The sequence below is a fragment of the Tenebrio molitor genome, chromosome 3 (assembly GCF_963966145.1).
Source record: "Tenebrio molitor chromosome 3, icTenMoli1.1, whole genome shotgun sequence".
Taxonomy (NCBI): Eukaryota; Metazoa; Arthropoda; class Insecta; order Coleoptera; family Tenebrionidae; genus Tenebrio; species Tenebrio molitor.
In genome coordinates, this window is record NC_091048.1 from 3,238,019 (window position 1) to 3,348,939 (window position 110,921).

The following is a 110,921-nucleotide window of genomic DNA, read 5'->3' on the forward strand; positions in this document are numbered from 1 at the left end:
TTTTGTTTAATAAAAAACAAAACATTCCTTTATACGGTGTGTTAAAGGATAAAAGAATTAAACTCTTCACTTTTCCCTAGATTAAAATTCCACAGCGTTGCCACGTGTATTTTCAAAATGGCGGTACTGCTGAATCTTTGATAATTACATAATTACAAGACCCTTGCTGATAATACCCTAGTTTCGATGCTGTTGGTATCCTTTGCTTTTAATTTGGCCTTGACATTATCGTTGGAATAGTTTTGTCTTTATTTTCTTGTTATAGTATTTGGAATTTCCTTGTTTCATTTACGAAACGTGTATTATTTTTCTGTGGGTTATCTCTGCTGTGAGTGAAAACCATGTCAAAATTATGTGACGCATACCCTCAGAGTAAAATAATGACGGTTTCACATGTTTGCTAAATTTTTTGATATAACATAAAGCTCACTTTAGATAATATAATTAATCAACGCCAACCGCGATGCCATCAAAATTATAGTGGTATCGTAGTAGGTTTTGATAATTTGAATATCTTGAATTTTGAAAAGTGATATCTACCAACTATCAGGAACCGTCAAAATGACTGGTATAAGAGGGGTTGGGTTTATCAATCAAACAATATTAACTAAATCAGTTTATAATGGTTTTAAACCAATCACAATTCCAGGCATCAATTCATTTCCTTGGGAATTTTTGAATATTGACAACAGGCAATGAATGAGAGAAACGATATTTGACACTTGACAGCGACTTGGATGTCATGTTTAGTGTAGTGTAGAGCGGGATCTTATTGTCGAAAGGTGGCACATTATTTTTTCCGATCGAAGCATCCTTTACCACTACAATCATTTTGCAACACTGTGTATCAGAGAAAATAGCAAATTACTTGAAGAAAATTAGATGCCAGGAAATACTACTTTAAAGTTGTTTTTAGATTATTTGGGAACGTAACAAATATGACGATGCAGTCAAGATTTTTATATTCTTCTGGTAATTTGTAATTTTCACTTTGTCAGTTTATGACACAGTGGAAGGTGTTCTAGTGTGAAACGGACTTAACCTATAACATGTTCTACAACAATAATTGTCATTATGTTCTCTTTGTCAAATTTTACTGATCAAATGAAACGTAATGTATGCAAAACAAAACTACTTACTGCCAGGTTGATGAAAGTCATTTGTAATTTAAATTGAGCTAAAGATTGAGAGTCTTCTCAAAGTGATTTAATTTTGAATTAAATTAATTAAAAGGTCTACTATGATTATTTTTAAACCAATTTTTTTGCATAAAATTCAGTAGCTTCCAAACTTTTACCCCTTTTTTCTCGAATAATATCAACATTTGTATAATGCAGTATTGGCTGAATCGTTACCTATTGGGGAGTTCTACCATTGCTTACAATATCTGCACAATTTTCAAAATCACCCTGTACAGCCGAAAAAAAATTAGTTATAGTCCGGTTTTTTTTATAATCAATTGTCAGTGTCAAAATACAGAAAAAAAAGGTAAAGGATGCTTCGATCGGAAAAAATAATGTGCCACCTTTCGACAATAAGATCCCGCTCTACACTACACTAAACATGACATCCAAGTCGCTGTCAAGTGTCAAATATCGTTTCTCTCATTCATTGCCTGTTGTCAAAATACAGAAAAAAGACCAAACTGTATATTAAAAATCATTGACATTTGGTTCAGTTCTATCTCAATTTCACCCTAGATTTCCCCTAGATCATTATTGAGGTTATGTTGCATATATTATTTAATTTAAATTTAAATTGTCAAATGTGACAATCGGTGACAATTTCAAAAGTCAATGTTTCAAACGTGATTTATAAAATTCACTGTTTCGAATTGTCTGCCAACCTGACAACACTTTGCTAATTGATTATAAAAAAACAGACTTTACATTGACTATCAAAATTTATTGCTCGCCACTGTACTTTACTTCGTTGCTTTGGAGAGCTTTTAATAATGTCAATGTGATATATCCTAGATAAAAAACGTTGCATATAATGGAATTAATAATATTTGCAATCTACAAAGTGTAAACATTTCGGTTTTCAAAGAAATATTTTAATGCGTTAATTATTATTATTGAAAATATGAATATTTTAATTTTGTGCCGTTTTTTGAGCCCACAGTGTATATTGTTGAATCCTACATTAAGCTATAGTCCATTCAAAAATCAAAAAACCACCAACGCCGCATTTTCCTCGATAATTGTTATCGGCAACGCTGTCTAGTGTAAAATTTGGTGAGTGTTCACTTGTGTCGAAGGACCAAAATTGATAGTCATATGTTGGATAACACTAACAATTTATTGAATAATGTACAGTACAAAGAAATAAGTATAGAGACGAGTCTTGTCTCGAGAGTTAAGTTGATCTTGAGTCGTTCTTGAGTTGTTCTGTCGTCCAGGGTTGATATCCCCACCCCTTCGACAGAGGGGGTGTTGCAAAGGTGGTTGGACGAAGTTCCAACAGTGAGAATTGCAATTTTGAGGTTATTAAGTACTTATCTTGTTTTTCTGGGCATGTTTAAGTTAAGACAATAATAAGAATTAATAAATAAATGAAACTTGCTGAGCAATAATAAAACAATTTGAACGAAATTCAAAGCAATTGAATTTTATTTTGAATCAAATAAATGTCATAATTTATAGTTACCGACGGTGTGAAAAAATAACTACCTAGGGTTTTCTAAATTTTACCAACCTAAAGCAACAAGTGGTAGTTTTTTGATTGTTGAACAGCGTTTATGTGACTTTGTTTTCTCTCTATTACAGGTGGGTATTCCTTTATTGTTTGCTTCAGTCTCGCTTAAAATCAGCAATAAACTCTATAATATAGACATTCCGGACAGATCTTAGAGGGAAGGCATTCTTTCATTTTGTTCTATTAATAATGTGAAATGCATACTGCTCGTTTTGATGTTTTTAACCGTTAATTTGTACGGTATCCACGATACGTGTACACCGGCCAATTGCATGAAAATAATCCGTCCAACAACAGCTTGACGTAATCAATTAAATGGTTTACACGTATACAGAGGATACTGTCATGAGAAAAATGTTTCGCTATCTCCATATCTAAACTCGAAACAATACTTTCTTTGGCGTTATTATAATTTTATTGTGTGGTGCGGTTTTTGTGAGAACCTGCCGAAGAAACGACAATGATACACTCTTTTAAGCTGCCACTAATTAGGTACTCATAATAATAGATTTATTTAACAGGATGGACATTACACATACAGTTATTTTATGTGGCACTAAATTAATTAATTGTTTTCAACTGTCATAAATTCTCATTTTTCTCCTTTGTAAACTGCCTCTTAACTGCCCTAAAGCAAAATGAGACAACACGTCCAACGTTACATCTCTGATAGGTCTTGAAAAATTTGTCAAAACTGTCAAAAGCAATGCGCAACTATTTTAAAAAGATTTGGAAGCTTCATGGACATCGTTTCAAACAATAAAATTTTGTATGCAACTCGTTTCTGGGTAAATTGGGCTTTTCTAATTGCCCTCGAGGCCTTGAAACCCTCGCTACGCTCGTGTTTTAATCTTGTCCCTCGGGTAATTAGAAAAGCCCAATTTACACAGAAACTCGTTGCATAAATAACTAGATATTAATTTATTGTTAGCAGGATGTAAAATGTTACTTCTGGACCAGGATATTTGGCGCCTTAAAAAGAGAACTGAATCCTGATAATTTAGCTGTTTTCTCGAAAGTAAACAACCGAAAAAGACCTAAAATCCTTCAAAAAGCACTAATTTCTATGCACCCCAAAAGTCCACCAAAAATTGGGCACACGAAAAAACCGTTGTAAATCTCCCAAAATACTTAATGCAAAATTACCTCAAGAGCGCCTTAAAAAAATTACAAAATACCTATGTTTTTAAACACCTCAAAATGGCTTTTTATTTCTGGACCAAGCCATTTGGCACATGGAAAAAAAGGAAAAACAACACCAAATCGAGGAGGGATGGTACCAGGGTATTTGAGGTCTTAAAAACAAGGCTGATACCTAAAAATTTAGCTATTTTTCCGAAAGTAAACAACCGAAAATCCTTCAAAAAGCACTAATTTCTATGCACACCAAAAGTATCCAAATATCTATAGACCACCAAAAATTGGACACACCAAAAATGGTTAAAAACCACCCAAAATCAAGCATAGTTAGACCTCTTCTTTTTTAGACACCCTAAAATAGATCAATACGAGCTCTGATACGAGGTTGAGGGTCAGTGAATGTGGCCATGTTTTCTACTCTCTGTCTTCCTGGTCCATTTTTGGTGGTTAAACTTGGGTGTTTTTAGTGAATTTTGGATCAGTCTGTAGCCTGATTTGTGCTCTCCAATTCAATGGTACTCCTGTTATGGTTTGATCCCTCTAAGGTGAACTAATTTGATTCTGGGCGGAGTAGATTTCTTTTGTACTCTTTTTTTGACCGAATTGTTTTTCTTGCATTGAGATAGCGGAGAGATTAGCGAGGTGAATTGCCGCGGTGTTCTTGGAGCGATCGCCTCTTTTGTTTCTTTACTGGAAGGTGATTGACTTTGGATTTTCATTATTTTGAATTTTTCATTATCTATTATCAATCGGGTTGTCTACTGAACTTAAGTTTTACCAACTTGCAAGCTCTTCCAAAGGGAGCAGCGTGTTCCTTTCAGCACTGTCTTTAGAGGTGAGTCGATGTTTCAATTGCAACGATTTCAACCACTCTGCGAAGCTGCTCTAACGTTAGCTCTTGTCCCAGGTGCTCTTTGGATCACGATGTGAGATCCTGCAAGTCCGAGACCTTGAAATGCGTCAACTGCGTACGTTTAAATAAATCTAAATACTGGGTGTCCCGCTAACAGAGCTTCCATAGACAAGCTAAAGCAAGACATCTTCGCGGTCCCGGGTGCTTCTGAATTCTCGTGGAAATCGTGTGTCATGTCTAAACAACTGCAGTTGTTATTATTCAAACTTAAATAGTTTGCTGGCTAAATTTGATGAGCTCTTAACTAGTGTACTTTCTGGTAAAGCCACATTTAGTCCAGTCAGATTAAGTTTTTCTTGGAGGTGAGAAAACGAATTGGGACTTGTTTTCTAAAGTTATAACATCAGAGGGGCTAAGCGGGGTTGCTGAGCAGACAATTTGGAGAAACACGAGATCACAATGACTTAGTTCCGATTTTATCAAATATACTTTTTTCATTCCTTCTTCGAAATAATTGTAGATTCCCTAACTGACGATACCGTAGATGCGAGTAGCAATCTCGGGAACAGGAGTCTTAATTACACTTTGCTTGGAGCATTCTTTTCTGAAAATCTTTTCCCGCATATTCAACTAAGAATAATCTCCACTTTTCTTGTGGACTGAGATTTTTATTTTTGTTCTTGAAAACATGACGTTTTTCAAAGAGTTCGAAAGCTCCTCGGGCTAAGAGTTTTTTCAGTTTTTTGGTTGCGTGGAGGTATTCCACTTCTGTCCTCTCCTAAAATATATATTTACCAAGAAATTAGCAAATTAGTTTTAAAACAGATAGTGTTAACAAAATGTATAAATAACTTTTTTCTATTATTGATTCAAAAAATTGAAATTCACGCATAGTTATCGGTGCCTGAAGTGGGTCATTTTCTAACGTGTATTTCTTTTTGCATTGTTAGTAAGATCGAAACCATAGAAACCATACAAAACAGTGTGTGAAATGCGATTTCACGCACACGACTATTTCTGTGTTTCACTTCACGCACTGTATTTTATTAGTTACCTAGCAACATGGTCACTGCATTGAAACTTCAGAGTTCCTTCAAAAATTTGAATTTTTAATTTCAATTTTTTGAATCAATTATAGAAAAAATATTGTTTATATTTCGTGCGTGAAGATGTTTTTGTGCATTCAAAGGCTTATACTGCCTCGACCTTCGTCTCGGCGTAAAAGACCTTTTCATGCACAAAAAACATTCTCTTCACGCACTTAATATAAAAATAACTATTTTACTATATTATTTTAGCATCTTTTTGTTGAATTAATGTATCCTTCTGTTTCTCGTGTTTCTCAATTAATGTATCCTTCTGTTTCTCGTGTTTCTCAATCTCCAAAATTAAAGCACCTTTCTATTGAATACGTACCTACCTATAAACGGTATAAACTGTTGTGAAAGAGGAGATGCTGTAACAATAGATCGTATTGTAGTCGGAACGAAAACGGAGAATGTTTTGCACTTTTTTTTTATTAACTCTGTAAACATTGGGATGTCGAACACCGGGAGATTTGGATAAGATTTTTGGCTCTTTTTCGGTCGTTTTTCAATGATTTTTGCATGCGCCAATTGGCTTGGTCAAGAAATTAAAAGCATATTGCGGTGTTTAAAAACAAGAAATTTTATAAAGCTTTTTGTTGTTTTTAAGGTAACTTTGCTTGATTTTTTGATATATTTTTAAAAAAATACTTTTTAATGTTTTTTTCGTGTGCTCAATTTCTGGTGGTATATACAATGCGTTCGTAAAGTTCGGAATAAATTCGATAAAACTGTAAGTATTAATTTCTGAGAAAAATCCTCGAAGAGGTCAACTTTGTTTTTAGAAAGTACTTATTCTTCAATACTTTACTTGTGTTGACAGTTTTTCATGTCCTAGTTATGACGTCATCAATAATTTTTTTAAATGACAACCTCCACTTTTTTCTTTTTCTGATAGGCCTTCCCACTACCTAAACCAGAATGAAAAAAATTCATACCTTACATAACAATTTTTTTGAGAAAATGACAAATTTTACTCCAAAATTATTATTATAAAATTTAAAAAAAAAAAATAATAAAAAAATTAAATTAATTTTTTGAATTATCAATTGTCATTTTCTCAAAAAAATTGTTATGTAAGGTACCAATTTTTTTTTTGTTCATCATTTAGGTAGTGCGAAGGTCTATCAGAAAAAGAAGAAAAAAATGGGGGTTGTGATTTAAAAAATTTATTGATGACGTCATACTTAAGAGATGAAAAGTTGTTAACAACTGTTGTTAGTACTGAAGAATATGCGTTTTTTAAAAACAAAGTTGACCCCTTTCTCAGAAATTAATACTTACAGTTTTATCGAATTTATTCCGAACTTTACGATATTTGGATAATTTTGGGATGCATAAAAATTAATGATTTCTGAAGGATTTTGGGCTTTTTTCGGTAGTTTCATATCCTTTTCTTTGGTCGTTTTCCGATGATGTTTGCATGTGCCAATTGATTTGGTTTAGAATTAAAAATCAATTTTGGGGTGTCTAAAAACGAAGAGGTTTCGTCAAGTCTTTGGATGTTCTTTTTAAGTTAACTATGCTTGATTTTGGGTGATTTTTAACCATTTTTGGTGTGTCCAATTTTTGGTGGCCTATAGATATTTGGATACTTTTGGGGTGCATAGAAATTAGTGCTTTTTGAAGGATTTTAGGTCTTTTTTGGTTGTTTACTTTCCAGAAAACAGCTAAATTTTTAGGTATCAGCCTTGTTTTTAAGACGCCAAATACGCTGGTATCATGCGTCCTTCATTTGGTATTGTTTATCCTTTTTTTTTGAATGCGCCAAATGGCTTGGTCCAGAAATAAAAAGTCATTTTGGTTTGTTCAAAAACAAGGTATTTTGTAAGATTTTTCGGGCGCTCTTGAGGTAATTTTGCATTATTTTGAAAGATTTTCAAGGTTTTTTTTATGTGCCCAATTTTTGGTGGTCTACAGATATTTGGGTACTGTGGAGTGTATAACAGTTGGCGCTTTTTTAAGGATTTTAGGACTTTTTCGGTTGTTTACTTTCGGGAAAACAGCTAAATTTTTAGAATTCAGTCCTGTTCTTAAGGCGCCAAATATCCTGGTCCAGAAGTAACATTTTACATTCTACTATTATTTGTACGTACACACTCGTTTATTTAATGGAGTCTGTCGAAGCAGCATGTAATTTTAATTTATCGATTGCGTAACACGGTGCGTTGTTCTCACTCACAGTTTAGAGTTGTTCTTTGTGTTCCGCAAAAGAAGAAACATATTTCTACTACTTCATGAGAAAGTAGACGTTTCCTCCTTTCTTTTAAGGTTGAAGAACATCATTTTGACATTTGTTAGAAATAATGTTTTGAGAAATTTGTAATAACTTTACCGAGTAAAACATCTGTTTATGGTACTGGTAGGAAATAAAAAATAAAGAACATAAAAACTACCACAGAGTCTCATTGTTTCAGTCTTGTCGATAGTCGATACTGTAAATAAGATTTTATAGAAGAATCGTGAAATAGTTATGCGAAAACTCGGTTTCAGGCTCGAGGCGAAGCCGAGTACCTTATTAGTGTATTTTATGCACTCATGGAATTGCCGCACTTGAATGTGCCTAGTGAAAAAAGTACAGCATTTTCCACTAGTTGCATAAATTACTATTTTGTAACTAACGGCAAGAGTTAATATTTTTACCATTGCATTTCAATTAAATTAAAATTTGTAACATTTAAAATGTCTAGTTTAATGAACTAATGAACCAGAAGATATCCGAAACGATTTTATTAGTTGACCTCTTTACAACATACGGGTACTTATTTTTATCATCTGTTAGGATATCAAGGTGGACGGGTACACCCCCATTTTCTACAGTTCTAGGATATCTAAAAGGTATTCGTATAATAATGAGTCGTTGACGCTAAAGTTCTGTGAAATTCAGGAAACTTGTTCCAACAACTAACCTAGCTGATGTTACTGACGACACTACTCTTTTATGGTGTCCACAATGATTGTAATTACGTGTCTGACCAGAATCACCCCAATGTATCTTGTGAAAAATTTACCTACTCAATTTTTTTAACCAACCCACATTAAAAATAAAAGGAAAAAATTGCTGAAATACTTCCGAGTGTCCTACCTATCTAATAGAGACATTTAGTTTGTTATGAAGAAATAATTAAAATCAGCTGAAGGCGATAATTTTTTTTTAATAAAAAGTTTAATATTTCGCTTGAATTCTATAAAATTTTCTGTGAAATTAATAATAGAGGTGCTGCAACTCGATATACTCATTGGTGTGACTGAAAGTATCGTTGTACAAAAAAATTGGTCAAGTGTGGTAATATTTACCTTTGCAACAGTACTTAGTTCTTCATTAGTTAAAAATCTTATAGATTTGTACGAGAGTTGTTTTTCATTTATTTTAAAAAACTAAGCGAAATTAAAACAATTTTGGTCTCAGCACAGACCCCAATGGGAACAGAACGTCATTTCTCAACATGGTCTCAGAGACCCCAGTCGGTACATTTGGTATTACGATAGTGAAGTGCTTTGGTGTTCTAAGAAAAACATCTTTTAATTGCACCTTAGCTTCCATCACCACTGTTCCCTTATTCGGAAAAATCCATGAAAGCGTTGGTAAACAAAATTTTACATTTGAGCAGTGCATTTTTTTTGTTCATGAGTTAATATAATAATTGAAAAATAAATAGACAGATTCACATGACTTTCCAACCCTAACGAAATTTAAATGCAGCCAGTAATACGTTATTCAATTATAACTTGATACATACCTACGTTTTTTGTATAATTCTGAAATATTTTTTGTTAATTAAAATGTACTCCAGAGACGAAAGGGTCGATATGATATTGATACATGATGAATCAGTTTCTTAAATAAAAAAAATACTGTCGATTACTGCCATTTTTAAATTTTTATAGTTGAGACTTTTGTGAGGAATGTCCAAACCATACAAAAATTTAAAATTATTCATGTTTTTGGATCAAGATATGAATGAAAAACGTATCACTGGCTGCATTTAAATTTCGTTAGGGTCGGAAAGTTATGCGAATCAGTCTGATAATAATCGATTTCTATTAAATTCAATACATTTTTAACAATTCCAAGAATTTAGACAGTTTTATTATGTGGTTTTCGTCATCAGATATTTATAATTGTTTGAATCTTTCAATTTTGACTAGAAGTAAGTCTATTGTCTACCATATAAACTTTGAATGTTTGAATCTGTTGAGAATTTCAGTAAGAAGTCGATCAACGTGTAGGCTGTGACAAAGTAAATTCGAGAATTTCTTGTTTCCGTGGGCGGAGTAAGAGTGAAACTGGTTGCGATTACGGAACATTGATACAATGCATTGAAAAGATATCTTACGCGTCTTCCTCAACAAAGGAAATATAGTACTTACCTATTCCAGAAATTAGTATTTCAAAAAATCAATTAATGAACCCGAGATGTGTGGAATAATATAAGTAGAATAGTTATTTACGAACCGAATGCTTTTTGGATGATTTTGAAGCACTAGGGCGCGAAATCGACGTTCGCGGTTGACTGTTGCGGTCGCGAAATGTTATTTTGAAGGTAGTGAGTTCAGAAAATATATTTTAGATAGAAGAATAAAAGAAAACTATGCGATTTACCTTCATAACAAAATACAGACAGAGCAGAGAGCTCAGTCTAAGTGGGAAAGTTTTTATTCGTTGAAATAGCCAAAATGTTATGGCAATCGTTGTTGCATATTTAAGGACAGACAAAAGTTATCACGTACTTACCTAAACAGCATTCAAGTTGTTTTGGCATAATGGGAGGCCATGGAAATTTTGGATTTAATTTGGTAGTAAAGCTGTCTGTTAATTAAGTTATGTTTTTCTCAGTTTGAGGTTATAAATAGCGTCAATGTCTAGTGCATTGTTGTCAGTTTTACTAATTTGCAATAGAAGAATACTTAGGCATCGTAGGAAATTCAGCAACACGTTATGTACATTTTTATAGGTCCACTTTGCACCATAAAAAATCAACTTTTTTCTATAACGTTTTTAAATACCGCGTGAGTAACAATTACTGTTTGAGTTGGCAATAAAACTGGTGACTTTTATGTTATGTTCTATTGGGGACAAAATACTCTGGTCCTCATTCTTCTGTCACTTCAAAACAAATTAATGTAAACCAAGCATTAACGTCAAGTCAATAGTGATGACAATTTCAAATTATTGACTTTTCTCTTGTCAAAAATATGGCACCTTCCACCATTCAAAAATTTAGAATCGTCTCCTTTGTTTCTGGGGGATTGTCCATGGGCCAAATTGTCTTGTGGAAACCTTTTCAATTTTTCCTCCTCGGAATATCTCCTTCAGTTGTCCATTTTTCGGTATTTAACATTTTGCAATGATGAGTTTGACAGTGACAGTGGTTGACAGTAAAAAATAAGGTTAACCGTCCTAATGCTTGCTTTACAACTTTATGTCAGTCAACTGACTTTGACGACCAAAGTAATTTGTCCCCAATAGTTCCAGCAAGAAAACTATTTTTCTCCCTACCGGTTAGAAATGTAGGCTGTGGATACCTCATTTGAGGTGAGAAAATTCAACTTTCTCGCTAAGGTAAGAAAGTTAATCATGAAATGTTTATGGTAAAACTGTACCAAAATACAAATGTCAAAAGTGTCAAAAGTGAAATAAGTTATTGATAAATGAAAGCCAATTCAATGAAGTAAGTTGGTAGGTCAATCATATAATCTGGAAAATAAACAGATAAGCTAGGTAGGTAGATTACTTTACCCTGTTTATATGAAATTTTCGAACAAACCTCAAATCTTCAAATGCGATGACAAGTTAATTAAACAAATAACACAGCCTACTATTCAATTCTCAAAATTTTCGTTTTAATCACGAATATAACCATCTTTTTTGACTTTTTTCAACAAAGTTGTGCCGGTAGGGAAAAAAATTGTATTCAAACCTTGTTAAGAAAGTGTCCTTGCAGACCTTAGGCACTTACAAACCTCGTCTACGACTCGGTTTATAATCTTTGCCTGCGGTCTGCCAGAAACCACTTTCTTACCTTGGTTTGAAATATACTATTATCAATAAACCAAGACGTTTAAATTTGAAATTTATGTCAGCTGTCAAGAATGACAATAAAACAAAACGGAAATAGGTACAATTCACAGTCTTTCCAATTTCAAGTAAACATTTTTATTGCCAAACGGTTATTGTTGCTCACGCGGTATACAAGGTGATTTACGAGGAATAATGAGCCCGACGGAATAGAAAATGCAACCCGCAATTCATCAGGAGAAAAACCCGGAGATTTACCGCTTCGATGTCCGGCTTTTTGTTGCAATGTATTGTGGGTTGCATTTTCTATTCCGTCGGGCTCATTATTCCTCGTAAATCACCCTGTATTTAGCACAAACCTCACTATCAGATTTTTTTAATGTCAAATTTGAGGTGTATCGAAAATCAGGTCTTGCCTTGCGTAAAAATTTTCCCATATGGTGTAAACTTCTTAGTAACACAGCGTTACATTAAGAAAAAGAAAAGAAGAGGGAGATTTAAGGACGAGAAATTAAAAACGTACTGTCGCGAGCAATAAGTTTTGATCGTCAATGTCATTACAAAATTTGGTTAGATTATCACACATTAAAAAATTTTCCCTACTTGATTATACCCACGTTTACAAAGTGTCAAAAAATGAGAAAAAAATGATACAACAGAATGATAGGTTATGATATTTACGACCGTTTTACAATGAAGCATTTTGCATTGCGTCAAAGAATGACATCGACCATTGACGACCAAAATTTATTGCTCGCCACTGTATGTAACGGATGGAAGTTGATGAGGATAGATTTATCACACAATATTTATTTAATGAAGAGGAAATGGTAAGCTCAGGATTGATTTTTTTCTTTCTGTTTAAAAATAAATTATTGCTGGAGAATTATTATTGCCAAAAAAGTTGTTTAAAAGGATATCATTCATGCCAGGTTCCAGTCTAAGCATACCTACAATAAAATTGGCGTCGAATTGATTCAAAAACTTGTTAAATTATGACTTAAGTTAAAAAATAATTTTGATCTCAGTTAAAAGAGAAATACTTCTGAAATATGACAGTATTGTTTAAGAACAGCATTTAAGAAACATACCCATTAGTTATTTTGTAAATTTCCAGGGAATGTATTATTTTCACGATTTTGAATATGTATACAGTTGGTTGCAAAAAAACGGGAACTGTCAGAATAAAATTGACACATTTTTACAATTTTTTTCCTAGTGTGACACCTTCTTACGAGAGATAGGTTATTAGAAATAACGTCAAAATTCAATGACATTTTTTTAAATTATTTGATAGGTATTGTCAAGTAGACAATTAATTGACAAATGGACAAAATCAAATTTACATTAGGAAAATTTTCGTTTCCCGTTTTTTTGCAACCAACTGTATAATGTTAAACATTTCACGAGTGAGCCCGACGGAATTTAAAATGCAACCCACAATACATTTGCAAAGCTAACGCGGATATTTGTTTTTTGATTTAAAAAACCTAAAACGGTTAACTATGTAATTTCGTAAATTTTGACACAAGTGACGGCCAAAATTCCGTGGCCGTCATTGTACTATATGCTACCTAAGAACAAACATTTTTTTCTTGCTGAGATACCTCCTAGTCCTGCAGTAAACTTAAAAATAATTATGTGTCTTCATGAATGAAAATCAAATGACTGTTAATTAGTGTACAAATAGTACAACATCGTGATTCTCTTTATTTCACGTCTCTGATGCATGTGAAACAATGACATTGTCCAAAAACTATCTCTAGTGGAGCGTCCAAAAATGGCAGTTTTCCTTCTCATTCATCCTTTGTGGACGACTGCACTTTAAATTTATTTCATTGTTTTTTTTTTGTTTTTTTTTTTCAGTAAAGAATAAAATATCATTACCTGTTGAGCAGTCTATGCAAAACCCTCATCGCTTATTTTTTACTGTCAAAGATGAACAAACGACATCATTTACAAGATAGAATTTTCGTTGTTATCATTATAGTATGTAAATTTAAATATAGATTGCAAAATGAAGTGCGTTCATCGTTTTGCTGTTTTTTAACGACAAAACAATATCCTGTTTATTTGTAGTCAAAGGATGCACCTAAATTGCAAATTACTCCTTGTTGGGTAAACGCAAAAAAGGAATAATGAAAGTTGCGATTTCATTTAGCGTCGTCCTGTTGTCCATCTTGACAAAATTTTCTTTCAAGAAGAGAAAGTAAACATCCCACTCATACGAATGCCCAGGCCAAGGATGTGTCGACTTTCACCAGCTAAGGTCGCCTGCATTATCCGGCTCGTCGCAATAAAAGCCAAATGTTTCGAATAAATTTTATTAAAAAAATATGTACAAGATCTTAAAACAGTACTGTACCTAATGTAGAGTTGGCACTTTATGCGGAAGAATATCAATGATTATTTTTACGACGTGAAAACAGAGACGTGCCCGTGCAAAATAAGAAGAGAAAGGTGAGTGCAACGAAGAGTACAGACTAGATAAAGACGAATCGTGCAGTAACGAAATGAATAAATAAAGTCGAAGAGGTCATCCGATTAGCTGCGACCCACTTGGTCGATTTGCTGTTGGAGGTTGTTCACGACTTCTGTGGGGAACTGGTCTCCCAAAATCTCGAACAAGTTGATCCTCTGGTTTCCGGGGATGCTCTCGTACGCCCCTATCTCGATCCCCTCCTGGACCTGCAAAACCGCCTTAATCCTCCACTCCCGACACGTCCGATACTCACCTTTTGAATCTGGGCGTCTTTGGGTATGAGGAAGGTGTTCTGTGCCTGCTTGATCGCCTCGTTCGTGTATGCACCCCCTTCTTTCTGCGGAAAAGCGGCGCAAACCGCCACCACTGCCAGCACCACGATAATTTTCATGTTTTCCTGCAAGGATTGCACAAGTGCGAGCAATTACAGAAGGAAAACGCCAGTTTCGTAACGGACGGACACCCGACACTCGACTACTTTCACTCACCTTCAGTTTGCTCGATGAACTGTGATAGATTCCACGCAGTTTCTCCGGCATTTCTCTTATATAAGAATCTCCATCTCTCCGCCGCCGCCCCCCCGGGTCTCTCACAAAATACGATGACCTGAATGTGAATCTTGGATTTTTTGTTGGCGAGCTTCTTCAAACAATTTTTCTATTTGCTAACAAATTTATGCAATCGACTTTAGTGCAATTACGGCCATTGTTTGGTGGTTGCGCTCGTCAAATACTCACTACGTCAGACGAGCGTCGCCAAATGGACCGCAAAGATGTCTCGGAGAAGATCTTCTTGTGAAATGGTGACATCAAATAATTGTGCAAACTGGCGAAATTGGGGTTGCCGACTATTTTTCGAAAGATTTTTTCCTAACGCTCGATGCGGAAACAATTAGTGGAGATGTAAGTTACAAGATTGCAATTTTGCGATTGTGTTTCATATTTTTTAACAACTAATGCTAACTGGTTTCTTAATCAAATACTCAAAGTTCATAGATTGCCACAGGTGGATCTTGATGACGCTGTTTTGGGAGAAGTTTGTACGAAGGGTTAGGATAGGCGGCAAGATGGTGTAGAAAATTTACGTGGATATTAATTTAAGTCACGAACAGCGAATGAAAGTGTTGGCCGGAAATTCTCACACGGACTTGCTTTTACCCGACGTAAGAATCCTGCGGAAGAATTCTGTGTAAACTTTGTTCGCTGCAAAAATGGGGATAAATTCTCGTATATTATAAAATGGGGGCACGGCATCGAGGCCGGATTTTATTCTGTCGTTACAGATATTTCAATCAAGTAATGATTATTATTATATTTATCCGAACCACTAGGTCAGGAAAATGGAAATACAAAGTGATCTGACTGTCAACAATATTTTTGTGTGGCAGTGACTATCAAAATGTTTCGTTCCTGTCCCAAAGTGAAATAAAAACAAAAATGTACTGTCGCGAGCAATAAATTTTGGTCGTCAATGTCATTTCAAAATTTGGTTAGATTGTCACAAATTTAAAAAATTTCCCTGCCTGATTATGCCCATGTCAACAAAGTGTCAAAAATAAGAACAAAATGACAATTAATGTCATACAACATGATGTTAGGTTATGACATTTACGACTGTTTTACAATGGAACATTTTAGATTGCGTCATAGAATGACCTTAACGACCAAAATTTATTGCTCGCGACTGTACATTAGAATAGAAACTTACATTGATTAATTTAAATTTAAGCAATAATTAAGACACTTTATCAGGTTTCAATATGGCTTCAGGACACAAATTTTGTAAATATTATGTCCAGCTTACTTGCTTATATTTTTTGCCTTTCAATTTGCATTTTATCGAAAACTATTGATTTGATACTGTTTTAATTAGAAACTTCAAATTTTTATTCTTCTCGGACGCTGTCCGCACTAAGATTTGCAAAACTGGGTGCTACTAAATGAGGATGTTATTCACCTTGTTGGTCATACATAAATGTTGAAGTCGAGATGTGACATCACTTTGCAACTAAAATATTGCTTATGTCTGTCGTCCATTTTGTTAATTTATTTGGTAACCAGATTCTTTGAATAGTTGACCATCACCTTAAAGAGAGACCGCCGGTGCAAAATATTTCGGAAGAGAGTAACAGCTTGAGGATCTGCTTGATCCGACTGTCATCTGCATCACAGAGTGAAAAATGTATGTGGCGAACCTTTAGTCTCGTCAAGTTGTTGGAAAGTCTTGTCAGGTCACAGATTTTTTTTGCATTAGAGGTTACTAGTATGTACTAATCACACGTATCAATACGAGGACAATAAATTTGATTTCCATGACAAGGAAAGTTGAAAAGGAAAAAAGAAATTTAAAACAATATTTTTGGATTGGACATTTTGAGGATATTTTTATAGTCTATTCACACATATGTTAAAGGTCCCCCATCTGTTGATTTATGTTTGGTAAACAATATATTATTATACATTTTACATAGTAAATAAAGATAATACAAATTGGCGCCACAGAAACGACGGTTTCATTTTGTCAATTTGATGCATGTTTTTTGAAATGGTAGTTTATTTAATGAGTTCGTGCGTAAATTGGGTCTTTTTTGGCACGAGTGGGCCATTTTAAAACGCGAGTGAAACGAGCGTTTTAAAGGCTCACGAGTTCCACAAAAGGCCCAATTTACACACGAACGAGTTGAATACAACGTTTTTTTGTTCGACGAGCCCCTTAAAGGCTCCAAATCGCTTAAAATCTTTAAAATTAGCTTGACGTTTCGTTTTGACAAGTTGTGACATTTATCAAAATCCGTTCACACAGGAGAAAATTCTCAAATTCTGACAGTGTCGAACAAAAAAATTAATTTCATGAAATGAAAAGAAAGAAATTTGCTTTACAAAAATGTTTAAATTGTCTTAACACGCTGTGTGGAAAAATAAAGAAAATTAGTCTTAGTTTCCTTTTTCTCCTAGCTTAAAATCCAACAGCATTGCCGCGTAGATTTTCGTCGTAAATTGCGGTGTTGTATCTATGTGAACAGACTATATTTCTTAATGTTATTGTTTCAAATATTCTAGCTTTGGTCGATTTAGTATTCTCATGTTCTTTTCACACTTGGTAATTCTTTTTCCTTTCATTTATGTGTAGTAAGCACAGTGGTAACATTATTCTAAAGTCAAGTTCATTACTGTCCGTCCACTTGATAAAAGCTAAGGTTCGCGAAGTTACTTTCTAGTACTTTTTGCTTTATATGGTTGGCAGCATGACGATTTAATCTTTGTCCAGAACACTGAAGCAATTTTATATGCTTGAGAGTTACTGCATTCATATTTACATGCTTTAGTAAGGTGTTGTTGCGTTTTATATAAAAATTGACGTGTTTAATATTTGATAATTTGACAGATTTGTCCCCAGGACACTACTTACCAGTACACTATTCGGTATTGTAAAATTTTCACCAGACATACATTAAAAACTTTTTTCTGAAACCTACAGTCGCGAGCAATAAATTTTGATCGTCAAGGTCATTCTTTGACGCAATCGAAAATGCTCCAGTGTAAAACAGTCGTAAATATCATAACCTATCATCATGTTATATGACATTAATTTTTTTGACACTTTGTTGACGTGGGCATAATCAGGCAGGGAAATTTTTTACATTTGTGACAATCTAACCAAATTTTGAAATGACATTGACGACCAAAATTTATTGCTCTCGACAGTACATGCCGTGTTTGGAATATAAATATTTTAATTATTAGTCAGAAAACAAGTCTAGGTTATTTATTATTGTCCAAGTTCCGGGTCTAAAATGCTTTGAAAAAGAAAACAGATAGAAAATAGAAGAATTTTTGTGTTTGTAGTTGGTAGGAAGTCAAAAATAACGTTGAAATAATGAAGCTGTCATTCAGTACTGCCAACTATACAAGTCTAAACAGTATTTCCACTATTGTTAATTTGCCAAGAAATTATTCGTCTCTTTAATAATAAAAAATAAATAATCATACTAAAAGTGACCTGACGTGACCTAACTTGACTAGACTAGATTCAGCTTGTGTTGGTTTTAAACTGCTAACTGAACATACTGCCAACTTTGTAAAATTCAAAAAATGTCGTTGGGTTGGCAGTAATAATTAAGTCACTAGCCACGCCACTGAGTGTTTTAATTTTTTTTTTATCTATGGAGACACTAAAACAAATTACGAGTAAAATCTCAAATTTTGACAAGTTTGTTACATCATTTTCAACGAATTATCTCACTCTTAATGAATTTCTCTTTTCGATTTTTATTTTTGTAATAGTTTTTGTAAATAAAAATTCCACACAATCCTCTTCCGTATCTAATAAATATCTAACTAATACCTTCGTGGGTTGATACTGTAAGATTCTAATTCAAATTGTGGCTCAAATGACACTTTTGTTACTACGGGGTGATCAAGAAGGACTGTGTAAGTTAGTAATGCTGAATTTTATTTTTAAATGGTACAACTGGAGTTACTTCCGGTTGTTGACGGCTTCACACTTCACACTGACAGCCGCATCAGTGACAAGTCAAATTTGACATTTCAAATTAAATTAAACATGCTGGTGAATCGTTCGAGAGAGAAGAGTTAATTTATGTTTAGAGCAAAATAGGGAGCACTTCGATAATTTCCTTTGGTTAATTTTTAGATTATTATTCCGAATTCCAACTTTAATTTCTTTTTGCCGTTAATTTTTACTCTCATAACCTACCATTTTGTCGTTATTAATGCTACTTCAGATATCTGTCAAATAAACCCACAAAACATATCCGGTTGCAGTGTTGTAAATAGCTGAATAAAAAAATGTTCTTCATTGTATTGCCAACTTCAACAGTCCTTCTTGATCACCCGGTAGATTGTGAGCACACAGTGTCAATTAAATTTTCGTCGATCTTGAATTTGACAATTCAGGTCTATAATGGATTGGCAGGAATTGAGGGGAAATTTAAAAAAAGTAGCAACATTTTAATTTTCAAATGAAAGCTTTAAAATAACTTCATTCAAGAGCTATCAAAACAATGTAGATAATAATTGGTAACACTTACGGACATGTTTGAACTTTTGTGGACATTCAATAAGATTATATTAAGCGTGAAGTAAAACTGTGACTGTCGTTAGATTATTGTCAACAATTTATTATCGTCAACAGATTTAAATTAATTTGGTAAATGAAACATGAAAAAATAATATACAGGGTGTAGGTATTAAAATGGTGCATAATATTTACATCACATGCTTCTATGTTGAAATACAAGCAAAAAACTCTAGTACCAATTTACGGTTAACACTTGGAAATTTGCTTCAATTGGAATGGAGAACTACATTTAATTAGTATCAACAACACATAATTCAACAAGTAAAATAAATATTCCAGCACTAATTTTACCATTTTGATTTTGGTTTATTTGTAATTTTATTTAAAAAAGTGCAGCCTCTTTGCTGTCCATAAATTTTGAAGCTACTGCAACATTGCGACTAAGCTAGAGTAATTTTTCGAACTTGAGTAAAGTCAGAAAGTCACAAGGATTGTCATTAATGTCATTTTAGATAATAATAATAATTTTAAAACTATTCCTCCAATAATAAGTCTAAATTCAAATTAGAATGGTTTGTTTGGTAGTTAAGGTAGATTCGCGTGACATAAATATTAAGCGCCAATTTTAATATACCCTAGTATATTTTAAACATTGAAAGTGATAAATTTGTCTCCGTTATTGAGGAAGTAAGGTTATGTTATGTAATAATATGTGTCCTACCCCAAGTTGTTGTCTCGTTTCGTGTTCATTGCACGAAAAAAAAAGGTACATTACGTGTATCTGGTAGAGTGTAGTTTCCGACAAAAAAATATATTACGTCACCGTGGGATACTGTTAATGTATGTGTCCACGAACGTGAACACATTGTCTTAATTTATGTAGGTACCTAAAATGCAGTTTTCGCATTGTTGTTTTGTTACCGACAAAACGTGTTACTTAATTCTATTAATTTGCTGCTCAGATCAGAAAACAAAAGTGCAACTTTCTTCAACGGTGCAGCATAGAGTACGTACATAAAAAAAACGAGAGTCGAGCGTATCTAATGTTTCTTTTTATGTTTTCAAAAACAGAACCTGTTTCACAAACATATAACATAACATAGTGGTAAAACAAGTGATTACATTTGCTAGTAAAATTCTGAAATGAAATTGGTAGGGATCTAGAATCTAGAACACTCTTTTAATTGTACGAAGCCGTATTGCACTAACTCTGTTGACAATAACTTTACAACTGTTGAGAGAAGAGAGTGTTTGCAAAAGCGGAGAGGTCGTCTAATCGACCACGGTAGGAACTCAATCGCATAAACGTATGTAATTGCTTTGCATCTATGGAACAAATCGACACCTGTCGTGTTGCATATTTTTATTTAGTGACACAAGTGACCAAAAGTGACGACGGAAGGTGAAGGTGAGAGTTCAGAATGACACGTAAGAGATCATAATTAATTTTTAAATACATATCAACATTAAAAAATAAATGGTTGATTTAGGAAAGCAAGGAAAAAAGTGTTGGGTAAAGACGTAAAGACACCTCACGAGCTGTTCCTAATGCCTTTCAATTAAATAAATGTCGCATTATTAATCATCTTTCATTTAGTAGCGTATAGAAAAACTTCCAACAATTTTTTATTTCGAAAACATAAAGACTTTTTTATACAACTGACATTAAAAGTGACGTTTTTAGTGGAAGCTAATTTGATTAAAAATTGCTCTTTATAATTTACCGTGTTAATAGTACAGGGTTATTCTAAATGGTTGTAGTCGAAGTAGGCCATGCCCATGTTATTACGTTTTTGCCGCTTTCATGTGAACTGTCAGTTGTGTCGCTGTCACTGTCATTTTTTAGGTGAAAAGTGCGGTGATGAGGATTTTATTTATTTTTGTAAATTAACGACTGAATCCAGAAATATTGAGTTGTTTTGCACCCAATTTAACACATCATTTTGATGATTTTTTTATGTGGAGCGGCAACCATAAATTTTACATTCAGTTTTCACGCCTACTTCGACTACAATCATTTAGAATAACCCTGTATATTATGCAACAAGATTTATAAACGGCACTTTAGACACGCGTTTTATGTTAGGCACGAGCGAAGCGTAGCGGAGCGAGTGTTTAATAAACAAGTGTCTAGAGAAGTTTATAAACGAGTTGCATACTATACTTTTTCTACGACCAAATTAACAAATGGAACACAAAAACGAAACAAGCAACTTTTTTATTAAACGTTAATTTAAACATACAAACTAAATGAACATACCAAATAGGAATATATATATTTCTCAGGATACAAACTGTTGGTGGCTTCAGGTCTATATTTGAAAAATACAACGAATTAGTCCACTGCAATGACGTTTTCTTTCACGCCGGATGCGAAACTGATAAACGTCAAAATAACAACTTGATCTAGAGATAAATATGTCCAAAAAATTCAAGCCGTGTTTAAAGAAACTTCGAGCGTGTTTAATATGCTGAAAACGCCCGAATGGACACCAAGTTGTGACTAATGAACAATCGTTTTTAAAGTGACGTTTTGTACACTATTTGTCAGTGCAAAATGTGACACTTTAGAGAAGAAAGTAGAAAAAAGTATTTTTGTAATTTGCCTCCATTTTGATTCTCTAATAGACATATTAACGAACGCGACGTCATCATTTGGGATGTCCTTATAGCCATTATTTCACGGAACATTTTACGAACATTTTTAGGTTGGCAAAACTTGATTCGTCATGCGTGTCAGTTTAAATTACAAAATGTGCAAAGAATTATTTATCAGGATTTAAAGCAACAAATTCGCGACCATATTTTTGGCAATTTCACGTATTTCAGCGGGCGTACATGAAAGATTATCTTCCATATTCGTCTTTTGTGACAGAATTTGGATAAAACAAAAGGCGACTTTGAAGACTTGATCAAATTTTCACTTTTATTATTAAGACGTTACCAACCGCCACGAAAATCCCTAAATCGAGGAAAGTAAACATGTTTGTTTAAAAACGGCTTAAAAAGGGCAAATTACAAAAAACAGTATAAAAAAACTCGTTTCATAAGACTTTGAAGCACTCATTCTTTAAAATAACTCCTGGCTACACCACTCGTTTTTTAATCTTGAATTCGTGCTTCAAGACTGGTCTTATGAAACTTGTCTTTTAATATACTATTTTAACACTAGTAAAAAAAAACTTTTAACACTAGTTATTTTTTATTTATGTATAAATGTTAAAGTGGCTCTATTTGCCGCTTTTTCAATATCTGCGGGAAATCTGTCGTCGATATCGGCATCGTTAACGTCGTTTTCTTTGCATTCCATGTTTACGAATGCAATATTGTGGAATTGAAAGTGTTTTACAAAACGTAATGAAAACTTTTTTGACGTTTCTAATAAACAAATGTTAATAGAAGACTAGCTACCTGATTTTTGCCGCAGAAATTAAAATAAACATCAAAAATACGACTGCGTTTTTTAATGCAATGCAAACCAGTTGTATAAAAAATAGATGTATGATGGACGTGTTAAAAGTGATTTTATTTTGTTCGTGGGGTTGGTCAACTCGCTGCGCTCGTTTCCCAATCTACCCCACTTACAAAATAAAATCTCACTTTTAACACTTACATCATAAATAACTATTATCATTAAAATCTATCTTTATAGAAACGATTGAAGTGGCCTTTTTTGTAACCGGACTTGAAACACTTCAAATCCTAGAAGTTAAATGTCCACACTTCACAGGCGGCACGACGACGGCATGTAAGGTCTTTTGAAGCATTTCTCACGATTTATTTATCAATAATTAAACGAAATATTTAATAAGTAATTATCCCTATTAAAATAACATATGTATAAAAATAACGAAATTATTATCCAATACCTACATATTTAACCAGTGGCACTGTGGTGTAACACGAATTGCCCGTGTGCACGGATGGCAGATGTCAAAATTAAAAATAACAAGTTGGCTGTCCAACGTTAAAAACTAAACTTTAGACTTTAGTTCTTTAATAGATTTTATTAATATTACTGAACCTTCAAGAACTGATAATATTGCATAAACAAAATTAGGAATTACTGGTGCCTTAAAATTTTACTGTAACTGCAGCTAAAGAAAATAAATGAGTTCATGTCAGATTTTGTTTGTGTGATCCCCTCGAAGATAAAATAGTACCTATGTATATAGTGAAATTTTTTTAATAAACAATTGTGAGTACAGTGTTTGCGCAATGGGATTTTCCCTTACATTATAAAAATAAACGTTATGTTCCTCCAATAAAATTTGTAGAAAATCAAAATAACCTAGGAAACACTAGTGTAACGCACGGTATGACTTTATACCGTAAGGGAAAATGCCTTGGCGCAAACTCACTATTGTCAAAATGAAGTAAAAAACCATACTGTACCACCCTAAAATTTGGACATATGGACCAGCTGTATAACAATTTGAAACCAAATCATGGTTAAGGTTATGTTCACTTCACTTCCCGTACCTTTCTTCCGTGAATTCATTGTCAAAACAAATTTAATGAGAAATCAGGAGAAACCTTTTCGAATTTGAAATAAACTCTCGCTCGTTAGGGTGCAGGCTCAGTTACATAAAAAAATGTTGACACTCAATGTGACCAATCGTATTATCATGAAAATCACAGTTTGGCTCATACCAACAAGACAACGTTTTGACAATTGTTTATTAAAAAAATTCAACTATAGGTACAGTCGTTGACCAAAATAAAATAGGACAAAGTGTTACCTTAGACAGTTTCACAATTCAAAGATTTGTGTAGTGTAACTGAGACGTATGTGTCTCAGATTACAACTTGATTTGACTTGACAATTGATTTACAAAAAGTTAGGTTGTGTTTTTTCACTTGTCATCTCGTCACTGTCACTATGTTCAATTGAATGATTGTGATTTTCTGAAATATTGTCGAATGATGACACTTATCAGAATTGTTTTTTTATTTTTGACACTTTTGTTTCCTAAGAGATGGATTTCGCAAAAATATCGAATTACACAATCGAAATTTACTTTGTCCTATTTTATTTTGGTCAACGACTGTACCTTTATCATTCAGAGTAGAAGGTCTTTTTGTGCTTCGCCTTCGACTTCGTCTCGCAAACTCACTTCTACTCTACTCTACCAACGACTGCTCGCTTTTATTTCTTAGGGCCGGTTTCACCAACGGCAGTTAAAGTTAACTGTAGGTTAAAATGCTTCGTTACCGTAGTTACCTATTGTTACAACAATGTTTCCGTATAATTTAACCTACAGTTAACTTTAACTGTCGTTGGTGAAACCGGCCCTTAATGTAACATTTTTTCATATCCACGAAGAAAAAATTATTACAAAGATGTTTTTCTTTCCTTACAAGTACTGAAGCGTCATACATTTTTCTGGGGGATCTTGGAAACTTCCGTTAGCTGTTCCTGCTAACTTAACAACTGGGTTTTTAAACATCAAGAACATTTGCTGTGAGCAGTGATTTAAAAAGCTACTCTGCTTCCACCCCACTGAAATGTACTTGATTGCAAAGATTTGTAACTCCTTTTACTCTATTATTCGACGATGTACTCATAAAAAACTAAAAGAGCTTCTTAAATTTGGTAATCATCCTACTTATAGGTAGGTAGGTAATTAAGAATATACTACAGTTTTTATAGATCTGTAGTAGTATAGTAAATGCTGTTTTGGTCTTGTTGGAAACTGAAATAGGGATGACCTAAAAAGATGTGTCGTTATAAAAAAGATGATATGTCCTTTAGCAGGATGACACTTATTCGTATAAACGGTACAAACAGTTTTCAAGAGCCGACGATGTGAAAAGTGATTTGAAGAGATCTTTTAATTCTAAGACGCTGGCTGGAGTTCTGTCGTTGCCGAATTAAACAATTGCTCGAAAAATTACAATAGTTATTTACGTAGAGAGGGCCGAAAGATTAACTTTACCCATGGCCAACTGTATCAAAACGCTAGGCGCTTATTATGGCCGTCCCACTTGGTTTGAAAAAGTGTTCCCGTCGAGTAGGCCCTGGAGCGTACGTACAGTGGCGCCCCCTAAATTAACATTAGGAATTGATTTGAAAACGAAATTCGTCACAATGACAGTATTGACAGTGGCTGCGTTCGTTTATATCATTTTTATGCTAATTTACGTCAAAATCGTTCGGTTATTGTAAAATGAGCAAATTGACGTAAATCTAAATCGTTCGGATATTAGACGTCAGAGTCATTAGAGGAAGCTCGATTTGCTAGGAGTATTTCGACCGAGGATGTTGAGATTTTGGCGCCTGTCACAATAGTAGGGTTATATCTGGTTATGTTTATGTGGTATGTGGAACAAGAGAGAAAAACGGGCATTTGCACAAGGTTTGAGTGGTGGGAAACGATGTAGGAGGACGCCCTAAGGATGTCTGGCCAGAAAAAACGCGAAAATTCGACCGGGAGCTAAAGTGAACAATTACCTACCTTATTTTCGTTCGTTTATTTCAGATTGATCTCCAATCAGCTGTTCAAGTCTATTAAATTTGTGCTTGCATCTCCGAGGTAGTATCCGAACGCACCTAGTACCTAATCAAAACTTAGAAATAGTGGAAAAAAAGGTCAATATGATTTTTTAAGGTTCCGCTGCAAAGATTTTTAAATTAAGCTACATTTGATGCAGATTGTCAGTAACAAGCTAAAGAACAATTAAACCATAATCTGTGAAAATTGTGCCGTTGTTAATGTTGAATGGAAAAAGTACCCTGCAGCAATTGTGTATCTAGTTAATAACCCGTGGATAACATAGCAGAGCATTTTGTTGCCTGTGCAAGGTCTTTCACTAATGGTTTCAGATTTGGTATTATCCAAACCATATACAGTATATATCGTTTATGACGACGTGGAAGGGACCGGCGAAATTCGGTCGTTATAACCGTAGGGCGCTATTTCCAAACACCATTTTAATACTGAAAAATCTTTTTATTTTCATAGAAAAGTGTACATTTAAAGGTAAATAAACGTGTCGATACATTTTTAAAGCTTTTATTACAAATTTAGGATCTCATCCTGTGTGTTCCTCCCGTATGCATTTTCCTTTAAACAGAATGTTTCCTTTTGGTAAACGACTTGTTGGCTCTTGGTAACTTATTTGCTAGCTGGGTCGGCCAATCTTTGTATTTATTAAGTCCATTTGGGTTATCCTCTGCAACCATGAAAATTTTGTTCCATTCTAGGAAATTTAGGTACCATTGTCTTGTTGAATTTTTTTCATAGGTGACAATCTTTTTGATGTGCTCACTTATTCTAATGCTGACACGAGTCACATTATCCAACAACACACAGAAAAATACTAAATTCGAATTAAAACAATTTGAGTTTATGTCTCATATTTTGAAGCAATTGGAGTTCGTTTTTTTATGGTTTTTAAGCTATTGACACAACACCTTACCTATTATATGTTTCTTATTTTACACTTTTACTATTTTTATTATTTTGTTACTGCATGCAATTAACACTTGCAGTTAATTTATTTACTTATAAATATTTAACATGGACATAACCAAGAATAGGACATAACCAATTACAGAAAAAAAAGACGTTTCTGTCATCCGTTGTCTTTTAATTAAAATAATCGTCACTTGAAGTCTCTACTGTACGTACGATTTTTTTAAATGTCAAGAACAATTTTTCTTACGGAGAAATCATCGAGTGGGACGGCCATAATAAGCGCTTAGCGTTTTGATACAGTTGGCCATGCTTTACCCCCGCGGACGAAGTTTTAGGCCCGACGAAGGAGGGCCTTTATTCGTCCTACTTAAAAGTAGGATGATTACCAAATTTAAGAAGCTGTTTTAGTTTTTTATGAGTACATCGTCGATAATAAATTAATAAGATAATTAATTATAATTTTAGTCGAATTAAAGAAACAAAATTAAATAAAGGTTGCCAATTTAGTTGCCAACGTAATACATAAGATTCAGTTTCCCCCAGACAATACAATATCTATAATCAACAAAAGAAAAAAGATAATGGGCGACTATGGAAAACGAAACTTCTGAACACGTAGCTACACGTTGCAGTACAAAAAAAAAAACGGGAATTGAAAATTTTCTTAATATAAATTTCGTTTTATCCATTTGTTATGTAATTGTTCGTTTGACAATCAAATTATGTGCCTTTAAATTTAGGTACAAAGCACTTGTGTGTTATTGCACTATTACTGAGTACCAATAAAATATTATTTCTTCAAACCTAATCTATTTATTTATAAAGTGAGATACCGTCAAAAAAAATTAATCTATTTCTAATACACCATTTTCATAATACCGGGTGATCAAGAAGGACTGTTTAAGTTGGTAGTACAATTAAGAAAATTTTTTAATTCGGTTATTTATAACTCTGCAACTGGATATGTTTTATTAGTTTATTTGACAAATATCTGATATAGGTAGGTATATCATTAATAACGACAAGCCACCAACAACCGGAAGTTACTCCTGTTATACGATTTAAAATACGATCCAGTGTTACCAACTTAAACAGTCCTTCTTGATCACCCCGTATAATTTTATTTTTAAATGTGACAATTTTTTTATAATCCAACCGTACACAATAAAAAAGGTTCTGAATGGTAAATTCGGTCATGATTTTATTCGCTCTCATTTCGAAAATGTGATTGTCATGAATGTCTTGTATTCTAGAGCGAAAAATATGTTTTAAATAAAATTCACGTAAATGTCCAAATTGACAAGTAACAGCTTATTAAGTTACGCTGCACGTTTTTTCTTCATAGCCACCTCTTACCTTTCTTTTTGTTGACCATATTGTATTATGCGGTGTGATCAAGAAAATGTATTACTGGGTGAGTATTATAGATGAAACGTATGTCTTCTCCCATTCATATGCTTATCAACATTTTAATTACAAATGAGCGAGGTCAATGACGAAATTTCCATTCGGTACTTTTTAACCAACATCTTTGTAATTTGGAAGGTTTGTATTTTGTATATTATATTGTATTGTATTTTAGTTGCTAAAAATGTGATATACTTAATGTTTTCAGTCAACAGGCTGTCAACGAGATCACTAGCATCCCCCTTTTACACTCCATTTTCAAGCTATCAAGACAGAACTCGGCACAGTTATTATACAGGGTGAGTCGGGAGGAACGGCCGAAATTCCATGAGTGTATTCACACGTGAAAATAATGTAAAATAAACTCATATGTTCTTATCCGATTTTCATTTGTTTTCAAGTAATTAAAAATTTTATCTAGCGTTTTACTTGTATCCAAATTTTCGCTTGTTTTCACATTGAAAACATTTTGTAATCAGAGTATGCTATTTTAAAGAATGAGTGCTTCAAGGTATTATGAAACGAGTTTTTTATACTATTTTTTGTAAGTTGCCCTTTTTAAGCCGTTTTTAATCAAAAATGTTTATTTTTCTCAATTTAGGGATTTTTGTGGCGGTTGGTAATGTCTTAATTTTAAAAGTGAAAATTTGATCAAGTCTTCAAAGTCGCGTTTTGTTTTATCCAAATTCTGTCACCAAACACGAATATGGAAGATAATCTTTCATGTACGCCCGCTGAAATACGTGAAATTGCCAAAAATGCGGTCGCGAATTTGTTGCCTGATAAATCCTGATAAATAATTCTTTGCACATTTTGTAATTTAAACTGAGACGGATGACGGATCAAGCTTTGCCAACCTAAAAATTTTCGGAAAATGTTCCGTGAAATAATGGCTATATATATAAGGACATCCCAGATGATGACGTCGCGTTCGTTAATATGTCTATTAGAGAATCAAAATGGAGGCAAATTACGAAAAAATAAATCTCGCAGAGAACAAAGCAAATTAATAAATAACAATGAACAAAACGTTTAATTTTCATTCTGGGATTTGGACTTTTCCGGCAGTAAATTTTCTAACGTCTTTGGTGTAATTTGCCTAATTTGCGGCGGCGTTAGTGATAAACTTTCTTCAGCAATCATTTTCAAACATCAAATGCGAAAATAAAAAAAATCTGACGTTTTAAATGAATTTTTTTTACAGCCGGCTAAAATTGTTATTTTTTTATTCATAAATAATAATAATAATAAAATGGTATAAAGCGACAAAATAGAAAAAATAGTATAAAAGATTCGTTGCAGAAGGTCCTTCAAGCACTCATTTGTTCCTCAACCCGCCGCTACGCGGCTCGTTTCGGAATTTCAAATTCGTGCTTGAATAGATGCCTTCTGCAACTTATATTCTAATAATGACGTGATACCTAAAGTCCATTCACAAATCAAAAAACCACCACCTGTTGTTTTAGGTTGGTAAAATTTAAAAAGCCCTAGGTAGATATTTTTTCATACTATAAATTATGACATTTATTTGATTCAAAATAAAATGCAATTGCTTTTAATTTCGTTCATATTGTTTTATTAGCAGCACGTTTCATTTATTTATTGATTCTTATTGTTTTTACTTAAACATGCCCAGAAAAACAAGATCTTTTATAACCAAATTTTACACTAAACAGCGTTGCCGATAGTAATTATAGAGGAAAATGCGGCGTTGGTGGTTTTTTTATTTTTGAATGATACTTACGAAGATCAGTCATTCAAAGACAACGTTTTCGTTTTTTTTTTTTTTTTTTAATTTGTAATACTCTGTAGGTTAGCCACTTATTTTATCTACCCATATTTCATATCAACTGAAACGTCAGTTTTATTGTGCAATCTCTTTACTTTTGTTGGGAGAAACTTTTGATATTTTACCAACATTTATTCTATTTACGAAGATGCAAACACGGAACTATGAATGGGAAAAGTTTCAGCCTGCGACCCAGTTTTAAAACGAACAATTTGTACCATCTCAATTGACCCTCCCTTCCTTTTCGTAACGTCTTTTTATATTTTTTGCATCATTTGCAACAACCGCGAAATCGATTAATTTTATGCAGCGACCACGCTCGTGATGCAAGATTATATTGTTAGTTTCATCACACATAATGCTTCTTAATTGCATCTTGATTCACCTTTCACCTATTATCGTAACAGTTTCTCGTTTTCTTTTACGAAAAAAAAAAAATCGCAAACAATATTTCTAATAAAACGTTTATTTTTATTATGATGTTTGTTACACGAATATACATACAATTAACGGCTAACATATAAATTGTATATGTTTCTAAAGATGGCGGTTACCACAGTTCGTTAACTAATTGGCTAATTGCAATAAATAATTTACAAACTCTAAAAAATCGCCACGACGAAATCGATCATGACACAGATAATGGACTAATGATTTGAATGGTGTTAACATGCATTTTTGAATTTGAAGTCTTGTAGGTAACACGTTTCTACGCCAGGTTGCTCGCTACTTCATCTTCGCATTTTATCACCTTTCAGTACTTTCCCTATTTAGGTTTCGCCATTAGCTTAGATCACTTAAGTCCCACGTAAACTGTACTACTAGTCACACTTATTTCTTCCCATTGTGTCTCTGCTGAGAACCGAAGAAGTTCGACAACAATCCTAAAATGCTGGGACCGTCCAAAGAATTCTTCTTCTCTCGCAAAGTCAACTTGGCTATGGCATCCGTCACCCTCTGAAGAGTCTCAGCGTTTTCGTCACCTTTCGCAGTCTTCGGAGTCTCTATTTCCTCCTCAAGTTCCTGAAAAATTGTATCCGACTCTTTCTTTTCTTCCTCCATCGTTTGGGCCCGTTCGGTGTTTGACGCGTTCAACTCGAACTCCAACTGTCTGAAGACTTCATCGTTCTCATCCAGTGACGAACTCTCTCTCTTATCTATAGACCTGGGGGGCAATTCAGTCTCGTTGCTTTGAAGCAACTTGCCATCATGAACATCTATCAGTTCTACGTCTTTGGACGCTGCATCTGTCTTGTTTTCTTCACTTCTGGTTTCTAGATCGTGCATAACGTCAATCTGGGTGTTGGGAGCGACTTCTTGTACCATGTCGACGGATTCGGCGCCTTCTGAAGATTCCACGCTCGCGTTTTCGATCGACATGGCCGAAACGTGACCTTTGGGTGTTGTGTTTTCGCCACTTTCTTCAGTTGTTTCTTCTAGACTCTCCTTTGAGTGTTCGACATTACTCAGAGGTGTCACGATTTCTTCTACAAAAGTATTTGTAGTAACTTCTTTGTCCACATTTGCTTCTGTTGTGGTAGACTCGCTCCCATCCGATTCTATTCTAACCTCATCTAAAGTCTCTTCCGTAGATGATTCTTTCCTAACCTCACCTGATGTCTCTTCCGTAGATGATTCTTTTCCAACCTCAACTAAAGTCTTTTCCGTAGATGATTCTCTCCTAACCTCACCTACAGTCTCTTCCGTAGGTGATTCTTTCTTAACCTCACCTAAAGTCTCTTCCGTAGATGATTCTTTCCTAACCTCACCTGATGTCTCTTCCGTAGATGATTCTTTCCTAACCTCACCTAAAGTGTCTTCCGTAGATGATTCTTCAGACGCACCCGGAGTTACAAATTGTTCACTGGTTTCGTTTTTCTGCATTTCAGCAAGATATGGAAGTTCAGTGATTTCACCTCTTGTGGAGTTGTCACCAACAACTGTGGTTCCGTTGTCGTCATCTGTCCACTCCATAGATGTAGATGTTTCAAGTGTTGGAGGTTCTGGGACTAAAATGGTTGTTGTTTCAACTGTAAAATTGAAACTGCTCGTCGAATTTTCTTCGTTTTCTTCAAACGTGGTCAATTCGGCAGATTGTGTAGTCGTCAAGAGCGTGGAAGTGTCTGGGATTGTAGTGGTGGTCGCTGGTCTCGCTTTATGCTTCACTAGAGACAAAATATGAGTAGATTCCGCCCCTTTCAACTCCAGATCGTTGGAGTTGTTCAACAAAGTCTCGGAATGATTTGTCACTTCGTGGAACTCCGCGCTGTCTTCGAACCCTCGCTGAAGACCTTCGGCTCCGATTATCGTGATGACGGACGTCGGCGTGCTCACATCCTTCTCGGGAACCAGTTCTCCTTGCTTCAAAAACAACAACTTGTCCCCGATGCGCAGCACAGGAGGAGGTTGCTGGAAAACTTCGGAGATTTCACTCGAATCAGGTTCGGAATCTGTCACGATCAAATCGTTGATGTCGCTATCGAGTAAATCTTTATTGTCTCCAATTTGAGATTCGTTCAGCTTGGAAGAATCGGTGGCAGGGATTTCCTTTATTTCCGGCACGATCTCTTGGATGGTGATTTTCTCTTTGAAACTGTCGTCGGTCAAAGCAGTCGTGCTGGTTTTCGGTTTGATTGGAATGTTTTTGGCATCTTCGAAGTTATAAGATTGTGTTGCGTTTGTGACTTCTTCGCTCGATTTGGGGACGAGCGTGTTGAGGGGCCAAAGCTCCAAAATCTCGGTGCTGGAGTTTGTCAAGGACTTGTCCGTCGTGGCAATGGGTCGGCCCGAAAAGGGCTCTAAAATCAAAATTGTACAACAATTTTAAGAGTTTGTCCAGAGGGTCTCACCTTTTGGAGGACAATGGTCGTACTTGGGACAACATTGTCCGGGTACCGTCTTTGGTTCGCAGTCCGTCCTGATGTAGCAGGATACTTCGGCACATTGAAGCTCTCCTCCTCGACAGTAACACACTTTGCATTCTCCACCAGGTGATGCGGGCAATTTTTCTCCATTTGCGTATATCCTGCCTTCGTGTTGACACTCTAAAACGTAGAAAAGACGTTAGTCATCATCTCTTGGGGTTTTGAAATGACTTTTAAATTTCACCTAGTTTTACTGTTATTATTTTATTCCACAGCGCCGTTTAAAAATTAAAAGACCGCAAGAAAATTCCTATTTTTAACACTGAAACGGAACGGAGCCTCGGCACAAATCAGAATTATTATTTTATCAGTTTGTCATGATGCATTTTCGTGCTTCGGCTATATGTTTCTAGTGTAATTGTTTACATTTTAAAACACACTTCATTATTATCAACATATTGGAACTTGTGTTTTCTTTAAAAATTTGTCCTCTTTTCCAAACTTAATTAAATAGAACAAAAAAGCGATGATCACTTCATCATGGCAAGAATTCATGGCAGTTCGGAAAAATGAATGTGCAAACAGCTCACAAACAGTTTTAAAAAACAAGAAAACGACTAGATATAAAGAGAAAAACACTTTCTTTCAAGTTGAGGTTTTTTTTATTTTTTTATTCAAAGGGCTTCGTGAATGTTCCATATTTTTTCCAATTGTCAATTGTTTTTTAAATATTTATTATTTAACACATTCTTCATGCGCTTTCTTCATCAAACTGTGTCTATCTCTGTTTGTTCATTTATTAATTTTCTTAGTTAAAGTTCATTTGTTTTAATAAACAATTGTCAATGTCAAAAAATCTTAAAAGACCGGCTGTACCACCCCAGATTCCCCAGAATATTGTATTTATGGACCAGATGTATAATGGTTTTTACACTAGATTTTTATTGAGGTTATGTATATGTTGCACTTGACGTTTTTCTATCGCAATTACACAAATCACATATGTCATATCCAGCGACCGGTACGAAAGTATCTACAGAAAAATGATAGCTGTTAAGACCTTGCACATCAAAAGCAATGTTTCGTGATGTTTAATGATTTTGAAAAGCGAGTTGCGTCTTCAAACTTAGCAAGAAGAAATGAAGGTTTGTACAGAATATTTACTTGAAATCCAATAAATCGGGAAATGTGAACGGTTAAATAAAATGTGGATTGAAAGATAAAAGACAACTAGTTTAATATGAGAAAAATGAAAAAACTAGGAAATAGGTTACATCAAAAATATGAGCAGCTTTCTCGCAAATTTCTTTCATCGACATTCATGGTTTTTCCGTGTCCAATTCTTTGCTGTATCGAACTACTGCCATCTTTTCACGTTGAAGAAGCGACTGACCTGTACCCCTTTTACGTGAAGCCATTCTTCAACTTTAAATTCTTCACCAATTTTGAATTTTATGCTTTTATATTTAAACAAGTCCTGCGCATGTCAAATAGATGAAATTTGGCTGACACTCTGAGATACCAAGATTGATTTATGAAATAACTAGGTTTGACATTTTGGCAAGTCTACCAACTTGACAACATTTTGACAATTGTTTATTAAAACGAATTTACTGTATTCACTTTGCTTTAAAATTGACGTTTGCTTGACATTTCACTGAAAAATCTGCTTACCAGTGGCGTCGCATTTGACAATAAAACTGGTAAATTATCCATTCTTAGGAATATAAAATGTTTCCCTTGTTTATTAAATTAGTGCACAATTATAATTCAAATGTCTAAAATTCATGAGCTATGATTTATTATAAAGTAGCGTTTGAGACCACAAATTGTCTACGCTCATGCATTGAACGCTTATTTGCATCGGATTTCGCTACGACATGACTGATAATTTGCAACGCTTGCTCTGATTTGTTTCTTTTTTGATCACTTTGTACACACTCTTCACTTTGTTCGTTTGTGTTGTTTCCACTTTTAAACTTTGTGACTAGATCTCTTTCTTATCATTTACTCAATATAAATAGATTTTTGGTTTATTTCTCTTTTTTCTTAAACCTTATACGGCATATTTATTTCCTTTTTGCTACTCATACTTTCTTTTGGATTTTCTTCTTTTTCTTTTCGCGTATGTTCCATCTGTTTGTAATATTGATCCACAACGTTGTCTTACCTCACCATTAGTGTCCTTTTTTTCGTTTAGATTTTACTATCTATTAATTTTTACTGTTTCACTTGCGACATTTTAAAACTTTCTCATATGTATCTTTTTTTCTTTTTATTTACTTATCTTATGATTGCTTTCTTTCATACATTGTCCGTTTGCAATACATACCTAGTTCTAACATCTTTTTTCTTCACTTCCATATTGTATGGCATTTTACCATATTGTATTTATTTTATATTTTTTTATTTTTGCTCAGCATATTTAGTAAAGTTTTCTTTACTCCTCGCGCCAACATTTAAAAAATATGTTGTTGCTTTTTAATGCTCTTTTCCCTTTTTATTTTTACATATTTCTATTCCCTTTTAAGACTCCATTTTTAACGTTTCTTTCTTTTTCATTCTTCGAAAATATCATAGCGACATACAATACTATACCAAAATAGTCAAAGTAGACAAGTTCGACAAAGTTCGCACGTCTTTTCTTAAATTTAATTTTGTTGCCGCCGAAGTGGTCGATCATTCTTATGACGACGTTCACCCAGTTGTAAGGAAAACTCCTGAATTATTTAGAGAAAACGGAAGTGTTGCAAGAAAAATCGGAGCGGAACATCAAATAAGAAAACAGTTGAGGTAAGCAATTCTATCCACATCGATTAGAAATCTAAATAGGGAAATAAGTTAGGACATACGTTTTTTGTTCATAGCTTACTTTGGCGAATTTTTTCATCATTTCTACGTATTCTATTACCTAATCTTTCCGTTTTTCGTTCCATTTCTCTTGTATTTTTCTTTTTTAATCAAGTATTTAATAACCTATCATATTTTTCTCTTGTTTTGAATATTGTTTTTTTATCTTAAGTTTTCCTTCGACGCATTTCCTTTTATTTTTTACATATTTCGATTCATCTTCAACATTTATAAGTCCTCTTCTCTTAATACTTTCATTCTGGCAGCTTCCTTTTTCCATTTTCAATCTTTCCATCTATTTCAAACGTTCTACTTTCGCCGTTTCTAAGCTTTGTTTCAAGAAAGTTGAAGTACTTTTTCAGCTAAACACAGTGATTCGTGAAAATTAGTTTTATGTTCAGCTTTCCACCTTTCATAAACCATAAACTTGGACTTAAGTATTGAGATTCAAGCCGCTCTAATTTTCACCTTGGCACATTCAATGAATTCAATGAATCATCCATCAGTGTATCAGAATATTCAAACATTCAAAAATAACGTTTGCAAATCACAAAATCTCTTAATTTGTAAATCTTCCACTCACTACTGTGAAGTGCAAAAAACTCTTTGGCTGAATATCACCACCTCTTCATTGTATTCACCCACATTACTTCTCTTTTCAAATGCTTTTACGCATTTTACTTTTAATATTCGTGCCATCTCTCGAGAAGAGCCATTTCAATGACATTTTCCCAATCACTTAATTCCGTTAAAAGATTCTTTTTTCACAAAAAGTCAGCCGAGCTGTGGCGAGTCGTCAAAAGTTATCGAAGGGATTTCAGCTTTGAATTCCACTCGTTTCTTTCATCCTCCTCGTTCGCTTATTTCTCCGTACTTAGGTGAAAAAACGCTCCGAACCTGTCCTTTTACGACGGCCAGTCTCGTTAAATCTTTCGAGTTTTCTTCGAATGGTCACGACGACCATCTTGAACTGAAGCAACGATGCGAGCGCATTCAGAGAACAATTTTTCAATTAGAAGCCCTAGTCCTAGGTGGTACAAAAAATGAAATTGGAGATGATTTTTTTGTAGTTTTTGTGCAGTAAGAAAGAAAGACATTACCACACTGATAGTCGGGGCAGCATTTGTTTGGTCGATGGATCGCCTTGCACCTAGACTTTTTGGCACATTTGATGGTCTCGCAATGCACACCTGGCGGTTGGCATTTGCACTTCAAGCATGGCTGTTCCGCAGGAACGAGTTCATCAACTGCATACACAACATCTCCCACGATGCACACTAAAAATTCATCAGTTCATAATGTTGCAAATAAGAAAAAACAAATCGAAATCGGTACGAGGAAAGTGTATATTTTAATTTTAAAATACGTTACCCGGAGCCTGATTTCGATCGCTGTCTGGTTCAATTTCCGGATAAATTTCCCTGGCCAATCTGCTCGATCGTATCGTTAAACCTGCAACGATTCCCAATATTCATAACCGCAATATTTACACATTCAAGCTGAACAAATGAGGGCGGATCGTCGACTGAAATAGAATATTTTATCCTTTTTGGGGATTAAAGAAAACGACAAAACTTTTTACTGTCGAGATTTTATGTTCAACGTTTTTGATGTTTATAATATTTTTCCGGAAATAGTCTTGGAAACAACATTTTCCTGCTTATTTACGCGCAGGAAAATTGAATTTTCCGGACTAGTACTGTAAAAACTTTACAAGACGCAAAATAAATTTTTTCGATGTTTTTTACTTTGTAACTATAGTTGCCAACAAAATTGACACACTGAATTTGTAAAAAAAAATTCTAAAATTTGTAAATTTCGTCTTTTTTACGATATCCGAAAAAATTTAATACAAAACACGTCAGTAAAATCTCTTTCTTGACTGGGAGCTTTCAATCGTATTTCAATTTAGCTTCTCTTCAGTAATGTGAGATTTTCCTGACTTTTATGTAAATAACTATTAACGTTTTGACAAGGAATTTTAAAAAATTGTACCTCAAAAATTAAATGTCATTTTATTTTTTGACAGAATTTTTTAAATATTTTTCCGAGTTCTACATGAAGCCAGTAGCTCGTGGTTAAAATTATGCTGGTTCATTCTGGGACAGCCTGTATAATTTATTGAAATTAGACAAGAACTAAAGTTGTTATAGCATTAAAGATCAACCTGTATAAAACAAATTGTTTTCCTGAGTAAATCAGATCAGGAAATAGATTTGGCATAAAAATTTCACAATGTATGTATCTTAAAATATAAAAAACTGTATCAGAATGTTGTGTACAATTTTTTTCGCTTCATTGTGTTAAAAACGCTTAGATAGAACTATCTCACGGTAAGATTTTTCAAGAATACCTAGTTAAATGATTCAATATGATTCTGTAATTATATTTTCCGTTGACGCTTGTTAATTTCAATATTAATGAATTATTTTGTCTAAAATGTAGTGTATTAATGGACCTCATTAATACACTATTTTTCATTAGTCAACGATTTTTGCGATTTTGACGTTTTGATGAAATTTTTAAGTATAAACAACCTCGAACATGCATTGTTTGCACTTATCAACACTGCAGCAGGTAGTGCAGTAGGGTTTTCTATATTTTTTATCGCTCCATAACTGCACAATTACGAATTCACTTTTCCAAAGGCCTAACTTTTTGGTTATTATAATTCGCACGTCATATTTTTCAAAGGTAACTAGGTTTTCTTAGCAACCGTGATTTTTACGTGAAATTGAATGTGAATGGAGTTGACGTCTTCTGACACTCTTTGTGGAAAAGTGAATAGAAAGTGTTGAAATATTTAAAAATGGCCTACCCTGAGGACAAAAAAAGGATGAAGGTACATATTTTATAAGGTCTCATCTTTATCGAAAAAGATGAAATTGGTTTTGATTTGGCTTTAATTTGAAATTTTGTCACAAAAAAAAAAAGTTTGCGGTCAACGAAAAAATTTTGTAATCAACTCGTTTGTTAATGGCCGATTAAATCTCAACTATTAAGGGCACTCACTCGCTTCACTCGTTCGTGCTTTAAACAGTTTCGATTATTAATCGCTTTCATTAACAAACTAGTTTTTTAAATAACTATTATTGAGCTTTTTAAATGTATTAATTATTATATTACTTCATTTAGAAGTGATTTCTGGAAATTACCCAAGTTAGCAGGTTTTCTGTTAAATAAACATTTGATTGGTGGATAAGTAAAAAGTGCTCAAGTGTGATCGGTCCAAATATATCTATGTACAGGTGTCCCAAAAGTACTGCCTTTCCTTGAAGGTGCGTCATCTAGAAGTGTTATGGAGTACTGAAAAATAGTTTAAAAAATTCAATATCTACTTCTACGGTGACTCCTGGAATGCTTGAGCACGTTCACGGCAACCTCGTTAAAAGACCCAACGCATGTTCCGATACAAATGGACAAAATTTTGAACATTTGTTTCAATAAAATAATTTTTGTTGAAGTGTTTGATTGTTGCGCTACCTCTCAAGTTCATCAAAATGGTTGCCTAGGTATTCAATAATACAATGCTATTACGTATTTTTAGGTAGAGGTAATTCTCAGGTTACAGCGTTGCCTTTTTTATATTTTAAAATTGCGTATATTTCCTAAATGGACGGTCAGGATTTTTTAAAAAATATTTTTCCAGTACTCTACCACATCCCTAAATGACGTACCTTCAAGGAAAGGCGGTACTTTTGGGACAGCCTGTATAAAATGCGATTTTCCGAGCTCACGAATGCCATTGTTGTTGTGGAAATAAGCACGAGTCGAAGACGAGTGCTTCATTTGCGAGCAACAACAAAAGTATAAAGTATGAGTAAAAAGCGAGGATAAATTTACCGAAACTAGTTCACGTCCACGTAAAAGAAAATCGCACGCCAACACCAAGTAATTTCTTGAGGAGACGTATTTATTTTAAATGTCAATGTTCGAGTTTTCATGGTAACAGCTATTAAAAAATGTTTTCGCCAATGACATGCACGAAAAAAAAATTCCAATTACTAATTTTTTTCATGACCGAGAATAGATCTTTAAGATACTAAAATCATGACAGAAATAACAAATTATTTCCTAGGTCTGTAGTTTTTATAAAAAATCTTCTAGGGCGTTTTCATTCTGACATTTTAAATTTACATTACAATTACCTATAATTTTAAAACTGTAACCACGGCTTTTGCTGCTTCAGTAATTTGTTCAGATTCTTCCGCAGCAAAATTATAATTAGGACATTTTAATTGGAATGTCAGTAATTTAAGTTTTAAAAAACTACATTTGCGATTTTAATCTTCCCCATTAGGATACTTATTTAAAAAAGGAATTTTTCATGTTCGTTTTCGAAGATACATAAACGGGAAAGTGGTATATAACTAAATACAGTAAAGTCCGGTTATAACGAACCCAGAAAATGTATAAAAATAAGTTCGCTATATCCGAGGTTCGCTATAATAGGTAAATTAAAGTAAAGTGTGTTTTTCATAGTTATTTTTTATTTTACATTTGAAATGAGATGAAGTAAATAAGTATTGAAAAATGACATGAATCCTTTGCAGAACGGTAATATACAGTGTGAACATAAAGTTTGGAACAAAATTCATAATAGCATTATGTGATGTTTTTAAGAAAATCGCTCGGACAGGTCGATTTTATTTCGAAAAACCTGTGACGCGCAACTTTTTTAAATAACGTTATTGGTTTTTGAGCAATAACGTCATCACCAATGTTTTTTAAATACAACCCCCTTTTTTTTGAAAAAATGACAAACCGGTAAAAAAATACATTGAGCTTATGGAAAAATTTTCTTTGCTTGAAATATAGTACGTTATAACCGAGAGTTCGTTACAAACGGGTTCGCTATAACCGGACTTTACTGTACGAGTATATAAATTTTCGCGGTTATATACCTAACTTGACATCTCTCAAAGATTCAAAGATAACCTCAAAATTTACAATAAGTTAGTGTTTTTTAAAACTTTGTCTGTCTGTCTGTCTGTTTTCAGGTATTCAGCCTGTTTTATCACTCGGCTGACGCCTCATGCTTCAAATTCGGCCTCATATTTGAAAAGTATCTGACAGTGCTACTCATATGAATAGTTACTATTGTATGGGAACAGGAATAAAATATTTATTTATTTATTATTATTTATTTAATAAAACAATAGTTTAACATCACTTGGTACTAACCAAGGAACTACCGCGTGAGCAACAATTACTGTTTGAGTTGGAAATGTCATGTTCCAACAATAAAACAAACGGAAATTGGTACAATTTTCAGTCATTCCAATTTCACATAGAATTTTTTTATTGCTAACTGAAACAGTTATTGTTGCTTACGCGGTATAAATGTTTGTTATTTTTTTTTTTGCTAGGTTGGTAACATATTTTAAGTTTTACATTGGCATACCCGATTTTCAAATGCAAATATGTCAAACCAAAAGTATAACAAAATTGTTACTATTACCCTTTATTTTTAAAAACAGCACAATCCTATAAATAATTTGCAACAACTGCAGCACGCAATTGAAGCGGTAATTGCAAACGTGGGACCTGAAATGTTAGTTGATGTTTTTAATAATTTTTTCTACTTCCTTCTCTAAAGTGTCACATTTTGCACTGACAAATAGTATATAAAACGTCACTTTAAAAACGATTGTTCATTAGTCACAACTTGGTGTCCATTCGGGCGTTTTCGGGATATTAAACACGCTCGAAGTTTCTTTAAACACGGCTTGAATTTTTTGGACATATTTAGCTCTAGATCAAGTTGGTATTTTGACGTTTATCAGTTTCGCATCCGGCGTGAAAGAAAACGTCATTGCAGTGGAATAATTCGTTGTATTTTTCAAATATGCACCTGAAGCCACCAACAGTTTGTATCCTGAGAAATATATATATTCCTATTTGGTATGTTCATTTAGTTTGTATGTTTAAATTAACGTTTAATAAAAAAGTTGCTTGTTTCGTTTGTGTGTTCCATTTGTTAATTTGGTCGTAGAAAAAGTATAGTATTCAACTCGTTTATAAACTTCTCTAGACACTTGTTTATTAAACACTCGCTTCGCTCGTGCCTAACATAAAACGCGTGTCTAAACTGCCGTTTATAAATCTTGTTGCATAATATACTATTATTTACAATGTTGATTATTCACATTAACATTCAAGTTTCAAAACCATAACCTAAAAAATGAATGAAGACATGACATGCTGACAATCTTCATCATCATTTATAATACAGAGTTATTATAAATGTTTCTAACATCGTAGTTGGCGCAGAAAACCACATAAATTTTGATATACGGACAGACTAGTAACGCAGATAGGTGGCGGTATTGGCCGGGTATCTGTCAACTGTCATGTAGGAATGTATGTATATAAAGCGGCACAGCCAAATGTAATTTGTTTGATTTTACATTTTTTTTAAAGATGTATGGATCTCATGTATGTCCGGGTTTGCTTCGTTTTTGTTGGACCACCCTCTATTTAATAACAACAGTTTTACTTGCAGGACCAACGAAGAAGGATAAACTGACATTTTTTTGACATTTTTTACCCTTTTCTACAATATCTAAATTTTTTTCCGCGCCATGATGGATTGATGGGTGCTTTTGTAATTTTGTCTTATAGGTACATTATACTAGTTATTTATGAACCCAGTGCGATAAGACATTTTTCGCGCATGAGCACATTATTTGAGGCACGAGCGACGAAAGAGCGAGTGCTTCATTTGCGCGAACGTCTTCTCGCATGGAAGTTTGTACAATATTTTTTAAAACGAACATTATGTCGATTTGTCGTGTACCCTTTGTGAGTAGATGGAGCTTGGAGCTTGTCCATGCACTTGCCAAAGTGTCAATCGAATTAATAGCGATTTTTCGAAATTTTCAACATCCAAATTGGAGCAATGGCGTTTTGTAAACTAGATTTAATTATTACCAAGTCAAATTATTTTGTCTAGTTCGCGAAATCTACGCTCGCGGTTGACTGTTGCGGTCGCGAAACTGTAATTACTGGACTAAGAGTAAAATACCCCCTTGATATTTTTGCAAATTTAGTAACGTCAACGACCCTGCAGTTTCCCAACTCCTCAGAAAACCTTACTCTAAATTGGTCCAAATGTTATCACGAACAGAAACAATCTCGCGCATTGTTTTTACTTGAAATTTCATTTTTTGCGTTTCATAATGTCTTAATGCCTGTTGTATTCATTCATTATTTGTCAGTAATCTCCATTGTTCGCTCGCATTTCACACCGTCCAAGGTGTAAGTAATACCGTCTTAGGCAATTAAATTATTTGGATGCGGCCATAAATCCACCGGTTAGTTGATTTATCTGATGCGAAATGCCTTAATGAACTTTAATTGTTCATAAATTAACTTGACCCCACAATAATCGCGATAAAACACCTATCCTGAATTCTGCATTATGCAACTGAAACATTATTCATCGTGCACCACCTACAGAGAAAGTAAACCCGATTGCGTAACTCGATGCAACCGGTAAGAGATGAACAATTTTTTGTATAATGTGAAAGCAATAATTGCAACGTCATTGAATCCGTCATCGTGATTCTTTGATTGTTTTCTCTTAGGAAAATCTGTTGTGTCACACTCGCGCCGCTAATTGGACTGAAACATTGATTTTTCAACTGAAATTGAGACGTATCGTTTGCCAAATGGAAATTCTCTTTTGTTGAAATTAATTTGACTTTTAAAGAATCCATTTCGGGCTGGTCGAATTGCGCTTCCGTTCGGACGGCCCAACTTTTCTATTAAAATTTTGTAACGTTTTAATTATTGTGGGAAATACTATGCGGGTAAGTCATACGAGTCAGGATTTGTACAAAATGAAACTCAATAAAGTCCATTTCTGAATTAGCAATAGGATACACGGTCTGCCGGTCATCCGGAACTGATCGGTGAGACTAGCGCCAGCAGTTTATGTAGCAATTCATCAACATAAAAACTGGATGGTTCTGATTATTACCACGGTAAATACCCAGTTTGGGTAATAATACTTCGCGACTGACAACAACAAAAAGAAAGTCATCTTTTCCAGTTTGATTTGTTTTAATAAACTAGATTAGTTGTTCACGCGGGTTGCATATTTTTCTGGGTACACCTCAGACGCTTCATTACCATAAATCACTTTTTACTGCTGGTGATACAAATGTTAACGTCAAAATAACATCTGATCGTGAGTCACATTAAATTGATACCACATTACCACACCACATCGCCACGCAAACGGTGATTGACACTTTATATTTTATGGATAATTTGAAGTTTACAATGAGCGTTTTTGTACAGACAAGTGTATCGTCATCAAATTAGCGATAAAGGTTTTTCAGGTGTGCTGCATCGATTTTTAATAAACTCCGTTGTGAAATAAAAATAAAAACGGGAGTTATTTTTATGTCGGCTAATAAATTGATTTGAAAAATTGGCCACAAAAGGAGGCGACATCACAATTTCATTTCCAAGCACAAATTTGTCATTTGTGCTTGGATGTATTTGTATACAGGGTGTTTCTGAAATACGTGTGTTAATTTTAACTGGTAATAGAGCTCGTCAAAAGGAACAACTTTTCTATTTACCATTTTGCCGAAAACCGATGTTTAATTCAAAAAAAAAATTGTAGAGATTTTTCACTAAAATAGCCCTACGCCACTAAATACTGCAATGGCTAACTGAGATCAGCGTTAATATGAAAAAAACATCCATTTTCATCCAGAAAACGTGTTTTAACGCCGAAATCGAAATTCAAATAAATCTACTCGTATAGTAAAAAATCCACTTCGTAAGAATCTGGTTGTTTCAGGTTTTTAGGTACATATATAGCTTAGTTATGGAGATATGAACGGTTTTACGAAAATCTTTCCTAGTTTTTTAAGCCATTACGCAACGTTTTTCGCCAAAATGGCAGAGAAAAAAGTTGTTCCTTTTGATGAGTTCTATTACCAGTTAAAATTAACGCACTTATTTCAGAAACACCCTGTATTTAATCAAATTGATTTTTAACTGCTCTGGTTAGTTCGTGAAGAGTAGTTAGTGTTTTGTGATGGTGTTTGGATTTATGGAAATATTTTACTGTACATTGTGTTTTGGGTCACAAAACCAGAACAATTTTTTTCGAAATCACTTCGACAGGCTTTACTTACACCACCACAAGTTTTTCTCATTCTCAACAAAAAAATTCTGTTTGACACAATAATCAACATCTGTACACCATTTGGTAGTCTTTTACGTTGCTGACTTTACCCTATATTAACCCAGTAAAAAGAAATATTTTTGGATCACTGAATAGTAATCAAATTATACAGGGTGACTTTGAAGGTTGTGCAGATATTTTAACCTGTGATAGAACCCCAAAAAAGGTAACGATTGAGCCAATAATGCCTTATACAAATGTTGATATTTTTCGAGAAAAAGGGGCTAAAAGTGTTTCAAAAAAAAAATTGGGAGTCACTGAATTTTATGAAAACATGGGTCCAAAAAAAATCAGTAGACTTTTTTGTTGTCATTTAATTCAAAATTATGTCACTGACAAGAACCTCAATCTTAACCTCAGTTTAAATCACAAATGGCTTTCACGAAACCGATATGGTTTTGATGGACATTCAGAGCTAGCACGGCAATCTACGGTTTTCTCCCAATGCACGAACCTTTCTAAACATTGTGCAGCATCTTCGCGATTTCGGGCGTTTCGAAATGAACAAGCGCGATCTTGGCCTTTCAACGAGAAGATCACATTTTAGTTGCAGAAGAAGAAATTCTTTGCGAAATTGAAAACCAACCACGAACAAGTACTCGGCGTCTTGTCTCTGTCAAAAAATATAATGTCAAAAAAAAATCATAGCATGTCGGGCTATAGTGTTTCTAAAACGATTTTGTTTGACGTATCATTTATTAAAATCGGATAAAAAATAAGGAAGTTATAGCACCAAAGATTTTTCATAATGCACCCGGTATAAAAAAAAGATAGATTTCTCTACTGTATGGACATAACCTCTCATTCTCATCGTGTAATGTTTACTGTAGATGCATTATTGTCTGCAATAGCAATAACTGACGGAAATAAACAAAGTGAAATTAATTTTTAATGGTTTTTCCACGTTAGTATCACTGTGAACAAAAGAAATATCAACTGAGGTATACACTAAAAAAAAATACCCAAAATTCAACTAGCAGCAATGTGATTTAAATATCGTGAAAACAGTATGCATTGTATACCTATAACGGGTGTTCAAATGAAAAGTTCATCAAGTTGGCTATGACTTTTTGATGAAAGAAGAGCGAAAAAGTGATGATGCCTTCTTTGACAGATGTCAGTTGTGTTTTGCGAGTGTAACGTCATTTTTTGAGTTGATTTTCAATGATGCGGCTGTCAGTGTCCAGCCGTCAACAACCGCAAATTACTCCAGTTGTATCATTTAAAAACAAAATTTAGTATCACCAACTCAAATAGTCCTTCTTGATCACCCCGTATTATTAACGCTGATATTGATATGTATTCACAGAAATGTTGTGACCACGTTATGTTGTTGTAAAGCCGCTACATTTTTCACTTTAACTGACTGTCTCTAAATGAGACGAACAAAAATAAAAAGAAGTCTTCCAATGTGATTCTACTGTAGAAAATGTCTGTTAAGAATCGTTTCACTTGTTCAGCTAATTCCAGCGTTGCCGCACTTGAGTTAATTAAAATGGTGTTGTGAAGACTAATTAGGTTTGCAAACTTTCTTTATACAAAAAGTAAACGTAAAAAAAAATAACAAGCTGGTACAGTTGTTGCAAAAAAACGGGAACTGTCAGAATAAAATTGACACATTTTTACAATTTTATCATAGTGTAAAATCTTCTCACGAGGTTAGAATTATGGTCAAAATTTAATGACATTTTTAAAAATTATTTGGTAGATATTGACAAGTATTGACAAATGACAAAACCAAATTTACATTAGAAATATTTTCTTTTCCCGTTTTTTTTGCAACCAATTGTACCATTTCTTTAATATGTTTTTTATATTCAACAAAATAATGTTTTCCATAAGAACACACGTAAAATTAAAATCGTAAAAACTCACTAACGTTTCAGTGAATACACTTGATTTTTTTTTGCAAATGAGAACGACAGCAATTTTTATTAATTTTGTTATTTTTATACATGTCCGGTACATCCTTAAATAGAAATAATAAATATTTTTCAAGTTGGTACCGCATCTACTAACACTTCCGAAGATCTAAAACAAGCAATTTTAAACAGTATGGAATGATTTTAACAACTAAGTATGCCCAATCTACCTTAAGCAGAACTAATCGAGTATTTTTGACAAGACAAGACAAGTTTTATTTAAGTAAGAATAAATCACTGTTGTCGCTATACCAACAAAATTTGTTGTTGCAAATTATTTAAATACCGATCTTGCCTCGAAAACTTTGACAATGGAATTTCCATTTAAAAAAAGACTATATAGGGTGAAATCTTAAAATTCTAGGATCTTCAGACAGATTGTGAAAATCAGTTTTGCGCAGCAAGGGTTGCACCCCTATCATGTTCAGCGGATGCAAGCATTACATTTGGTGGCAAGACCTTCGTGAGTGGACGATTCAAAAGTGCGTCGATCAACCTGTCTTGTTTACTTTGTCTTGTTTACCTATGAAGCAAATTTTTCACGGAGTTTTTAATAGCCCATATTCAGCAGCACAAATCCGGGACGATACAAGTTTGCAAGGGTTCGGAACGACCGTTTAGTTATGGTTTTTGCTTTGATTTTTCCTTTCACTTGGTTTTCATTCTTACGTTTTTCCGGCTATGTATTTGAAATGTTTTTCGGCTATTTCATTCATAGTAAGGTTTTGCCACTCTCTGTTTTTAAAGCGTTTTTGCGGCTATTCATGTTTCGATTTATTAGAGCTTCAAGAAGCGTCTCGTCGGGATGGAATTACGTTGAATTATTGTATCGGGCGTTCAAATGAAATCCTGGGCTGAGTAGGCGTTGGAAAAATTAAACCGTTTAGAACAGTGTAAAGTTTGAATTTCCCGCCGTTTGACACGGATGATATTTGTTTATGTTTAATCGAGACATAATTGAACATGTTTGTTTTCAGCACAGAGTGCCCTTAGATATTTGCTTTGAGAAGAGGAATCGTTACGTTATTCTATTTTTGATGCAAAACATTGCAAAGAAAGAAAAAAAAGAAAAATGTTTTGGCTCTAAATTTTAGGTTAGCTGTCAGCATGCTCCAATTGATCTACGCTTTAAAAAAGCACAACAATTGACGGTTTCCAACACCCTCCCAGCCCAGGATTTCATTTGAACGCGCGATACTTTATGAATTTAAAATGTTTTAACCACATTTTCGGTTTATTCACTTATTGAAGATACTATGGTTTACATATTGTGATGAATTTCAATTTCACCCTGCAGGGGCAGCTCTGATAAGACTTTTCAAGTGATGACAACAATAATTCTTCGACAATTTAAATTTAAAATATTTCAATACAAGTCATGCAGATAAACGTTAATATTTTATTTTTTGTTCGACACTGTCAGAATTTGAGAATTTTCTCCTGTGTGGACGGATTTTGATAAATTTGACAACTTGTCAAAACGAAACGTCAAGCTAATTTTAAAGATTTTCAGCGATTTGGAGCCTTTGGAGGGCTCGTCGAACAAAAAAACGTTGTATTCAACTCGTTCTTGTGTAATTTGGCCTTTTTTTGGCACTCGTGAACCTTTAAAACTCTCGTTTCACTCGAGTTTTAAACTGGCCCACTCATGCCAAAAAAAGCCCAAATTACACACGAACCCGTTAAATAAACTACTATTTTCTCCAGTTGGTAGTAATTATTATTCCGTGATTATCATTATGTATTTCAAAAATTTTGTTCAAAGTGTAATGAAACTATATTGGGTGATTCAAAATGATTGTGGCCAAGTATGGCAACTATGTACGAAAATTTATGTGGCAACTGTGTGGATAAGGTAGAGTTGTCATTTGTATGACATTTCATAAGCGTGCATTTGATTTTTTTGATATCATTACACATTGATTTGACAGTTTTCACAATTGCGCGACTATGAACTGTCACAGAAATATCAACTCTACCCCACCCACACAGTTGCCACATAAATTTTTGTACATAGTTGTCATATTTGGCCACAATCATTTTGAATCACCCAATAGGTTTCGTTGGTTAATTTATATTGCATCGATTTCCTTTAATTATTTGGGAGAACGTATTTTACCATTGTACCATATGCTGAGGTGTTACTGATTATGAGCAAATGAGGTTAGGTCTTTATACATAATTCATCAATTGATTTTTATTCTTTGATAAAATAAATTCACGTAAAACAACTCCACGTGCAGTTAGATTTAAAATTGGGAGCCTAAAAAAAAAAATTCAATCTTTCCTGACTCATGATTAGGATCTATTAAAACCCATTGTATTGTGCACATTATGGAAGTCAATTTAACTATACTTAAAGTCTAGTCTGATTGTTCTTGTTTGTCATAATTATTTAATTGATTAATTAAAAGTTTATACATTATGGATTTCCAGGAACTTTGTTATTTGTGTGTGATCTGGCGCTGTCTCATTTGCAGCTTTGTCACTGTCAAATATACGGAAAGCCACCGTTTCCAGGATGTTGTTGACAGAGCATTGTCCTGTCAACGTGATCCTAGCCGAAACATCGCTTTTCTTTCCGGTCCATTTGCCGCCACTTTGTCCCAAAACAACAATGAATAACAGACAACAAAAATTTTATTTCTCTTCCGATTTCGTTTTGCCAAATAAATACAACAGATGTAATTGAGGCTGCGCTCCGAAAAGGATAAAAAAAATTGCTATTTCTTTTTTACACCCAAACTTGTAAAGATCATTGTAAATGAATTGTTCTTTGTGCTTTGACAGAAAATATTTTGTTACGTAGTACGATTGTTACAAAAATAACACTTACCTCCTCCTATATTTTTAACTTGTAAAATAAGTAACAGGACAATGCAGGACAAGTTCCATGAATAAATTACTCCCCGTGAGCCCATATTATATTCTGAAAACAATAAATAGCGGTTAGTACAAATAGAAATTCACTTTCTACACTTTTAAAAAATACCTCGGATCTAATTTGTTCTGACAAATTTTCAACGTTCTTTTCTAATAAGTAATGTTTGTTTTTAATTCTCTGGAACAAGGTTCACATATTACACGCGTTATGTATATTAATTTAAATAATTTTTGTCTCTTTATTTTTTAGTTACTGTAAAAGAATAAAAGTCAGAATTGTTTTCCCTCGATGTGGCAAATGCTGTTAGGTTCTCGATAAAATGCCAGACTACAGAGAAAATTGCTTTAGTTCCAGACGAAGATCGACTTTTTTCTAACCTATTATACCAGTTTTTGATGCTTCGTGAAGTTGTAACTTTGAACTTGTCCATCTGCAGGAATATACGACCTTCGTCACTACAGCAACAATGATATTGAATTTTTCACACGTATTGGTTGTCTAACGCAGCCTAGAAGCGGAGGTCGTGCATTGATTTCTAAAGATATTTTTAGTTTTTCACACACTTCTCTTTTAAAATATGTTATTATTAATAATTTCGTAATTAATTCAAATACTCAGAAGAGGTTGTTCCGTGCATCTTGCAACACATTTTTGCAAGACGCTATAAAATCTCTAATTAAAAAATTCAAATTTTCAAATAAAAATTTTTCAATTGAATTTTTGTAGTGCTAATAAGTTTTCGAACGTGAAGTGAACCGCAGGTTACTATTTTGTGGTGAATATTTTATTACCTGAAGCAATGGTAAGTAAACAAAGATTCTGTTAGAAAAATCAAAATATGTATTACACGTGATGTTTTATAAGAAATTAAAAAAAAATGCTCAAAAAACAAGTGGTGCGATTATCATCGATGACATCTAAGAGTGAAAGCGAGCTGCAGATTCCACGAGTCCGTGGGATGAGTTGAATGTGCTGCTCTAATTTCGCGAGTCGTATCATCGATTTATTAATCACATCACGAATGTACAGGGTGTCTCAAAATTCGCGAATTCCGAATTCAGAGCGTTGTAGGGGATCATTTCAGTAGTCCAGTAGTCCAAATATGGAAATTAAAAAAAAATCGGGACTCCCCCCACAAAGATATATTGCTCTGAAGGTGCACTCTTTGAAGTGCGTTTTCTTCAAATACAGGCTGAAAAGTGCAGAGTTTATTGTTATTTATGGTGTAGATGATTGTGAAAAATAATAACGTAAAACAATTTTTTGAAAAATAGCTTTACTTTCGAGTAAGAAATCTTAAATTTTTGTAATTTTTCTTAATAATGGAACGGCAACGTAGCTAGAATAGTATTTTGTCACTGTGGATATGAAGGCTGCTACGTATTGAACAAAATTAAAGTACTTATACATATCTTCTTCAGGATGAGCGAATTTTTTTTTTTTAATATTTTTCGAGCTCTACTGGGTTCTTCCCTACCACGCTCTGAATTCGGAATTCGCGAATTTTGAGACACCCTGTATATTTGATGAGAGAATATAATAGATGGATTAATGAGGAAGATTTAAATCCATAAGCAGCTGCCACTGGTTGTCTCTCCAACGATTAGCTTATCTTTTTCAAATTTTGGGTTCAAATTTGACAATCATCGTTACCCTTAAAAACAGACCAAAATAATGAGTCTTTTCTGTTCTATGGTTTCCACTTCCTAATATCGGGCGTTCAAATGAAATCCTGAGCTAGGAAGACGTTGGTGACCGTCAATTGTTTTGGTTTTTTAAAGTGTAAAGTGACAATTGTAATTAGAGCATGTTGACAGCTAACCTAAAATTTATAAACAAAAAAATCTTTCTGCTTTTTCTTTGCAATGTTTTACATTAAAAATAGAATAATAACGATTCTTGTTCTCGAAGCAAATATTTAAGGGCACCCTTTGCTGAAAACAGAAATGTTCAATCATGTGCCCATTAAACATAAACAAATGTCATTCGTATCAAAGGGCGGGAAATTGAAACTTTACACTGTTCCAAATGGTTTACTTTTTTTCAACTCCTACTCAGTCTAGGTTTTCATTTGAACGCATGATACTATTTCAGCCAATTAAAATCATTGAACAGAGATCATTTATTTAGATTTAGATTTTGTCAAAAGCTATCAACTGGATGCGGTTATGATCCCATATAACCTACTCTTGAAACATTTACACAAAACGTAGAACACTTTCTTGTTAAATTTCAAACAAATAAATGGTACCACTTTTTGATAAAATTTGGTTTTTAAACATGTCTTGGCAGTAAACATGGTTGTAAAGGATCTGCGAGGAGCCAAGGGGTCTGTTTTATGTTTTATAGAGTATTAATCCTCCTCATAAACGCAGCTTTAAAATTTTATATTTTAGCTTTACTGTCTGCAGAATCTTGGATGTTGCACATTTCCTGTTACCCAGCAAGTATGAATAGTAGCGAGAATTAGTGAAGAGAAATTTTAAACAATCAATTAGCACATTGATGTAGCAACTATCTGTAAATGACACTTTAGTATCCTGACCAACACCTTTCGTAAGCGAATACAATTTATTGTCATTCCGAGTGTGTTAATTTTGTTCACGTTAATTTTTCTTCCGGTGCAATATTTCTATTTTTGATTAAATCTCCATAAAATCAACTTCAATTCCTCGTGTTAATCCATGCGCAGCAACGTTAATTGCAATTGCTACGCAATTACCCTTTTAAACCGCAAAGATTACATTTTATACATTGTTACAATTGCGCCTTGCAGATTAAAAATAATTATGACAAAAAGTGGATCTGCTAATTCGCAAGAAAACAATTCTTTTGGAATTTGGTCGTTAAAAGCTCAGTTTTCAAAGCTTCGACACGAAAGCGCAGGTGTGGGCTAACCAGTGTTGTGCGAAGATGTGGAAGGGCATAAGTGAAAAATTTTTGAGTTGGAAATTAGCGTTTTTCTAAATTTTAATACGAAGAATTAAATTCAAAAAATAAATTTTCATGTATCTGAAATACCTCTGTTCATTTTAACCAGTGGAAGAACTGCCAAATTTATGGAAGTTATGGAATAAAATAGCCATCAAAATATACAGTGAGCGGCAAAAGTATGGAATAAATTCCTTAAAAATTAAACAAAATTTTTTTCAAAAAAATGTTTGGACAGGTCAATTTTAGTTTATAAAAATACATGTTTTAGTACCAAAGAAAATTCCAAGCAGTCATTAATTTTCGAGTTATGACGTCTTCGATAGTTTTTTTAAATAGAAACCCCCTATTTTTTTTCTTGATTCTGATAGCCCTTTTAATTGTCTAAATGACAGTATAAAAATTTTGTTATCTTACATAAGGAAATTTTTGAGAAAAAAAAAATAAAGTTGGAAAAAATAAATATTATAACGAACAAAAACAAGTCACAAAATCAAGTAGGTAAATCAAACAGTCAAATGTTACTGTCAATTTCATTCGTATGTGTTTTTTGTTTTACAAAACTTTCTCGAAAATGACTCATTTAACAGAAACACAACGTATTGAAATTTTAATTTTGATTGGGTGCGGGGATAAAACTAGATAAAACTAAAACAAGGGGAATTTCTTCATAAACTTGCTTTTTGTCAACAAGCTGAGGGATGGCAATTCAAACATTTAATTCCATAATTTTAAGTACTTACTAACACAGTTTTTGACTTCTTTTTGTTCGTTATAAAATTAATTTTTTCCAACATTATTATTTTTTTTAGAACAATTTTATTTTATTTTGATAATTTTTTTACAAATAATGACCGAGTTTTTACATGTGCAATACTTACGTAATTTTTCATTTTTACGGCATTGTTAATAAATAAAAAATGTGCGTGCCTCACCCACGTAAGCGCACGGTTGAAGCGAAACTTCTATCGTCTTCGTTAACCTCCCGAATTTAAATAAATAAATGAATGTTAGATGTAAGTATACATGTTTTTTTGTCTTTTTTTTTGTTCTATTTTTCATAATAACTCTCCCGTTATTACATCTAGGAGGTAGATGTAAACATCTCACGCATGCGCTATTCACACTAGCGTTTCATCTTGAATATTTCAAGGTCTTTCGGATTCACTACCTTCGCTAAAGAAGTTTCACTTCAAAAATTTCTAGTGAGTGAGTTTTTATTCAATTTAAATTGTTTAAACACTCTACATAATAAAATTTTTAATTTTTCATGTATAACAAGCAGATGATTGGATGATTTATTCTCAAATGTAAAGTAAACAGCAATTGTCGGTCTAAATAAAAGTCGACAAACAAAAATTCCTCACACCAAGTTAAATATATTATTTTCCTTGTTTGAACAAAATTTTCTCCCACAGTCGTCGCCAAATAAACGTTTCAAGTTGAAATTTACGTTTGAAATAAAATTCCAACATCAAATACGAAATCTTCTCGTTCATCTCCTTTCTACACTTTCGTAAATAAAAATTGTGCCACCCATAATTCTCCGCAGGTTTACGTAATTAACCAATAAGTGTGAGGTAACAGCCACGTAAAATATCAAACGAATTTTAGGTCGAAATGCCATCATAGTAAAGTTCAGATAAAAATAAAAGGAAAAAAATTGCATCAAAAGCTGTCACATTAAATGCATTTGATCTAACTCTTAACATGTAATGATGCGATGATTAAAATATACAACCAAAATGTATTTGTACATTATACAGGGTGTGTCAGAATTCCACCGACGAACTTTCAGGGCTAATTCTATGATCAAAAATAAGCATAAAACTCTTAATACATATGGGGTCAAAAACGCTTAGTTTGCGAGATAATCAACAAAAAACGTAAAAACAATTACGATCTGAATCCCTTGGATTTTATGGGGTTATGTGTGCATTGAACGGAGGGGCGAAATTTTGACAATTTTTGTAAATTGTACATAGCTCCTTTTTATGTTTATACAGGGTGATTCAAGTTTTACCGCCCGCACGATTTACCCTATTAAAAAATTAGTAAAAATTACGAAACTTTAGGGTTACATTTCCTTGATATGAGGCTTCAAATATGTGCAATCAATTTTCCCGTATCACTTCATTTTGACCAAAAAAAATTTGTTTCGTACACGCTCACAATTCAAAATTAATTCAAATAACACATTTATAACAATTTTAACATTAACAGCCAAAAATGACCAAGATTTACAACTATAGTGTCATAAATAAATACCTCATTGTTGGTAAACATCTGTTGAGAACTTTTCTCGTAATTCTTTGGTCCCTAAAGGGTACCATAAATATTCCACGTCAACCTCTTTTGTGGAAGTGACCGACCAATTTAATAATAAATCATAACTAAATTTTTTCTAAATATTTGCAAGGACTCTCGGTGAAAAATTATGTAAATTAATGTAGCGGTTATTGAATTAAAACGAAATATTTACCTGTTTCATTAAAAAATTTGAAATTTTTATAGAATATTCTACAGCGATTCACAATCATTCCTGAATTTTTTGAGAATTTTAAATCGATTAGAAATAGGTGTTTTCGACCGGGCGGTAAAACTTGAATCACCCTGTACATTTCATCAATAAATTTGTAAACCAAGCGTTTTTCTACGTCACAAATAGGTATATCACTTTAATTGAGCACGAGAAAAACAATTAAAATAAAATGGCAGTTAATTTGAATGCAAAATACTGACGGATAATTTTTCTCTTCCTTTCTGCACCGTGATTTGCCACAGTTCCAGAACACAATCTCCATTAATGGTTTATAATTTTTTTTATGAAAAAACTGTAGCATTTAATCAGATTCTTCGTCTAGTAATGACCAATTGTGAGTCTGGAAAGGTTATTCGAGTCGTAAAAGTTTATTTTTCCACTTGGTATCGGTCTGAAAGAAACCGATTAATCAACCTTTCAAGAACAAAACAAGAAATTGGAACGTTGTCTGCTTTTTCCAAACGTAATGTGTCACCAAGCACGAATTACAGCAACTTGATCCAGTTCTTTTGCTCGTCTGCACAAATCGCATTTCGGAACATGACTAACATAATTTCGGGTCGTTAGGCATCTCTGGATTTGCTTATCTGGCCCCGAGGGATATTTATTAATATCGACAATCCGAGATCCGCTCCGGAATTTGATCGAAGTGGATTCGTACTTTATTGAAAATGTGATGAGAAACTTTGAGGAGGAAAAAATATGGGCAAAGCTAGTTATGCGAAGGTACAAAGTGCGATTGGTAAAAAGTCGTGCTTGTGAGCTTTACGCAGACAAATATGCGTTTTGCATAAAAGCCGAGCTTCGCTAATCGGATTGTAGATGCGAAAGAAGCGATCCGCTTATTTCAGCAGTCGTGCAAAAAGTCAGAAAGAATCCCCTTTACTTTATTACCGTTGTCGACAATTCTCGTTAGGTTGCAGCCCGGATCACTTATCCCGTAAAACACTCCCCGGAATCCGTTCGAGAACGTTCCCCGCCGTCATAATTCGACGGGCGCCGCCCCCGAAACATCAGGGATCTGTGACATGCTAATTGAAGAAATCCTCTCCGGTCGATGTGAGAGTGACGCCCGTACCAAGCCGCCTCCGGATCGGTGCGGCACGATTCTTGTCGGGACAACGAGAGCTTTTACCGCCGGAATTTACCAACGACCGCCGCCCCCGATTCGCCTCTAATTGACGCTTGATAAAAAATTCGCCGCGAAAAAAACACAGCGGTTAACGAACGGACGCGATGATTAAACCGCAGTTGCGTACGAGTGGGGCAAAAAAGCCTTGGGGCTGATTTTGATGGATGACCCGAAAAAGCGTTAAATTCGAAAATTTCTGATTTAAAACTCGCACGTTTTTACGCGGTCGCATCCAAGTTTGTTATTTATGGTGCCGAAGGGAACTGATGGATTGGATATTCTGTACAGGAACGTCAATATCGAACATTGTATTGATTGGAGCGAATCCGCTGGTACATCAAGATATGGATATGTCACACGTTCGACTGTCCCACATTAAATCGCAGCGGAGAAGAAGGGAGTTGCTTTTATCAATAAACTGCTCCGCAGAACGTATGCAACAAACTATGTATTTTATTTTTTCTTCTTGAAATGCCACTCCTCACACACTTACTGACAATCAAATAATAATAATAATAAATGCGGCGGTCCAAGAACTGTGAAAGCACTATCGCCATTTTTGAACAGTATTAAAAATGGCGCCTAATATTTATGTCACGAAAAATCACTCTAGCTTAGTTGCGATGTTGTTACAGCTTAAAAATTTATAAAAAACATTTTTAAAAATGAAATTACAAATAAATCAGTCATGAAAATGGTAAAATTAGTGATGGAATTGCTCCATTACAATCGAAGCAAATTTACAGGTTTGTCCGTTAATAACTCTATGAGCAGAAAGTTAACAGTGAATTGGTACTAGAGTTTTTTGCTTGTATTTCAACATAGAATCATGTGATGTAAATATTATGCACCATTTTTTGTACACCCTGTATATTTTGAAAATTATTTAGTGAAGAAAACAACAAGTACGTCTTTAAGATGACTGCAGAGCTTCGTGCATTTACAGAATAAAAATTTTTTTTGTTGATAAATAAGTCCGGGGGATTGAAAGAACTAGCCAAAAAGATGGCACACAATGTGAACAATGATATGTGCAGGTATAGAGGATTAGAGGAGAAGGTGGACCCATTATGTTTCGGAAGTGCGTGGGATTACTTTGTCCAGGTCAGAGTGAAATGGATCATTGTATTGATTAGCTATGTAGGAAAATTAGTTAAGAAAGGGAACAATAGATGCTGTGTTGGTCTTTATAGTGTGATTTAAATCCAATAATATGTGAATGGTTTAATTAAAGGCCGGAGTCATTTAGAGCAATTCTTTGAAAAATGAACAATAAACTTTATTCGGAGAATTCGATTAAGTAGATGCCTAATCGTTGTACTGCTGTGATATAAATTAAAAATTATACAGGGTGATTTTTTAAATGTCACATCTAGTCGGTTATGACGTTTTTGACGTAACTAAATAATGTCACGACGACGCTAATTTATTTAAAAAGTTAGGTTAACTCTCAGTTTTAACGCGTCAGTTGTGCGTATTGGTTATTTAAAGATGGTGTTTTTTAAAGTCGGGAGTGAGAATAATCTAGTCTAGTGACATCAAAATACCGAAATGCAGTCAGATACTCCGATGGGGATTTTCTGCACATAAAACCAAGCTTCGTCACTGAATGAGATAAATTCGGAACATCCTTCTTTAACGTCCCATTGAACTAGTGACAGTAAGTAATTCTTTTTTCATAATCTGGTGGCTCAAGTTCTGGGAATATTTGCATTTTACAGCGACACAACATCAGGGTTTTTTTTTACGATTTTCTGTCATGTGCTGTATGATAAGTCCACTTGTTGTAAGAGTCTTTGTAAAAACGCATGGAGGTCATCATTCATTGCTTATCTCACATTTTCAACAATTCAGGGGTTCGTTTCGTTGGTTTGCCACTTCCCGATTTTCTCTTAATGCTGTCGGTTTCACAGAATAATTTTGCATAACTGAGCGTGTTTGCAAAATTTACCTCAGTTGTAGCAACATCGAGGAATTTTTCACTAAACTCCCGAAGGCATGGTCGAGCTTCACACACCAATTGGATATTAATTTGCAGGCATTCCGGAAATATGATTCAATCATAAATGTCTTGTGTACTTCGGTAAACTCCATTTTTGCACAAATAAAAATTTTGCTTTTGTTCCAATTGAAAAACACCAAGGCAACTCACAAATAAAAGTGGAAAAAAGGACTGATTTTTGGTAAGTAGCGGAACGAAATTTAAAAACCCAGAAAGTAGCAGAGACAAGGTTATCTTATTTTTATTTGTCAAAACTGTCACAAAAATGTCGATAAAGTCATAAAAGGCATTCGCGTTGTTTTGGCATACCTAATGGGAGGCCATGGAAATTTTGGTAGTAAAGCTGTTTGTTGACATGGGTTATGTTTTTCTAAGTTTGAGGTTATAAATTGCGTCAATGTCTAGTGCATTGTTATCAGTTTTACTAGTTTGAAATAGAAGAATACTCAGATATCGCGGGAAATTCAGCAACATGTTATGTTCATTTTGATAGGTCCGCATGTCAGGCACTTTAGTGACGGAAATCAAACAGCGTGTCCAACGTTAAAGAATAAATCATGGCCTCCCATTATGCCAAAATAACGTGAAAGGTGTTTAACTCAAAATACACATTAAGCCTGTTCTATTTAAGCCATACGTCTTTTTCTGGACAAAAAAAAAACATGTTCGTCTAGAAGTGAAATTAAAAAATGATCCGGTATTAGACCAAATACTCGAAAAATTTGAAACTACTTTTTTGATACACTTTTTTCATTTTTAAAATTGACAATATTTTTTCCAGTACCTGTTATTGAACTTGTAATGTTAAAATACAGTGAATTAATGGTTTTTTGTTGAATAACAAACGAACATCAGAAACATATTGTTGCCAACTTTACGTCCACTATACCTATGTACCCTGTACAGAAGATTTTCAAAATAATTTCTACGTTTGTTTTATTTAAAAAAAACTACTAAATGGTTTTTGTTTTAATAAGTCTGATCATTATTAACAATTTTTGGTTGCAAAAAAAACAATTTATTTTAATTCCAGGGGCAAAAGAAAAAAAATACAAACAATGCAAAAAGTGAGGTTAGATTTAAACAGGTGATCCGTGATCTGAATCCGTGGTGCGTTCACAATCGACTCTTCAACCCTTACTTTGAGGATAAATTTAAGTGAACACCCGATATGTCAATTAATTCATTGTTTTTGTGGTTGTCACATAAACAGAACTGTAATGATTTAGGATAAATTTAAATATTGCAAAAATGAGCATAAAATTAAACATACTTGCTCTGCAGCATTCGATAATCTCAGTTTTATTTATCACCTCACCAATACATAAAGTAAAATGTTTATATTTCGTTATGATCGGATCGAAGCAGTTTAGACCATACATTTGGCGTCCTAACTGCCAAATCGATTGCATACATGATTATGAAATTTGTTAAAAAAAAAAAACAAGAAACATGTAACGATGCAAATGTCACTGCGCGATTCTGTCGTAAAAATACGTCGCAAATTATTGACAGTCATTTTTCCCAGAAAAAAATGATAAATTATCGATGAAATTTAAATTTATTGGATCATTTGCATGGATAAATTCTGAATATAATGCGGCTGTTCCACATACTTTGTACCTTTAAATATCGATAAAAAATTCCCAACCCAACCTCAGTACGGAATTGTTGTGTGCTCGGGATGCGTATAATTTGGAATCCTTGAAAAATACCGAGTAAAAATACACCTACCAACCTTTTAATAACTTACAAAAATAATAGACCATAAAAATCAAGAAGTTAATTATCCTTCCAGTCAAAATTACATGGTATTAATTAAGCGGCGGTGTACTTTTCAGTTACAAAGTTCAGAAATTTTTAAGCGAACAGTTTATTTCCTCTGTGCACCGCATAGTGAGTAATTCGCCGTTAAAAATTGTCTTTCTCGCGGGGAGTCTCCATGGTTACCACTTTGTTACCTACTGCTCTGAAAAAGCTGTCGACCACCTGCCTTCCTGACACAAAGCCCACACAAAATCGCTGATTTTGTACGTACGCACTGCGGTCGAGACGCGTGTCGCACCTCGTCCCATCCCCGGCCTTTCAAATTTGAATTATTCGCGGTCAAAATGATCCATAAAAAATATCACACATAATTGACGTTTGGCGAGTATGTCATTTGCGTTCGCCAAGTCTGCCACCTACAAAAAAATCCGTCCTATCAATAGCATACCAGAGCGAGGACTCACTCGCGAATAATTACATTAATTTTAATTCATTTGCTATAAGTTTGGGAGTGTTGTATTGTTCGCTTGACGCAAGAGATATCGGCCTATTGTGCGATTTTTACGGCGGCGTCATTTCGGCCTCGTTAATTCGTGGAATTTATCTCGGCCCGTTAAGGTTGGCAGCAACCCTTCACGGCCTTCTTGCCCCTCGATTAACCTAATTAAAAATCAACACAGAGCAACGTTACCTAATTGTGGAGTTGAAAATCCGTCGACTGCCACTCACATCTCACCACACTCGCCTAAACCGATAGATCTGACAGAATTCGATTTGTTTGTTGATGTTCGAGCCGGGTCGGGGAGCGCGTTTTTGCAGTTTGTAGCTCGCGCGGTTGATCAGCCTGGTCTGTTCTGTGTGCGGTCACGGCATCGCATGCATGCCAGCCAAATAAAAGAAAACGCCACCAGTCTCCCTCTCACTTTGACGTGCGGCCCGACATAACCTAGCTTTGTGTGATCGCTCCCGGCCTGACGGAGGTGCGAATTGCAATTTGGAAGTGCCGGTTTATGTAATCGGAACGCCACCAGGAACACAGGTATTTGTTCGGTTTCTCCGCTCGTTAAGTAACACCTAGGAAACGAAGAGTTTGTCTCGGGTCGGACAGCAGGTGTCGTTCAGCGTTTCGTAACGGATCCCGAGTGGGATGCGCAAAATAAAGAGAGAAGCTGCACGAAAGTTGGAACTGTTGGAAGGTTGAATCTCGTTAAATGCTAAGAGATGAAGCTTCAACACTTGTGCCCGCGAAGCGCTGATTAAATGGCGAAAGATTCGCCCAGCATAAATGAAATACAGGGTTATGATGAATGTTCGTCACATCGTAGGTAGTTGGCTGTGAAATTTGCCACCTACAATATACCGCGTGTTGCGGAAGTCTATTACCATTTTTTACATATTGATCTTTTTTAAGCAAATATTTTTTTACATATCTCTAACCCCTAATTTGACACTTCGTGGGATAATCATCAATTGAAACGAAAGAGTGAGTAAACATGTTTTTGTGCGATAAAAACTTTACACTTCAATAACACTCGGTATTTAACCTTTCATTTTTGCAACATGCCATTTGCATAATGTTTCTTGTGGAACTTAAAAAATTTCCGATATTTTTTCAATGAAATTTTTTCGCTATCTTTTTTAGTTTTGGAGATATAAAGGGAAACAAAAAAAACATGTTCAGAGGTGATTTAACTCTATATACACAGGTTATTATAAATGTTTCTAACATCGTAGTTGGCTGGGCGCTTTATTATACATTTATGTATCTACATGTTGCTACATGACAGTTGACAGATTGTCGGCGGTTAAAACTACCGCCAATACCGCCACCTATCTGTGAGTCTGTTATGAGGCTGCGGCACATCGAAAATTTGTGTGGTTTTCTACGCCAACTACGATGTTACAAACATTTATAAGAAAATAACCCTACATCAAAGCCTCTTTGTGGAGTGAACCACAAAATATAAAAAATCAGTCTAGATTCCGAGGGTACAGTAAAGTAATCTTTCTTGTCAGTGTATAGTTTTCTGCATTTAATTATTAATATTACAATATTTTCCTGAAAGTAGTAGCGGCCCTTTGCCGCCCCTGCGGGAGGCAGACCTCGCACATCAGCTTGCTGCGGCCTTGGCACTACTAACAGCAAAGAGCTCGCGACGCAAAGAAGCTTAAAAAATGATTCTCTATGGCTTTGAAGACTAAACAAACACCTTGTTAAATCGATAACTGATATACAGGGTGTTAGTAAATGGTTGGGAATAAATTTGGGGGTGAATTCCTTATGAAAAATGTGGGTAATTGTTCACTTTAACTACTTCTGGAATTTTCGCGTTTTTTCTGGCTAGACAGCCTCAGGACGTTCTTCTACATCGTTTCCCACCAGTTAAACCTTGTGCAAATGAAAATTTTCCTTACACTTTAGTTATACTAAGACTTGGCGCGACCTTGAAACACAACAAGAGAGAAAAAAAAGGCATTTGCACAAGGTTTGAATGGTGGGACACGATCTAGGAGGACGCCCTGAGGCTGTCTAGCCAGAAAAAACGCGAAAATTCGGGAAGTAGTTAAAGTGAACAATTACCAAAATGTGGCTTAAAACCTAAATAAAGTTTTTCGTTAAAATGAGTAGTTTTCTCAAAAAAATAAAAATAAATGTATTCTGGCATATCCGTATTTTTTTTTGAAATACTGCGAAATAATAATGGTTTAAAGAAAAAAATTGGTAATTGTTCACTTTAACTACTTCTGGAATTTTCAGTAGTTAAAGTGAACAATTACCAAAAATTTAAACGTGGAACGTTGAATTAAAAAAAAAAAACAAATTCAAAACTAATCCAATTTTAGGCAGACAAATGAACTAATTAGAGAAAATCTCCAACAGTGGACTACATTTTTTTTTGTGAAAACTACTCATTTTAACGAAAAACTTTATTTAAGTTTTAAGCCACATATTTCGTAAGGAATTCACCCTGAAATTTATTCCCAACCATTTACTAACACCCTGTATAGGTAAACTCCACCAAAAAATGTTTGAAGATTATCTGTGCAAAAGGAGAATGTCTGGCGGCGACTGCAGACGAAGCAATGACGTGATAACGATCTGACTCACGTCCTAAAATTTAAATTTGTAACTTTAAAGACACTAGAGATAAACCCACTCTATGTTTTCGCGCGGATAATCGACATATAGAGTGGCCCAACGAAAAGTATCCATCCGGATTATCTTGCAAACTATTATACACACTTACGTGAAAAACAGCGAAATAGATCAATTTAAATATGGAAAGAGACACATAATAGTGAAAAATTTTCCTGGTCAGGGTGGCCACCCTCTTGCGAATAATTGAAAGGAGCAGGCGTCGAGTGATCTATCATTTGAAAATATTTTCAATTCTTTTTAGGGCGATATAAAAAAAATCGAGTGTTACGTCCTATTATTAGAAAAATTGTTTGGGAACAGTTCAAAATGTAAACCATTGGGCTCCATACGATAATAAAAATTTTACTCATGCATTTCCTTTTGAAGTAGTTCGGGAGTTATTCTAGGGTCTTCATCTACAATTCTTTGAGGAAAGTCTGCAACTGTGACGCGGTGTGTAGAATAACATACATTCTTTTAAGTGGGTCCATAAGAAATAATGTAAAGAATTTAAATTGGGTGATTTTGCGCGCCACTCATTCGAACCATATCCACTATCCAGGATATTCGGTGTTCAAAGAATGTCTGTCAGCAGCCGTATAATGTGGAGGAGCTTCACCTTGTCGAAAAAGAAGACACTTTTCGTTACGGTTTTCAGCTTGTCTATTATTTGTATTTTGTGAAAACTCTCGAAGTATTTCCAAATCTTAGGAATGCATTTGGGCAAAGATGTGCCGCAGAGAGGCTTACATATTTTGACCATTTATCATTTAATATACTAATGGTACATAAACAATAATTAAATTATGGTGTAATAAGAATTTAAGTTGCTTTACAATAATATATCACTCGAGTACTTTTCCCAGTGCAATTTGTCTCATAGTATTAGGTAAGAAAAAAAGTAGGTTGTAACAGTAATTTTTGAACTCACTACCTTCAAAATGACATTTCGCAACCGCATAGTAGTGCGCGAAATCGATGTTAGCGCACTAGTGACTAGTGCGAATGCTTTAAAATCATCCAAAAAGCATTCGCCTTTTTGAGCATTCTGAAAATAATTTGACTTGATAATAATAAACTCTGGTTTACAAAATGCCATTTCTCTAATTTGGATGATGAAAATTTCGAAAGAGTGTAAATGAATCGCTATTACATAATTCGATTGACACTTTGGCAAGCACACATGGACAAGCGCCATCCTATTCACAAAGGGTATACGACAAATCAGACATAATGCTTCGATGTGAGAAGACGTATTCAGCACATTGGCACAAATGAAAGAATGAAGCACTCGCCCCTTCGTCGCTCGTGCTTTAAATAATGCGGTCATGCCCAAAAAATGTCTTCTCGCAGTCGTTTCGTAAATAACTATTGTTATACAAGTTTTATAAGACACCATTTTGTCGCACGCGTTCTTAAGAGCACGACGAGCGCAGCGAGGAGTGCTATAAAGCAAACAAGTGCGACAAAATGGTTTGTAAAACGAGTGTAATACAATATTTTTCTATTTCGCCTCAATTTTAAAATAAAAAAAAAAGTTCAAAACATAATGCTAGGTATACACGGTGTAACAAAAAAAGTGTATTTATTTTAACTGGTAATAGGACTCATCCACTACAACTTTTCTAAATAATTTTTTTTCGAAAACAAATTCGGGTTTTAAAAATTCATCTAAATTTACTAAAAATTTGCTTGCCAGTCTATGAAACGATTTTAATCTAACTTCCTATATTTAATAAAGAAATAAAACAAGGAGGTAACAAAACACAAACGAAAGTGAAATCAAATGCAATACGAAGGAAATAAAAACATACAGTTTTTGCGATTCCTGTTTAAAAAAAAATCACATCTATAAAATTGCATTCAACGTAAACGTCACGTCAAAAATGTGGTCACATTCTTCTTTTGGAATTGTTACTGCAGTTTCAGGATTTTAAATTAGAAGCGTAAAATGATTCCTCTAGCTTAATTCTAAAACGACTAAAGGTTCTATTGATTGTATAATGTAAGGGGAACAGTATGTAATCCAAGTTTGCAATTTCGTACGCGTTCGCGCACTTGAGAAATTTATCGACAGTTTAACATGTACGAGAGATATTTTGAAGGACTATTTCCTAAAAAAATTAAAATTTTAAAATTATGAATACGAACACTCATTGTTTACAAAATTTCTTGTAATAAACTAGGCAAAAATGAATAGGGAATTCGATCATTTTTCTTGGAAAGTAAAATAATTGCCCCAATCCTCCCACGTATTCTTAAACACTAGATAAATTTAAAATGTTACAGGTAATTGAAACATTACATTTAATGTGTATATGTATTTGTAACACATTTCATTACAAATTTGAAACTGTATTTAGAAAAAATTCCCCATTTTTCGCCTAGTTTATTTTTCGTATTTTTGAAATTTGTATTTTATTTAACCAATGACAAAGAACTGACTGCGGTAACTAATGCAATTAATGTAAGACTGAGTTAAAATTATTTTGAAGTGAATAGTCTTAGTAGTTATCAGGATCGTTGTGGTCGATATCATCCCCACCTCTGAATTTATTTTTCTTGTTGGCGTCTGTTTTTTTTTATGTTGTCTTCTGGTCTCACTTACATTTGAATACCCATCGCACAAAATTTTCTTTGTTTGGAATATTGTAACGCTTTTCCAGGATGATTATGCATCCAATTTTCTAAATAAATATTTGTAGGAAGCAATTTCTATGTTGGATGTAATTTATAGGTAACATGGAAATCAAGGTATCACAATGAAACAGAATTTTCCCTTGCTTTCATTATCACGTGTAAATTCTTAGTATGACTTAAATACCTCTCTAAAGTAATTAAAACAGGTTTTGTGAAATTGAACAAATAATCAACTCATTGTTTGTATAAATCTATCTTCGTCCTTCCACTTTTCATACGTTGTCTGTCAAAAATTGGTTGAGCGAAAACCATCAAGTTTTTTTGCAAGCTTTTTACAATTTAGAAGAAAATATGTAATACCTGTTCACGTTATAAGAAACTGTGGTGGTGCAAATCGCGCACATTTGGCATTAGCTTTTATATGAGTTGTCATAGTAAGTCATTTGCACCACAGCTGTTATTACAATGTGAACAGGTATTACGTTAAATATTCTGTGTCCAGAATAATTGAATTTTTGTATTATTCCTTTGAAGAAATTGAAAACTTCTCGATTGCCAATTTGTTAAATAATCGAGAAAGTGGATGAAGCACCAAAGTAACTACATATTTTGAAATAATATTTTTCAATTTAATGATAAGATATTTTAGGAAGATGTATTAAACAGTACATTCATTCTGCATTTACGAGTGTACACCACAATGAATTGCATTTTTTTTAATCAATAACAAAATTAGCACAGACAATATAATATCGGGTGTTTTTTTTAAATTTCACCTCGTAGTAGGCATTAAAGAGACGATTGTGAACGCACCACTCGGTAAAACATAAGATTTTAAACAGCTGATCCGTGATCTGTAACCTGTATAGTGCGTTCACAATCGACTCTTCAACGCCTACTATGAGGTGAAATTAAAAAATAACACCCGATACAAAATACGAAAAAATACGAATTCGACTTTAAACGAATTCAGAGGGAATGTTGTTTTTTAAAATAAAATCAACACAAAGTAATTTTTTTTAAATGCTGCCAGAGAATAAATCATCAACATTTTTTCTACAATCAAAGTAAATTTGTCGTTGAGTTTTGAATTTTTGGTACACTGTAAATTATATGGACGAGCCTCTACTATACTGAATTCTACCATTCTACCATTCTGAGGCAAATTCTAAGCTTGACCTTGACCGAGTACTGGTCTTTCCGTGGACAAATGAAAGTCTTGCTAAATGAACAATAGTAAAACACGTCTTTATTGTTCGGAGGGTTGGACAAGAGAGAGAATTACACGTAATTACAATGACGTGATAGTATTTTACAGTAGAAGTCCGTTAGGATAGCCTTTACTGCCGAGCCAGAGATTTTGTGAGACAAGCTCGCAGAGCGAATAATAATACTGGCGAGGCAGTAAGTCCCCCAACGGACGTGTATTGTACAATAGTTTTTGTAATATCTCTACGATTCGTTCACAATTATCTATTTGAAATAAATTTTTTTCAACGCCATCAAAAAAACCGAATGATTAATAAGTGTGCGAAGGACGTCGTCATGTCAACCGTTGTTTGTGAAAAAAAAATGTCTCAATGTTGTTTGTCAGATTTGTACAACGCTTAACTTTCCGTTGAAAATAAATGAATGAAATCAATAAAGAATCGCAATCAAGATATTCCCGATGTGCGGAAGTGAGATCATCGTTATTGCCTGCAAAATCGCGCTTGTGTTAGTGTTAAAATTGTGAAGCATCATCTTCGATCTTGTCTACATTTGCTGCTGTTTGTCAGATTTGTTCAACACTTAACTTTCCGTTGAAAATAAACGACTGAAATCAATAAAAAATCGCGATCAAGATATTCCCGATGTCCGGATGGCCGCAGAGCAAGTGAGGTCATCGTTATTCCCTGCAAAATCGCGCTTGTGTTGGTGTTAAAATTCTGAAGCATCATCTTCGATCTCGTCTACATCTAGTGGCTAGTGGCATACGGATTCCGATTCATTCAAGGTGTGTCCCATAACATTAAACATTAATTATTGTACCAATTGTAAAAAAGATGAAAAATAAAGTTTACATCTACGTTGCTATAGTTATTTAGTCACTCATAACGGCCGCTCCTGCTCATAATGCACATCCTTAACGGACTCCGGCCGTTATGAGGTTGTTTACATGGTGACAAACAGTCCGGAAAGCCACCTTTAACAACTAGATATTACAAGAAAAAGTAAACTTTAGACTTTAGTAAACTTGACTAATATTATGGATATGGAACGTTCAGGTACTATATTTCAGCAAGAGAACTAGAAATTACTGGTGCCTTAAAATTTGAAAATTGTCATTTTACTGTAACTGCAGCAAAAGAAAATTAAAAATTACCCGCAAAAAATTTTGATAGTTTCTACATTCATCAAATATTTATAAAGGCGCTTCCACATCAATAAAAAACGTTCTCAATCGTTTTCATCCTCACTCGGAGCGTGCGATATTTTAGTTTGAAAATTTGTGAACCTCAAATGTACAACATCGCTCAAGTCTGCCCCAGAGAAATACTGAAAGGAAGTGTCACCGACAAGTGTCAAAATGATAATGAGACGAGTTTAGCTAACCCAGCTATGCACAAATTCAAACTTTTGCTGTTTGCGCCTCGCAAACTCTGCTTTGTTGAGGACGGGAAGTGATCTGTTGTAAAATGTAACAAAAAGTGTAAATGGAGGTAATACTGATTTCAACAAAGGGAGGTTTCGCGCTACAATAAATGTAATATTGTAATTGCACAAGAGATGTATTTCAGTTTTTGTGATTTCCAAATTGTATAAAAATGAAAATTTCATAATGCAGTAACATTAATAAATACATAATTCGTTTTTTTTTTTCTTGGGAATCCACCCTAATACTCGTACCTCCATGAACTTATCATATTCCAAAAACTAATCATTTTTATCTTACAGGTGGAGTTTTTGAGCTACCTTAGACCGTTGTTTTCGGTGACACAAGTCCAATTTTAATCACAAGGGAGATAAAGTACTCACTAGTGAGTAAATTTGACAGCTGCCATTTAACTTGACATAAAGTACTCACAAGTGATTAAATTTGACAGCTGTCATTTTACTTGAATGAAACTTCATTTCTTGGATTTTTTGCAATAGTTGCACCTGTAAGATAAAACGTCGTATAACACGCGTGATCGAAATGCCATTATGAAACTCGTGAGAAGTGTCGCACTCGGGCGCAAGCGCACTCGTCGATCAAAATTCTCACTCCTGTATAATGATCACTTATAATATAATATAATATTAATTTATTTAGAAGTGTTATTACGCCATATTTGAATTTTTCTGGGTTTTTCTTTTTACAAAATATTGTGTGTGTGCAATACGTTTCTATTTATGTCTCTAATTCAAGAAAAATAACATTTGTAATTTAAAAAACATTCATTATACGTTGACTTAACAAGCACTTTCTACTTCTATATTAAGAAACTGATTAAGAACTTTGTATTTTGTTCCGGAAGAAGTTAAAATTAAACGTAAACTAATTATGTATCTTAATAAGGTACAAAATTATCCTAATAAGGTAAAAATGTTCCGTAGTCTAGACTGACGCATTTAGAATTTCTAGACTCAACGGGATTTTATAATGACAGGTTTATAAACAAATGTAGCGTCATGAAAATGACCTCTACTGGAAAAATTTAACCAAAGCGATATTGGTCTCATAGTGCACTTTTTATTACATATTTAATTATTAAAATTAAAATTCTCATGGTTACAAAAAAAATAAAACTAGTTAATCACACAAAACGACTCGTTTGGTAAAAATTGCGGGGCAAAAAATCGCGGAAAACTTGCGAGTTTTGCAAAATGTTATAGAGAAAAGTTTCATAAATTGGCGAGTTCCTCCACTGGTTAAAATTAACACACTTATTTCAAATACACCCTGTATATGATGTCGTATCATCGATTATTAGTCATACAGCGTGTTCCAAAACAATCGCCAAAAAATGTTACACAGCATTTTCTGATACCAATATTAACGTGAAATCATAATCAAACGTTTTTTATGTTTCTTTTTTGCATTTTATAACTTGTGAAACCTGTAGCAATAACATTTGACGAGTGTAATCTCCAATATGTGAAAGTATCTTTATTTTTCACTTTATGTTCCATTTTTATCAGACAGATTTTTTTTCAAAATTAACACATCCACTATTACAAAATAGTTTATTCAACAAAACAGAAAGTTGTTGTCGTAACGACGAGTAGTTTGTCACTTAGCTAAATGTAACATATTATAGAATTTTTCAAAGCACTCTTGATGAGATTTTTATTGATTTTGCACATTATTTCCACTTACTTATTTATTAATAAATCATAATCTCTAATTCGTTGCGCAATTGCTGAAATCACTGCCTGTTGTTGTATAAAAGCAGATTCGTTTTTCTCTGCCATCACTTTCTCCGTATTTTATTTTGATTTCTTTGTTATATAACACAAAAGAAAGTGGATGTAATAAATATAAACAAGCTTAATCTTGACTAAGATTCGAGAATCATTCAGCGATAAAATATACACACCTTATTCTTACTGACTAACAAAGAACACACCTGAAATCACTACGTATTTTTCAATTTTTCAAATTTGTTAGAGTTGAGTCTTTTATCTCGTTCTTCCATTCCTGAATTGCGCGAATGTTTAGCATTTTTAATGCGCTGTAATGCAGATCGTCTGCATTAAAATACGTCGAAATAAATTAAGTATTTATTTATTCTGAAAAGTAAAAGCAAAAGGATGGTTTCATGCTCGTTACATGTGATGCGAAACAATACAAATATTTCTTGTGGTTATAAGAGATATCGAAACTGTGTGAAAATTACGTGTGTTATTGTTGATATTGTGGTGTTGTCAATGAATTATTTTAATGAATTGCTTTAATGCAATCGGCAACTGAAAATATGAAGTACGTACTGTTAATGGTCCAAGGAAAGCTATTCGTGGAGTGTTAATGGAAACAAGGCTAAAAATGTATCAACTTGTGTTTAATATACAGTTCGTAGGGTGATCAGAATATTAAGTAAAGAAAAATGTTTTAATTGCATTCTTGGAATAAGATGAACAATCTTAGGGCTGTCAAGAATATTTCAATGTACAGGGTGATTCAAGTTTTACCGCCCGAGCAAAAACACCCACTTCTAATCGATTTAAAATTCTCAAAAAATTCAGGAATGATTGTGTGTCGCTGTAGAACATTCTGTAAAAATTTCCAATTTTCTAATGAAACAGGTAAATATTCCGTTTTAATTCAATAACAGCTACATTATTTTACATAATTTTTCACTGAGAGTCCTTTGAAACATTTACGAAAAATCTGGTGTCATCGAAATCATAAAAACATCACTGGTTTTTGAAATAAATGGAATTTGATATTAAAGTGCAAAATTTATCTATGATTTATTATTAAATTGGTCGGTCACTTCCACAAAAGAGGTTGACGTGAAATATTTATGGTACCCTTTAGGGACCAAAGCATTACGAGAAAAGTTCTCAACAGATGTTTACCAACAATGAGGTATTTATTTATGACACTGTAGTTGTAAATCTTGGCCATTTTTCATTTTTAATGTTAAAATTGGAATAATTCAAAGACTAATAATTTTCTTTTGATGCGAATTTAATAAATGTGTTCTTTGAATTAATTGTGCATTTTTTTGGTCAAAATCGATTTTTTTAATTTATGCCTCTGAATGAAGTGATAAGGGAAAATTAATTGCACACGTTGGAAGCCTTATATCAAGAGAATGTAACTCTAAAGTTTCATAATTTTTACTAATTTTTAATAGGGTTTATCGTGCGGACGATAAAACTTGAATCACCCTGTACAAACAGTAACATATTGTAATAGTGCGCAGGCGTAAACCGTTTTATTCAGTTAACTTCATTGTATAGTCCGGACAAAATAAATGTGAATCCTGACTTTATTAAGTCAAATTATTTAACAACATGTTCAAATAAAAATGTACTGTAGTTTCAATTTGGTTGTAGGTCGTAAAATTTTATGGTACTTTAAGTTAAAGATCTTGCAGGGCTTATAAATCCTAGTTTACCACTAGCAGGTAATATTTTAAGCAGGGTTGTATTGTACATTTGGTATATTTGCATTGTACGGCAAACGGCACGCGCCGCTTTCCAACCTTTTCAAACCCAACCATTGTGCCCGTTAATCGCTCATAATATCCAATAAAATTTTACGACCTACAACCAAATTGAAACTACAATAAAGATAAAGATTTATGATGAGGAACAGATGTTTATCTATCACCAAAGTTGCTGGTAAAGAATTTCGAAAACTCGCTGCTCCTTTTCGAGAACAAGCTACCATAAATCTTTACTATCGTTATCATGTGGTTAAATAATTTGACTTAATAAAGTGAGGATTCACATTTATTTTGTCCGGACTATAATGAATTCTCTCTTGTCCAACCCTTCGAACAATAAAGACGTATTTTACTACTGTTCATTTAGCAAGACTTTCATTTGTCCTCGGAAAGACCAGTACTTGGTCAAGGTTAAGCTTAGAATTTGCCTCAGAATTGTAGAATGAAGAATTGAGTATAGTAGAGACTCGTCCATATAATATACAGTGTACCAAAAATTCAAAACTCAACGACAAAGTTACTTTGATTATATAAAAAATGTTGACGATTTATTCTCTGCAGCATTTCAAAAAAAATTACTTTGTTTTGATTTTATTTTAAAAAACAACATTCCCTCTGAATTCGTTTAAAGTCGAATTCATTAGATAAGTAAGATCCCCTAGATAGAAAGTAAGGTTGGTAGAGTTACCTTCTAGTATTTTTTGCCTTGTATGGTTGGCAGCACGCAGCTTTGATCTTTGTCCGCAAGGACAGTCGAACAATATTAAATGCTTGAGAGTTACTGCACTCACATTTATATGCTTTAACTAGATATTGTTGCATTTTCCATGGATATTCTTTCAACACACTATCTCATTTGACGTTGGTGTATATTTGACAGATTGACAGATTCGACCCGGAGACCAACACCCAAGGCACCTCAACTATACTGTTTATGTACTTCGCCAACACCTACGCATGATTGTTACCAAACTTCTTTCCAGAAAAACACCAGGATCTTTGAGAGTGAAGGACAGATTTTTTTTACATTCCCGTTATCTTCTTTTATCTCTACTTAACAACGCGCTGTTGTTGTTGAGTTGTTCTGGAATTTTGGGACACTCTGTACGGTTGGCTTAAAAAAAAAAACGGGAACTGTCAGAAAAAGTTCTGTCAGATTTTATTAAATTTTTATAGCTTGAAACGGTCTTTTAGAATTTAGGTTAAAAAACTGGGGTAGGTATAAAGGTTACCCGTGGGTCACCCAAACGCCGTTCACAAATTAAAATTGGGGGAATAATCACGCTACCCCAGATCGTTCACAAATGTTTAGAGTGACACAAGGAGTGTGCCCATGTTACCGATGTCTAGCGGTGCGGGAGAAATTACCCATACGTCAGATTTGACGTCTGTCAAATATCTGACGGCAGTGAAGCGGCGGCTGCGTGAAAAAAATATGTTCCAAGGTGTTTTTATACATTTTTTAATTATGTTTTCAATAATGGGAACAAAATTTTCGAAACTGGAACGGCTGACTCTGAAATGCATTTGAAATTGTCTGTTGGTTAACCCCGGTACAATCCGTTCAACATATCCAACAATTCTTAAAGGTATTCCTTGTGCAACCACACTTATATTCTTTTCTTACCCTTCCTGTATTGAATCCGGTGATAACAAATTTACACGGGAAAAACATTTTTTTGCAGAACAAATTGTCCCAGAAATAATTAATTTCCTTTTTCTTTCGTCAAATTGCATTTTTAATCTCTTGTTCTTCATTTAAGCAGGTGGTTAAATAGATGACAATTAAATGTGAGTTGACAATGTTGACATTTACAAAAACAAAAAACACGCGTTTACCCGATTCCGTTCATAATGCCGGAGTGACACTGCAGTCACGTGATATTCCCCACACTCTACCTTCGCCCATATTTTATGAACGCGCTCCTGCAATTATGTGTCAGAAATACTACTGTCAAACAGACACAAATTGACATAAATTGACAAATTAAATTTCCAATTCACATTAGGTCAAATTTCATTTCCCGTTTTTTTTGAAGCCAACTGTATGAGGTTCATTTGAGGATACGAGAGTAGTTCTTCATTTATTGGCTATGGTTTCTGTATGATTGTCTTAACGCTGTTTGACACGATGCTAAATTTTGTAGAAAATTTGTTAGAAAATGAGAGAGACCCTCGATCAGGACCAATGAACGATCAGGATCATAGTCTGTCTTTGTCATTTTTACAGAATTTTCTGTGAAATTTAGTATCGTGTCACACTAGCTTTAGATCACAAAGAAATAGAATTATTTTAATTTTAACCTTCCTCATATAGTGCAGGGTTTTCTTGCATCTCAGTGGCTCTGAAATTTGTCACCCGCAATATTATTGGGTAACTATACTATCAATCAGATCAATTGATGTGTTTACTTAGTTGCCTAAAAACAAGGGGATTTAAAATAATGTTTAAAAAAATGTAAGGAATAACACAACAATGAAAAACCTGTCTCAAAATCAAAAAGTAATTATGATGGACTTTTTGGATGCTGGTGATGGCAAAAATATTTCAAAAATTCCAGCACGTCCAGTTTTCAAAGAAAATTTTTTATTGTTTGTCGTTTATTTGAATCTGGTACAAGGAGAGAGTAGACTTTTTGGACGTTAAAACTGAGCTAGAACAAAAATTTTGCATCTATCCTCACTACTCAAGTTTTTTGACTAAAAAAATGTTTGCTGCAATTTTAAATTCATTTTTATAGTTTTATTGTCGATGGTATTTGTACAAAGAAACCTTTTCGAAATAAATATTTACAAAAAATTTTGAAATGTCGACAAAAGACCGTATAAATTTATCTCAATATTCAAGAAACAATGAAGAAATATAACGGAGTTTGTGCAAAAGTATGCCTTATTAATTTTCTTACGATTATTGCCGATTTTAAACAAAATGTATTTAGGTGTATAATTTGTTTCAAAATCAAAAATCCACCAACACTGCATTCTACCTCGAAAATACGACCGACAACGTCGCCAACTTTTGTTTTTAGTGTGTTTGAAAGTGTCAGAAAAACGTGGGGTTATGAAATAAAACTGTTGACAGCCGTTTTGATCGTAGTTCATCGTGTTTTTTAAATTCTTCGAAGCACTTAATGAACGCTCGCTTTAATTTAGCGGTTAAAATATTCCTTGTTTTTCGAGGCATTTTTATAATTTGATATTTGTGACACACTGAAGGTCAAATTTTGGCGGAAGGTTGGGCCAACCCAGAAAAATGAAACTTATTCTAGGGATTTCTTTTTTTCTGCCAACATAATTCAACAGGTGGTGGATTTTTGATTTTGAAACAGATTATATGTCATATTTTAACATTTTTTTCCAAAACACTCTTACGTGATAAAGAAAAATTAAGTTCATATCTGAAATCAGCATCCCAAAAAAGACTTAAAAATCCTATTAAAACCAAAACAGGTTTTTATAAATCAAATTTTGCAGCACTGTGTAATTAAAATCAAATCATCCCACAATCTGACATTGTGTTCTTTGTTTTTCAGGTCACAATGAAACGAATGAAGATAGACGTCGAGTGTGCTATTGAAGGCATAAAAAGCACCACTTTGCAAAAGAAAAAAATCACTGCTGAACATTTAGATTTAGATTACGTTGTCCTTTTTTCTAAAGATATAGCCAGCGAAATACTGAATCAAATTGAAAATAGTGTTGAATATTTAGAAGGAGATTTATCAAAAGTAGGTAAATACTAAAATAAACAAAAATCAAGTTAACTCGTGTGGTTAAATGTTTTATTGCAGTATCATATTAAAATACAAATTCCCCAATTTATTCAAAGCAGCAGATTTATACGCTGTTCAAAAATCAACAAAACCATTGTGGTGCAAAAGACTTATCTGTCACTGTGATATTAGGAAATGTCATGAAAAATGTGTGTTATTTGTACCACAATGGTTTTTTGATTTTTAAATAGCGTTTAGATTTTTTTTCTGCACGTGGAGGTTATTTCGGAAAATTTGACGCTACGCAGTAGGTAAATAGCGCCAGGTTCATGAATCCACTAGATTATAAAAGTAAAGTTGGAAGGGTTAATGTTTAGTTCTTTCTGTTTACATGGTTGGCAGTTTTGATCTTTGTTCGCAGAGATATCCAATCAATTTTTATTTATTGCTATTTGGGTATCGTCGCAGTTTACATACAAATTCTTTCATTTTCAATATTTTCACACAATCTCATTTGACCTTTTTGATATTTAACACTTTGACAGATGTGCCCCTAAAACATAATACAAATAAATAATGTATTATTAATCCAATTTTACAATGAAACTAATCTGACACAGGTAAAAGTTTTTGGAAAATGGCACCCAATACCTCGCCAACAAGCAGCATACGGAGATGACGGAACACTGTATCATTTTTCGGGCAACACAATTCCGGCGAAACCTTGGACTCCACTACTTAAATCAGTCAAGGATCTAATCAAAGAAGTTACCGGATTCGATTATAACTTCGTGCTAATTAACAGGTCATTATCCAGACTATTTACAAGCTAATAGGAAAAGGTGTTTTTATAACTTTTTTAGTATACTGTGCTGGTAGTAGGTGTCTACCTGCTTGACGACGAGTCCGGTAGACACATGTTTATGGTCTAGTCCGTTTTACTTTCCACCGCGGCCGGTAGCAAATGTCAAATAATTTGTCAGATTTACACATGTTTATGGTCTAGTCCGTTTTACTTTCTACGGCGGCCGGTAGCAAATGTCAAATAATTTGTCAGATTTATTGGATTTTATTTATTTAAAAATTAAATGTACAATTACTTATGTCATTGAAATGGTTTTCTAAAGGCAAGCATTACCCTTTGTCAATCCAAACAACTGTATTTCGTATTCTCCAATTGTAGAACAACTTGTACTCTGTGAAATATCTTCCCGATGATTTTTGGAGCAATAAGTTTGATCGCGCACTATCTACCTTCTCCAAAAGGTGGTCTGGGAAGAAAACTTGACTTCTGCTTCGGTTCGGTTGTGAGAATTTATTTTGTTAAAGGAAGTTAGCGCAAATGAAAGAAATCACATGAAAAACTTTGACAGACTGAATTTTGATGAATCGTTTGTTATCATAGTAACAAGGCATAGCAATCTTTTTCAAAGCCAAATTTTTTTATTTAAATTTATTTTCTTTTAAATAATTGTCTCAGTATACTAAAAAATCTTGTACGTCACACGACCGGTAGACGCATTATGGCCTCGCTAGTTTACAAGTCTCGCCCTATCGGGCTCGACCTGTAATTCACTAGCTCGTCCATAAAAACGTTACTACCGGTCTTGTAACGTAAATAGCTATTTTTATCATTTCAATTAACTTGTTTTTTATTTATATGCGTTACGAACAAGATTACCATTTTTTTCTTGCTTGGCGTCTATCACAAGACGAGTTTATATTAATCAACTAATGTAATCCCAGCAGATACAGGAATGGAAATGACCACATAGGAGAACATAAGGATAATGAAGCTGAATTGGATAAAAACACACCAATAGCGTCGTTATCTTTTGGACAGCAAAGATTATTTGTTTTGAAACATCAAGACGCTAGAAAGAAAGGCACTGCAAAACGAAACGTTCCTCCAGGTGAAGATCTAACGAATAATTTCCTCATATCATTACTCTTACATGTTATAGTTAAAGTTGAACTTCAACACGGAAGTCTTCTGCTGATGAATCCACCTACTAACAGCTACTGGTACCACTCTTTACCTTCAAAAAAGAGCGCTCCAGGTGTTAGAATTAATATGACTTTTCGAAAAATTAATCCAAAGAAACTATAACTAAGATTTAAAATTTCAAGAATTGTTATTTTTGTAAACTGAAGACGTTTAAAATAAATAAAGTCAAATATTTCATTCTTACTGGGACCTCAAAAATTTTGAAATAATCCCGATGATGTGTTGAGAGACATTACGAACAAAAATTGTGCGGGCTGTTTGTATTCCGTTCAAATTTTTTTGACATAAACAGACCTTTTAGGTTAAGATCCATGAAAACTTATTCACAATGGTGAATAAATTAAATAAGTGTTTTTACAATACTGTGCTAAGCCAAACGTTCACCCCTTGTGGGAACTACCTGGTTGTGGGAGATATTTACGGCAACATCTCTGTTTTCCAGTACGTAACGTTTTCGCTGCACGTTTTTGTCCTCACAAATCTCTTTGCAGCCTCTCAAAACTAGTAAACCAAGGAAGTACAATTACTAAAGAAGATCAGTTGCCAAAGAACACATTTACGATTAAGGAAGATGTCCAGATCAATAGTCTATTAAGTACAAAGTCTTTTTTAATTGTGGGAACTGTGGGAGAGATCCTTGCGTACACCTGGAAAAACGTCAAATTGAGCAAAAAGCCGTCGTGTTCGTGGTCGATTGACATTCCAAACGCTAAAGAGAGCTTTGATAAGCCTGATGTAAACTATTTGGTATTAGATGATGAAGATAATTTATTGTATGCAGCTTGTGGGGACAACAATGTTTACAGTTTTAATCTAGAAACTCGAAAAGAGGTCAGAACTTTGAAAGGACACAAAAACTATGTCCACTGTTTGAACTACTCGTATGTTGTAGCAAGGTTTTGCAGAGTTGAATGTTAAATGTACAATTTTAGGAATAACAAGATAGTGTCAGGTGGAGAAGACGGATTGGTGATCATTTGGGATGTGAAAAGTCCCACTCCTGTCAATAAAATTGAACCTTTTACAAGAGATAAAGTTGTGCGGCCGGAACTCGGCAATTGGATTGGGGGAGTTGGAATCAACGATGACTGGCTGGTAATTGCAGTCGACTGTCACGACTTGAATTTTTTTAATTTTTGTTTTCAACTAGTTGTGTGGAGGAGGGCCTAGACTGTCTCTGTGGCATTTGCGCTCAATGAACATTTCCACAGTTTTCCCAATAGATGACAAAGGCATCCATGTTGCCGAAATGTTTCAGGATAAAATCTTTGCAGGAGGCAGGTCAACACTTTTTTATCAGATGAGCTTTAACGGCGACATCATCACGGAAATTCCGACGTCGCCGGTCACGACTTACACTGCAGTCCATCAAGATGAACCGTTTCAGACTTTGTGCATAGCCGGGTCTAGCCCTAAAATCGACGTTTGTAGCAATTTTATCTACAAAAACCTGCAATTATCTCTTTACTAATAAATAAAGTCTTTTTACGAATTTATTATGTACAATAAATAATTTATTTACAATTTACAAAAATCCGTGTCCGGCTACTACCGCCGGAATGAATCCTTCTTGTCCTTCTTTGTTCTTCACCCAGAACCAACCCCTCATGTGGGTGCCTAGCAGGACGACCACGTCACCCTTTTGCACGTGCAGTGCACTTTTTTCTGCGCCGAAGTAATCGCTGTTGATGACCAGAAGGGTTTGACGCAAGCCTTTGCTTCGTTTGGCCGATGCTGTCGCCCTCAGATACAATCTGTCGACGCTTCTTTCTCCACATGTACTGATGGCGTTCCTCGACCTGCGACTGTAACATCTTATCTCCCCGCTGCATTCAGATTTAGAACTGAGCTTCTCGGTGTCGGTCATGTTTCCGGAGGGTTTTGGAAACACGTCCGTGCTTTTCTCCCAACAGGGGGCGGGAACGTCATCGTCGGGCGGAGGGATTATTCCTGGAACAAGTGAAAAATCGAATTCAACCAAGCCGTGCTTTTATGCGTAATCTTTTACACACTTAAAAGTGTGTAATAGTAAATATATTATTCGATGAGCGGATAATGACGGCTGTTACTCGTGAGGTTTATTTTGTGTCACGAGCTGCTGGCGAGTGGCGAATTCATCCGAGCGAGTAATAGCGGTTATCCGCAAGTAGGATACTATGAAGAGAAATTTATATTCAACGGGCCATGGGTAATGAATCCTGTTATCCAATGAAAAACACTTTGATAATTACAGTATCCAATAGAAGTGGAAAAACTTATTATCCGGTGAATTACCTAAAGCTGAATTGAAAATGATTTATGACATTTTCGTATTGATACATTTATTTTCAGTGTTTTTTTTTAGGAAATAATCAATTATTTCCTGTTTCGCAAAAATGTACTATGGCGGACAATAAATTTAGGCCGGCTTGTCATTGAGTTGACATCAAAATGTGAAGCTGGCATTATGTTCAACTAACCCCATTTTCGATTTTTGTCATTCTTGTCATCGTGACAGCGATAATCAAAATTAAAATTGGGAAAAGAAGCGTGCACCAGAGTTATGCTAGTGCGTCATGATCTGTAAGTTACGAAAAAGGCGAAGGAAACGCCAAACAGCTTGAAAACCTTCAGTTTGACAAACTGACACATCAGTCATAATGACAATAAATGGTCGCTTGCATTGACTTTTTTGAAATGTCAGAAATTTGCCGGCCTAAATTTATTGTCCGCCATAGTACGAAGTAGTACGATAATTGATGTTCAGTAAAAACAATAAAAAATGATGAGTGAAAGAATCATAAATGTAGGTACAGAAAAATATGTAGTTATTTACGTGACAAGTCTGGAAAGTTAGATTTTACTGGATGAGTAAGCAAATAGTAGACGAGTCCTGGTAGCTTACGAGGCCAGTAAAAGCACTTTCGGACGTGGTGCGTACAACATTTTTTTTACAATCGTGATTTTTTCACTTTTATCCTCTACGCTTTTATCTAAAGAATGTATCGTTTTAAAACTGCGGTGGCTTTGAAGTAATAATATTGCCCGTGTGTTACCTTAGCAACCAGTCAACAAACATTTTTCAATTTGTAAAAACAACGTTCGTGTTTGCAATTTTTCGTGAATTTCGGATTGAAAATGAGTGATGATAGTAATTTTGACTGTGAAAATAACATTAACGAGGCCGCTAGAGCGTATTGTGACAGTTTGCTACCTTCTGTGTCGCGGGAAAGGTATGAAAAACTTTTCCGGGAATTTGAAGCCTATGGTCATTGGTCATTGCTTTCGGCGTAGTTCCACAACATTTTTAGAAGATGCTGGTGCCAATTTATCTAACATAAAAAGACACGGAGGGTGGAAGTCTACATCAGTGGCGGAGGGATACATAGAAAATTCCATCAGAATAAAATTAACATCGCGAAAAAAATACAGAACCAGGAAGAGAATACTACTACGTCCGGAAGCGGGAAACTCGTTCACCTAGAAGAAGCGACTCATGTAATTAATGTTGAAAATAATGTAATACCTAAATGTTCATTTATAGCGGCATATAATTGTACACTTAATGTATATCATAATTAAATCTAAAACTCCAAGTTCAATTTCTTGTTCTACAGGACTAGTCCGGTAAAAACACACCCAGCGGACTAGTCCGGTAAAATGGAACTTTCCAGGTGGAAATGTTCATTACAGTACGATTGCAAAAAATATATTTCTTAGGCAAGTAAATGTACACTGACCTCCAAAATTAACGGCGGCTGTACACATATCAAGTACCTAGCTAAAGCAAGTGACTAAATCAAGTAACAAAATTTAGTTGCTTGCATGGTGTAAACAACTTGTTTAGTCAAATTTGCTAAATCAAGTACTTGCGCAAGTACTAAATCAAGTTGTTTACGCCATACAAGTAACTAAATTTAGCTACTTGACACGTGTAAATTCGCCTTTAAGGCGATTTTAGTTGCAGAAAAAGAAGTTCTTCACGAAATTGAAGACCAGCCACGAACAAGTACTCGGCGTTTTGCAAATCACATGGGATTTTCTCAGTTTGTAGTTTGGCTGCGAGTTGAAAACGCGGCTGAGGAAATTGGTCAAAACAGAGGTATTCTGAATCAAGTTCGGCTTTCTTGGCCACGTGGTGCTGAAGCTTGCATTCCAAAATGATGGCAGGCATTTTGAGCAACTTCTTTGATGTGTCATTTTATGCTTTTACTCACAATTACATTTTTGTACTTTGTTGTTTTCTGATAAGTAGCAGATTGACGATTGACAGAAAAACTTGATATTTTAAATTGGTCGTACGTCAAAACTGCCTGCCAAATTTGAAATTTGTCAGCTGTTTCCAAACAAATTGATTCTTTTGATTTTCTTATAACCATTAACATTTTTTTGTAATATCTAGTTAAAGGTGGCTTTACGGACTGTTTGTCACCATGTAAACAACCTCAAAACGGCCGCAGTCCGTTAAGGGTGTCCGTTATGAGCGGGAACGGCCATTATGAATGACTAAATAACTATAGCAACGTAGATCTAAACTTTATTTTTCAACTTTTTTACAAGTGGTACAATAATTAATGTATAATGTTATGGGACACACCTTGAATTAATCGAAATCCGTATGCCACTAGCAGATGTAGACGAGATCGAAGATGATGCTTCAGAATTTTAACACCAACACAAGCGCGATTTTGCAGGGAATAACGATGACCTCACTTGCTCTGCGGCCATCCGGACAGCATTTTTATTCGTAGATACATATTTTTCGAAGTTTGACTTCCAAAGCTGGTAGAAAATGAACCAAAAATGGACTTTTTTTGCATATCGTAATGTAAGTGGCACTTTTTTACTCGCAAAATCGTAGTGAAAGTAGCACTTTTTTAGACGAAAAATCGTAGTGAAAGCAGTACTTTTTGCATAATTTTATTCCATCCCCTTGGAGATGATTGTTGTAATTTTTCATAAATCCTTTTAGACCAAATTTCTCAACTTTTTTCGATAGGTATGCAAAAAAATAGTGTGTACAACACGTTATAAAAGTCTCCACGCAACTGGATTTCCTGATGCTACTCCTTTACAGTTATTTTTGTGTTCAATAAATACTGATGGGTTGATACGTGTAACTGTGATAAAACTGATAGAAGTACCCACATCTAATTTCCACATATTTTATTATTACTACCGTAGGTACTACTGTATTGTTAGCTGTCAGTATACAATATTCACATTTTACTTCCTATAAATGCCTAACTGAAATCGAAATATAAAGGATATTTTTTTACTCTAAGACACTTATTACAATATTACGACGCTATAAATTAATGACATGACCATTACACACATAAAATTGCAGTAACATACCAGGTAACATGGTCTAGAACCAAAAGGTTATAACATCTCCTCCGGTAATACCAGATGACTATAAATGAATGTCCTTTTTTTTTCATGGGTTGGTAATACTATTGTTCGTTATTCTGCTGTCAATTCTTTTTTTTTGTGATAGTTGACATAAACATACCTACATAGGCGTACTGGCTTATTTGACACAATTTATTAGTACATAAAATGTCAAGATGACGTTTTGTACGCCACTGTGTTAATTAAGATATCAGGTTTGCCAAAGTAATGTTTGAAAAATGTTCCCAATTTAAGGAAAAAAATGACATTCATCGGTAGGAGTGATCTACAACGACTGTTTGCAATTAAGAAAAAAGTTTTATTCTGCTATTTGCAATACTACAACCGTATATGTTTGTTGGTTTATTTGACAGATATCTGACGTAATATTAACAGCAACAAAATGGTAGGTTATGGCTATGAGAGTAAAAATTAACGGTAAAGAGAAATTAAACCTGAAATACAGAACAATTATCTAAAAATTAACTGAAGTAAATGCTCGAAATGTCCTCCATTTTGCTCTAAACATAAATTGACTCTTCATTTTTTAACTTTTTAATTTTAAATAAATGAATTTGAATCATCCAGCACTTTAATTTAAAATGTCAAATGTCACTTGTCAATGATGCGACTGTCAACAACTGGCAGTTACTCCAGTTGTACCATTTAAACATAAAATTCAGTATTACCAACTCAAACAGTCTTTCTTGATCACTTTGTATTTTTCAAAAGAATTTTATTTTTTTTTTAAATGTGGTTTTGGGATGAAAGTATAGATACTTCAAATGCTGTTTAGTGTATTCGAATTTTACACACTAATAAATACTACGCTTGGCTTGGCTAGTGTTTAGAATCATCCTGAACACGATATTTAAATCTTCAATAACACTTTTTTTTCACTAAAACGACGTAAATAAATATAATCAATAGTCCATTTTTTAATCAAAGAACCACGACCTGTTGATTTAGGTTTGCAAATATAAAATTTTACTAAATTTAGGGAATTTAATGATATCTATTGGCTATACCAGCCAAAGTCTGTCATTTTTAATGTCCTTGAAAGTACGCAAACTCGCAGCTAAAATTTGAACGTGTTATTAAAAATGCCTCGCAAAGTAAGACATTTATTAAACTCTCAAATTAGTTGTTATTAGTTGTTATTAACTTTATTAACATGCTGCGCTACTAATATCTCTAATAACTTCAATTTTTATACGATGAGATTTTTCACCCTATGTCAAAAGTGTACCTACAATGTTGTCAGCTCTATTTTGGGTGTAAATTGCGGTGTTGTGGTTCTTTGATTAAAAAATGGACTATATTTCAAAGTCAAAAATCCACCACCTGTTGAATTATGTTGGCAGAAGAAAAGAAATCCCTAAAAAAAATTATTTTTTTTGGGTTGGCTTAACCTCCCGCCAAAATTTGACATTGAACTGTTGAGTTTATTTACGAAACACAAAATTATTATTATGTACAAAAAGGTTTTAGCTACCATATTATACTTTTTGAGTGAAATAATAAAATGAGAATAAAAAACGCGATGAACTACGACCAAAACGACTGTCCAACAGTTTTCTTTCATAACCCCTCTTTTTTTCTGACACTTGCAGAGACACTAAAAACAAAAGTTGGCGACGTTGTCGGTTGTATTTTCGAGGTAGAATGTACTGTTGGTGGATTTTTGATTTTGAAACAGATTTTAGTAATTTATTTAACGAGTTCGTGTGTAAATTGAGCTTTTTTTGGTACGAGTGCCAAAAAAGTCTAATTTACACAAGAACGAGTTGAATACAAGGTTTTTTTGTTGGACGACCCCTTTAAAGGCTCCAAATCGCTTAAAATCTTTAAAATTAACTTGACGTTTTGTTTTGACAAGTTGTTACATTTATCAAAATCCGTTCACATAGGAGAAAATTCTCAAATTCTGTAGTGTCGAACAAAAAAGAACATTTTAAAATCTTATCGTTTTTGATATTTGTTTTTGTGTTAGAAACGTTACCTAATGGTAGACATGCGGCGTAGCTGACGTAGCCCTCTTCAGCGTGCGGCGTCTGCACGTACAGCCAGTGTTGATTTTTGAAAACGGCGTTCACAACCATTCCCAACGGCAACGATATTTCAGCCTGGTACCCTCCGACTCTCGTTTGGTAGAGTACGCTCGGAAAGGCCAACACGACAGGAATGTTGGCTGGTTTTTCAATCGTGGCCTGAAAATTTAACCATAATTAGCTGTTCGAGAAAAAAAGTAAACACGATCAAGATTAATAAGGAGATTGCGGCGACCCTATAATTATCCTTCGTGGGTGGATATTGGACAGGTGTTTTCCACGATTCCGTACCCCTTGACCTAAAGTTTCATTCATTTAATTGCCCCCCTGACAAACTAAACACCACGTTCGCAGATGGAGGATGTGAGCTATGGATCGGTAAGTACAGGCCGCACTCTTTCCACTATGTGCGTCTAACCAGCAGACTTGTGAATTATAGCCCACGGAACGCTGAAACATCCGATCCCACAAGATCGTGCCTTCAGGTTACTGAAGTGATAGTCCACTGTGCTCGATTAATTTGACGACGTGTCCGCTTTATTAGGACCAATAGGACGAGACGACCGTTTCAATCTCAAAGATTTGTATTTTCAATTGGGCATGATTTCATTTTTCATAATGTATTAAGAATTTTCAAGAGAAAAAAAATTTAACCATGACTACTACATTCGGTAGTTTTTAGTTACCTATTGCGTTGCTACCATTTTTAGTTTCACTTTCTAAGAGTTTTTTCTTTAACTGAAAGCTGCAGAACAGTGTTTGGTATAAAATCGGGGGGGGGTCTCTGTTATGCTATGCTACAAAAACACAAAAAGCCTTTCTATCCGTTTTGACACCCGATATATCATTCAGAGTATGGAAGGTCTTTTTATGCTTCGCCCAGTTGCCGACGTCGACTTTGCCTCGATCTTCAAACTATGGCCACAAAAAAGACTCATTTTTACTCTTAATGATATAATCTACTATACAGCATGCGTTGATCTATTACACACTGAAGTCTGGCTGCTTTTGAGTAGCAACAAGAAAAGAAAAAATTTAATTCCGAGACAAAACAAATACGGTGTAAGGAAATTGAAAGACTTCTCAAAAGAATTCGAAATGGAAAATAATATGTGAAGACTTCCAAACATATTCAAGGGTTGTCTTTAAAAGCAGAGTTGTGTAGTGATGGCAACGTAACAAAAGAACGTTTGATTGTAATGTGAGAAATTGTTAAGTGTAGAAAGTAATAATTTATTATACAAGTTTTATAAGACACCATTTTGTCGCACGCGTTTTTTAGAGCACGACGAACGCAGCGAGAAGTGCTATAAAACAAACAAGTGTGACAAAATGGCTTATAAAACGAGTGTAATACAACATTTTTTCTATTTTGCCCCTTGATTTCAGAATTGTAGATGTCTTAGAAATGTACCCCGAAGAAAACATTTCAGGAACACATTCCAATGGAGTAAAACCACAAACTTAAAAAAAAAATTCTGTTGATAAAGCGTCTGTTATGTTACTACACTGTAAATAACGAGTGATGTATAGTTTTTGAAAAAGGGAAGCAAGCTTTGAAACAAAATGAAGAACTGTTAAGCTATTGTCAATATCAGTTTTGAGATGTTGTTTTGAATATGAAGAAGGAAAAATTATGAAAATTGAAGGACACGGGACCATTTGAAATTTAACTGTCAATGTCAATATTAGAACAAATAAAAGTTGTCAATGCAACCAGTCAGTTGCATTTATAGCATTCTTTTATTACAACAGTCATTTATGTAACAAGTGCGTAAAGTAGTACTTTTTTCCGAACGGGAAGTTTCCTCACGAGTCAAGGCAATCCCACGAGTGACACGTTATGCATGAGTTCCACACAATATTACTACTAGTAAGGCCCCTTCAGCACACAACACTTTTGTAAGGATTCTCCCCTATTTTTTGAGATATATTTAAAAAGCAAATATTTCAATGATATGCGATTTTGCCCTGTTTTTAGGGTATATTAAAAAAGTTAAAATGTCAAGGTATTTCGCTCTGTTTTTAAGACACATTAAAAAAAGTTAAAATTCGCCTTCGGCTCATGAGGCTGTGCTGAATTTCAAGTAAATCGCCAAGTTTTTATAAGAATATTTTAAAAAATAATATTTCAAGTAAAAGAGCAAAAAGGACAATTTTAAACAAATTTTAAGAATTTATACAGATATTTTTTCACTTCCTCTGGAGATAATTTTGTGAGTAAAATAACAGCGATTTTTCGTAACAATTCAACTTCATCATCTTTTAGATCAAATAGAATTTCTTCGTCATTTGATATGCAACAAACTGTAGATATTCCATTCTCTTTCAAATTTATAGTTATGTTGCCTTGGATAGAAAGACTTTTTGTGTTTTTGTAGCATAGCATAACATAGACCCCCCGATCTTATACCAAAAACTGTTCTGCAGCTTTCAGTTAAAGAAAAAACTCTCAGAAAGTGAAACTGAAAATGGTAGCAACGCAATAGGTAACTAAAACCTGTCTCAGAAATAAGTACATTAATTTTAAGCAGTGACAGTTTTCGTCAAAAACAAAATTTTTATGTAGCATTTTTTCGAAATATAATTTTCATTTCACTATCCCATCCCCCCCCCCATAAATTCAAGAACTGTCCATTTACTCGCATTTTCTAGTTATTTGACCCAATGATAGTGACCGTGAAATAATACTTTTTGCAAAATCAACGCCAAACATTGTGTTTTTTTTCTCTCTGCGGCCGAGGTGTAGTTTTTAGTTTGTTTTGTCCGACTCCACACGCCAGGTATTTACGTGTTGATTCTGTGATTTAAGCTAAAATTTTGTGAAAATGGCACGTTTATTTTCGAATAATGAATACACAGATAGTGTTGGCGTATGGTGAAGCGTCGGGAGTGGTCCTCGAGTCTAGAGAATTTCCGTGATACTTCTGGTGAGGGACTTGGTATATTCGATCCCAATTGACACAATTGAAGTTTTAAGAAAACGAATGGAAAATACTGCCACAACAATTCGCAATAACAGAGGAATGCTGGAAATAGGAGAAGAATCATTTCGTCGGCTCCTTCATTATTGTGTTGACAATAACGACGGTCACTTTGAACACTTCTTGTATGGTTAGTGATTGATTACTCTAATTACTTCACGATAATTTTTACGAATTAATACAACTACATAATTTCAGGAGACATTTTGTCATTAGGTATGTACATATTTGGGTATGGGCGATTCATTAGGATCAGTTTAAAATATCTACCATATGATTCTCTTTTTTCTCTTCCACCCTTATCATTATAGGTTACAGCGAGAAACAAATGAAAGTGTTTTTGCATTTGTTTTTTGTTATTGTGTTATTAAAACATGAAAATTTTATAGCATCATTTAATTACAGTTTTATACAAAATCTAAATTTGACTGATTAGTACAGAAAATGATATGTTTGAGTCGCTTTGATGATAACAAAATGAATTATATTTATAAATTTAACAATTTCTCTCTAAAATATTTAAAAGCGGGTCAAGTGTACAAACGAGATGAGTTATCGAACATAAATAATTGTTTTCAGTTTTAATCCATAATGAATATTTACTCTGAGCTGTATTCTTACGTGTACTTAAAATTCAATATCGTGATTAATTTATTTTGTACAAGACAGCAATGGATCGATTAATGCAGCGTAGATATAAATAGGATTCTAGACAGACTTCATTAATTATTTAATTAATAGACCAGCTTTTCCCGCTTCATTAGGATCGTTCGATATTTCGGTGGAATATTTGTTAATAGCCTGGTATATTACAAATCTGTTTATACAAAGCGTACATTTCGGAAAAAATGGTTCACTTTCATGAATATTTTAACAGTACTTCGATTGTAACTTCTGTATTAATATTAGTTTAGCTTAATAGACCAATATAATGAAAGTTTTCATATTAATGAATATTTTATTCACTAATGGTACATATTTGAAATCCAGTCTCAATTTTTTCCCTATTAGATTAATGTTAACGATTTATGTCATTTGTTGCTCATTGTCGCATTATAATGGCGACCTCACGAGCAAAAACAGCGACAAAGAATATTTTCCACTATTATTTTCCATTAAAATGACCATTTTGTTTTTTTTAAACAATTTTTATTTATTATAGGTACAGCAGTGACATTTTCTCTTGAAAACAATCCCTTTCTTTCTGTGCTATGTTTTTTTTTTTCTTAATTTGTCACGAAGTGATTTGACTTCCACTATTTTTTACATCATCTCAAATCCCCTTGTTTTAGGCAACCAACTAATCACCTCAAGTTATCTTTACTACAGTACAGTTACACTGTGTATGTCCAATTTCCCACCAACTGCGATGCAGTTATTTATGCAACGAGTTTCTGTGTAAATTGGGCTTTTCTAATTGCCCGAGGGACAAGATTAAGGCTTCGAGGGCAATTAGAAAAGCCCAATTTACCCAGAAACGAGTTGCATACAAAATTTTATTGTTTGAAACGACGTCCCTGAAGCTTCCAAATCTTTTAAAAATGGTTTAGCATTTGCTTTTGACAGTTTTGACAAATTTTTCAAGACCTGTCAGAAATGTGACGTTGAATGTGTTGTCTAGGGCAACGGTTCTTTATCTGCTCATTTTGCTTTAGGGCAGTTAAGAGGCAGTTTACAAGGGAGAAAAATGCGAATTTATGACGGTTGAAAACAATAAAAAACTTTTATGACATCCCACCTACCTTGGTAAGAAAATCATCGACGTCTTGAATCTCGTATCCGAACTGTTCCACTCCTTCCTCCCAATCATCCCTGATCCTCGCGCTCTTCCTCCTGTGCTTGTGCCGCTCCCTGCCTCTCTCCCCCATCAGATTCGGCTCCGACTTGGTCCTCAGCGCGTTCTGCGTCTTCACGATCCTGCACTTCACCTCGTTCACGTTGGTGTTCTTGACGACGTTCTTGTTGCTTTGGTGCGCCTTGCTCAAATTGTTGATCGTTTTGATGTTGTTTACGTTGTTGAAGCTCTTGATGTTGTTCGCTCTGTTTTGGTTTTTGTCCTCTTGCGTCCCATATTTTCGTCGCGTTTTGTACTGGAACCGGATCGGTTGTTCCGGTGTGGGGTTGCATGTCGTCTCTTGCCGCCGAAACACCCAACTGAATGGTAACTTTGCCTTGCCACCCAAACCGGATGGCTTTTGACCCATGTCATTGATAGATCTTCCTCTTACTTCCCGCACGTCTTCTCGTCACACTTACCATCCTGAAACTGCGGAATTAATCTTCACATCATCGTACGTCAAGGATTTTCACTTATTTACTAATCGAATATTATTTAAGCCAGACGTTGTAATTGATGATGATGATGATGTTGGCGATAACAGCCTGGCGAGAATTATTTTACAATAATTATAGCGCTCCGGGTCATAACCGCATCAACAATATGTTTCGTCTAAACGAAATTTGTGAAATCTTTCCAAAACTGAATCATTGCTTAATTAATCGCCCGGTTTACCTTAACCCTTTTCAAAATGGACATGTTGCCAACCTGACGACAACAACTCGCGTGATATCTTTATTGAACCGAAGATGCATTACAATAAGACGTGTTCCAGACTCGATGAATAATGAAACAGCTTTATAATCTCTTTTTACAGAAAAACTCTCATGGATAATATAGCTTTTTGAAATACTTCTTACGTAGTTAATTGATTTGTCTTTTTGTTTTATTCTCTTGACTTACGTCTTCTTCATCGAGGATAGGATCTAAGTTAAATACATCCTTGGATCATCCTTTAACTCGATACAACGAGTGATTTATATTGATCCGATACTATATTTAATTACTAATAAAGCTTTCAAAGAAGACCAACAAGGTATGTTCAAGCAGTCCAGCCAACCAGTATAGGTATTAATATGTTTTATTAGCAATCTTGCCTTAGCGAACTTGTCGCCGATGAATTCCCATTTTCAAATGGATTTTTATCAGATTTAATTTATACCCTGCTCAGGCCATTTACTATGCGGCTCAATTAATTTTTTTTTTTGCGAAGAAACGCAAACGCATTCTTATTATTTTTATTAATTAAATTTAGTGGATTTGTCAGCATAACTTCCTCCGATGGTTCACTTACTCCCACAAGGTCATACAGTAATTAGATGTAAATTCCGGCGATGGTTGTTTACAAGCCAATTTATCACTTTTAATTCCACGCTCTCATGATCTGCTGAGATTTACTGCAAACACTGGGTACGTAAAAGAAGGGACTATGTTTCTTCAAAAGGAGAAATTAGTTTTTCTGTAGGTTTCTTACCTCCAAATTTGGAAAATTACATTTAATATGTGCAGTCAAGCTTCCGTTGAGTTCTTATTAATTTTAGTGAAATGAAGGATAAGAAATAAATAAACATTTATTATTATTATTGTATAATTATGAGAACTGGCTTCGCAGAAGCTATTAAATTCGATAAAATGGAATTCTAAGATTTAAAATTGTATAATTATTAAAAATATATATATATACAGGGTGTTTAAAAAATGCTGCACTAAAACTATTATACAGTGTTCAGAAGCATTTGGTAAGTGAGGGAAAAATATTTAAAAAATTCTTGGTGTTAAATTTGCACGTGGGTGAAGGTTTCTTTTATGGTGAATTTCTTTAAAAAATTGTAATAATTTCATGGATTTTTACATAATTTTCGATAATTAAAAGAGGTAAATCGTATTTAATATTAAAGACCACAGAGATTGGGTTAAAAATTATTAATCAGTTTTCTATTCTGCATACTTTAGTTGCATTTTGGATGTTATTTAGTAATAATAACTGCAACTAACAACGTTTAAAGATCTTTACAAAAACTCCCATTGTACAGAGAAATGAAGACCAAGACTTTTTTAAATATTTTTCCGTCACCTACCAAATGCTTCTGAACATCGAACAATAATTTTAGTGCGGCATTTTTTAAACACCCTGTATAAAAAAATTAGGAAAAATGAAAGCCTAAGGACTTTTGGTTACCTAGTTGTGTGGGTGCTGTGGTTGAATTAAAGCATCGGCGCAATTTACATCTGCGTTGTAGATTCGATCGGAGGAATTTAACCAGGAAATAAAAATATTGGCTAAATTGTGTTGTGGGAAATAAATCCGGCCTCGATGCCGTACCCCCCTTTATAATAATCACTTGGACTGCTAAAAATAAACAAACTGAACGTTGTTTGTGAAACAAATTAATCCAGGAACCATTATTAGAACCATACAGATCATATCTAAAGCAAAAAAATACCGAATTGCTTGTTAGAAATAATAATAAGAATGAGAGATCTAACTGTACTCGCGTACCTGTTGGGAACGAGATGAAGAATGGGTATAATTAGAAGGGTCCGAATGTGGATTTTTTTGGTACGAATCTGACTTGGTATATTTATCGCGGTGGGTGTGGTGTTAGGTTTGTGCTAGTTTTACCTATTCATTAAAGACGCACTTGCGCCTCATTTATCTTGGCTTGTAAAATAACGGATGTGCAGTCGAAGTGAACTGTCTCCTATTTTGACGAAGCTGCATCTCAAGGATTCACAGAAGTGGTCGGTTGTCGTTGATAGATAGCATACAAGTGATGCTAATTACAGGAGACATCTTTTTCATAAAAATATAAACGAAACGTTGAATTTTTTCCTGCTTACATTTTTTACTACAGGATATTTCAAAATTGGCTACAATTCTTAATTCAGAGCGTGGTAGGGAAGGACCCAGTGGAGCTCGTAAATACTCTTCAGCCTGTATTTGAAAAAAACGCACTTCAAAGAGTGACCTTCAGACCAATGTAATTTTGTGGGGGGAATCCCGATTTTTTTTTTATTTCCATATTTGGACTACCGAAGTAATCCCCTACAACGCTCTGAATTCGGAATTCGCAAATTTTGAGACACCCTGTATAATTAACTTGAAAAATAATTGAGGAGTTCATACAAAATACTTAGCGCTGTTTTAGAAATGATAGATACTCTTGTAGGGATAAAAAATCCAAATGAGTTTACTAAAATAGAGAGTGATTAGAGAAACAACAGATAATATCGGGTGTCTAAGTAAAAATTTGGTCGAGAGTGCTTTGAAAAATTTTACGAACGCATGCCCAGTATAATATGTGACATTTAGCTAAGTGACAAACTGATGGGTGCTGTCATAGATGTCTTCATTTCAAAATATAGATAGGTACAATCAATTATTGTCTGTGTTAATGTATAGTTATTTACGTCCGGAAAGTTAGATTTTACTGGATGAGTCCTGGTAGCTTACGAGGCCAGTAAAAGCACTTTCCGGACGTGGTGCGTACAACATTTTTTTGCAATCGTAAATTTTTCACTTTTATCTAAAGAATGTATCGTTTTAAAACTGCGGTGGCTTTGAAGTAATAATATTGCCCGTGTGTTACCTTAGCAACCAGTCAACAAACATTTTTCAATTTGTAAAAACAACGTCCGTGTTTGCAGTTTTTCGTGAATTTCGGATTGAAAATGAGTGATGACAGTAATTTTGACTGTGAAAATAACATTAACGAGGCCGCGAGAGCGTATTGTGACAATTTGCTACCTTCTGTATCGCGGGAAAGGTATGAAAAAGTTTTCCGGGAATTTGAAGCATGGTGTAACAGGAAAAAAGTGAAACAGATAACTGAAGAAGTAGTGCTAGTGTACATCGGAGGGATACATAGAAAATTCCATTCAGAATAAAATTAACATCGCGAAAAAAATACAGAACCATGAAGAGAATACTACTACGTCCGGAAGCGGGAAACTCGTTCTCCTAGAAGAAGCGACTCATGTAATTAATGTTGAAAATAATGTAATACCTAAATGTTCATTTATAACGGCATATAATTGTACACTTAATGTATATCATAAATAAATCTAAAACTCCAAGTTCAATTTCTTGTTCTACAGGACTAGTCCGGTAAAAACACACCCAGCGGACTAGTCCGGTAAAATGGAACTTTCCAGGTGGAAAATTATTAAAGTGTTCATTACAGTACGATTGCAAAAAAAATCATTTTACTGAGAAAATTTAGGCTAAAATTCTTAAGAATAATATATTTCGTGTTGCAAGGAACGCCTCAACTTCGAAAACACCCTGTATAGAAGAAGTGCTCTTTAAAACAAAATTAAAATAAATCAGTTTGAATTGTCAAAGCGATAAATTATTGAGTTGTCTTTATTGTCAAATCAGACAGAGTAAAGAATAATTCACTGTAGAAAAAACACATATTGTCAACCCTGTTGATACTTTTTTAAATTAGATAAATCCAATTAAATAATTATATAAAACTATGTTGATTGTTAAGAATGTTTCAATTGGTATCTATTAAGTTGTTCAGTTTTCGTTTGTTTATTTTTAAATTATCTCCAGTTTGATAGAGTCATTACAATAAAACGGAAATAAGCTTGACATATCAATTGATAAAATGTTTGCGAATGCAAGAAGCGTAAAGCAAGTACTAGAACAATGAAGAATATCATTGAGCGGTAATGAGACGTGACAGCGATCAATAAGCAAACGAGTTTGTGTTGTGTCCGTATTACTTGGTGCTGGCTTTGAGAAAATAATAGAAAAATGAACAGTACCTGCGAGTTTTTTCTTGAGATGAGCATCACTAAGATCTCGTTAGTTAATATCGCGCACAGATCAAGAGATTATTGGAAAACGACCGGTCAGCACCAACAGTATTTTAAGACTGAGCTTACCGTAATTCGTCCATTCTTTGTAAACGCCTCGGAGCTTTAATGGACATCTTGGAGTTCCTCGGGGCTCCGGTCTGTATTATAAATTTGATTAGGGTTTTCATCTCAAATTAGGACAAATTTATTTCTTCGTAAGTAGCATATTAAAGAAATGGCACAAGGATAAAAATTTAAGTAGAATGTAGTCTGCAAAATGGTGAAAACCCTGTTGCAAGTAAAGCTTTTTTTAGAACAAACAATGCACTAATTTGTAGTTTTGATAATAATTCATACTGATTTATGATTTGACATCTTTTTAAAGTTCTTACGCCCTGTATATAATGAAATTATTTATTTTTATTGAAAGTGCAAGTTATTTAAAGGGGAAATATTTTTTGTTAAATCTGGAAATCCAAAAAATTTATTTGGTTGGGCTGTGAACACCATTTCTTTGTTAAGAGATGGAAGTTTGCTTCTGAAATTTTTTAACGATTTATTTTGACATTTTATGGAAGCTGTATTTAAATTTGTAAAATCAAAGTCTATCATAAAATGTCAACGCTTGGGCTAAAGCGGACCTCGTCTCAAACCCTTAATTATACATATTTGGAGGTGTTCAAAAGGACAGAATTTTAATATTTGAAAAAAAATTATATGGGTACCGAGATCGTACCCACCTGATGTTCTCACCAATAAAATAAAATAATTTAAATTTATTTTAAACACGTTCGTAACAAATTAAATAGAATTTTCCGAAGTAAAACTGTAGGCTGAAAATGATTTATATTTGAGAAGAAACTCATTCCAGTCACACCATTAGACTGGACCATACTCGTGAAATACATTAATTTTGATTTATGAATAGTCATCCTCTCTAAAATAGACAAAATTAAATTATGGGCCATAAACTCAACCACACAAAGAGAAATCATAAAAATTGATTCTTTAACTTAAACTTCTTCACAGCTTATTATAAAATAGTTGTGGAAAATTATACCATATGGTCAAAAAAAGCCATCAAAGTTAGCCATAAAAAATAAAAGTCACGATCTTACCTAAATTCTCATTACTGTCATTTAGTACCTACATTATTAAATACTAAACGGTAACATTGTTTGAATTTTCACAACATAATTTCATGCTTGAATTCTACTTTGTGACATAAAAATGTATGAATTAAGCTCAGACGCTGACTTTTACCTTTCATAACTGACTGATGGTAATTTTCAATTGTACTTCGGTACTTTCGGTTAGTTTACGTTGCGATTAACTTTTTTTATTTCATTATTGTTTTCTGTTCAGTCATTTATTAATCAATTTTACATAAAAACAATAAGTATAATATAAACAGTAAATTATACAGAGTGTCCCAGAACTGGCGTACATCCCGTTAACTGCAAATGTAAATATTTATTCTGAAATGGATTCTGCAAGAAAAATTGTTTAAATCCATTTTGTTTTTAAGTTACAACGATTTTAATTTAACCAATCATCGTAGACAAATATGAATTCAATCCATGCGTTTCCTAGGAAACAACAGCTCACGGTAGATTTATCTGTGTTCTTTCTGTTGTGATTGGCTAACTTAAAATTGCTGTAGTTTAAAAACTATAAAGTTAAACAAAAAAATTCTAGTGAAATCTTTCTCAGCAGAAAGACCGGAGCACGTGGTTAACGGGATGTACGCCAGTTCTGGGACAGCCTGTATCATTAAGTAGAAGTGAGTGTTTTTGTGCTAAGCCCAGAGATTGAAGACCGAGACGAAGTCGAGATCGCCAAGTGGGCGAAGCACAAGAAGACCTTCTATTCTGAATGATATACATATATTTATCCTGATGTGTACCAATTAACCGAAATCCACCCTAACACCTCCATGAACTTAATATATTTCAAAATGTAATGATTCTTTAATTTATTTTGAAATGTTATACGCCATATTTGGATTTTTCTGGGTTTTACTTTTTACAAATTATTGTTTTTGTACAGTAGCTTTCTATTTAAGTCTCTAATTAAACAAGAACTACATTTGCAATTCTAAAAACGCTTATTATGCATCGAGAACACAAAATATTCATGACAGAATCCTGTTTTCCTAAAGGAACGAGGAATATGGTGGTTGGGTTTACCTTATTTGTTGACGTTTCGACAAAACCTCTCTTCATCTCCTCAGTTGGTACGACTGAACGTTTTATAAGTTGTGTTTGCCATAACCGTTACTGAGTTTTGTTAGTCAGATTGTATGTATGACGTATGAGAAATACATATCTACAGTAATGTGGAGATACACTCTGATTTTCATTCTTCTTAATAAAATTTCTGTACAAGTGTTACAATAGTAGTTTATTTAACGAGTTTGTGTGTAAATTGGACCACGAGTGCCAAAAAAGGCCCAATTTACACACGAACGAATTGAATACAACGTTTTTTTGTTCGATGAGCCCGTTAAAGACTCCAAATCGCTTAAAATCTTTAAAATTAGCTTGACGTTTCGTTTTAACAAGTTGTGACATTTATCAAAATCCGTTCACGTAGGTGAAAATTCTCAAATTCTGACAGTGTCAAACAAAAAAAAATATTTTTATTTCATGCAACAATTTTTACTCTACAGTATAAATTTTGAACCTCTCTGTGGACTAATCGCTTTCTTTTCTTATGCAAATCTTTGAGTTTCTCATGACGAGACCTGGAGCCGCAGTTGTACTACTCACTTAACCTTTCAAAAAATGCCTGCATTGTTTAAATTTCAAAATAAATCCTTGATATTTGTTCATTTTGACATTTTATTTGGTAACTTTCAAATACCTCGATTGTGATATTTTTACAATGCGAAAGAAAATAATAAGGTACAAATTGTGTTCGAAAAATGTTGCACGAAATCGAGTCCGTTTTTGGAGACTTCCGAGAAAGAGTATTTATCGGAAATTAAAAATCTATAATGAAAGTAATAAATCGGGCCCATGTAATTATCTGTAGATTTCTTTTTTGGATAAGATCTTACCGTCCTTTGGTTAATCAGTAACAATACTCACCACGTGTGTAGGTTTTTAAGGACACGGACGAGAAAATGGTTTTAGGAAATATTTAAAATAATTGTAAAAAAAAGGTGCATGAAATGTATTTTGAAAGCGAAATTATAAGATACTGTCAAAACTTTAATAATAAAATTGTGGCCTAATTATGTTTACAAAGAGAAAATTACCTTAACGTCTTATTTTTAATAAAGCTGCCATAAGTAAATTTTATACATTTTAAGAATAATAAATTTGGTAAGTTATAGAACGGTCCTTCGAGTAACTAAACAATAGTAGTCTAAAGCTGATTAATGATTAGTCCTTCGGGCCGGATCGCTGTTTGCACTGATTCTAATTTGATATCCGGTTCGAAGGACCAATGATTAATCACCTTTAGACTGACTGTTGTTTTGTTACTCTCACTAATCAATATATTTGTGTATTATCACGTAATACATGTTCCCTAATATGTAAATTTATTTTTGTCTCGCCACGTTAAAAAATGTTCCATTATTTCACATTTTTCAGTTGACACTGACAATGAGAAAGCATTATACAACTTCTCGATCATCGTTTAATTTAGTGAATTCTTCTGAAATTATGGAATTGTTGGTCTTCCGTTCTCATTTTCTACATCCCAGACTGCTAAAGCTTCATCATAATGGTGAATAATAAGCTCATTATCCTTTGAATTTAGTAATAGAGAAACAAGCTTTTTAACCCCATTAATTGAAGATAGGAAAGCAGGGAGGCAAATATCGGAAATGCGGCGAATTCCCAGTCCACCAAATCTACTCGGTAAAGTGAACTGATACCATTGTAAATCAGTTAAACGTAAATTAAGTATTCTTTCTAAAGAAGAACTTGAATTAACATAATTAGAAAATTTCCAAAATGGAGTTGGTCTTAATAAAAAATTAAATTTTGGTATGAAAAGACAGTTCTTGATTAAAGTGTAAGTCACGTGTCTGCTAAGAAGTTCAGCTTTGTGTAAAAGATTTTCAAATGTAATGATGGTTTTTTCAATAGTGTGTTTGAAGCCTTGGTCAAAGATTGGAGAGCCTAAAAGAGATAAACTTCCTCGGTCCCAAATTTTAATACCTGGTGCTAAATTTTGAAATTTCTTTATGACTTGTGTCTCCAGAACAGCAAAAGATCTCGCATTTGTTCAAGTTTAATTCAAGACCAATTTTCCTGGATAAATTGATAACTTTCTTAAAGTCAGACAAAACTACTTCTGGGTAATCAGCTAAGGTTCCATCATCTAAATACCAAAAATTCAGTTGAAAATCCAAAGATAAAATAATTGGTTGAATGGCAAGAGTAAAAATTATTAGACCGTAAGGATCTCCTTGCTGAGCTCCAACAGAAGAAGGAAAGAAAAATAAAGTTGAAGGATTTCTGTAGCATTGATAAAGATAAGGGTAAAGAAGTGAGGTATGAGCGATCGGTCTAATTCCTCCATCTTTCTTATGAAGGGCACATAAAGACGCACCATATAATAAATGACAAATTTCTGAAGAAATTGCACAGTTTTGTTAAACCTCTTAGTGCCTGCTGACCTGCTTCACCCGCTGACAAAGATAAACCTTTGCTCATTAACTATTAAAGAAAAGTCTCCTGGTTTGAAAGCGGAAAAAAAGTTCGCGAGATGGTGAAGGATGTTTTTTTTTCTTCCATTCTTCAGCAACATCTTCATTGAATGAAGCTAATGAGTCATCCCAGGACAATAATTTTATACATATATTACGTAAATTTTCAATCTTAAAAGATTTTCCAGGACATAAAATACAAGGTAATCTTTGAGATCCACTAGAATGACTATCTTGAGATCCGAAGTGCTTCTCATAATCCATGGAAGTAGATGGAGTGTTATTCATTTCTTCATTTTTCTTTCTTGTTTTATTAATTTTTGAGGAAAATGATTTGCACAAAAATGATTGGCCCATTACTCCATGAATTCTTGTCGTATGAGCTTTAAGGCCCTTTTCGCTTTTAAAATCCCTGTTGCTCTCTTCACATCGAAAAACTAATTTTTCTCCAGAAATTGTATGATGACATTTCTTGTTATTTCCGAATTTCTGTTCAAGATTAATAACGAGCGATCAAATTAATTTGTAATCGAGTCGTCCATGGATTTGAACCCGTATGTCTTTTGCGATTGATATGTCGAGATCTAACCTGTGTTTCGTGCTGTGTTTATTGGAGCGTGGAGTTCAAGTAACGACATACGATTTCGGATTCATGGATTACAAATTAATTTGATCGCTCTTTACTAGCGTTCGAAGGACCTGCGTCAGTTAAATCTTTGTTACTAATTTTTCAATGTCTTGTTCGTAAACGAAATCTTGAATCTTGAGGATAATTAAATTCAAGAAAATTATTATTTTCATCAAGAGAATTATCAGATGATGTTGACAGAGTCATGACATATTTTATTTTATAAATGAATTTTCCACATTTTGGATATTTTAGGTTGGGCGTCGGTCGCCTCCGGCGACGCCTCCTTTTACCTTGACACCCCCAGAGTGCCGCCTATGCAGTCTCTGATTGAGCGTTATGTATATTCCGAGGGTACTTGAAACATACTGTGTTGATTTAGTCGTGCATATAATTGGAACATTAACGATGAGGAAATAATGTAGTGTGGCGATAACCCACCACGTTTAAATCGATAAATCAGCAATACGAAGGAACAAAGCGAGCAGTCGTAGCGTGGAATTGTTAAATTGTCTCGAAACAGACAGCTAATGCACATTTACATTAATTATTAGCGCAACGCCTCTCCACTACCATAAATCAATACGGACGTTCCGAGACATGAATACTTCAGCTGGATCAATTATTAAATTCGTCAGAAGTGAAACGCGGCCAAACTCTCATCAATAAGTCACGAATTCGAGTGTGGCATCTGCATTGGTCGATGAACCGTGGGATTTTTCCCGAAAGAATTTTTTTCTCCGAGTATTTTCGTTGAAATTGATGTAATTTGGCACAGACGTACGAGAGGGGCTGGATAACGCGGCAAGTGAGCGAGATGTTCAACAACTGCTATTACTGTCTCAACGAATAACGTTCCCACCAATTTACTCCACCCTATTTTTACTTGATTGCCGATACGAGCCGGCTACGTGGGACCCAGAGCTGGGGCACTCTGACCAAATCACATACTCGGGAGATGGGTTCTTCTCAGCTGGTCGCGTGCGATTCAGGGGACACTTCGGAGTGGGTACACTCAATTGAGCAGAATAAAATTTACTCTCAAAAAAAAAATTATCACGTCGTTAATCACGACTGCATGCTTTCAATTGAACAAATTAAGACGTTTGCTTGACTCGAATGCATTAATTGTTAAGAAACATTTATGATCAATACATTTTAAGCTTCCTTACTTATACAAGTAATGTATTTGGATCAAGTGGTAAATAAAATGAAACGCGTGAGGGCGATATGATTTAATTCTTTTGCTAAATCTAATTCTCTTCAGAATTACCAGTTTATACGAGTATATTGGGTGTTCATTTAAATTTCTCCTCAAAGTTGGCGCTGAAGAGTGGATTGTGAACGCACCACTCGTCAGTCTGCAGAGTAAAAACGCAAACAACGCAAAAAGTGGGGTTAGATTTAAAGATCCGTGATCTGTAATCCGTGGTGCGTTCACAATCTACACTTCAATGCCAACTTTGAGGAGAATTCTAAATGAACACGGATATACAGGTGTCCCAGAATGAACCAGCATAATTTTAACCACGAGCTACTGGCTTCATGTAGAACTCGGAAAAAATATTTAAAAAATTCTGTCAAAAAATAAAATGAAAAATATGATATACAAGGGTGTATTTTTAAAATGTGCCGAAATTTTACCTACGAGGTTGTGGGACAACGTAGAAGACTAAAAGCAATTTAAAAAAATTGTACCTCAAAAATTAAATGTCATTTTATTTTTTGACAGAATTGTTTAAATATTTTTTCCGAATTCTACATGAAGCCAGTAGCTCGTGGTTAAAATTATCCTGGTTCATTCTGGGACACCTGTATAACTTTTTTGATATAGGTTGAAAATTCGTAGAATAAAATTCCAAAGAAACAATTTATTTTGTATTAACGCTATGGTAGAGAGCATGAAACCTAGGGTAGGTCACAAAGAAGTAAAAAAATTGCTTATTCAAAATCAGCTAGTTATAAACAATAATAAAATTTAATTAAATATAAAAGAAATAAAATATGTAGATGGAGGATATCGATAAAATATTGGTACGTAATTCACAAAAATATTTGGTTATCTATATGGTTAGACATCACATTGAACTTCGAACTTTCAAAGAAATTAAATCAGATAGCTTAGAGCTTCAAGGTAGTCATAAATTATTTCCATTATAATATTTTATGTAATATCTGTTTCTTTAGATGGTACTAATAATCTCTTGAGGCAATTCAACAGGTCCAAAAAAGATATTTGTGGTTCAGAAATTAATATTTCGTGTTATGCAAAATATTCTTTTTAAAAGTCTTGTTAGCAATAATAAGTAATCAAAAACTTCCATCATATGGCAAATTAGTTTAAATTAACTTAGCTTACGCAAGTGTTATTTTCTATTTTGATATCATTCAGCACATCGTGTAGAAATTAGACAATATGTTCTATAACACAAAGACTAAACGTATGCACTGATAAAATTGTGTTTCGAAAAAATCTAAAACCTGAGTAAAAAAGTGGAAGTATTGTAGCAGAATTTTTCATTTTGGTAATGAAGATGGTACAAGAACTCAAAACAAAATGTAATAGAAATTAATAAACTGGCCACCAACACCTTCGGAGCTTTATTCTTGAAGCAATCAAGTAAAAAGATGTAATTTTTCCTTGGAACGTTAAAATTGGGTCTACTTAAAAGCCAAGGACGATGGATGTTGCAATAGATTAAACGAAAACGTTGTTTTTAATAGTATATTAAGAAACAAGTTTCATAAGACCAGTCTTGAAGCACGAATTCAAGTTTAAAAAACGAGTGGCGTAAACAATGAGTGCTTCAAGGTCTTATGGAACGAGTTTTTTACACTATTTTTTGTAATTTGCCCTTTTTATGCCGTTTTTAAACAAAAATTGTTACTTTAGTCCATTTAGGGATTTTTGTGGCGGTTGGTAATGTCTTAATTTTAAAAGTAAAAATTTGATCTAGTCGCCTTTTGTTTTATCCAAATTCTGTCACAAAATATGAATATGGAAGATAATCAAGATAATCTTGCATGTACGCTCCTTGAAATACGTGAAATTGCTAAAAATACGGTCAAATTTTTCCATGGACACTTCCTGTTCTTGACACATTTTCTAATTTAAACTGACATGAGTGACATGCATGGCAAGATATTTCCACATCAAGCTTTGCCAACCTAAAAATGTTCGTTAAATGTTGCGTAAATCAATGGCTGTAATGACATCGCAGATGATGACGTCACGTTTGTTAATTTGTCTATTAGAGAATCAAAATGGAGGAAAATTACAAAAAATTAATTTAAACGTGGCAACATAAACTTCAAACGACGAAGTGGAAGGGAATGATTCGCAGACTCTAGGAAGATACTCACCTTCTAAAAGATAAAATACAGCTTGTCCCAGACCAGAACTGCCTCCCCATAGAAAACAGACATTTACCGACAGCAAAGTTTTCAATTTCAACAATCCCAGAAGCTCGTCCTCAGGTATTACTAAAAAATTGGACAGGTTGTTAGACAGCAAAAATAATTATCAATATCGCAACAACCAGCGAAAAATTTACTTGGAATTTTGACGTTTTCTGATGTCGAATCCCGACAACGCAAAATCATCTTACCTTGATGGTGCTCAAGTCTGATTGGTCAAGTTTAGAATGTCGTCTCTCGATTATCGCTTGAGATAGGACTTTTTTCTTTAAAATTCAGATTATCACATTTACCCAAATACTTCCTTTTTCCTCTGGGGAGGTAGTTCCGAACCACTCTGTATAAATCAGAAACGTTTTTTCACTGTTGTTGTGTTTCTAGGTACTTGGCGAAATCACCTCTGTATAAAATCAGTTCACTTGTGTAACTAATTAAAACGATACAAGAAATTCAATTTGCAATTAAACTTTCTCAAAATGAAGGGCGCGTTTTATAAACAGTTTATTTCAACCTCGCTGGTTGTGTCTTGTGTCTTAAAAGAATTTATGAAGAACAGATTCCGGTAGCGATTCTAAAGGAACAGTTCCCAAGATATCTTGGAAGATGTTCTAATGGCATTTATATTTACTACCAAAAAATCTAAAGTAAAGTAGACGTCATTTGGACTATTTTTCAAAATCATATTCCACGCTAAGAACAACACTGATCTGAAATCATCTGTTTAATAATGTTGTACCCAATAAATAAATTGTGTTTTTTTAAGCAGCTTGTACTTAACAAATTACTCAGAATTTTTTTTTTACAAATTTTTGAGAAATGTCAACCTCACACATTTCTTTTACTCCCTAGGAAGAAGACACCATACTGTCGACCCTAAAACCAGGGAGAAATGTCTATTTCTTAATCAAAGAAACAGTAGCACTTACAGAATGTTGGCAAAAGTTTTTTTTTTTTCTAAATTTGACATTAGTGAATTTAATTTCGTCTGATTGGCTGCACCGCACCTGCCGCCTGTCATTCTCAAATATCTTGGGCCTAAAATTTAGATACAGACGTCAATTTTATGTAATTCGATAAATGGGCCCTAAATTGTTTTGTTGGCTAGCCTTGTGATGATATTTCTCATTTCTACATAACTTCGTTATCACTTCACCATATCTTCAAATTTACACAATGTTACAGTTGTATGTTGGGTGTAAATTGTAGTGTTGATGGTTCTTTGGTTAAAAAACAGACTATAATTTTTATTGAGTTATAGTCTCCAACACGGCATTGTAACCCAGAATTATGACCGGCAAAGCTGCAATGAAAATAATTTCAATTGAATTTTACTTAATTCGAGTCTCAGGCTTTTTATCTCGTCGAAACAATGTACTACGGCTCGCAGTTAAAACATTTCTTCCCTAACGCGTCCTTTTTATCAACAATTGTGGGTTTCAAAACGTCAATTTGACAATTTAAATTTTAAATGCATTCCAGGCAACCAAATAAACAAAAATCACTAACTAGTGAATATTTTATAAACGAAAAAACATCTATCAGTTAGCGAGAAATGAGCCATTTGCAATTGTTGCAAGGAATTCGCTGCCTTACATTTTTGACATGGTTACGAAGGTTACGACATCTTTTGTTTGTCACCAGAAACCACATAACCTCCAACCTAACCAAATTTACGGCAACGTAGTAACGAATATCTCTAAATCCTAGGGAGTAAATTCTTGTTGACATTATTATAACAAATATTTTATTTTTTATACAAATATTTTCGCTCTAATCTGTGATGAAGTAATTTCTGCACCATTTTAATTAATACTGTAGCGTGTGGCCTCTAGGCAAGTACCTACTGTTGCGAGCAATAAATTTTGGTCGTCAAGGCCATTCTTTGATGCAACGGAAAGTGCTCTAATGTGAAACGGGCATAACCTTTAATAAAATTCAATTTGTCTTTTCTTGTCAAGATCTTGTAAACTTTTTGGAAATCCCAACTGGGTTGCCACCCTAGCTTCTGACACATAATTTTAAATGTTTAGAATAAAACTTTGACATTTTTTTTTATTGACATTTTATTAACATTGGCCCTAATTAAGCAGGCAAAAATTTTAAATTGTGACAATAGCGGGAAATTTCAAAATGACCTTGACGACCAAGATTTAATGCTCGCGACTGTACATCCACTTCCGTAGCGCTGTGATTTGTTGTAAAGATAAAATAAAAACAGAGGCTAAACAAGCGAAAATAAATCACCATCAACTGAATATTCGTGACGATAAAATTGGGAAAAAGATACCAAGATGGAAGGGCTGCAATTTTCAATGTTTTTTTTTTAAATCGTGGTTTGTGCAGTGATTTGTTACACATTTTAACGGCGTCCATCCAGCATGGTGAATCTCCACGATTGCCAAATACTGTTGGTAAATTTATCTAGGATAAAAATCCGTCCCTGCAGGTGTATTTACGTCAAAGGCGGTGTCGGCAGAGCGGAGCTTGGGGCGCTGTGGGCGTCGCATCCGAAAGTCTTGGTGGTTCCCGCAGACGAAGCAAGTGCGTGCGAAAGGCGTGCCAGACGTGAGTACCAAAATGACCCCCGACCTCGACCGGTGAGAACGCGATCCTCTTCTCTGCATATGGGGCCCATTTCTCGTCTCACATTCCACCGGTAATAGTGACACTCTTCCACTTCAATACGTCCTCCACGTCACTTATCACGTCAATTCACAATTAACGACGAAATTCTTGAATAATCGAGTCAAGAAGTGCAACTCCTTGGTTCCGAGAATACGATCAGGACGGGACTTTAACACTGAATGACGTTCAGATGCAGAAATGTTTTAGAAATGAATGCTTTCATATAGCTAAAGCTACTACTTCTTCAGGGCTAATTTTAGATGGTTTTCGTCTTGAGTAGGAATATTAGATGGAGATGAATTACAAAAAAAAAAATGGTAGACACGATAAGACAGTAATACATATACAGGGTGAAATTTAAATCCATCATACTACACCGTAGAGTTCCCGCGAAAATTTAATGTTATGCAACACAACATACTAAAAGCCCAGATTGCTAGACACCATGTTTAACGTTTTACAAATAACGAATCAAAGTACAGGGTTATTATAAATGATTGTAGTCGAAGTAGGCGTGAAAACTGAATGTAAATTTATGGTTGCCGCTCCACATAAAAAACATCATAATGATGTGAATAAGTGAGTACACACCGTTCATACACGGGAGTTAATTTGGGTGCAAAACAACTGAATATTTTTAGAATTGGTTGCAAAACAACTCAATATTTCTGTATTCAATCGTTAATGTAACAAAAATACATAAAACCCTCATCACCGCACTTTTAACCTAAAAAATGACAGTGACAGCGACAAAAACTGACAGTTCACATGAAAGCGGCAAAAATGTCATAATATGGGCATGGCCTACTTCGACTACAATCATTTAGAATAACCCTGTACATACATAGTTTCATTTAAAAGTCAAAATGATATTTTATTCTCTATGTAAGGTTATACAAAGAAATATTGGATGAAATCAACGTTAGAAATAGGCCTATTTGGATACCTTTGAGACTAAAAATTGTGCAGGTTGAACAGCATTTTTACGGCACTCACCAAAAATGAGAATTATGCCTATTTTTTCATCGTTTGAATGAATACATGATAAAATCGTGTAAAACGTACAAATTTTTTTATGTCAGACTATAAAATGATTCTTCTTATAACCTTACCTACATAGAGAACTAAAACGTTAAACATGGTATCTAGCAATCTGAGCTTTTGGTATTTTGTGTTGCATAACATTAAATTTTTGCTGGAACTCTACGGTGAATAACCCTGTATGTAAACCATAGTAGAACATTTATCGATCACGTCGTAGCGAAATCCTATGCCAATAAGCGTTCAATTACGGACGTTTCCTGTAATTGTAAGCAACAATTATCGCAGAATAAGTGGTAAAATGAATTTTACCATTGAAGATAAAGCAGTAAAGATACATAATATAGGTCTTTGTGGACGAGCCCTATATAGTTTATGACAGAGCGAGCTTGCGAGCCTAGTTATGTAGATACGAATTACGAGTACGAGTTTATACAAAGTTTTATGGTCGTTTGTAAAGTTAAGTTTCTTTTAGATACAAAATCAATTGATTCTAAAAATTCCGATAATTCCGAAGTGTTCTGTTTTTGTTTCTGTGGTTACGAAGTTGTTTATTACCATTTATTTGAAAACTAACAACTAAAGTTTCCTGATTTAAATAAACTTAAGAAATCTAGTTATTTTGACGTCCATTTTGAAATAATATCCAAAATTGACAAGCGTCCGTTTTACTATCATTCATTACTGATGCCGTTTATAAAGAGCTAGTTTATGGACGATAATTGATATCATAAATCATGAATTATGATACAATCGACCATAAATTAATTTATAGTGAAAATAATGTAAGAAGTGCCATGTCAAATTTGACAGTGGCGCTAATATTTCTGTAAGTACACTTAAAACAATTCAGTTTTATAGTAAATTGTGCGTCTGTTTTTTTGCACATTAAATAATGTCTATGTTGAACGTATACACTTTAAAAGTTTTTTCCCTTTTCGACATTCTGCAAAAATGAAAATTTAGTTTGATTTTGTTTGAATTGTTCAAATGAATGAGAACGTCTTAAACATAGATTTATTGTTTTGAATGTACTTTCGAAATGTTTGCTCATTTTTTCGTATCCCACCTCCACCCGGCGGCACGGCAATTTTGCCGGAGTACATACACTATTACGGATAATACTATCAAGTAATAGTGCAGTGCTTATCAACATAATTACCGGCGTCTCGCCTCCGCATTTTGACTTTGTTGTGTATTATGTTCTGTGTCAATGTTAAGGAACTTCCTAACGATGTGACATGAGTATAATAATATACCTTTTTGAATTTCAACCACCAATGTGTTCTCTAAGTCCAAAATTTTTAAATTTTTAAAAAGAGATTGCGGTACTATTCCTGTTGCTGAAATTATAAATGGTAAAATGGAAATTTTTTGTAAACACCAAAGATTTCTCATAGCAACGGATAGTTCTAAATATTTATTAATTTTTGTATTATATGTCTGTGTTATATTGTGTGAATTTGGAACAGCTATATCTAAAAGATATGCTTGCTTTTGTTATTTATTTAAAATAATAATGTCTGGTCTGTTATGCTGAATGTGAATGTCAGTTAAAACTGTGCGATCAAAATATAATTTGTAATTGTCATTTTCTAAACAACTTTCTGGTTTATAAATGTAATGTGGTTGTGTATCCTTTAATAAATTGAATTTAACTGCTAAATTCATGTGTATAATTTTTGCGAATATATCATGACGTTTTTTATATTCGCTTTGAGCCAAAACGGTGCAAGAAGAAATGATATGTTCTATGGTTTCCCCTTCAGTTCCGCAAATCCTACATTTATCAATGATCGATTGTAAACCGCATATGTGTTTTTTATAATTTCTTGTATTTATAACACGATCTTGTATTGCAAATATAAAACCCTCAGTCTCAGGATGAATATTTGATTTTTTAAGCCATGCATGAGAAGCTTGAATATTAATTTCTGGCTGTTCTAGCTCTTTAAAATATCTCCCATGTAAAGACTTTTGTTTTATATTTGCTATAGTGTCAGGTATATTTGGCTCAACAATATCTGAAATTACATTATCACTTAAATTTAAAGGTGTGTAACCTTTATCCGCTGAAACCAAAGCATTAAAAAAAGTGTTATCACGAGCTCTATTGAGAAAATAATTTTTTAGTGAAGCAATTTGATTGTGTTGTAGAATTTCTAGATTTGAAAAACCCCTACCACCATTTTCGCGTGGTAAATTAAATCTTTCAATAGCAGATTTGGGGTGATGTTTACAAAATTTTGTAAAGAGAACTCTAGTTTGAATACTTATATTCTGTAAATTAGTTTTGGACCATTTTATAACACCAAAAGAATAGGTCAACAATGGAACAGCATATGTATTAACTGCTTTAATTAAATTATTACCGTTTAATTTTGATTTTAAAATAGATTTAATTCTTAAATAAAATTGTTTTTCTAAATTTTCTTTTATAATTGAATGTTGAATATGATTTGATTGATTAATACCTAAATATTTATAAAATTCTCCTTTATTTAAATTTTTAATGATTTCTCCTTCTTTAGTTATATATTCTAAATTTTCGTAATGACCACGACATATTGATTGCGTTTTACACTTATCAATACCAAAACTCATGCCAATATCATTTGAGAAATTTTCAGTTATTGTTAGTAAAGATAAAATGTGATTCTTTTTAGATGCATAAAGTTTTATGTCATCCATATAAAGAAGGTGATTTAATTTGGATAGTGTGGTATTATTAACTCTAATATTGAAACCATATCCAGTGCTGTTTAATAGATTTGTCAAAGGATTGATGGCTAGACAAAACCATAAAGGACTTAAAGAATCTCCTTGATAAATTCCCCGTTTAATTTGAATAGGCTCGGATTTTAATTTAGTATTGTTTATTGATAAATTTAAAATGTCATAACATGGGATAAAAAGTTAATCAAATCCAAATTAATTTTATAAATTTTAAGAATTTTAATTAACCGTGAATGTGGTACTGAATCATAGGCTTTTTTGTAGTCTATGAATGCGGTACAAATATTTCTATTATTTTTTCTAGCTTCTTCCATTATTACCGTATCTATTATGAGTTGTTCTTTACTACCAAAACACTCCTTAACACAACCTTTTTGTTCTTCATTAAGTATATTTAATTTTTGACAATGGTCGTAAATTATTACTTTAATGCAAGATGTCATAATTTTATAAATTGTAGGCAGACATGTGATTGGCCTATATTTTGATGGATTTTTAGTATCGGAATCTTTTGGTTTCAGATATGTTATACCATGGGCCAAAAATTCTGGAAATGTGTTCGGTTCCCTAATAAATCCGTTAAAGTGATCAAGTAAGCATTTATGAATACAAGTAAATTTTTTTAACCAAAAGTTATGAATTTGGTCACCTCCAGGGGATTTCCAATTATGTAAACTATTAATATTTTTAACTAAAATTTCAAGGCTAATTTGAATATGATGTGGATTATTACTATCTGGTATCTCATTTTCTAAATTAGGAATCCATTCTGCCTGATTATTAAATTGAACTTCATTTGACCATATGTTTGACCAGAATTCTTTAATTTCATTTATATTTGGTAGACCATTATTATTTTGAGTTTTATTATCTGCTAAATTTTTGTAAAACAACTTCTCATTATTTCTAAATAGTTTATTTTCAAATTTCCGTTGTTTATTATTTTTATATCTTTTTAATCGTTTAGAATAAATATTCAATTTTTGTAATAAAGTGTCTTTAATTTCTATTAATGTTTCATTATATTCGTTATATTTTAAACAATGTATTCTGTTTTTATTTAAAATCGATTTAATACA

At 33.9% G+C, this 110,921-nt stretch overlaps 5 protein-coding genes and 1 long non-coding RNA gene across 12 annotated transcripts; 3 read left to right on the plus strand and 3 right to left on the minus strand.

The window, feature by feature from the left end:
* Positions 1-14,104: 14,104 nt before the first annotated feature.
* LOC138126674 (uncharacterized) lies at positions 14,105-14,921 on the minus strand. Its single transcript, XM_069042439.1, has 3 exons — positions 14,765-14,921; positions 14,530-14,673; positions 14,105-14,482 (listed from the first exon to the last, which is right to left on the minus strand). Exons 1-3 carry the CDS (start codon positions 14,813-14,815, stop codon positions 14,339-14,341), a joined length of 339 nt encoding a protein of 112 aa, XP_068898540.1. The 5' UTR covers positions 14,816-14,921; the 3' UTR covers positions 14,105-14,338.
* Positions 14,922-20,627: 5,706 nt separating this feature from the next.
* LOC138125433 (DNA oxidative demethylase ALKBH2-like) lies at positions 20,628-77,850 on the plus strand. Of its 4 annotated transcripts, none has more exons than XM_069040746.1 (5): positions 20,628-20,724; positions 75,488-75,682; positions 76,288-76,472; positions 77,417-77,580; positions 77,632-77,850. In XM_069040746.1, exons 2-5 carry the CDS (start codon positions 75,494-75,496, stop codon positions 77,775-77,777), a joined length of 684 nt encoding a protein of 227 aa, XP_068896847.1. In that variant the 5' UTR covers positions 20,628-20,724; positions 75,488-75,493; the 3' UTR covers positions 77,778-77,850. The 4 variants fall into 4 exon arrangements, with proteins under 4 accessions (XP_068896847.1, XP_068896844.1, XP_068896845.1 ...); XM_069040743.1 differs by lacking the exon at positions 20,628-20,724 and adding an exon at positions 50,343-50,463; XM_069040744.1 differs by lacking the exon at positions 20,628-20,724 and adding an exon at positions 60,920-61,074.
* Positions 25,401-26,322, plus strand: LOC138126795 (uncharacterized). Its single transcript, XR_011157961.1, has 2 exons — positions 25,401-25,908; positions 25,971-26,322. It is a non-coding gene; the product is annotated as an uncharacterized lncRNA (long non-coding RNA).
* LOC138125430 (enolase-phosphatase E1-like) lies at positions 30,384-60,885 on the minus strand. The gene is made up of 6 exons (XM_069040736.1): positions 60,727-60,885; positions 49,614-49,706; positions 37,019-37,099; positions 36,748-36,924; positions 32,783-32,977; positions 30,384-32,731 (listed from the first exon to the last, which is right to left on the minus strand). Exons 2-6 carry the CDS (start codon positions 49,696-49,698, stop codon positions 30,765-30,767), a joined length of 2,505 nt encoding a protein of 834 aa, XP_068896837.1. The 5' UTR covers positions 49,699-49,706; positions 60,727-60,885; the 3' UTR covers positions 30,384-30,764.
* A 91-nt stretch (positions 77,851-77,941) lies between the features above and the next one.
* thoc6 (THO complex 6) lies at positions 77,942-79,171 on the plus strand. Its single transcript, XM_069040741.1, has 4 exons — positions 77,942-78,116; positions 78,167-78,556; positions 78,608-78,770; positions 78,826-79,171. Exons 1-4 carry the CDS (start codon positions 78,004-78,006, stop codon positions 79,144-79,146), a joined length of 987 nt encoding a protein of 328 aa, XP_068896842.1. The 5' UTR covers positions 77,942-78,003; the 3' UTR covers positions 79,147-79,171.
* On the minus strand, positions 79,156-103,792 carry LOC138125431 (uncharacterized). Of its 4 annotated transcripts, XM_069040738.1 has the most exons (5): positions 103,632-103,792; positions 103,387-103,506; positions 89,826-90,349; positions 85,051-85,258; positions 79,156-79,625 (listed from the first exon to the last, which is right to left on the minus strand). In XM_069040738.1, exons 3-5 carry the CDS (start codon positions 90,285-90,287, stop codon positions 79,201-79,203), a joined length of 1,095 nt encoding a protein of 364 aa, XP_068896839.1. In that variant the 5' UTR covers positions 90,288-90,349; positions 103,387-103,506; positions 103,632-103,792; the 3' UTR covers positions 79,156-79,200. The 4 variants fall into 4 exon arrangements, with proteins under 4 accessions (XP_068896839.1, XP_068896840.1, XP_068896841.1 ...); XM_069040739.1 differs by having other exon boundaries at positions 103,387-103,775; XM_069040740.1 differs by lacking the exons at positions 103,387-103,506; positions 103,632-103,792 and adding an exon at positions 94,697-94,828 and having other exon boundaries at positions 89,826-90,343.
* Between the last annotated feature and the right edge of the window lie 7,129 nt (positions 103,793-110,921).

What these genes read in the sequence shown, in the direction of transcription:
- LOC138126674 (XM_069042439.1), bottom strand. Translation starts at nt 14,815, where the DNA reads ATGCCGGAGAAACTGCGTGGAATCTATCACAGTTCATCGAGCAAACTG. An exon ending in GTTCATCGAGCAAACTGAAG is followed by an intron (nt 14,674 to 14,764) that starts GTGAGTGAAAGT and finishes CAATCCTTGCAG; the next exon opens with GAAAACATGAAAATTATCGT. An exon ending in AAGACGCCCAGATTCAAAAG is followed by an intron (nt 14,483 to 14,529) that starts GTGAGTATCGGA and finishes GCGGTTTTGCAG; the next exon opens with GTCCAGGAGGGGATCGAGAT.
- LOC138125430 (XM_069040736.1), bottom strand. Translation starts at nt 49,698, where the DNA reads ATGGGCTCACGGGGAGTAATTTATTCATGGAACTTGTCCTGCATTGTC. An exon ending in AGTTAAAAATATAGGAGGAG is followed by an intron (nt 37,100 to 49,613) that starts GTAAGTGTTATT and finishes GAATCGTTGCAG; the next exon opens with GTTTAACGATACGATCGAGC. An exon ending in CTGCCCCGACTATCAGTGTG is followed by an intron (nt 32,978 to 36,747) that starts GTAATGTCTTTC and finishes TCTACGTTTTAG; the next exon opens with AGTGTCAACACGAAGGCAGG.
- thoc6 (XM_069040741.1), top strand. Translation starts at nt 78,004, where the DNA reads ATGGTGAATAAATTAAATAAGTGTTTTTACAATACTGTGCTAAGCCAA. An exon ending in GTCCACTGTTTGAACTACTC is followed by an intron (nt 78,557 to 78,607) that starts GTATGTTGTAGC and finishes GTACAATTTTAG; the next exon opens with GAATAACAAGATAGTGTCAG. An exon ending in GAATCAACGATGACTGGCTG is followed by an intron (nt 78,771 to 78,825) that starts GTAATTGCAGTC and finishes GTTTTCAACTAG; the next exon opens with TTGTGTGGAGGAGGGCCTAG.
- LOC138125431 (XM_069040738.1), bottom strand. Translation starts at nt 90,287, where the DNA reads ATGGGTCAAAAGCCATCCGGTTTGGGTGGCAAGGCAAAGTTACCATTC. An exon ending in TCGATGATTTTCTTACCAAG is followed by an intron (nt 85,259 to 89,825) that starts GTAGGTGGGATG and finishes TTAAATTTTCAG; the next exon opens with GCCACGATTGAAAAACCAGC. An exon ending in CGCCGCATGTCTACCATTAG is followed by an intron (nt 79,626 to 85,050) that starts GTAACGTTTCTA and finishes CACTTGTTCCAG; the next exon opens with GAATAATCCCTCCGCCCGAC.
- LOC138125433 (XM_069040743.1), top strand. An exon ending in TAGAAGGAGATTTATCAAAA is followed by an intron (nt 75,683 to 76,287) that starts GTAGGTAAATAC and finishes AATCTGACACAG; the next exon opens with GTAAAAGTTTTTGGAAAATG. An exon ending in AAAACGAAACGTTCCTCCAG is followed by an intron (nt 77,581 to 77,631) that starts GTGAAGATCTAA and finishes TACATGTTATAG; the next exon opens with TTAAAGTTGAACTTCAACAC.